This window comes from Cygnus atratus, chromosome Z (genome assembly GCF_013377495.2).
Source record: "Cygnus atratus isolate AKBS03 ecotype Queensland, Australia chromosome Z, CAtr_DNAZoo_HiC_assembly, whole genome shotgun sequence".
NCBI lineage: Eukaryota > Metazoa > Chordata > Aves > Anseriformes > Anatidae > Cygnus > Cygnus atratus.
The window spans coordinates 37,746,293-37,853,805 of NC_066396.1; the positions used below are offsets into that span (position 1 = coordinate 37,746,293).

At 39.7% G+C, this 107,513-nt stretch overlaps 4 protein-coding genes across 9 annotated transcripts; 3 read left to right on the forward strand and 1 right to left on the reverse strand.

Moving 5' to 3' along the window:
- Window positions 1–23,074: 23,074 nt before the first annotated feature.
- OSTF1 (osteoclast stimulating factor 1) lies at window positions 23,075–42,638 on the reverse strand. 2 transcript variants are annotated; one of them, XM_035558529.2, is made up of 10 exons: window positions 42,449–42,638; window positions 32,674–32,720; window positions 32,099–32,149; window positions 31,952–32,015; window positions 28,715–28,768; window positions 28,161–28,268; window positions 27,672–27,721; window positions 27,489–27,567; window positions 26,910–27,008; window positions 23,075–24,120 (listed from the first exon to the last, which is right to left on the reverse strand). In XM_035558529.2, exons 1-10 carry the CDS (start codon window positions 42,483–42,485, stop codon window positions 24,062–24,064), a joined length of 648 nt encoding a protein of 215 aa, XP_035414422.1. In that variant the 5' UTR covers window positions 42,486–42,638; the 3' UTR covers window positions 23,075–24,061. The 2 variants fall into 2 exon arrangements, with proteins under 2 accessions (XP_035414422.1, XP_050572228.1); XM_050716271.1 differs by lacking the exons at window positions 32,674–32,720; window positions 42,449–42,638 and adding an exon at window positions 32,223–32,312.
- NMRK1 (nicotinamide riboside kinase 1) lies at window positions 36,412–52,561 on the forward strand. Of its 4 annotated transcripts, none has more exons than XM_035558526.2 (9): window positions 42,633–42,771; window positions 44,880–44,936; window positions 45,379–45,469; window positions 46,075–46,123; window positions 47,527–47,698; window positions 47,777–47,848; window positions 48,881–48,987; window positions 49,984–50,073; window positions 51,215–52,561. In XM_035558526.2, the coding sequence occupies exons 2-9, from the start codon at window positions 44,908–44,910 to the stop codon at window positions 51,262–51,264; spliced, it is 660 nt and encodes a 219-aa protein (XP_035414419.1). In that variant the 5' UTR covers window positions 42,633–42,771; window positions 44,880–44,907; the 3' UTR covers window positions 51,265–52,561. The 4 variants fall into 4 exon arrangements, with proteins under 4 accessions (XP_050572227.1, XP_035414419.1, XP_035414420.1 ...); XM_035558527.2 differs by having other exon boundaries at window positions 42,729–42,771; window positions 45,355–45,469; XM_050716269.1 differs by lacking the exon at window positions 42,633–42,771 and adding an exon at window positions 44,424–44,516.
- Window positions 52,562–53,527: 966 nt separating this feature from the next.
- On the forward strand, window positions 53,528–74,377 carry CARNMT1 (carnosine N-methyltransferase 1). 2 transcript variants are annotated; one of them, XM_035558555.2, is made up of 8 exons: window positions 53,528–53,906; window positions 56,976–57,171; window positions 58,184–58,347; window positions 64,230–64,370; window positions 68,395–68,573; window positions 70,328–70,441; window positions 71,302–71,405; window positions 73,257–74,377. In XM_035558555.2, the coding sequence occupies exons 1-8, from the start codon at window positions 53,575–53,577 to the stop codon at window positions 73,281–73,283; spliced, it is 1,257 nt and encodes a 418-aa protein (XP_035414448.1). In that variant the 5' UTR covers window positions 53,528–53,574; the 3' UTR covers window positions 73,284–74,377. The 2 variants fall into 2 exon arrangements, with proteins under 2 accessions (XP_035414448.1, XP_035414447.1); XM_035558554.2 differs by having other exon boundaries at window positions 53,529–53,906; window positions 71,698–74,377.
- Window positions 74,378–74,764: 387 nt separating this feature from the next.
- On the forward strand, window positions 74,765–79,991 carry CZH9orf40 (chromosome Z C9orf40 homolog). The gene is made up of 2 exons (XM_035558556.2): window positions 74,765–75,109; window positions 78,665–79,991. The coding sequence occupies exons 1-2, from the start codon at window positions 74,780–74,782 to the stop codon at window positions 78,821–78,823; spliced, it is 489 nt and encodes a 162-aa protein (XP_035414449.1). The 5' UTR covers window positions 74,765–74,779; the 3' UTR covers window positions 78,824–79,991.
- Window positions 79,992–107,513: the final 27,522 nt, after the last annotated feature.

A 107,513-nucleotide genomic window follows, 5' to 3' on the forward strand; every position in this document is an offset into this window, starting at 1 on the left:
TTTATGGAGCTCATCCTAGCAGTTTGTACTTGCATTTTTAGCTTTTGGCAGACTTATTTCCCAAGAAAATTTAAAAATATGGCTAGGGATTACAAAATTGAATCCCAGCCAAGCCTAGATGACAAACAGCATCAGCATTTTGGCATTGTGAAAGGAAATTGTTCTAATGAGATTCCTTGAAGATTAATTTGTGCCTTCACAAAGTGGGTTTTGCATCTAGTTCTTACACTGAAACACATCAGGCAGCAGGCAAATCTATTTCTTTCCCAGTCTTTGAACAGAGATTACAGCATTTCCCTGCAATTCTTTCCCAGCAATAAAAATTCTGACAGCTACTGAGCAGGAACAGGAGGGACTGGTAGGAATAGAAATTAATTCATCCAAAATGTAAAATGTTCAAACAGCACGTCTCTAGATTCCAAATGCAGAGTAACAGAATTGATGTAGAACAAGGAGAAGAGGATAATGCACAGCTGATGGCCATGAATACTCACTTGTGGTGAAATACACTCAGATAAAGCTGATTTAAAAGTGAGACAATGCACAGGAAGGAATGGGAAAGCTTTGTTTCAGAGTGCCTTCTGAGGGACCCTGCTCCACTCTACTCTTCCTCCTAAGCCTGGATGTCTACTGCCCTTGAACATGAAATCACTCATATAGATATTTTTAAATTACTACCTTCTATGTTAATTGATTATACTATTAAAGGTACTTACTACACTTAAATATTTCCTTGCTTTCTTCTTAAGACTACATATCTGACCAACAGAGATTGACTTTTAGTCTGAAGCTTAGCTACAACATAGTCAGTATTGGTAGGAGTGCATGCTCTGTTCATGTCTGGTTTACGGATGGGAAATATTTCCACTTCTGCAGTGAGATAAGAATGACATAATAGTTTCCACATTTTACCTTTAAATTTTGATTTCCTCAAATTCCTAAAACTCTAGGCACTTTCTTAACACAAGGCTTGTGAAGCATGTGCACACTGGTGAATCTTTTATACCTCCTCCCCTATCAACTTTCAACCTTTCAAAGGCATCAGGCTTTTGGAAAATTCAGTGTGCATGGGTTTTGGTTTTCGTTTTTCAAAGAAAGTAGATGAATCATTTCAGAGTGTTTGATATGCTGAAATTAACAGATAATGTCAGGTATGGGAGAGCTAATATACATCACCAGAAACAATCTTTTCATTTTTCTGCTTTTCTACAACAGGTTTTTAGACAAGTTCTGTCTATCAGCAAATATATTAAGTCTCTGCTGTAACTTCCGTTGAATACATTCACATCCTAAATTTCCAGAACCATTTATTCCCACTTTAAACTGTCATAAACTATTGGCATGTTGTGAAAGAGCTGTTTGGTCACTATCAACCTAAAAGCAAGCAATCAGGCATTCTTTCCCTAATGTACAGAAGTATCTAATAGCTGTAAAATGCTTTAAGATGCTTTCAGCTGCAGAATATGGTAAAAACCATGTGGTGGAGACATGACTCAATATAGTCATATACTCCATACTGACAAATTGGAGTCTCTCCTCTCATCTAAAACTCTAATGCCCGGCCCAAAAGTGGGTGAAGTTTCTTACACACACTTTAACATCAAATTGTGAGTTATCTGTTACATAATTTGCATTTTGAAGTATAGCATCCAGGCAGTTACTTGTAAGTAAATACCTCTTTTCATGTCCCATGAATATGAGGCAGAGTGCTGTCTCACAAAGTTCTATTAAGTGTCTTCAATTGCAAAATAAGGTACTGTCAAAAAATGAACCACTTGAGTATAATACACTTCTTACACAGATGCCTTGAAAATAACGAAACAGGCAAAGCACAACAACCCTTTTGTCTTTGCAGGAGCAAACCACTGCTGCAAGCATTTTGCAGTTGCTGTATTTAGGAACATCAGTGGTGACTGGATAAAAATGTCTGCCATGGCTAAGGCTGTTTTCTTGACTGAAATAGGCAGTGATTTTGTGAACATAGATAGTCTTCATTCTAATTTGGAAAACTCTTGGAAAATTGCATTTAACTTGCTATCATTGTCAAATAACTTTAACTATATATAGTAACAGGTAGTGATATCGCACACTCCTGCAGATCTTCAAAGCAGACACCTTGTGCTTCTCTGGGCTTTCAATTTTCTTTCAAAGGAAGTTTCAGGAGAGGTTGTCTAGACAGCAGCAGAACTTGTCTCTTTGGCAAGCTGCTGTCCTTCAGACATGTCACAACAGTTTCTGAGGGATTTTTTCTGCATTAAATGTAGCAGAGTGGATAACAAGTACTGCCATGATTACGTGCTCAAATAAACTCATCATTGCAAGAGTACATATTCATTTTAGATGGAAGTTATTGCTACAGCCAATTTCACAAGCCTTTCCCATGCACAGGCATGGCAGCAACAATACCAGGCAATGAAGTCCACAGAGCTCCGTTGTATTTGCATTTCCTTTAGCTAGACTTGAGTGGGTCTAGATTTTAAACATACTTTGCCAGTCAGGAAGTATTATTTTTAATTTTTCTTTGGTAAGGAAGACTATTTTTGTACTTTTAAAATCTATAAATCAGCATGATTGTTTGGAGGTAAAAGCACTGCATAAAAGTAAATTGAAATGGCAAGTGATATGGGAAAACAAACAAATTCAGGATAGTGACCCAGGTCAAAACCTAGCAGCTCTGTGCTGGCCCAGTATTTGCTCTCCAGGGGATGGGACAAGTGCAGGAAGGGGAGTGAGGAAGGAGGAAAAGCTGGGCAGCTGAGGGGAGCATGAAAGCACTTTTATTTGTTCAAGCCAAGTTCCAAAATAAGTCTATTTTTTTTCCCACCATCCTTATTTCGCACCTTTGATCTCTCTGGCACTCATGATATAGCAGCAACTTTGGAAGAGGGAAGTAATCCTCTGGCCAGAGGTCTCCTTAGAGCAAGGATGGAAACCTGTTTGGGAATTTAAGACCCATGTTTAATACCAACACCTGACAAACAGAACATCTTTGAGATAATAAAATATCTGTGAATATACTGGACACACCTTTGCCAAACCTTTTGTAATATATTTAAAGAAAAGTTTTCAGAAGTGTTATTTCTTCTAATCCAACTTATTTACCTTGGTTGAAAGGGTAAATGGCAAAGCAATTTAATTCAACAGGTGAAATTTCAAATGTAGAGTTGCAGGCCTGAGTTTATAGAGGTTTCTATTTTTATTGCAATTCTTTGCTACTTTAGGACTGAAAAAAAATAACATAAAAAAAGGTCAAAGAAAACACTATTATTGCTTTGTGTATGGTGTTTGTTAAAGCAAGTTTTCCAGACAGGTTTTTACACAGACAGCAAGATTTAATCAAAAATTATGTTGTTGCTTAGTGGCTTTGCAAAGAGTTTATTGCTTCTGCTTTCTCACTCATATGACCAAAAGAATGTAATACAGATGTTCTCTAACATAAGGGATGAGTGGTCACAGTAACTTACTGTCAAATTAAAATTTCATGCATTTTTCTTAGAGCACTTCCAAGAGGAGGCAGAAAATCTGCAACCATTAAAATGTATGTCTGAGATCACAAATAATATCTTCTCTTGCAGTACTTAAGCACTACTGAGTGGTCTTCAAGTGTTCAGAAAATGATTCTGAGTCTACTTTAAAGTGCTACAGACAATGTGCTTTAATCTTACAGGGCATTCAGTAGGTTACACGGCTCTGAAAGGAAACTTGCCTTAGATTCCAGATTGTTCATCTTCAAGTTTTCTAGTACTTCAAAAGCACAGCAGCCATTGCAGTAAGGCACAAATTGATACTTTTTTTTGTTTCCTTTATTGTCTTTGTTTTGAATTAGTTCTTCTAACCATTTGAATATTTTAACTCTCCATTGTAACACTGGAAAGTTTTCAGTTTTTATTACTAAGACATTTTTATTTTAAAAATAACTACTTTTCAATTAGCATGTTATAGAAAATGAAAACTTCGTGGATGTTTGGATTCGCCATAGTATGGTGACTAAAAAGTCATATAACAAAAGGAACTGTACTGCAGATCCCAAGGAAAATATTAGTAAACATATTTCAGGCTTCTTTCCGAGCAGATTATTTTTTATTATTATTTATTTATTTTTTAGTGACCACTGATGTTCTCCAAGCAGACCGAAAAGTTAATATCAAAATGATGACTGTTATCAAATGAGTCATAGTTTTTTCCTATCTGTAATTTGACGGGAGAAAAAGGTAGGCCTGTTCCACCATTATTTCTAAGGAAGTTAGCAACGCCTGGTCAGGAGATAAATTCTAGAAAAATTGTGAAATGCCCTAACACATGTCAGCAGTGCAAAGAGCATAGACATTAACTCTAGAAAAAGGGCTAAAAATGAAGTATGTAAGTGTACTGACTCTTATTGCTGCTGGAATTTTGCAAAAGTCTTGCCAGAAAAGGTTACTTGTAGAAGTCTGTTTTTCTCTAAGCTGACTGTATTTGTAAGCCTTTTCAGACACTTTAAGGATTAATCTCTTAAGACTAGAGACAGCTGTTAAGTATGGGAGCTTTGGAGTACACAAGGAAACAATACAGTCCTAGGAGACAAAACTTTGCTAGGGGATAAAACTTATTCTAAAAATTTGTGCTGTAAGTTTAAATACTTGGAAACATTTTACTAACATTACATTTAATTAATTTAATTAGCATTAAATGCTGGAGCAACTTAAACAACAACAAAGAAGTTGAAAGTGAAAGAATTAAAATCTTGCAGTGAAGGCAGGAAACTTCTTAGTGCATGCATTGAAAAAGACAGCTATTACATGATGGGGAGTGAAGCAGAGAGACAGGAGAGAAGACTGTGTGCCAGTTGTAAGTGAAAGAGGGTAACTGAGCCAAGCAGATCTAAGAATATGAAAAGCAGGAAGCTTCTGAAATAAACATTGCCCCTGCTGCATTTCTAGCAGGTTAAAAGAATATCAAGATTCATTAGGAAAACGAGAGAAACTGCTGTTCCTTTCCTCACCGCAGAGCATTGTGAGGGCACATAGGGCAGGTTTCTTTTCTCAGTAAACAGAGCTGGGCTTCAGCTAGAAAAGGAAGTCAGAGCTGAAGTAAACGGTGCAAAATAAAACAAACAAGTTCTGTGTGTTGGAGGCTTGTTAAGCAAACAGATCATTTGGCTGCTCTTCTTGACAGAAAGGGCTTGGAGTGTCAGAGCAGAGAAAAGCAGAAGCTGCAGCACAAGTTTTGTTGCACCTACAGCTGCCCGCTTCCTATGAGCGTGACACGGAGCACGTGAGGCCGTGCGCTCCTGCAGGCAGCAGCAATAACCACAGCACAGTGGCAGCAGCTGCTCAAGCCCCCTGCTTGTTAGGAGGAGTGCACCAAGAGCACACACAACACACAATCCTTGGCAGCACAGCAGGCACAGCACGGCAGGGCTCTCCCTGGAGTGCCTGCGGGTGTGTTGTCAATGCATGGCTGTCCGAACCGTGGCGGCCGGAACAGCCTCTGCACCATGAGGAAAGCATAGTGTAGCTTGGCATTAGTGTGCCATGACCGAACTGGTCAGGCCTGAGATTCGCGGATTTCTGACACACTTGGTTTTCCATCCAGCAGGGTTCACAAATATTATTTAACCAAGTGTGCACTGTCTAGAGTCCTGCACAAAGAAAACAGCTTAGATGTTTCCCTTCCTTGCTATAGCAGCGAACGGGAAGCTAACAAGAACTTGCAAACGGGAATAAACCGTGGAAAATGGAACAACGTTAAGGTGGGGCTACACCAAGCTGCTGCGGCTTCTCGTCGCTTGGGTTGCCACCACCACATGTCAAATGCTGGCTGCGCCCCTAGGTGGCGTAGGATTTGTCACCAGGGCAGGCACCGGGGCTCTGGCTCTGATGACACACGCGGCAAGTCCTGGTTCAAGCCAGGGGCCTTTCCCCCAGGGATAAATCCGAGCTGGAGGGGGTCTGGCTCACAGCGTCTGCTGGTGTTACCGGCTGGGAAGCGGTGTTTCCCCTCTCCCAGGGGATGTTTTGATCAAAAAAGGGCTCCTCGCAGCAGCTGCCAAACTGTCTGAACGGTAGCAGCAAGGCCCCTTCCGTCCTGGTCCTCCAGGCCTCTCTTGCCATCAGCACAGGTGAAAATACTGCGTATTAATGCAATTTATCTGTCTTGTGTGAGAAGGATACAATAATGTAACTATAAATTCACTCAGCATAGTTGGCTGCTGGAAAGGTGAGTTGATTTTCCATTCTCCGTCTCTCAGAGCTTGTTTCCTTGAAAACAGACAAGTCTGGATGCAACCTTCGTAACCAGTAAATCACAGAAGCTTTCCTTTCTTGCCATGGTGTTGGATCAGTTTTAGTGACCATTGCTCTTGTTTTTCCTTAAAATTTTAATATTTCTTATAAAAGTATGTAGCCTAATGTCACCCCAGGGATGCTGGGAATAGCCAGCAAGGTTAAGAGCTCTGATGTTCATTGAATAAGCTCATGTACCGTAGCTTAGGCTTCATGTTTGACCCAAAGTACCTTTTTATTACTTTTAATAGTCCATAAATTCTCCTGATTCTGAAACCTAAGTTCTTTAAGGTCTCTATTTCAGATTTTTTTTTCTGTTTTCTTTAGCTTTGGGCCTTTACATTTCCAAAATGTTTAGACATTGCAGTCAGTGCAATAAAAGTCCAATTATCATTTCCTACTTGACATTGTACTTCCCCAGTCATATACAATCAGATTATGACTCAAGATGTTTATGGTCTAGCTCAGATAGAACACAAATGTATTATAAGGAGTAGTAGACTTAAAAGATCCCAGGATGTACCAAGATGCATATCAAAGCATCTTCAATTAATTTTTTGAGTGTGAATAAGGTTGCCTGAGTAGAAGGCCTTTGTCTCAAGAAAACAGCCACAGCAGCAATAAACCTGAGGGTGGCAAAGGGTGGGATTTGGGGTTACAAAGGTAGGCCAGTAAATCAACATCTAATTTTCACAAAACCACTAGCAGCTCTACTGTTCATCCAAAGAGCCTGTGAAGCTGAATGTGGACAGACAAGGGACGTCATCCAGGAAATGCACAGGGACACCACGACATGCCTGCTGCCCAGGGCTGGTTTAGGTTAAAGACTAAGGATGCTCAGTTTCTCAGACCCCATGACATCTCACCTGACTCAGCTGCCAAGCAGTCAAAATCCTGTCAGAGTAAGTGGTGTCTGTCAGTGCAAATGAAAAGCTGCATGGTGAGGAGCACTCTGAGCATTCTTAAAGCTTATTTTAGTTTTATTCCTCCTAAACTTTGCTCCTACACCCAGAAACCCTGTCAGCCACCTGCCACTACAGTCACGTGCAATGCTGAGGGAGACAGGAGAGTCAGCTTACTTCTTATTGCTACGTGCCTGGTGCTGTTTCTTCAGAGCAGGGTACATTCTCATACAGTTTGCAGTATATAGCCACCGAGCAAAGTTGTTTTATAAATTTTGTCTCATTTTATTTATTTATTTTTCTATATTTTTCCAATCAAAAAAACTATTTATTTTTCCACATGCTTTTATTCCTGGTATTTTGAAGTTCAATCTCTTACCAGTCTGCTAGCAAGATGTGATATGTTGCCTTACTATAGGTGTTGCAATAAGAGAAAGGACAAATAAAAGGTTATGTTAAAATCCCGGTGAAATAAATTAGTTCACTGTAATATCTAGGATACTTGTGAGTTTTTTTTCTGTGATGCATTAGTGGTTGAATCACAGCAAACAAGCATTTTTACAGAACAGTGTTCAAACAATCTGGTTTATTTAATAAGATGGGGGCATTCCTGCCAATACATTAATATAAATTAAAGTGTGTAAAATGAAATGTTGCCAGAATAGAATGCTCTATTCAAACCAGAATATTTCCTGGAGACAAATCAGTTTTGACAAGCTCAAGTAGACCTCATAGAAGTGTGTCTAGCAGTCTGCACTTCACGTTTTGTCTGGTCTTGGGATCCACATAAGGCAGACAGAAGAACTAAACACAAACCTCTTATGACTTATATGTAAGCATTTGGGGATTATAAAAACAACCCAAAGAAAACTTTTGTTCAGTTGAAGAGGAGACGAGGGGTCCCAGGTGCAGGGTTTTGTGCTGCAGGCCACCTGCAGGTATGCTGACCCAATGCCCTATCCCAAAAACATGGCAGATTTTGTTCACATTGTAACCAAAAGAGAGAGGGAAAATTCATAACCTCCACAACTTTGGTAAAGTAAAGGTTCTCTTTCCCCATTAGCTTGCCCTAAAACCCAGACTGGCTCCGCTAAGGCCGATGCAAGCTGGCGGGGTGCTCTGTGCTGCCTCAGGCAGAGCAGGCCCAAGAGTGGCCTTCACTGGGTGCGAGCACCGGTGCCCTGCGTCCTCCTGCCCCTTGCTGCCAGTGCCTGTGTGCCCAGGCTGGGTGAGGCTGCCCACAGCCAGCTGTACCCCGGTCCCCATCCCACAGTGCATATGCACAAGTCGCTGCCTGGCATGCATACCGTGTCTCACCTTCAAGCCTGGCCTGAGGAAGTACAAAGGCCCAGGGGAAAGGGCTTCAAATGCTGCTAAAGCCCTGGGTTTTCATTCCACCGGAAAGTGTTTTTCCATCGGTTTCTACCTATTCACTTATCAGTCTTTCCGCTCAATGTGCTGGTGGTTTCTGACTAGTTTAAATTCAAACCACAGCTGCTAGCAGTCTTCCTCCATGAAGCTTGCCTGCGTACAGTTTCTGGGAAACCACAAGATTTCATTGAGTGGAGCACCACAAAAAAACATGATTTCTTGGACGTATGCCTAGCATCTGCATTCATGGGAAGTTACCTGGAAGAATTTGGCAAAGCAGCATTCATGTTGTAAGACATCTAGGGCAGGAAGCACACCGAGTGCATGAAACTTCTGCTTGACAAAACAGAATGAAGAACAGCACTGACACGTCCACTGTAATTTGAGGAGTCTGGGCCTTAAGCTCATATCCCACTGACCTGCCCTAATCAATCTCTGCCCAGGGAGCAAATGAGAGGAGAGCAGGACCTGGGGAAGAGCAGGGCTGAGAGAAAGGAGCATGAGAGAAGCTGTGAGAGCTGCTTTTAGTGTCAGATGCCAATGCACTGGCAAGAAGGGGGGCTGGGTTTACCAGCTACATTTTCTGGTCAGTCCAAGGAAGAGTCTGAGTAGAGTATGAGCACCAACTAATGCAGTTAGGATCAGGAAGCTATCAGGAACTTCTGGTGGGCTGTAATGAAAACACTTGTCACTCAGCAGGGGAACTGGGATCAGAACAAGAGGAGCTGGGGGGTACAAAAAGAAAAAACATCTCTTTTTTCCTTTCACATTATCAAACAAAAAAGATGAAAAGCACAGGATGGTTTGTTTTAACTTATTGCTTGTCTTAACAGCAGCTAGATATTATGGTAACTGGCTTCTGCTGTTCCGTCTGCTGCCTGAATGCCTGCAAACTAAGAGTGTCCTGAGCCGTGCCATAACCTCTTACCCACAGGTGCCAGGTGGAGCACAGCTTACTGCAGTAACACAGCGAGTACAAGACTTTTACAAATGTATGTTTTACTGGCAATCTTTCTGTGTCCCTAAAGTGGCTTTTTACAGAAGTTCTGTCACCATTGTACAGATGAACAAGCTAGAGTAGTTGAAGGTAGCAGACAGAACAAGGAGCACAGAGTAGCTCTCTTTGTTTGCACAAGGATATGCCATGTTATCCAGCAATGTGCATCTCTAGTGCATCTCATACAGTGATTTATGAAGTGCCATCTGCAGTCAATCACATGTTGTGACTGACCACTGTGAACAGACAAGCAAGTGTACATTAAACAAGCTACAAGTATGTGAGTACTTCTGCTGACCTCAGGATGGTAAGAGAAGCAGTCATAGTCCACCTAACACTTTTGAAATATCTGTTATGTATACAGCATTTTGGAGCTGTTGATTTCCAGATTACAGCTACCTACCACAAACTGTCTTCTCAGTACACTCCCTAACAGGAGGAGACCAAGTTCTTCACAATCCTCAGAGATATGCTTCTTCTGTTCTCCTGGTCTGGTCCAGAGACCTTGGACTACAACCCAAGGCCGCAAAGTAGTGTCAGGATGCATGAACAAGGCCTAAAAAATCTTAAAAATCTTAAAAATGTCTATGTAAGTATCACACAACTGAAAAACAGGCAAAACAACTGATAAACCCAGGGATTTCATACCTGTAACTTCCAAGAGGTGTCTCTGTCTATTCAGAGCTTTGTGCAGGGGCAGTTGCCAGACCAAGGGTCTGGGGATTCTCTTGTCTGTTGCAGGTAGGCAATTGTAAAGACTGAAAAAAGGCTGTCATGAGTCTGCCAGGGGAGCTCAGAAAAAGGATAAAATAGATATCTCTGACCTGACCAGCTTTGTGGGGTCAGTTCTTTTACATGGTGCCACAGTCAAAACAAAACAAAACAAAACAAAACAAAACAAAACAAAAAACCTGATTTTAGTACTGTGTATATCCCAAAAGAGAGAATATATCACAAACCAATTTTCAAGTATCTCTGTTAAAGGAGTTTTATCAAATTTGAAAAAAAAAATCAAGGCCATTCACATGACCTATCATCCTCAGATATATGGACTAGTGTAGCAAACAAATCAGTCCCTCAGAGGAGTGCTACAAAAGTAGTTGCTGCCAGATCCGCAGCACACAACTTTTCTGTTACTTCTTTTATTAACATTTTCTAAATCCTCCAAACTTCATTGGGATACCCGCCACTTGTATATACAAAAGAGCTTCATGATACATTAGATCTGACTGAGAAAACTCAAGAGGATTGAACTTCAGATTCTTCCAGTATCTTGGACTGATCATTAAGAGGAGAGGAAAGCCTGCAGACATCTCTCACCTCACCAAACACAATCTAAATATGAGGTACGTTAGGAGACTCAGAAGAAATGTACATGGCAATACATGGGGCAGTGTGGTTAACCTTTGCAAAATGGTAACGAACTTTTATTTTGCAGGCAAGTTGAGTCAGTGAGTTTTGATATTGAGCTGTCAGATAAACAGAAAAATGACTTCAATGTATTTTTTTTAAGTAATATTGGAAAAAAAAATATTTGGAAGCTAGCATTAACTATATTCTCTGAATCAAACACAGTAGAAGTGTCCACCAGATTACAATATGTGTGCACCAGATTACAATATGTCCACAATGCAGGAGTCTTAAAGGATGCAGCTGGTATCCAAATGTTGCTCAGATATCTTCCTCTAGACATTTTTGTCAAGTGAGAAAGTGCTAGTTTTGTCCACCAAGTTACTGATACTGATTATCACTTGCTTTCTGAAAAGCTGCAGAACAAACAGCTGAGCCCTAAAGTGGAGCAAAAGATAAAACCAAAATCTGTGTTCAACTCTATTTGCTTCAGGGATCTGCTGCTCAAGTCCAAAACATGCAGCATGTTTGGGTCATGGTATTCCCCTAGAGAGGTTCCCTGAAATAGTTGCCTGAGTAGTTTAGAAGTTTACAAGGTGAAATATAAAAGCGCTCTCAACTATTAGTCTCCAGATGCGTGCTAGCTTGCTTGAAGGTGACATCCCTAGGGTGTTGGGTGATGGAATGGAAACATTGATCTGATTTTTTCCGAGAGTGTAGAAACTTTCATTCCTCTTACAGAGAAAGGAAGTGATCAAGAAAAATTAAAAATTAAAAATGAATACAAAATTAAAAAAAATGACTAAGAAAATCCTAAAACATACTTTAATTGCCTTTTTTTTTCTTTTTGCCTTGAAGAAGGTTTTTAGATCAGACTGAGCTTTAGCTTTAAAAAAAATCACTACAGTGGAAATAGACATACCAGAGTAGGTCTGCAAGCTCTATGAACCTAGAAGAAAGGGGAAGAACATTTTCTGTTGTAAATGAGCAAAAAAAGTATACCTGGAAGAACAATAATACATCACCTTAGAAAAAGGCCATCTCTTAGTAGAACTGCCATTTGAAACATCAGAGTTTTCTGCCTGAGGGCTTATTTTCAAATTAGTATGAAAAATTCCATCAAACTGGTAAAATAGAATCAGGGATAAGAATGCCACTTACGAATTATGACTAACTGACATTTGGTCTTATGGCCTCACAAACTGGGAAGTGAGACATGGAAAGTTTAGGTTTTTTTGTTGTTGTTGGTTGTTTTTTGTTTTTTGTTTTTTTTTTCTTTTTACTTAAGACACCACTCCCTTTTCTCTTTTCACTTCTGTTTTCTTTTAAGGCAGATCAGCTAGACTAGCACAAAATCTGACTGCCTGGGCTGCAACAGGTTTTCTAGCATTTGCAGAAAAGCACTCTATGAACTGAGCTCGTAGCTTTGCAGTGATATTACTTTGCATTTTGTGTTACAAATATATAAATATATAATTTAGTGAAGAGAGAATAAAAACGCATTCACACCTGAACAATAACAAAAATAAAAGCCCCAACAAATTTCCCACCATAAATTGCGATGTAACAGCAAGTATCTGGGAATGACCAACTCATCTGTTTGATACAGAAAAGACTGAAAAGCAAAGGGAAGGAAATATTTTGCAAATTCTGCCTTAGAGGAGGAAATTGATTTTGGGAAGTGACTATGGCCTAGGTGTATTCACAATTGCCTATTACTGTTTTCCCTTCATTCCTCCTTCCCAGGTGCATAACTTTAAATCTGGCTTTCTTACAGTTAATTCATTTGAATAGATCCTCATAAATAAAAAAACATATGTCATTATTTATTGTTATTTCACAAGTCATTATCACAGCCACAGGTCTGGTCAACAGTGATTTTAAAGTTTGATGCAATTGATGAAAGTGTTATGTATTTTTCTGCATGTAAGTTTTTTTTACAAAACAGAACTTTTTAAGATGTAAGATAGTAGACATACCTTGCATTATACTTGTATCCAAGTTGACAATATAATGTAACAGTAATTTATGCATTGTATGAAAATAGATTTCTGAAAATAGAAACTATTTCTGAAGACTGGTAATCTTTACAAGTAGCATCATCAGGTTTGTTTGTTGAGACACTCAGGCTAACGCCCTGTTAGTTTCACACTGCTCGCCTTTACTGGTGTACTCCAACACATCAAATTTATGCAGGCTTGCTGCTGCTGTGCTGCTTTTGCTTCCTGTATATGGGCACAGTAGTTCTCTTCCATCCATCTGGGATTTTCTAGTATTCAGGCTTGTGTTCCAGCTTTAAATACTGATCCTTAACAATGTTAATAGCGTTTCAATATTAAGGAACTGGGAAATATTTCATTGTGATATAGGTATATTACCCCATTTCAATTTTTATCTCTACTGTTTTTTCTGCATCTTGTGCTGTGCCTACTGCTATGGTCCCTTAGAATAATTCATATTGGCCATGGCGTACTCACTGTCTTGAAAGACCTCTGGATGGAAATGAAAATACTGATATGGTTATAAGAAAAGTGAGCAGACAGGAATAGTTTTTTAGGATAGGAATAGCTGTGATGGAGCACAGCTGTGTATTACATCATGGGAAGGGGATGTCTTTGTGCATGGTCCTGATGGTGGGCAAGCAGAAGAGCCTACGTAGTCCTGTGCAGCCAGCCCTCACCAGATTTTTGATGAGTGAACAAAATCAGCCAAATCCTCCATTTCACTTACTCCTATTCAAATCTCTGTTTACTTTCTCTAGTGCAGAACTGAACTTCATAGGCATCTGCTGCATTAGATTGTGCCAAATGGTTGCATTTGCAAGAGACAATTAAATAAAATTTACTAAGAATGTAGTGACTTATCTTGCCTTCAACTTATATCTGTTTTACCTTTAAAAGAGAGAGTTAATTCATCTTTCCAAGTAACTGGTAGAAGGCTAAGAATTGCAATTGGTAGGGAAAACATTTTTAAAAAAGAATAGGAGAGGTACAACATATCTTGAAGCAAAAGGGAGCAGGAAATGACTAACCAGAAAATACCCTGCATTTAAATACAAACTAAGCAAGTCTTGGCACTTCCTTCACCTTTTTCTATTTTGTCCTTCATCTTCTGGGATAACAAGAAAGATATTTATGTATAATGTTACATACTTAAAGTAAAAATGGAGAAGGCATTGCATATTAGGCTGGCCTTGAAGCCCACTAGTTAAAGGCTGCTGCAAATACACAGTAGAATTCACACATCAGTATTTGAAGAGGGAAACCATTCTGAAGCCGGGGCTGTCTGCGTGTATATCCATTCATCCCATCTCTTACAAAAATCTCATATTTTAGGTCGATTCAGGCATAAAATTTCCTTCGGATGAACCCTTGCCCTCCCAGACTGGCTGCGTCCTAGTTTCTAGATGTAGTTCCATGATAGACTATTTCAAGATTCTTCCTCACTGCAAAGCAGTTGAAAATAGCTCTTTCAGCAGAATAATAGCAACACTATGGTTGACTTCAGACCACATCTAGACTTCTATTTTGAGCCTGAAAGTCTCATGGTGCTTTAATATACTTTGTTATACATCCTGCTCTGCATCAACTACTAGTTTAGTCCATAGGAGTACTACTCAACTAGGCAAAAACTGTATTAACCTGATCAGTGAAACAAAAGTGAACTACTGAAGGATTGGTTAATATATTTTTGCAAAGTATTGGGATTTTTTGATCAAAATCATCAAGTTTTACTGCAATCACAGGATAAGCATTCACATAAAATGGGGCGATTATGTTTAATAAACTGCTTAGAACTTGAAAAATTTTTTATGTGTTTTTATTGGGGAACCCTTCAGAATGTTCTTCTACAAAGTAGATGTTGCTCTTCAGTATGTAAAGGTAGCTCTCATTTTTACCAAAGAGAATTATGAAAAATTCAAGTCAGGAATTCAAGTCTAACTGAGGCCACATCGGTTAACCATAAATGGAAAAAGTGGGCAAAGCATTTCAGCTTCAATTTCCTTCACTGTGCCAGCACAGATGGATTTTGCAAAGTTTGTTTGTGTAGCCACCTTGTGCAGTAAATAATTCTTGTGTGTATGTGTGTGCAGTATTGTTGTGGTTTAGCCCGGCTGGCAGCCAAACACCACACAGCCGTTCACTCACCCTCCCCCCTCCCTCTCCGGGATGGGGGAGAGAAACGGGAAAGTGAAGCCTGTGAGTTGAGATAAGGACAGTTTATTAAGACAGGGAAAATAATAACAATAACAATAATAATAATAATAATAATAATAATAATAGTAATAATGTGTACAAAGTGATGCACAATGCAATTGCTCACCACCCGTTGACCGATGCCCAGCCTATCCCCGAGCAGCCGGCCCCCCCACCCCGGCTAGCCACCCCTATATATTGTTCAGCATGACGTCAGATGGTATGGAATACCCCTTTGGCCAGTTTGGGTCAGCTGTCCTGGGTCTGTCCCCTCCCAGCTCCTGCTGCATCCCTAGCCTGCTCGCTAGCAGGACAGAGCGAGAAGCTGAAAAGTCCTTGGCTTGGTGTAAGCACTGCTCTACAACAATTAAAACATCGGCATGTTATCAGCGCTCTTCTCATCCTAATCCAAAACATAGCACCCTGCCAGCTACTAGGAGGAAAATTAACTCTGTCCTACCTGAAACCAGGACAAGTATGATGATTAGGACCTGGTCAACACAGAAAACAGAATTGCATAGGGGATCTAATGAGGTCTGCAAGAGGTTTAACTTCTGATATGGAAGAGAATTCACCTCTGCTCTTTAAACCCAAATAGGAGAACCATCTAGTTCATTAAGAAAGTCCAATTGATATGGTAATGAAGGTGATGCATTTGGGTCCACCGAGCTATGTGTATGATCAATTTTCAGAGCACAGTATGCAGGTAATCACTAGTTTATATAACTGTATATAAAATAAAATCAAAATGATTAAATAATAAAGTTTGTGTATAGGAGCAAAACCCAGTACATATCACATTAACACATCTGAATGTGTCAAATTATCTTTAATACAAGTGGAAACTTTTGAAACATCCTCTGAATGGCTTTAATTAATGTTTAGCTGCTCTTAATTACATTTTTAAAAAAATTCTTTTCAATGAATGTAGCAAGTCTGGCAGTGAGGGTAGTGCACATTACACAGCACTATCATGAGGTTATAAGTATGTAAAACACTGAACATGCAGAAAACATTTTTGATTTCTTTCATGTAAGACTTAAAAATTGTCCATTCTTAGTTAAATCCAAAACAAATACTTACTGGAAACCAGGAGGTGAGCTTTAACAAATGATCATTTCATTTTAAGACTCCAAAACAAGCCATAAATATGGGTACACTTTAATTATACAACCAGTCAACACTAATTTTAGGTTCCCTCTGTGGACTTAAAATAAAATAAAATAAAATAAAATAAAATAAAATAAAATAAAATAAATTATATTGATGTGCACATACTTAAATACCTGGACTTATGTGTTGCCCTGGTTTAGGCCAGGATGGAGTTGATTTTCTTTACAGTAGCTGGTATGATGCTCTGTTTTGGATTTGTGACAAAAATAGTGGTGATAATATACTGTTTCAGTTGTTCCTTCTCTGTTTGTCACACTGCCCTGCCAGTGAGGAGGCTGGAGGTGCACCAGGAGCTAGGGGGCAACACAGACAGGACAACTGGCCCTGATGGACCAAAGGGATGTCCCATGGCGTACGATGCCATGCACAGCAACAAAAGCTGAGCACTTGTCTTCCCGAGAGACTGCAATGTGTGCTGAGCTCTGCTTTCCTGGAAGTGGCTGAACACCTGCCTGCTGATGGAAAGTAGCAAATGGATTCCTTGTTTGGCTTTGCTTGTGCACACAGCTTTTGCTTTACCTAGTGAACTGTCCTTATCCCCACACAAGATTTTTTCACTTTTACGTTATGATTCTCTGCCTACCCCAGCTGGGGGGAAGTGGAGAAGCTGTGTGGGACTCAGCTGTCAGCCAGGGTTAAACCACAGTATGTATGCAAAGAGATGCCATACTGCACTCTTACATTCTCACATCTGAGAAGACACAAGTTTTTATAACCTACAGCTCAACAAAAGAGGTTAGATAAATTAGAGATTATAAAGTCCATATGGGAGGGTTTGTTTGTCATCTAACTTATTTAAATTTCAAGATATTGTTGGCACATATATTTTAGTCTCTTTACTGTTGAATATAACAGAACAGCTGAGTTTGGAAGGGACTTGTGGAGGCCATCTGGTCCAACCCCCCTGCACAAGCAGGGACACCCAAAGCAGGTTACCCAGGACCATGTCCAGGTGGCTTCTGAAGATCGCCAAGGAGGGAGACTACACAACTTCTCTGGGCAACCTGTGCCAGTGCTCCATCAACCGCACAGTAAAGAAGTGCTTCCTGATGTTCAGATAGAACCCTCTTGTGTTCTAGTTTGTGCCCACTGCGTCTTGTCTTGGCACTGGGCACCACTGAAGGATGCCTGGCTCCCTCCTTTTTGCACTTTCCCTTCAGGTATTTATAGATAGAGATGATGTCCCCCTGAGCCTTCTCTTCTCAAGGCTGAGCAATTCCAGTTCTCAGTCATTTATCATAGAAGAGGTGCTCCAGCCCCTTCATCACCATCATGGCACTTTCACTGGGCTCTCTCCAGTATCTCCATGCCTCTCTTGTAGGGATGAGCCCAGAGCTGGACACAGTACCCCAGGTGTGGCCTCAGCCATGCTGAGTAGAGGAGAAGGATAACCTGCCTTGACTTGCTGGCAACACTTTGCATAATGCAGCCCACAATGCCATTAGCCATCGGTGCTATAAGGGCACATTGCTGGCTCACATTTGTCTGGTCACAGAGACAAGGAGAGGACTACAAGTGCATTTCAATAGGTAGTCCAGTTTGAACAACTGGAAAAATAAAAACCAGTGCAATATCAAATCTCATTTAAACTTTTTAAGTACTAGACTGAAATACAAAGCATAGCAGCACGTAGATTCCAGGCATCTGGGGTCGTGAGGAAAAGTGCAAAGCCAAAGCTAAATTAACTGCTAATAGCCCTTAAAATGGCAACAGAATGCTAAACTGGAATTTCCCTAAAATAATATGAGTAATATTGGAACCTTGAAGTGGTAAGAAAACTACTGAAGCTGTATAGCCAGGGTTTGGGTAAAACACGGTGGAAATGACTCCTTGTTAAGGAGTTAAGGACTCTACGCTATGTGTGGCAATAACTCCTCAATAAGCATCATCAGACCCTTTCAACTTCTTTTCTCCTGTATGAGAAGGCTTTTCTTTTCAAACTCATTTATCACAAAAACCTTGCCACATCTACTGAAGTAATTCCAGCATTTTCGGCACCAGTTGGAAGGAGCAGATGTAAACTGTTAATCTTCAGAGATCTTCCTACTGATGAGAAACTATTTGCATTTGTTCAGCCTCTGCAGCGGTTCATGCTTTTGAATCATTCTTGGCCAACTTAAGGGAAATCTGAAGTCTTTTAGCTAGACAAATTTGGCTCCATGTGGAGTCTATTTCTTAGAAGAGTACTTACAAAACTGTAACTGAATTGGATGCTGTCTCTTATTAGATGGAATCCTTAAAACCAAAGTACATGCTAGCTCAGGGCTTTAATTAATCTGTGCAAGTTTCTCATGTGTAATGCTTGCTACTCAACCTGCTTCTTGCACAACCTTTTCATTAACAAAGTGTTTACCACACTGCTGCTTTCAGCATAACTGCATGTGGTCCAGACACATTTTTTGTTCCTTTGTTCCTCTTCTGTTTTAAACCCTGAGCTAGGCAGTAGGATGTCAGATCTCTGTGTGATTTTCTAGCAAAATAGCTGGAAATAGTAATCCTAGGGGAAAAAAAAAAATAAATAAACTAACTGTTGTAGAGAAGTAAAACATTGATAGAGAAAGAAATATACTACTCTTTCATGAATTTCTGATTATGTGAAATGTGCCATGACTACCTACATTAAGGAAATTGTATGAAAAGATAAAATGAAAATCTTCAATAAAGAAAAATCTCATGTAGATTACTAACAGAGGAATTACTTATGTTATAGGAGTCTGCTGAACTCAAAAGACACTTGAAACTTAGATGTAAATTTTGAGGATGCAATTATAATTTTACGTTGAACATCTCCAAAGAGGGCTAAAGGTTAATTTCAGTATGAGATTTCCCTGTAGACATGAAGTCAAGTGGAGATGTGACCGTAGTAGAACTGTGAACAAATATACAATATACAAAGCAACACAAATCAAGAAAGCAAAAATAGGATTGTGCTGAACTTCAAGACAGAGGTCCTCCATTTCCCATACAGCTTCACTATTTCCAAACAACTCGCTTTAGACCATCAGGTCAGAAATGTGATCATGATAAACTTTTTAATGTCCAATTCCCTTGTGGCACTGTAAAGTCTTCACACCTGTTTTATGTTAAATCTTATAACAGTTCTTTCTCAGAATCAACCTTTGTACAGAAGGAGAAGAAATACGTATTTTCATACAAAGTAATAGAACATATCCCGAATAATCCATCTCTGTAAGAAAAAGATCCCAAGTGATGATAAAGAACAGATACAGGCTATTGTCTCAGTATATCCAGAGACAACAGTGAAGAAATGGGTTGATAATTGCTAACAAGAAAAAATAAATTCCTCTCATGTGCTTCATGATTTAAGTGAAAATCTGTACCCCACAAAGGAATAGGATAAGTTATGGACCTTTTTCCATATGCATGAACTTCATGTATGCAGAATTGAACACCAGTACACTTGAAGACCTGTGCTGTTCTGCATGCAATGACAAAGCATCAGTTATCTTTGCAATGAGTTCCCTCAGCCTCTGACAAAATTTTAAGTTCCTCAAGACCAGAGGAAACTGCCACCACTTTTGTAACTGAGAGGGTCAATACTAGCTGGACCACACTGTTTTTTACAGTGACATTGCTCACCTGATATTTGAAGAGCACCTCACAAAATATATCTTCCAGCAGAGTTCTCTGGTGTGCTATCAATCTTGCACTAGAGAACCCAAAGTAAGCCTGCCAAGTTTTATATAGGGAAAGAGTAGTAATGCAGCCTTCCAGGAGAGGCTGCAGACTGCTACCATATACCTGTTTCTCTACCACCAGTCCAACTTCTGCCCCAGCACTTGTAAGATTTTGTTTTTCTGAATGGCTTTTCTACTATTTTTAGTCTTGTTTTAAGCTACTCTACTCTTAAAATGTAGTTTAAAGAAAATAATAATCAGCAAATAGGCATACAAGATTTTATATCATATTGATATCAAATGATTTTCTTTTGAAGAATCCTGTTATCCTGTTTCAGATTAAACCATTTCTGCTCATCTCTGTCTCCTGAGATCAAAGTATAGTACGACTAACGTCGTCCTCAAACACTTAATTCAGTTTATGTCTGTCTTAAGAAGCATTGAAACCACAACCTGTTACTTCTTACTCTACTCCGTAGATGTGTTCCATTTCAATGGCTTCATTAGAAGACAACAACTGAAGACAAATCTTTAATTCAGTGATGTATGCTGCATGCTCAAAACCACCTGACTTATTAGCATTTAACTGAAATAACAAGGTCAAGATAACTCAACTTTAAGCAGCCTTTGCTCCTTGATATAAAATTCAAGCACAAAAAGCACTGTGTTGTCTTTACAAATTAGCACAAATTATGGACAGGGAGGGCCTAAAACTGAAGAGGGTGTTAAGCAATGGGCCACTGAAGTGTAATTATTTAATATGACCTTAATTATTTTAAGCAATTTACATTTCAGGGAGTAGAGTTTAGAGTATATAGAGTAGAGTAGTTTGGGTTGGAAGGGATCTTAAAGATCATCTCATTCCAACCCCCCGGCCATAGACAGAGATGCCACCCTCTCAGGTTGCCCAAAGCCCCATCGAACCTGGCTGTGAGCACCTCCAGGGACTTCCTGGGGCATTCACATCTTCTCTGAGCAACCTGTTCCAGTGCCTCACCACCCTCTGAGTGAAGAATTTCCTCTTAACCTATAATCTAAATCTCCCCTCTTTTAGTTTAAGATCATTCCCCCTTGTCCTAACATTATCTACACAAGAGCCCTTCTCCATTTTACTCCTTTAAGTATTGAACACTTTTTCACGTCAGGACTTAAGGCCAGATTGTCAGCAACTGTATATCTGTGGATGTTGATGAGACAAAGCCAATTAAAACCAGATTAAGATCTTGCCATATTCAAGCTTATACTGGTTGTCATTGCAATGGGAAGTTTGAGAGCTGAATTCAAGTAAGGTGTTTTTTTTTCTTAGTGAAACAGTGTAGTAACTTGAAGATTATCCACACAGAGTGATTGCCTAAGGACTATACCAAGAACAGTTTAAAAAATGTCCCATTGTCCTTTCTAGAAAACAGGTACTAAGCATTTGCTTGTTCTGGAAGCAGACAGACAATGTACTGTTTGGGCTGGAAAAATCCCTAAATAAATCAGAACAATTTCTGTCCACAGAGATCATAGCATTTCTAGCTTGAACTTTGAAATTGTTTTTCAATAGGAAGGCACATGCCATTCAGCCAGTAGAAGGGCACACGTAATTCAGCCAAAAGCAAACAGAATAATGTCCTTGAATGTCCAAGTAGGTGACACCAGGAGCTTGACAATTACCATTTTACCACTCTTCTTGAAAAATTACTTTTCTTTTCACAAACCTGCATCCAGCTGTCATTGGAGACTCTCATATTTGTCCAAGTGCCTGCAGTGGTACTTTGGAGAACAGGGGAGTAAGTGTATTTGCATAAATGGTAAAATACTGTATCATCTCCCTCTGGCTGCGTATTTTTTTCTAGCTATAAGAGTTTTGCTTAAAACAAGCCAAACCAAAAGAAAAAAAGAAAAGAAAAAAAAAAACAACCTTAACTCCTATCTGGACAAGAAGTCATTTATTGCCTGGAGTTTTCACAGTTATTTCTATCTTACACAGTGAGGAAAAAGACACATGAGGAAAAATGAAGTTTTGAAAAACTAGCAGTAATTTTCATCACAGAAATTGATTAAAGCATTAAGCTGCCTTGTGATGCGTTTCCCCTTCAGGACATTCCAGTAACGACTTTACAGGCAGACTTCAGGGGCCCAACTTGTGTTTCTGTCACCAGTATTCCCTTGCAGCACCTAGATCTGCCTGCAGAATACAAGGTGAAAAGAACCAGTCTTCTGGCAGCCACTAATTACACAGATGTGAGTATAACATAACATTTTTTAATTCAATGCTGCAATTAACTTTCAGGATGTTGAACCCATGGCATCAGAAGACAGTGGATTAGAGTTATTAATACAAACTCCGCCACAAAACTTTGATAGGCAAACAGTAGTCTTGGGGAAAAGCCATTCCCTCCATGTTCCATGGCAGGCTGTGAGTTTCATTTATGCAGGAAACAAGACTCATTTAACAGACATATGAACCACCTTCTTTCTCTAGCTTCTTTGTACAGGTCTTTTGCTTGCACTGTGAAATTGCATGATGTTAATCAACAGCATTCAGCACAACACGTGGGCTGAATGTGTTAAGTCTCAGCTAGTAAAAATATCTAGCTGATAAAATGTGAGGCAGGACAGTCTCTGCCTATTATGAGTCATTCTCAACAACTGTTTTAATGAAAGTTGGGAGAGAAAAACTTGGTGGCTTTGTTTTTTCTTCTTCCCCCCCGCCCCCGCCAGGATTTTCACTTTTAGTTCACACAGAAAAGCTGCCTTCTTTGGAAGGTGTTTATTTGAAAACCTTTATCTGTATTTAGTTCTTTCCAGGATAATAGAAGTATGAGTATCTGGTTCAATATATTTTAAAATGTGATCTTACGATGCTCTAGAGCTACTTTTAATCTCTAAAATACCGATTTTCATTTTTACCCTACCTGTCACAATTATTATTATTTTTTGTTAATTATCACAGAGTATTTCATATTGGACTGAATCTGTCAAAGTTGCTAACAGCAAACTTAGCCAAAAAATTTCAAAAGTAAGACTGTATCACAAATACTTGCCATACTTTCTACCATCACAAGTACCCCTCATTAGGGTATAGTCTTTGGCTGAAGCTATTTGAGCAATCTGAATGAAATATTTCTTTAACTCCGCAGGGAAACTTGAAAGTGGCTTAAATTCTTAACTGTCTTTAATTCACAGGAAGAAACCACACATTTTAAAAACGTTTATTCACATACCTCTTTTGAAGATACCTGTGGTATATTCAATATACATCTTTTCCCTCATTCCTTCAAAAACATTTAAGCTTTGAGGTAATTTAGGACAAATATAAGAACACTTAAAAAATAAAAGCAAGAGATCAGTAAAAAAATGTAGGCAGGATAAACAGAAAAATATTCAGCCTTCCTTTCACTATGAATAGTTTCAACAGAATGCATTTCAAAAGCAAAATAATCAAGTTACTAAGTCCAAAATTAAGTGTATTTCTGAAGCAAAACTGACTTAAGCAATTATTTCACCTGAGTTTATATTTCAGGGATTGGGCCCACAGAAGTAGAGAAGAAAAAACATCCAGGGACAGATCCAGATCCTACTACCCCTTACACTGAGTGAGATGAAGAGGGAATTTAAAACAAAACAAAACAAAAAACAACCCTAGACTCAAGCCTCCAAAACCGTATGTTGTCGTGCTGGCTCCACGTGGGCAGATGGTCACTCTATAGCAGCATCTCCATTCACGCCTGTCAGCCAGTACTGACGCTGCCAGTATTATCTTGCTGCACAATGGAACCTATACCCAGGGGTACTTTGGGGAATGTTAGCAATGGTGTCCTGCTGTCCCAGAGGGACCTTTCAAGTTTGAGGATTGTATTCCGGAGATGCAAGGCACTTGCTGGGAAGGCCTGAGATGAAAACTGTGAGTTCAGAAGACTGTCCTCTGCCCATTCAAGAGATAAGAAAGGAAAGGCTAAGCCACACATCCCCTGTCAGATAATCCCAAAGGAACTCTGACTTGTAACGTGGCATCTTCTGATACACATGAAGATTGTTCCCTTGGAAAGCATTATTATACCCTCTCATTTATAAGCTATATTGTAAGACTGCAATACTTTAAGTAAGATAATTTTACAGTTTTAAAGATAAGCTTTGGAAATAGGCAGCATAGGTTATAGTTCTTCAGGCTGAATGGAAAAAGCTAATCGGAGTCTTCATCATCGAGGTATTCCTCTGCATTACTTAATGTTCGGACTGTACCTGGAAAAAAAGCAAAGATCTCTTTTAGCTTGGGATAAAAATCAAAGCCTCAAAAAAAAAATAGATTTGCAATGCTTGCAAATCAGTATCTGAGAAAACTGATTTCTATATCACTCAGGGATGCTAGCACTATACGGATGCTGGGGCTGAAGATTTGGATTGCAAAGATAGGGCTAAGCCAGTCACAGCTCCTATGTATATGATGTAGTTTGTCCTCAGTGACCCTCAGGAGCCATCTCCTGGCTTGTTCGGAGCTGTACAACAGAGATGGAACTCTCTAGTTGTATTTTCTGTGTATATTAACTTCAAAAAGGAAAGGAGGGCTGCGTTGGCAGAAGAGTCTATGTAATTTTCTTCCAAGTGCTTACATGGCTACCATTCTCCACTTAAAATCAAACACATTCAATCACTGTCTCCTCTTTCCTCACCTAGATTTTTTTCCTAAGCAAGCATTTCTTAGATCTACTTATTTTATGAGTTTATGCTTTTGAAAAAATGGTAAGTGGAACACAGGAGTACTGAAGTATATTCCCCAGATGTGCAGTAGTACCCGGAGAACTACATCTATCTTTGGGACTACACAAAGATAAACAGCAAAGGCTTTCTGTGATAAATAATTATTTTCCAACAGATTTTCAAATATACAGTAATATGTATCGTATATAATGTATATTATTCTGTACTACTGGGAGCAAAGGATCATAAGATCCTAGTCAGTCATAGTTTTGCAATAATATATTTAAATATTATTAGTATCAAGTGCAGACTTCTGTAACGCACAGAAATGATAACCATGCTATACTAGACTTGTAGAATAAAAATGAGTAAATTTAAACTGACCTGCAGAATCATTTTGATAAAAGAAATTTAAGAAAGTTTTTTCTCTTTAGTAGGAAAAGCAAAGGAAGGAAAGAAACAAGAAACAGTAGAGCCCTGTGTTCAAGGGGCCATGCTTCCGGAAAGGACTAATCCTATTTTCTCAAAAGCAAAAGCAACACAGTCTTTTTGCATTCCCATGGCACAATCTTAATAACTCTCATTTCTTAGAATATACTTCAACAGTCATGTGTACACACATGAATCTGTGTGTAAAAACAAAATCGGACATTTAACTTGTGGAAGTTAAATGTAAGTAACCTTCCTTGGAAGAAAACAAAATATTTTATAGATGTATTGTGATATAAGCCATATCTAAATAAGAACAGATCAGAAAATGGGGACAGGAAGATCACTGAAATAGGACTGAACATCTGAAAAAGAAACATATTTTAACTGACAGATACTTGAAATACTGAAATGTAGAATCAAGTCATAGAAAAAAAGGAATGAATACAAATGACCAAGAAAATACAGCAAACAAGAAAAGTATACAGACCAGTGGTATCACAGAGATTGTAAATGACCAAATTTAAAGAGAAAAACAAGCAAGGAAGCTAATATTGAAACTGCGGTTAAAAAACTAACATCAGCTCTCATATCAAGGCAAACAAGAAAACTGTGTGAGAGTATCAGAGCCTGGCAACAGATGAAGTGACTAAAGATGAAAAATTAGCTGTGAAACAAAATAATTTAGGAGTGAAGCAAATGCACCAAAAGTAGGTAAAGTTTCTAGAAGTTTCTCAAGTTTCATTTTTCACAAAATGAAACATTAATTATTTGGGACATTAGAACAGAAAATAGTCCCATACCAGGTGTCTAAACCAGACAAGAAAAAAATTAAGTAAGTCGTCCTAACAGGGATTAGATAACATTAGAGGAAAAAAAAATATTGAAACAGAGGGAAGTCTGCCCCTGGTTACAACTGCTTTCTTCAGAGCCAAAATTGACAGAAATTGTTTGTCAACATTTTCTAGGAAATCTGGGTATTACCTCTATCAAAAAGCTGATCAGTATTTTTGCTGCAACTGATCATCATCCTTCAAAGCTACTGTCAGATGTTCCATCGTTTAACTCCCACAACTGCATATTACCCACAAGTAATTCCTTCTGTTCTCATGTTTTCCATGCTGGACCTTCAACAGTACAGTTGCTAGACTGCATATCCCACTGGTACAAGTTGTCACTGCCTGTGTCTTTAAGACATTTCTCATCTTATGTGTAATTCACTTAGGGTTTCCACACAAATTTCAGCCTCCTGAAAGTCACAGGTGATGTTGCTTATGTGACACTGAACAATTCAGTCTTTGTTCACTTATTTTAAAATGTCCTTTTTATCTCCTAGAAGCCTTTTGTACACAGACATTGTGCTGTTAGGAAAGATGAACACAAGTGGGAGGCAGTGAGACTATTTTGATAAATACCTGAAAGCATTATTTCTTTATTCCTCCACTGAATATCACTTAGAGAGACATAGGAGTAAAAAATTGTAAAAGGAGCAAGACAAAAAACAAAAGAGGAGTTTCTGCAGATGTTGACTTAGTTTAGAGGAACAGAGAAAACATGCCGACACTGCTTCATTCTCACACCCTGTTCCTTGTGGTATACTGTTCCTAAAGGAAGTTTCCATCCTTGCTTTTCTTCTGAATAGCCCTTACTGTTTCCACAAACTCCTTTGCCTCTTGGTAAGTACGATGGCATTTTGTGTGGAGTCAACCACACCGGATGTGATGAACCACAGGCCTATCATGCCTCTGCTGAACTAACCCCATTCAAATAAACCCTTCCAAACAAAACTCTTAGCCCATCTAGCTCTAGAGCGATTATTACGACTAACAACATGTTGATATTTGGCTGAAATAGCGCGTCCTCTAAAGAGGAAAAAATTATCAGAAGAACAAAATTATAAATACCTGCACTCTGTTTCTTCTTAAGCAGTGAAGCACAAGCTGCGTTGGTTGCCATGTCTAAAGCCAGTTTCTTCTCATTGTTCTTCAGATCTGTTCTTGCCCCTTTATAACAGAAAATTTCCATTATGAATCACTGTCCCAGGTATGCCCTGAGCAATGGTATTAAGACAGACATGAGTTTCAGTACCATGGGTAAAACAGCTCAGAATAATGGACAAGGAGATCTCATCTGTGGACTGATCTGAAGCAGACTAAAAGGTATGGACGGGCTTCCAAAAGCTACAGCTGGCTGGGGAAATTGCTGGCTACTCTCCCTTTCCAAGAAGGAAATGGAACTGCTGTTCTGGGGTTAAGTGCCTAATTTTGTCCACATAGCAGGATGAAATTTAATTTAAGCATGTGAGGTGTCTACTTTCCAAACAGCTGCCAGAATTTTTCTGTAAGGCTTATAAAGTCATGGCAGGTAAGCTGGCTAGAGATTGTAACTGGGTTACAGGAAAAGAGTTTAAATATACACATTAATAAAAATTCAGGAAGCTCGTCTGCCACACAGATTGTTGAAATCTTGGTGAAGATCTTTACCCTTTGCCAGCAGCATCTCTACAATATCTGCATAACCTTTCCATGCAGCAGCATGCAAAGCTGTGTCTCCCAATTTGTTCTGTGGAGTTAGAGGGAAAAGCAACACGATTAAAACACAGCAAAAAAACCTTTCAGCCTGTACCAAGGACAAATAAAATCATATCTACAGTGTAAGGGTCCTACCTGTTGGTTTAACTCTAGGTTTGCTTGGGTAAACAGAACATCCACTATATCTGCAGAGAACAGGAAAAAAAAAAGTTTAGTGGAAACAAAACGGTCTTATTCACATTCACAGTACAGATTTTAGTTAAGATTCAAGTAAAGAGAGATACAATCAGCTAATGAAAATCTCTAACAGCCAGAACATGTTCAGGAATCAACCATTAGTCACCAGTCACTACAACAAAATATGCAACACTTTTTTTGGTCTGTCCTTCTTCCCTCTCCGCTTCTAACAGTTACAGTGATTAGAAGGCCCGCTTCAACAGTAACAACAAAACACATAGCATTTGATGGATCTGAACCTCCCTTATAGTTTTAACTTCTCTTAAAAAAAAAAAATATATATATATATATATATATAAAAAATCCTTGCGTTATTATTTAGCAATCTGTCTAACAAGCCAATCAAGAAAATCAGAGGACAGTTATATCCAATGAAATCTCTCATACCTTTGTGGCCTCCATGGCATGCCCAGTACAGAGCTGTGTTTCCAGCTTTGTCTAAGCCATTGACCCCAACTCGGTTATCCAAACATTCTCTCAACCAGCTTAGATTGCCTGAAAAACAAATTCTGTTTTACTGAGTTTTTTTTCTTTTAAAAGCTAACAGAAACATTACTTAGTTTTTTCTGAAAACTGCCAGTCTTGCCATGAACATATGAGGAGAAAAAGGTATTATCAGAAACAACTATAATTTGTAAAACAACCTGTCCAACTCATAGCAAACATCTCTTCCTCCGTTCTCAGGAGACCTTCAGGTCCCTATACAGCTAAATGGATGACGACAACCATTTCTGCTGTGTATACAATCATGTCACAGAGTGGCAATTTTACCAGGCTGTAAACCAGCTTCTGAAAGCTGCAGAACTTCAACAGATCACTATCTTGCCAGTTCAAGATATCAGATAAACAAAACAGACAGGATAACTTCATTCTAAATACATTATTTTAGCACAAAACAAACAGTCTTAACATTACACAACTAAAATCCAAATCACACTTACCTCGCTTGGCAGCTTCATGCAATGGATTATCAATAGATTCAGCTTGTTCGGCCACTGAAACGAAACAGACAGTACATTCTAACTACATCTGAAAGTGAAGAGATACTTGATTTCTGTACAGAAATAAAACTTGCTATTTGTTCTGCAAGAGACAGTAATACATATTTGATTCACGTCTGAAAGGGGACTTGTGACTGATGGAGTAGTCAGATACACTTCAACTTCCTATATATGGGAAAGCAATTCAGAAAAGAGCTTGTAAAAACTTCAAAGCACAGCATTGAATTGATCAGAGGTTGCAAGGCATTAGGTATCTGGCAATATTTTATCTCAGTTGTTACTTGCCATTCCACAATTGTAATGTTCTTAAGTAATTGCACGCGACTAGGCTTTCAACCTACAGCTTGCCATTATAAGTGAATTATTTCCAAGGGGTCTCTGAAAGATAGCTAAGAAAACCCACTGTCAACAGGCTTACAACTTATTTTACAGAGGTTTTTATTTTCCCTGGAAAACTTACAAGAGAGTTGCAAATCATAAGTGCAGAAGCAATGAATGTAGCAGTGAGCAGACTGAAGTTCAGGCTTATGTAGATCTTTGCTTCATCTCACAAGCTTTAGGTTTTACTAGAGAAGAGAAGCCAACAGTTCCTGGTCACTGTGCTGTTGCAACACAAAAAAAAACTGAACAGCACTGTGGAACAGCTGAAAGTGTGGCTGTGATTTGGCAACTCCTTTTTTTAGTAGTTTTTAGGTGAAAAAGCTTGTGACTGCTATGCGTACAGACAAGTACAATCTGAGACTAGTAGGCTCTCTATGTCCTTGCTCTACAGCTCGTTATCCTAGGCAGGGAGAGTATAAGAGTATGTTTCTCAGATCAAACTGCTACTACAATCAGATGCAATGCAGAAATATAACATATTTCAATTATCAGAAACAGAAGTCTGAAGACTGTCATAACCTCACTACACCATTTCTTACTTCGGTGTATATTCCTCCCATAATGACTTGTAATTGCAACATTTCATGTTTCTCTAACTGTGAATAAAATAAAATATAACTGCTAGATTCCAGTATTTCATGTTCCAAAAGTTTGTGCCAGCAGTGAACAGAATCCTAAAGCAGAGCAGGAGAAGCTGGTCCCACAGCGGACAGCCATCACATAAGCAGAATGCCCTAGTGATATTTAGTAGTGCTTGTAAAGCATTAACTTTCATAAAGCATAACACTCTCTTAGAAACCTAAAAATAATTTTGTCCTTATAAAACTGTCAGAAGTTCAGTAATAAGTATTTTTAATGCAGATAACACTTGATTCTGGCTTCATCAGCTTTTCCATTCAGTCTTTTCAGACATGTTCCTTCAAGCCCAGCAAGTGGAGTACAAGACTCCACCAGAGCCTCAGCAGTTTCATGTCTGTCTCCACCTTCCTCAAAAAGGTTGCAGAAGAACACGAGGAGATATCACTGTTTCAGTAGTTAAGACTAAACCTAGGCAGACCTAACTGCGATGACCAGTGGAAGCAAACTTATGAAGATTTTGTACTCTTTGTCTAAATTGGAAAACATGTTCCTAGCACTCTTCACTCTTAGGTTCTGCATAGGTTTCTGTTCTGCTTACACATTCAATTTTGCAAATACATGCACACAGACACATCCCTCTGGCCTAAAATCAGAGCAGTTGAGGTTGGAAGGGTCCTCTGAAGGTCATCTAGTCCCATGCCCCTACTCAGGTAAAGCCACCCAGAGCAGGTTGCCCAGGACCACGTCCGGACAGCTTTTGAAGACTGCCAAGGAAGAAGACCACACCACTTCTTCACAGGAGAGGTGCTCCAGTCCCTTCATCATCTTTATGGCCCCTCACTGTATTTGCTCCAGTAACTCCATGCCTCTCTTGTACAGGGGAGCCAAGAACTACACACAGCACTCCAGGTACAGGCTCACCAATGTTGACGAAAGCTAAATGCTGCTCAGATAATTTTTGCAGTGAAATACTGGAAGCAAGTTTTCCAAATTGATAGCGGCTGATTTTATTTTAAATACAGCACATTCAATGTCCAAAAGAAATTTGAGTGCAGGTAAGCACCTTTAAACTATTCTTGTATATAACAGCAATCATCTCTGGCAGGAATAGAGTCAGTCTAGAAGTCACAAAGTTTTTCTGCAAGTGAAATTGTACACTATGGTCCCAATAACTGCACCGTAGTCTTCTACTCACATAATTCTACTAAGTACAGGTCAGGGTGGGGAACCATATAGCATTGCTACCATGTCTCCTGGTGAAGAAGGGACAACACAGAGCAACCACACAGTTACCAAAATACTAACAGTTCTGATGCAACCTGTCACGTGACACTGCTACTCTGCCTGCATTTCCTGGGTGGACTCAGAAGAATTGTGCTGTGATTACAGTACTCATGGCTTTTCAAAATGATTTTAGTTGAATGTGAAAAAGCAATTTCTATTCTGTCGAAACAGGTATGTTTAATGTTGGTGCAATCAAGAAAACATTTTCTTCTGTAGCTGAATAGGTTTGTTAAAAACCAACAAATGTCAAACAAAACAACCCTATTTCTTCTGCAGGGGAAGAAAAAAGACAAAAAGCAACAAAGGATATCTACAGAATTGCTCATCTGCTTTAGACTCCTGTCCACATAAAGTATTTACTTAACATTCCAAATATTGATAATTTATCTCTGTAAGAAGCCACCCAGAAGCTCTGACAGCTTCTCAAGCTCCAAGTTATGAAAGGATTTGCGTCCATCATTAGATTTACTAAAAAAAAAAAAAAACAAAAAACAAAGAAACAACAACAACTTAAAAAACAAAACCTCAAACCAAAACTAATATACAAACAGAAAGAATTCAGCTAAGACACTGCTAATAAGATCTTAAAAGTTGGAATACATTCACTAAGGTTATAAAAAATGTAAGTCTATGAGTTGTGTGTATTCTGTAGAATCCTCCTTTATATCCATGTGTTCTTCCTGTCAAAACTAAGAAGATCTCCTACTGTTACATGCACACTTAGAAACAAATACTTGGCAAACTCACGGCCTGTATACTGCTGATGAATAGTGGTAAGTGATATTGCAGAAGTATTCCAAAATACTCTGGTAGAGTACTGTTAAATGGCAATATTGTTAACAGTGTCTGAAAGTAAGTGTATCAGTAATTTTCATTTGGCCATTTCCTTTGATTGTAAATGATCTTACTAAATGAAAATATTCTAGACATTACCATAGTTGCTTGGAATTAGTCCAGTTCTTCCTTTGCAAGTTCCTTTCCACCAGTTTGTATCACTCTGGAGAGAAAGGGGAAAAGAGATTAGGAGGGATATATTGCATCTCAGAAGTATATGGTCTGTATGGGATGTGTCAGACTCACCATGTCTGAGATGTAAATGATATCTCCTTCTTCAAAGTACAGTTCATCTGGCTTAAAAAAATAATTAAAATAAAAGTAAGGGTAAACAAAAATCTGGGTGTGTGTAATTAAGTAAAATAAATACCTGTAAAAAGCAGAGTCTATTCAGCGTTTCTTTCAAAATGACAATAGTTCTAATTCTGTAGATACTAGACAACTGCCTGCCAGTCTGATACTGTAGTTTGACTTGCCTGCAGCTAACTTTCTGGATCTGTCATCTTCCTGACTGCTAAAGAAAGACTGTGGTCTTTCCAACTGAACACTGTGCAACAAAAGCAGTGAAATATATCTTGTGTTAACTTCTTCCCCTTTCTTGGCTGGTCCCAGTTCATCAACTCTCTCAGTTCTCAATTATCCTTGTTGCCTTTGGAAGAAAAGAAAAGTCATATTTAAGAACCAGTATCCATCAACACACTTTTTCAATGAAAAGTAGTACAGCAAGTCTGACAGTCCAACCCTAGCAGAACTAAAGAAACGTTATTATAGAGAAGTTTTAAAATAAGCCCCTCCAAATCCTAAAATACAGGTATACTTACCGTTCTGGGTTCAAATGTATATAGGGCTCTGAACACTTTAACCTGCCCTAAAAAAAATAATAAAAATAATATCAATACCATGCTTTCTAAACACTGCATACACATACAGCCCCCAAATCCAAGTAAATTCCTTTCCTTAACCCTTAAAACTTCCTTTCCTTAACCCTTAAAACTGCTTGCTGAATGAGTTTGTGGTATGAATTTATCAATGAAAGTGATGATGAAAATACTGAACTCAGCAGCATGATTCTGAAGGAAATGGGTCAACTGACCAGTCCTACGCATCTAACGGTCTTCATGGCTAACCATGTAAATCAACTTAAGTATTGCCACTGATTTCTGAGATAAAGTGTAGTTCCAGTCATTTACTCACCCATGCACTCATATATTTGTATTTTTTTTAATAATGTCAAATTCTACAGAATTAAGGAAGGAATAAGGAAACAAAGCAATGACTGATGTCTGTCCTATGCTCCCACACTTGCAGTCATTATTAATCAGAAAAATAACACAATGGCACAGAAATCATTGCAGGACTTGAAGAAAAATGACACCTAGTCAGCGAGTCCTATTTATGTAATGTACAACTTATAAGGTATTCTGCTTATATGCTTAAAATAACCTATAGTGTTTACAATTCCACTGAGTAAGCAATGTTTATTTTAATAGGGCAGTTTTAAGAGACTCTTAGCAGCATCCAGGCCCGGAAAACGTAACTTTAGTACAGAGAGGCAGAAATTTAACTGCATTAACTGCAAAAGAAGCATCCCTATAAACATTTAAAAATATTCAATCTAGGTGCATTCTGAGCACACAACACAGAAGGTATAAGATGGGTTCAGGAGAAGAAACATGTACATTCCATAACTTTATTAACTGGACTGCTGAAGTCTACTGAACTCGATGGAGAAATATACAAACTGTTTTGTTTACTTTTAAATATCACAATTATGTAAGTAAGCCACACTGTACAGCAGTTTCACATGTTGTACAGACTAACTTATAATCAAAGCAGTTCTTTGGTTTATGAAGACAATGTACTACTTAGAAAAGGCTATTTTATGTGTTCTGTCACTGATGAATTTACTGCCCAAGATTCCCACGGTACAACAAAGTGTAGTTACGCAGACTCTTGCACAGTATGTTAAGGTGTAAATTATGTGGAGAGAATTGAGCAACAAAAGAGTAAGTTTCCCTATCTCTTAAGAATATGCCCTTATCCTTCTCTAAAGGAGAAGAGGCAAAAAATGTCTTGAGATACTTTCTTGTTAGAGGTACTCTTTCTTACCCCGGCATCTAATAGCTTACTGACAGGAGTTTTAGAGTTTAAGCATTTTACAGAGTTAACTTAAGGGCTCAGTCTAAATATATATATGCTGACAGGCTTGAGAAAGAGGGATGGTACTCAACTGTATAAGCTGCCATATTGATCAGTCTGCGATTTTGATCCATATGCCGAAGTCTTGGAGTAGCTCTTGAAAGACATCTTCAAATAGAATCATAGAATATCCCGAGTTGGAAGGGACCCATAAGGATCATCAAGTCCAGCTCCTGGCACCGCACAGGTCTGCCCAAAAGTTTAGACCATGTGACTAAGTGCACAGTCCAATCTCTTCTTAAATTCAGACAGGCTTGGTGCAGTGACTACTTCCCTGGGGAGCCTGTTCCAGTGTGCAACCACCCTCTCGGTGAAGAACCTCTTCCTGATGTCCAGCCTAAACTTCCCCTGCCTCAGCTTGACACCGTTCCCACGGGTCCTGTCACTGGTGATAACAGAGAATAGGTCACCTGCCTCTCCACTCCCCTTCGCGAGGAAGTTGTAGACTGCGATGAGGTCCCCCCTCAGCCTCCTCTTCTCCAGGCTGAACAGGCCGAGTGACCTCAGCCGCTCCTCATACGTCTTCCCCTCTAGGCCCTTCACCATCTTCATCGCCCTCCTCTGGACACTCTCCAACTGTTTCACGTCCTTTTTTGTACTGTGGTGCCCAGAACTGCACACAGTACTTGAGGTGAGGCTGCACCAGCGCAGAGTAGAGCGGGACAATCCCTTCCCTCGACCGACTAGCAATGCCTCTAGATGCTCTCGGGCAAGAGCCAAGGCACAGTCTATGTTTATACAGGGACATCTATCAATGTGTAACTGCTAAGCAAAATATTTCTCTAGTCCTCTCAAGCTTTTTTTGTGGCTAAGTATATGTAATGATATATCCATAAAATTGAACTGTTAACTTTCTTAATTACCAAATGCATGCAGACATTGAAAATACTATTTTTCTTCCAGTTTGTAACTATATCCCATGCTTCTCCCAGATCTTTATTTTTTTTCTTGAGTAATACCATTGGAATTCTCTCTCACACAGCAGCCATTACTTAGACATAAAGGGTTCAACACTTTACAGACCCACGCTCCAGAAACGAAATACCTGTACTGTGGCAGCAGCTAAAAAGAACAAAACCTCTTCTCTATTCATTACATGTATTGAAATGATGAAAAAAAACAACCAAACAATAACGTGTCATAGACACAAGAGTTTCAGAATGAAGTGTCCAAACTGTGGCTAGTAGTCAATTAAAAAAACAACAACAAAACATATGGAGAAAGAACAAGAGATGACAAACCAGGATGGGTGACATAAAGGGGTGGGTGGTACAGAGTACTGTTCCTTATCCCAGGGTTTCTTCCACAGATGACAGTAAAATGCACAAAAGGACTGCATACTATATACTTTGATGACTTTAACCATCACCCACTACTTTTCAAGGTTCTACTTAAGTAAAAGGAGAAACTGGAGACCAAAAGGGAAGAATAACAAATAATAAAGCAGAAAAGATAAGGTGGCAGAAGACAGGGAAAAGCAAGAAATATAGATCTTTGTACAGTATGCATTTCCAGTAATAGTGTACTACACACATACCCACAGTTTAACAGTTTTCTAAAACTGGAGAAGAACAATGGAAATACTGAAGCTGATAAAAGCACTGTTGAAACGTTTTTTTAAACTAAAGGCAATTTGTTTTCTCTGTATGTTTTATTCTATACAACAAAAATACTGAGTTACTTCCCCAAATGTTAACTCATGGCTTCACAGTACAGCACGTTCTAGAACATTTCCCTCTGATGAAGTACAGATCTGCATCTAAAAAACAGTAAGTCTGGTAAACTTTAGTTTTACAGTACTTCATACAGAGTTAAACACTACTTATTACTGGCATTTTCAAATTATCTTTTAAGTTTTTCTTGATAAACAGACATTAAGCCTGTTTACATTGCTGCATTTAAGAGCAAAGAACAATATGATTTTAGCACTTCACAGTCTGGGAGATTTAAAATAACAAAATACAGGGACTCAAGGGGCATATTAAATTAGTACCCCTGTTCTGGAAATACCAATAACCTGTTTTTTACTAGGCACACGAGTAGCCGCAATCACTTGAATACAAGTACTTTTATCTAGCAATGCACATCCCCAGGCTTGCGTACAAAATTACATCTTTCCCTGGCTGGTGTCCTCTGGAATAAGCACAAAACTAGAACATGCCAGAGGACCTGCTGTGCTCCTCTTTACTACCCTCCTTTCACCACTAACCACTTTGTAAGATTCCTGTAGGATGGAGATATAAGTTATTAGCACTAATGTGAATTTGCCGAAGTCAACTGGCTGCACCTCCTAAACAAGTATTTCTAGAACAAAATAACCAAAATACAAAAGACACGTGTAATTATTTTTTTTTGAGGTTTCAAGGTGTCAGGCAAACATTAGCAACTTTGTTATCAGCATAACTAACAAAGGCAGTATCACTTCTAAAAATAAAAAATAGAAGCACAGTGCCGAGATACGTCCCATAGTAACTGCAGGGACAAATCTGAACAGTCCTTTTCAGTTCCATACTTCAGCCACAAGTCTGCCTTTTCCCTTTTCACAGGATTTTTATTAAGCATCTGCAATACAACTATCTGACAAAAAAGGATAATTTATTACACATACTACACAGTCAAGTGAACTCAGCATACAAAACACACGTCACAATTTACCAAACCCTCACCCAGCAGCAGGACAAGGTGAGTCAACCTAAATTCCTCTGAATTCTTTCTGATAATTTCTCCTACAGAATGCTTTTATCAAGAAAGGAAACATGCAACTCAGATTTCTCTTAACAGTTGAGTAACAAATAACACTCATGAAAGTAAAGAAACTGTGGTACTAAACAGTAACAACAGTTTAAAAATGCAGCTTCTAACATATACTGACCTACACAAGACCTTTATTGGGTTTTCCAATGCAAAGTTTAATTTTTTTTTTTTCAAAAGACTAGAAACTTTGTTTCCTAACAATTTTGATTTTAATAGCAGTATCATTAATAAAAGGTTGTTTTCAAAGAAGCGCTAAGTGTTCTTGCAACAAATTTAGTTGCAACAGATTTAGTTTCTCTCAGTAATCCTCCGCCCCCCCACTTCCCTTCTGTTCTTTTACCCCAGCTTCTGAATGCCATCATAGACACCAGCATTAAAATTCCATTCAACTTGCACCTAAAGCATTTTCTGCTTTCCTCTTATTTGCTTTCACCTGTGAAAGAAAGAAAAGATTCTTGCATGACATTACTTATTTAGCCATCTGAGTGAGGCCAAACTTCTAGCACCAAAGGGGAGGGAAAACAACATCATTAGTCATTTTGTATTACTTCTTCAGCAAAAACAAACAAACAAAACTACCAATAACAAAAAACACACAGTACAACAGCTTCCTGGATGTGAGAGTCATTTATTTTAGTTAAAATAATCATGATTATAAGCCAATCAAGGCTTGGCTCCAGTGAACCAATACAGGTCTTTTGCTAGAATTTTACATCCCGGTTCTCCTGCCAGAGACAGACACAATAAATTTCACTGACTGATCCAAACAACTTTTCACAAATCAGATATTGGTCACGATGGAGCATCTTTTCATCGACTACATTTAGAGTGAGTAGCACTAGACTACCATAAAAATCAGAGTAATTAACTTTCTTTAGACTTTCTTTAGATAAAGACTCCCTGGGTATCACAATGCACCGTCAGTGCCTGTAACAGAGGGAATGGGATACTCTCTGCACTGTGGACCATAGTCTTCGGCACACAAATTAGAAAACTTCAAGTCCATCAACTTCCATAAGAGTTCAAGCTAATTCTCAGCTAACTGTCACCAGCCATTAGCTGGCGACCATCCTCCCCTTAGACCATCCTCCGAGGCTGCACAGACATAGTTGAGGATCAGGGAGAGTCTAGTAGCAATTTGATTAAATCAACTAATTTCAATCCCCACCTGTAACAAATTGACCGAAAAGAGAAAGTATGAATAAGCCCTGGGGCAGGGGGGAAAAAGGGCAGGTTCAAGGGCCTATGCAAGTTTCAGATTCTCCTCCCAGAACACAAATTGTGCATTTTGATACACATTCAGATGATTTTCTCTGAAGCATGAGAAATATCTTCTGCCTCACAGATTGCACGCTGTCAAAAACAGCGTGTGCTTTCTCAGCGTTGGTTTAAGACCCTACAAAGGAATTACACAACCTGGCAACAGCAGCAATTGGAAGCCACAATGCTTTTTGTTAAGAGCTGGCATTATGGGAAAACTACAGATCAGGATCACTTGTGATATGCTTGCACTTTGCTTTAACAAGGAAAGAAATGCTTGTGTTATGATAATGCATGTGTCTTTGGAAACATGCTGTTTTCTTAGAAGGACATTAAGTGCAGATGGAAACTTTCTTCCCCTGACTTTTCAGGAACAGGAAAATAAGGTGCTGTTACACTCAGTCAAGAAGGATTAAAGAGTGGGAATATGTTTTACAGAACTGCTGCTTGAAACCTGGTATTTTGCTCAAAGATTTTTGCATAGAGACACAATGGAGTACAATACAGCATTTAAGGACCACCTTAAGACAGACAAAAAAGTAGAGGTACCAATATTTAGAGAGCCATCTTCCACTTTCAAACAGCGCTCTGTTAGAAAGGAGAAGTGAACAAGGGCACACAAATAGGAGAGAAGGGGGAAGGGGGGCATTAAACCAACAAAAAAGACAGGGACTCTGTTTAGGGATACACAGAAAAGAATCCAAAGGGCAGAGTGGTACCAGCATAGATGACAAACTGGGGTAGCCCAGCAACAATCATGGACTGCACCCATCAATAATTGGAGCAGAAAGAACACACAGCATTTGTTTACAGAAAATTAGAATTAAGAATATTCTCAGTGAAGATATATGTGGACACATTCACTTTGTGTTTGATGCATACAATTTCACAGATTAATTTTGACCAGCACAGTTTGACGCTTGTATCTTCCTCTTCTTAGCAGTTTAATTTTTGCAAATACAGAGAATGCCTTCACTTGCAGGAAGCCTGTTTGTAGCCCCACCAAGCTGCTTGCAGTAAATGGAGGGTCTGGGGTCAGAAACGAAAATTTAGCATTCATGTTGGTGCTGTTTAATAGTTCTGCTGATGTCCGCCCCACAGCCTCCCACCTTCAAGCTCGAGGCTATGGCACAGCTCCCCACACTCATATGCCCATCTCTCCCTAGCTGACAGAAACCTTTCTGTGACTACAAAAGGGATCAGTTTGAACCAACTGGCTGCTGAGACCTTAGCGTACCACTCAGGGTGTATTTTCTGCTCCTGTGACTCCTGTAACTGCCACAGCTCCTACTTCATCTCAGTAACATGAAAAGTACTTGACTGTGATTCAAACTAAATATTTATATTCAGAATTCTATTTTTAAGTGTGAAAGCTACTAGCGGCTGCAAAGGCAACAGACCTACTTTAAGGCAGTGAGCCGTTCTGTTACATATGTTTCCTTCTGCCTCCTTTCCTCTCAACTGGAATTATTTTAAATTGTAATTTCCTTGGGACAAAGACCTGTCTTTCTCTGTAAAAATGTAAGTATTATGTGGACTCTATGCCAGGATCAACAAATCTTACCTTATCTGGAGAATAAGAAAGTAAGAAAGGTTTCTTTAAAATATTAATATAACATTTTCAGGTCCTGAAAAGCTGTTGCTGCACAAAGTGTAAGGCTCTAGTCAAAAAAGTGTAATCACAGAACACTGTTTAAGGAAAAAACTAGCAGAAGTCAATACAGCTTGTCAGGTTCAAAGGATTTATTAAGTTAATTTTGTTTACAAAAGTTACATCAGACACAGAATGTTTAAAAGGTTAATGAACTCTAAAAAGAATAATGTAGTTTGAGACATCAATAGAGCTTTTGAAAGATGGAGGAGAAACCCTACCCTTGCGTAGTGCTGACCTAGAAGAAAGCTTCAACTATTCTCCCACTCCACTCTTTTGTATCTCCAGTGGCAAGTCTAAATAGAAAAACAGGCCTGAAAACAAGAATGGTACAAAGAGCCTCAGCAGGAAAGCAAAATGAGGAGATAGCTTCTTTGAAACCTAGATTGTTTTAAAGGAAAAAGTCGCAAAACAATAAAAATTAGAAGCTTCCTAAAGCCACTAAAAACAACCACGGCCCCTTACTCAAAGGTTAACCACACTCACCAAAATACTAGCTCAAGAACTGACAAATGTATCACACAATTGACTCAAATCTACTGATCACAAAACCCCCTCTTCACAGAGAAATCCAATGCACTGTTCGTGCAGCAGGATTATTAGAAGCGAAGAGTATTTTATCAGATAAAAATCTCTCATGTACAGAAGAAAACCACATTTAATGCTGTAATTAGTATTCTTCCCTTAGCACGTCCTGTTTTGCACGTTTTCAAAGCACTGTCTGGCCTTCCAGCTGTAATCTCCAACAGCCCTGTGATGAACACTCTCACTGTTTTAGAAATGAGTATTTCACTACACGTACTTCTCTACCACTGGCTGCATCTCCTTCCATCTCTGTCTAGTTTGCAGTGTTGTTTTTTTTTTTTAACATTTCTTAGAGGACTGCAGCAGCCAAAGTCTTGTTTTCTATCTGTCTTGAATCGTAACCGTTCAGTGGCAAGGCAAGCAGGCTTGCTGTCCTCTGAGACAGGCTACAGACCAGGTTACAGTCTGGATACCTGATAATAATGAAGAAAAATTAACACAGCCTGATCAAATGCACTGAGAAGACATTCCACCATCTGCAGCCTAGAAGTTGGGAACAGATATATCAGTTTGTAGCAAAAGCTACAGGAATTGTTTCAGGACATGCAGACCCTATATTTATGTCTTTAAGTTGCTACATTTTAATGCCTTTTACCCCAACAGATCCAATGACAGTATTAAAAATGTAACTGGTATTACACACAGAGCAAAGCCAGATATACAAAATATTTTGGAGTAAACTAGAAGACAGTCTCTTCCTGCCTTGGAATTAAATTAACACAATAGCTTCCGTAAGACTTTCTCTTTTCAAAAAGAAGACGTTTTTCAAAAAGACTTTCATTAATTGACCCTGAGAACGACTACTAAGAAAGTCTTATTCTCTTCCTCTTTCTTCTTCTGCCATTTATTTCTACCCATTTCCTTTTGCTGTGTCAAGCAATCATGTGGTAAACCAGATCAGCAGGTTCATTATAATGTAAGAATAACCTAACAAAAAAGTGTTCTGTAGTGTCAGAGCACCAATCCAGCTTGCCCTGTCACTAAACAGAATGGAAAAGGGATGGTGGAGGTGCAGAGAACCTGCCTTTTGATGGCAGCCTGCATTTTATCAGATCAGTCTTACCACAAAACTGTATCCCAGTAAACTCACGAAGAATACCCAACATTACACATAAAACACCAGAGTTAGTGTTGTAGCTCTGGGAGGTTAAATAGTTTAATTCCTTAAATTCTTTAAGAATCTTAACTTTAACCCATCTTTCTGCAAATCGACAAACTGAGTTACCCACTCTAGACGATTTTTTTCTTTGTACATATTTGGCTGTTAAAATAACACCACACCCTTTCAGAAGCCCACGGATTTCCTCATACAGGTTTTCAATGGCAGACCACAAGGGCCATACTTCTATTATTGCCTTATTTTCCCTATGGGTAAGTTCAGTTTTGAAAGATGCTTAGCAGATTAAAGGGCAGAGGAAATTCTTCCAAGGGTGGAACTCCGCATTCAGAGAGCTTTAACAGATTTTGCTTCTGCAGGTAGGTATGTAACGATGGATTAAGAGTTCTAAACCAGTTTTGCACTTCCTTTAAACAAATTCAAAACTTACAAGTTGTTAAAATATTTGGTCAGGTTGAGCACTGAGGTACTTTTGGAAAGCATTAAGATGTATTAAGAAGAAAGGTAAACCTAAAGGCTTAAATTTTGGCAGACGAATGTACGCTGACTTACAGTAAGATATCTTTACCCTGAGGTTTAAAACTACGCCACTTCTAATAACTTTTTCAACACGTTTTTTGGAAAAAAAAAATATGTATTTTTTGTGAGGTTGTGGAAACCAACTCTTCACGAAAGGCGCCTGAAAGGGGCTCGGGACAAGAACTCCGCCTCAGCGCGCTGGCAGGGGGGTAAGGGCGGGCGGCAGGGCGCCGGAGGCTCCCCGGAAGGCTGCTCCCCTGCCTCGGCCGCAGGGCGAGCCCCGCACCACCTCCGCCGCAGCTTCCCGGCCAGCGGGGGCCTGACGGGCCCTTCTCGAAGCTTCCCCGGCGCGGCCACGCCGCCACCCCCGCGGTGCCCAGCCGAGGAAGAGGAAGGCAGCGGGCGGGCAGCACGGCCCCGCGCCCCCTCGGCGGGGCTCTGTCAGCCGGCACCCAGCTGCTCTGCGGGGCGGCGGGCGGGCGGGCGGGCCGCCGGGACCCTCGCAGCTTACCTGGCTTGGCCGGTTTCGGCGGCGGCGGCTTGGACATGGCTGTGGCCGGCGGGGCGAGCCCTCTCCGGGCTCCCGGCGGCGGCGGGGACGAGGAGGGCGAGAACGGGGAACAGAAGGAGGAAGGAGGGAGGGAGGCACAGAGGTAGGGAGGGGCGTGCGCAGCGACGGTGCCGTGCGCAGCGCCCCCTAGCGGCGGCCGCGTGGTGCCGTGCGCAGCCAACCCCTGCGCGCCGAGGCCCCGCCCGTCCTCGCTCTCCCCCCCCTCGCCCCGGCGGCGGTTGGCGGCGGTTGGAGCGCGGGCGAGTACCGGCGGCAGGCGTGAGGTGCGGGGTGCTCCGTCCCCGGCGCGTGACGGGGGTTCGGTGCCCCGCGGGTCGGTTGCTGCCGTGCGGAAGCCCCGCGGGCGGGGCGGTTCGCGCTGGCCGCTCTGCCGGTGTCCGTAGGCGGCGGTTAGCGTGTGGTGCTACGCCCGGGCACCGGCGTGTGGTGAGCTGCGTGAGCCCTTCGGCAGCTCCGCGAAACGGGCGTGCGGGTTCGGTGCCCGGTCTGTGGTGACCGAGGGGAAGCGTGGTGTGGCCGCTGGTGCTGGAGCGCTGTCACCGCGTGCCGTTAAAAACAGGGCGAGGGCAACGGCTTGGGGGAGCTGGAGTGAATCTGTGTTCTGTTTAAAGGTGCTAAGGCGAGGTGGGTAGGCTAGCGTTGGAGTTCCGTGTTGCAACACTGGAGACCAACGTGCCTTCGTAATTTGGGCTACACGTTATTCTGAGGAAGAGTTGACCATTTTTTTGTCGTCATGGTGTTTCTTTCTCATGAGGTGGGATTAACTTTTTGTGTAGACAGTGACGTAAATTTGGGTCCAAAGCTCGGCACCTGAGGCCAGATGTTAGTTTGTAACATAGCTTTTTTGTGGGTCAAAGGCTAATCCTCAACAGCACAAATCTTACTGAATTTCTTTAATAGCATTGGGTTTTCATGGATCAAGTTTTATCATATCCTGAGAACGGGCAATATGCTTACACTCTCTAAATAGACAGTCAATACCATAAACATATCATTGACCTTGAGAATTACTAGATTCTTAGAAAACCCTTGCACGCTGACTTGAAAAGCTTACCCAGTATGCAGCGTGATTGCAAAACTATGTCTGTCGCACTGGTGATGACTCTTGCACTAGTCAGTACATCCTCATTTTTTTTCTAACAGAGAAAACACACAAAGCAGCCATGCAAAGATCACAGTGCAGATCTGTGAAACAAATGCAAAAGGCTAAACTCTCAGATTCTGTGTATGTCTAAATCTTACTTTAACAGAAATATTGTGTGGTTTTACTTTCATTTTGATGCCCTGTAATGGTCGTTTGTCTAGTATAGCACAGATAACTTGTTCGTCAGGGATGGTGTTACCTGCTCTGTCCTATCCGATTTTAAGAGTCTGACTGAGAGGACAGAGCAGGTGAAAAATGGGGTGATTGCGTGTGGTTAAGCACTTATTGATTTGTGCGTGCTCTTGGAAAATAATGTTTGACAAATGCTTGACAAAGTCTGTAGACTAGTGCTACTTCCAAGAGAAACACCTGTTCTGGAAGAAAGTTCTGGGTTAAGAGTTAGGGAAAGACAGGATTGTGTCTTTTGGCAGCTCTGACATAGGAAGGTGTTCAGTCAGCCCTTGCTACCTGTCCTTCTGCAACACTGTAGCTTTGCAGCTAATTGGATGGTAAACTAGAAGGAGTTCATTTAGCTGAAAACTAATATTCATCCTTTCCCTCCCCTTTTGCAGAACTGTTTTTCAGCTGGAGTAGTTTTCCGCTGCAGTGCACCTTGGGCTCTGCAAACAGTTCCAGAAGAAAGGTTTTTGGAAAAGTTAGGGAAAGATAGAATTGCGTCTTTTGGCAGCTAACAGCTGACAGCTAGAGCCGTAGGATAGGCTTCTCGGCAGCAATAGGGACGTAGGTGGACACATGCGGCCTGTTTTGGAGTTTCAGTCTTTGATCTTGAATCCAGATTGTTCTGTGGTGGAGCAGATGAGGAACACTTACGTGATCAGTGCTGTTAACTATAATGAGGGAATGGTGAGTTCTTACGCTGCCAAGACCAAGATTGTAAGAGTCTTTGGACATACTCTGTTATGATCCTTAAAGAATTTTTGAAACATCTTTCTTTCCTCAGCATATGTCACCAGGTTCTTTTCTAAGTTTTTTGTTTGTTTGTTTTGCCACGGCAGCATCTATTTATGTAGTCCTTTGGATAGAGTTAATGTTTGAGCTAGTGATTGTGCTTTTCTTCAAGGTGGTACTTCTGTGGTAATCAATATTGGTAGAAATTAGTCTCTCAAAGTTCACCTCAAATTATTAAAATACTGCCAAAGGTAAAATGCACTAAAGTCTGTGATACCTATAAATTAAGAGTTTTAACTGGGTTGTTATTTTTGACAGTGGAGAGGAGGAACTGAGGAGAAAAGCTATGAAAATACTTGTTGTTGGCCTCGGAGGGTAAGTATTAGCAAATTAAATTTCCTGTACAGCTCAAGACTAGTCTTCCTTGCAGAATGAATTGCGGTATAATTTCTATTTCTGAATAGATAACTTGTGAAAATAGATTATAAATATATCATATTATGGTATTTTTTTATTGTGTATAACTCTTAAGCAATTGTTCCTGTCTCTGTTAGAGATCTCAGGTATCACCTCTCTCTAATTTCTTTGTTATCTTTGCTGGATTTACTGTCTGGATGGTAGCCGGATTTACTGTCTGGAAGCTGTTAGAACCTTATAGAAAATTTCAAGGGAATATTTAATGTGAATAAACTTTATGGGAGTGGGGCCAGTGTCTTTGTGGTTTACTCTATTTATATGTGTATGTGTGTATAGGTGTGTATATGTTTAAAAGACAGATTATATCTTGATGCAGTTTCTACTGTGTTTTCTAAATCAGAGTAACAAATGGAGGAAAAACAACACTGGCAGAAAAGCTTAAGAAAATGCTTCCCAACTGTGATATAATCTCTCAGGATGACTTCTTTAAGGTAACAGTATTGATGAAAAGACCTATGAGATAAAAGTGGGCTTGAGTAGATTTTAACATCATTTGTACTATTCCCAGTTCAGCTATCGATGGACTGTTAAAATTGACACTGCTTAAAATAATAACTGCAAGAAAGAGAAATAAAACCAAAACTGGGGTAACTGAACTTTCAGTGGCCAAAACCACTGAGTATACTTGGGAAAAAGAAATTGACTATATTTTTGATACTCTTTCAAAGTAAGTAATGGGTGTACCTTGGATGTGTTTTTTGCAGATACTTTATGCTAATGGAGTTTATAATAATGTTGTGTTTACCCTACATCCATGTGGTAATACGTAGTTCATTATTTCCCAAATCAAAAAAGAAAAAAATAAACATTTTGTATTAATATCAGAGTTGTCAAAGAGGTTGAACAGGTTCTGATTTCTGAAGGGTAAAGTTCTAGTGAACTTAAGAGCTATGATTTGGAGAATCTGTTGTTCTAGATCAAATAAAGTGTTTGTATGACATTAAAATCATTGTATACGGCATTCTAATTTTGAACACAAATTTTATCAATTAGGATACAAAGCACCATTGAAAATACTGATTTTTCTTCTTTTCAGCCAGAGTCTGAAGTAGAAACAGATGAGCGTGGATTTAAGCTGTATGATGGTCAGTAACTTCGAAGCATTGTTTCTGAACATTTTACTGAAACTCCATTGTGCTGAGCTTCAACACTTTGTACCCCTCCATCCTCTGACCCCATCCCTTCTGAGAAAGGCTGTAAACAAATGATTCTTTCAGAGTGATCCTTACCTCAGTTTCTCTCAGCTCACTGAGATGAAAATAGAAAACTTGATGAATTAGCAAATTGCTGAAGCTAGTGCTTGTCTTACCCTTTCCTCTTTTTAATTTTTTCTCAAGTTGCACCTGGTGCAGTAGCAAATGCTTCAGTTCAGTTGAAAGTCTCTTGACTTACAGCACTGGCATAAGCTAAGCCTCATCACTTTCTATGTAATGATGGATTTTTTTCACTTTGATCTCATTGGATATCTTCACCATCGAGTCTCTTGCATTGTTGTATTCTAAAGAAGTTAAGCTTGGGTCTGATCTCATGTCAGATCTTACACTGAGACCAAATGTTTCCAACTTCATAGGTAATGCTGGCTCAGTATGCCAATTCAGCTGTGTGAACTTCTAGATCCAGATCTACTTTATGCCAGTAATTTGGTTCAGGTCATATCTAGTTATAAACAGTTGATTATTAGCTACTCTATTTTGATACTCTGTGATCACAAAATGTATTGTTCTAAACATTGGCCAGAAACTTAATTTATGTCTGAAAACTGACTTTCATCAGTTAATCCAGTCTCTGACCCATCTTCTAGGCTAAATGAAACTGGAATGTGAAACTGGAGGGATAAGTTGGACATTCTGGTTCATTCTGGGCTTAATGCTGCGCTTAAATATTCCTTTAAAATGTATTTGCTCTTACCTTATGCAAAGTCTGCCTTCTGTTCAGTACTTACCTGATATGTTCTTTCATCTCTACACAAAAACAGGTGCTACACTATGCTGTTTTGCTTTGTATGCCATCCTCCTTTCAAACCAGTCCATCCCTCCCAACCATCCAAATACTTGAAACCCAATGAAAACCCAAACCAAAAACAAATTTGAGCCCCCTCCATTGGCCTATTTCAGTGACAGCTGACTGAAAGGTGGAGGTATTAGTTTTTTTTACAAGTTCTCTAGAATAAGAGAGCAGTCCCTGGAATTTCTTCCATGGAGAAAAAGGCTCTGAGGGAATTCACACACTTTTTGGTGTCACAGGATTCAGAGGGACCACACCAACCAGACATACTCCAATCCTAGGAAAAGCTTCTGTTTTAGGGTATCGTCTGTTGCCAACACAGAACTGCCTACATGTGTGAGATCATTTAGACTCTCATTTAGACTTACATGTAGATTATTTGTTTTCTACTGATTTAGGTTAATCAGTAATTGGCACTTGAGGGTTCTTTAAATTTTTTAATTCTTTGTTTTTAAGAGATGCCTAACTTTTTCTTTTCGTCTAGTACTTGATGCTCTCTATATGGATGAAATGGTGAAAAGTATTCACAATTGGATGAACAGCCGTACATGCTCAGCTGTTGTGACTGAAGAACCACAGAATACACGTGACAGTGTTAAAAATACAGAAGATGTTTATATTTTGATTGTTGAAGGCTTTCTGCTGTATAATTATGAGTAAGCAGTAGTATGTAAACTGGTATGTTAAGAACTGCCCTAAAAAGGAAGGGAGAACTAAATATATTTTTTTCGTAGGCCACTTAATGAACTCTGGAATAGAAGATATTTTTTGACGCTTCCTTATGAAGAGTGCAAAAGGAGAAGGAGGTAAGATTATTCAATTATTGCTCACAGAGGGTCGTTGTATACTCTAACCTGGAGTGGTTTGTTTTTACCATCTTGTGCTTGCCAGATGTAAGCTTAACAGTTTGCAGATCGCAGAGAACAGATTATCTGTTTTGTGTGATTCCCAGGCAAGATGCTGTGGGTATTTATCAAATATTAACAAATGTGGTGGGTTTTTTGTTTGTTTGTTTGTTTTTTGCATTTTAAAGCACTGAGATCACTGAGATATTAAAATGTTAAGTGTCTTACAAATTCCGAAACGGAATTTGGCATCCAGATAAATTATTTAGATTAGTGACTGCATATTGGGGTTAAAATTTATTTTAAAACGAGAAAAAAAAACATAAAGTAGTCTTATCCTTGGGTGAAAATAGCTACATGATTAATGTTAAAGTAACAATATTTATGCATGGTTTTATTGTATAATTCATTTAAAAGTATATGATGTATTAGTTACACTGTGTATTTGATTTAGGTTATTGAGCCAGTGTCCAACTTGGCTCCAGATTTGCAGTGCTACCATGTGCTTGGAGCAATATATGTCCATGAAGTCTGAAACTGCTGTCTGAGTAAAGCAATCCTCCGTTCAGCTGACTTCAGTTGACTCCACTTTAGGTTCTTGACTAAATTTGCCTTTAAAGGAGTTTAGTGTCCGATTTTTTAGCCATTTAAAACTTGAGAAGTCTATATACCCAAAAAAAGAAAAAAAAAAAAAAAAGTAATTTATTTTGGTAACATTTTCAATGCAGCTTAATTTATATATAATGTCTTCTTCAATTAAAACTCCTTTTCTGTTATCTAAAATAGAATTTGATTGGCAGAAATAGGTAAGTTAGCAAGAGTTCTTATCACAGATTATATTATTACAACAAAAATCCCTGCTTTGCTCCAGCAGTTATGCAACCTCCTTGCCTATATGTATTTTGGATACATGCTCTTATTAAACCAGCTAACATTGGGTGTTGTGTGGGAAATGCAAAACTTGCATGGGAATGCAAATACATTTCTGTGTAGCACCAGAGTCTATCAGCCAGCAGATACACCAGGGTACTTCGATGGACACGTGTGGCCTATGTATCTGAAATACAAAAATGAATTGGAAGAACACACAAGTAACATTGGTATGGTATCCTTAATTTTAAACTTATAAAATGATAAAGTGTGGTGCTTGTCTGTTTTGTTTGTTTGTTTTGTTTTGTTTGATTTTGTGTTTTTCATAAGGGACAACATTTTCTTCAAGTGTGGCACTTGCACAGTAGGTTTTGCCCTTTCTGTTGGTTTGTATTTTAAGTCTTTACAGTTTTGTTTTATTATTTTAATTATTTTTAAATAATGAAAATTATGAGGTTAAAAAGTAGAAATGTTTTGATCATCAATTAAGTCCATTTAACAAGCTAGTTTGCATGTTCACGTGTGGATAAATGTCCGTGGCTAAACAGGAAACTTCTGAGACAATAGCTGATGCCTTGGCTGAATTCTTCAAAATTAAAATCCTGGCTGATGTCCCATTAAAAGCTATAGGATACTTCACAGATGCTTTCGTACATACCACAGTCACTAGTCTTGCATGGGGAATGTCAAAGCCTAGCTTGCTGGTATGGTGGTGCTGTGAGTTTGTGTGACACTGACACTTTTACAGCTCTTGGGAGTGCATGCTTCTGGAGTGGGTCTCAGAGGAAAGAAACATCAGGTGGCTTTTCATGAGCATGCAGATTAGGGCACTGCTGTTTACTGTGCAGTGAGGGGGAGAACTACAATGCTCTTCCTTGACTTCCTCAAACCCTGACGTTGAGGAAGAACCTGAGATCTTGCCTTGCATAGGAACCTCTCTGCTGAATTATTCGATTGCTCTACTGTCCTAATGTTATTACTGCTACTCTTTTGGAGCTTTTTTTACCGTAAATATTTGTAAACTAATTCCTAACTATGATACTTTTCCATTATGTTATTTTTTAACATTCATATTCAATTTGGGAAAGAAACAAAGGGAGGAACGGCTCTTGCTTTCTGTTTTTTTCATCTCTTCTGATTGCATTCAGAGGAATACTGAAAATGTTACCAACTGCTACTGTAGATAACTGGCACAGAACTCATGAAAACTTTTTCTTTCTTCTTAGTTTATTTGGATGGAACTAAACCCCAAGAAGAGCTTTTATCCTGTGTGTATAGTGATATAATACAGGAATTAAAAAAGCTGAGGGAAGGAAGTAAGTGATTTTATTGGAAATTGGATATGCTTATAGAATTCCAAGTTAACAAGAAGCTTATTACTTTGTATGGAAACACTGCAAGGATTGTACAGATCTATATCTGACTATATTTTCATAATGCAAGGTGCTGCATCTGGGTCAGGGCAATCCTGGACATGAGTACAGACTGGAGGAAGAGCAGCCCTGCAGAGAAGGACTTGGGGGTTTTTGTGGGCGAAAAGCTCAACATGAGGCAGCAGTGTGCACTTGCAGCCCAGAAAGCCAGCCAAATGCTGGGATGCATCAAAAGTGGCCAGCAGGTGGAGGGAGGTGATTATCCCCCTCTGCTCCGCCCTTGTGAGGCCCCACCTGGAGTGCTGTGTCCAGGTCTGGGACCCCCAGCACAAGAAGGATATGGGGCTGTTAGAGCTGGTCCAGAGGAGGGCCATGAAGTTGATCAGAGGGCTGGAGCACCTCTCCTACGAAGAAAGGCTGAGAGAGCTGGGGATGTTCAGCCTACAGAAGAGAAGGCCCCAGGGAGACCTCACTGAGGCCTTTTAGTACTTAAATGGGGCTTATGAAAAAGATGGAGAGAGACTTTTACATGGGCAAGGTAGTGATGGGACAAGGGGCATTCATTTTAAACTAAAAGAGGAGAAATTTAAATTAGATGTTAGGAGGAAATTCTTCACTCAGAGGGTAGTGAGGCACTGGCACAGGTTGCCCAGAGAAGCTGTGAATGCCCCATCCCTGGAGGTGTTCAAGGCCTGGCTGGATGGGGCTTTGGCCAACCTGATGTAGTGGGTGGCATCCGTGTCGACACGAGGGTTAGAACTAGATGATCTTTAAGGTCCCTTCCAGCCCAAACCATTCTAGGATTATGTGATACATATACATATGTTCCTATGTCTTTATGCATATTTGGCTGTTACTCTGCGTCATAATGAGGTATAGCTTTAAGCGCATTGTTGGGTTCTCTTGAATAATAGGTGAACCCACTGCTATCTGCTGATAGAGTAAAAAAAAAAAATTAAGGTGAGGCAAAACATCAGTGTAAGCAGACACGTTGTGGTAGTGGTAGGTTCAAATATACAGTGATGTCACATGCAAACAGAGAAATGACACCGTAAGTTAAACATGTACTTTATTTTTGTTTCAGATCAGCAAGTCTCATGGCATGATAATGTAGAAGGCCTGGGTTCTGTCTGATATGGATTTAAAACCCCAAGAATGGTGCTTGGCAAGCCAACCAACTGAGCAGATGTCCACACTTAATGCCCATAACGATAGTTCATACAACGCAAGTGGATTTGTAGCAAGTATTAGCGCTGTAAGCCTCAGATACTGAGTTAACTATCAACAGTGCATTATTCCTTAGGATTCCTTCCATCAGTCATGCCTTGGCTGATCTTTATATGTGATTGAATTTGTGTATTTTAAATAATATAAACACTTTTGTATACAGAACTAAACTATAAAGATGCAATTCTGTTGGATTAGTAAGATGATCTGAAAATGGATGAATGCAATTTGAAATGTTCATATAGTACTTGGGAATGATGATTAAATATTAGAGGTAATCACTGATAAACATGGTTAGAAGAACTAGCTGTAAGCTGTGGCAATGCTAACTTTAAGATTGTGTAAGCTGTTATTCTGCTCGTTCAGTAACCGAATCTGTTACTGAATGCATTGTAACTGAGCTTAGACTTGCTCAATACCTGTGTGGTGTTTCTCAGGTAATTTCTATGTTACATGTTTGGACCAGCTGAGAATGTATTATTTTAGAAAGAAAGATTGTTAGGAAAATGTGGGGGACTAACATCTCAGAATAGATACGCATCACTAACAAGTTAAATTACATATATCATGGAAAGATCATGGATTAGAATGGTGAAAAGTACAAGATAATAAATCCATGCTTCGGGGAGGAGGAAGTAAGAAATATTTCTTATTAATATTCAGAACTCAGGATGAAGTTATATTATGTATGTAATTATATATTACATATACAATGAAAGCGTTCAGAAAGCAGGCATACTAAATGTATGTTAAAATTTTATTACAGAATCTGTATATATATATCAAGATAAACTAGGAAACTAGCAGGTTTAATTGTCTTCAGTTGCTGGATAAGTAACGTATTAACCCATACTTCTTGTATATGATCTCTTAAATTTTATTTAAGAATAAATAAAAACTAAAATCAAAAAAAAAGCCTTTATTATTAAAAATAATTTATTTTTAATTACAAATAAAAAAGCCAGAATAAAAATCCAGCTGCAGATGTGAAAAGCAAAGGATGGACTGTATTACTTACACTTCAACTGAACTGATCATGGTGATTGAAATGTGTTGCTTTATTAATAGTCCCAAAACTGTAAATAAGAAAAGGGCCTTAAACAGATCAGAGCAGTTAAATCTGTGTTCAAGATGAAGTACTTCTAAATGCTGTTTTGTATTGTTATTTTGCAATAAAAAAACCTTCAGGTTATTTTTGCTCAAATGCATTGATGTTGTTGAACTTCCTATCCTTGCATGGAGCTTATAGGCTTGTGGTCTCCCTTTGATAAACTTGTGAAGTAATTTTCTTACATGGAGAAATGCGTAAGTGCAATTTTAGATGATGTATTGACTGCAGAGTGTTTTGGGCTTACACCGCAAGGTTTTTTGGGGGGGGGCGGGGGGCTGCACGGGTGGCCTCTGTGACTAGAGCCCAGCATCCGCCCCATGTCTGTTCACAGCCGGCTCCAAAAGGGACCCACTGCTGACCAGAGCCAAGCCAGTAAGCGGTTCTTTTTGGGCCTCTGGGAGAGCAGATTGAAGCAGGAAGAAAAAACTGCTGTGCAACAGCAGATGGGAGAGGAGTGAGAAGCAGCCCTGCAGACCCCAGGGTCAGTGCAGCAGGAGGGCAGGAGGCGCTCCATGCGCTGCAGCAGCAGTTCCCCTGCGGCCTGTGGAGAGGCCCCTGGTGGAGCAGGCTGTCCCCCTGCAGCCCACGGGTCCCACATGGAGCAGATCTCCACACTGCAGCCCGTGGAGGAACCCCCGGTGGAGCAGGTGGATGTGGCCTGGAGGAGGCTGCGGCCCATGGAGAGCCCCCGCAGGAGCAGGCCCCAGGCCGGAGCTGCAGCCCGTGGAGAGGAGCCCACGCAGGAGCAGGGGCTCTGGGGGGAGCTGCCGCCCACCCGTGGGGGACCCGTGCTGGAGCAGTTTGCTCCTGGGGGAGGGATGGACCCCGTGGTACGGAGCCGTGCGGCAGCAGCGCTCCGAGAGGACGGAGTGCCCGTGGCACACCCCTCCCCCCAGGCAAACGGCGGGCCCCTCCCTGTAGTGCTGGGCGGCACCGCCCGCCGGCAGCACCACGCCTGCGCCAGCCGCCGCGCCCCTCCTCTCCCCTCCTGTCACGGCGCCGCGCCTGCTCTCGCGATACTCCCCCTGGGCCGGCGCTCGCCGCGGGGCCGCCCCTCGCCGGAAGCGAGCGCCCGTGCGCGACCGTTGCGGGCGGGCGGCGGGGGGATGTCGGCCGCGTGCGCCGTGTCCCGCAAAGCGCAGCCGGCGCTGCCGCCGCCGCCGCCCCGGGGCGAGAGGGACCCGCCCGCCAAGGCTATGCGCAGGGGGCTGCGGCGGGGCCACGAGGAGGAGCGCGAGCAGCTGCCGTGGCCGGCGGAGGGCGCGGGCGGCGAGCGGCAGGCCGAGCGGGCGGCCGAGCGCGGCGACGAGCGGCGGCGGCGGCAGCCGCACGAGCCCAGAGCGCTGGCGGCGGCGGCCCGGGCGGAGGAGGAGGCGGAGGAGGAGCGCATGGAGCGGGAGCACTTCCGCAGGATCATCAACGCCTTCCGATACTACGGGTAACCGGCACCGCGGGGGTGCTGCGGGCGGACCCCCTACCCCACCGACCGGCCCGGCCCTCGCGTCCGTGGGTGCGCGCAGAGCCGTCCCGGGGGCTTTGTCGGCGACAGGGCTTAACGTTTAAACAAACACACGGCAAAACGCCTGGAGCGAGGGTCCGGAAGGTCGCCTCGTCTCAGATGAAACGCCAAAACGGTTTGTGAAGCGTTCAGAAGGGCCCTGCCCTCAAAGAGGCGAAAAGGATGCTTTCCTCACTGGAGAAATTTCCGAAAGATTTGTTAATTTGTACGGCAGATGAGCCCTCGTAATAGGGCTAATGGATGCCATTTTCTAATAAGCTTAGCTCTCTAAACATTTGATCAGTCAAAAAAAAAAAAGGGTTCATTGGGCCTTTAGGAATGAGATAAAAGTCGGAAATAACCAACTTCAGTGAAGGGATAACAACTCATTCCAATGACAGAGAAAAGGGGTGGGACTGGCTGAAAAAGTCCACTCGTCTTTAGTATTTTGGTAAACCCTTTTATGTTACTTTAGGCTTTAGAAGTAGATTTAGGACGTAGCTATGCTGCATATTGTATACTCCAGCTGACAGACCGTCACCTGAGTCATTATTATGCACTGAACTGCTTTTTGTTGATGTCAGACAAGCATACCCAGAACTTTTAAGTGACAGTTAGGTTTTTCGGATGAGTAAGCGACATTTTAAGTATTTTTTTTTGCTTATTATTTCTGTATCATGGATTTTTTTGTTTTCCAGGATTTATGTTTGAGCAGGAGGTTGGACTGGATGACACCTTGGATTTTTTCTCTGTACAGAATTCTCTAATAACAGACAGCTGTCATTTACTGATGTCAGTGATGTAACTGTATCTTCTGGCCTCAGAAAGCAGGAACATCCCTGTCAACCTCATGCTCAAGTTATGATTCTGGGTTGCTTTTGAATCCTTCAATTTCAGTAGGAAAGTGTAATGAAAGGATATGACTCAAATTCTACTGTAGGAATTGAATAAATTCTGCTTCAGAGAAATAAATCTGACTTTAAGTGGAATTACATATGTTGGTAGTTAAAAATTATTTGTGTGGAAGCACCCGTATGAACGAGGCAAAAACACGTTTTCAGTTCAGTCCAGATTAAGGTTAGCAGACATACGGACCTAAATTAATCCCATGTAGTTCTTCTGATTTCAGTGAATTATTCATTCTGCTAACAGGTGTCAACTCGTCATTAAAAGGATGGAGAATGATTCAAAGGACATTACTGACAAAGCATCCAACAGATATTGATAATGAGACGTGTTTTATATAGAGGATCAGTTTATTTTTCTTACTGATCTTTTCTACTTTATTTTTTAAATGTCACGTAAACCCTGTGTATATATTAAAATGAACACTTTCAGTAGTATAAATGAAATGTTGGAAACATTAACTGGTCAAATTTCCAGTCCGAGGTCGCAACTAAAATCATAGCAGCTACACCTGTTGTGGGCAGCTGAGCCCCACACAGTGGCTTGCTCACTCTCCCACAGCATAATTGAGAAAAGAGAGGAAGGGGTAAAAGAGAGAAAACTCATGGGTTGAGATGCAGACAGTTAATAGGTAAAGCAAAAGCTGTGTAACCATGCAAAGCAAAATAAACAATGCATTCATGACTTCCCATGACCAGAGAGATGTTTACCCAGTTCCAGGAAAGCGGAGCTTCATCACATGTAATAGCTACTGGGGAAGGCAGGTGCTATAACTGTGAATACCTCCCTTTCCTCCTCCTTTTACCCAACTTTCATTGCTGACCATAGCATCGTATGGTAGGGGATATCCTTTTGGCCAGTCTGGGCCAGCTGTCCTGGTTGTGTCCCCTCCAAGCTTCTTGTGTACCTCTAGCCTCCTCGCTGGTGGGGCAGCATGAGAAAGAAAGCCGTGATGCAAACAAGCAACAGCTAAAACATCTGTGTGTTATCAACACTGTTTTGGTGACAAATCCAAGATACGGCGCTATATGAGCTGCTGTAGGGAAAATTAACTCTAACCCAGTCAAAAGCAAGTCAGTACCTTGCCGTCTCTGATTGCTAGTTCTCAACTCTACGGCAGTACGATGACACGAAAGTTTGAGAAACGGCAAGATGGCTTAACTCAATAAAATGATTTGCTCCTGCCAAAAGGGGCAATCTCCCTTGACCTGGCATCACAGCCTCTCCCTCCCAGAGTTGCTATGACCCTGTGCTTAGCCAGCTTGACTTACTAAACTGTCAGAAATCAAATAGAGCTATCCTATAGAGCTCTCTTCACAGTTAGCAAGTCAAACCAGCTTTATGGCAGGCCTGATGAGTGCCAGAACTGTCACATGGTGTTAAACTTAAACTGTTCAGGTTAGGAGAAGGAAGAAAAAGGAAAGGGAAGAAAAAAACAATAATAATAAATCCTCTTTCTCTTGGCAGCAGCTTAACCTTTTTTTGTGAAATTGTTACTTTGGGAAAAGGAAGAGTTATGTTTAGTTCATATTGGTTACATCAAATTCACAGTACTCATACTTGTGGGAATATGTTGTTAAGGTAGTTTAGTATCTTAGTTGGCATACCAGAACTGCGTCGACGTCTAGTCTTCACTTTTATGGCTCCTTCAGAAGCAATTGATTTTGAGGATACCTATTCTTACTCCGTAACCAGCTCTTTTTATTCCAAAGGTTACCACATAATTCAGCTGCTTCATTCAATTTAAATTGGATTTGGGAAACATTATAGCTATTTTTGGTTGTTCATTAAATTTTGTTAATCCATATATTAAGGTAGTGATCACCTGTGCTAGCAAGGGTGATGGGATGGTAAGAATAAAATAATGGTCATCCTAAACTGTAAGATGTTAAAATGATAATGATGTAGAACTAGTGCTTAAAACAAACATTTTGCCTAAAAATTTCCTGAAAACTTGTTCTCTAGTAAGCAGTTCATTGTCTGTAAATTTTCTAAGTTTAAATAAATTAATAACTCTAACCGGTGTAGCTTAGAATGAATTACTTGCTCTTGGTGCATTTATTTCTGCTGATTTCTAAAGACCTTAAACTTTTTGCTTTTTAGAACGAATATGCGTGAACGAGTGAACAGAACAGAGAGGCAGTTTAAATCTCTCCCAGCTAACCAACAGTGTCTTCTTCCTCAATTCCTTCCTCACCTTGACAAGATTCGGAAATGCATCGATCATAATCAAGAAATACTACATACCATTGTGAATGACTGCGTTCATATGTTTGAAAACAAAGAATATGGAGAAGACGTATGTTAAAATGGACTTTTTCATACTACAAAATTAAATTCTGTATGCCTTGGGATTTTCTACATTTGTTTATCATGCCTTTAGATCTCCAGCTTTCTTAACTTTTGCCCTCTTTGCTTTCTCCTCTATGAATTCCTGACTGCTTACATTTTCTTACTCTTATCTTAAACATCTTGTAGAGCTGATGTTAAGAAAACAATGTTGTTAGTATTTGTAGTTCCTCTTACAAAAACTAATTGTGAATCTGGCAAATGACAGTAATCACTGATTTATTTATTTTTTAAGAAAAACTAAACAAACCCTTTTTTTGCTCCAGGGTTCTAGCTCTACCCTAGTTACATTTTAAAGTTAATATTTCAGTTAACTATGTACAGCATAAATGGCATTCTCTGTTTTTCTGTAGGTTCTTTTATATTATGGCATCCTAAATCAGTTACAGTTTTAGTTAGGCCAAATATTCTGAATGTTATCACCTGTAAAACTTTTTAACTATTTATCTGCTTTTTCAGTGTGGCATCTATATAAAAAAAAAAATTTGCATTCAGGGTTAAAAGAGTGGCAGAGATGGAAACTGAAGTCCTTTTTGGTATCTACAGGCAAGGTACAGTAATGGGCAGCTCTGGTGTGAGCTTCTCAGTGCTGCCTCATTAGTACCTAAAGAGATCATCATCTCAGGGTAAGCAGTTCAGCCTTTGCGCTAGCTAAACCCTGGTCCTTTCATGAATAAGGACTATGAGCTGTGCTCTGCTGTGCCATACTATTTATTGCTTTTGTGATGTGGAAGAACCTACTCTCTGGGTGCCTCACTGAGACCACCAAACTCAATTCATTTAGTGTTCTAGTCTGGATATAAGCACTGGCCTCAGAAGTGAAAGACTTCTTTGTCAGCTAAAACTCTCAACAGCTGTTACAGCATGACATTTGTCTGTTTATGATTAACTTTTTATTCTTCAAGGCTAAGGATATTTGATGCATTTTTCCATTAACTTTTTTTTTTCCCCACTTTAATCAGGGAAGAGGGAAGATTACACCAGCTTCAACGTTTGATATGGATAAATTGAAATCCACCTTGAAACAATTTGTGAGAGACTGGAGCGAAGAAGGAAAGCCTGAGAGAGATTCCTGCTACCAGCCAATCATTAGTGAAATTGTAAAGAACTTTCCAAAAGAAAGATGGTAATAGTGTTTAAGATTCTTTTTTTTTTTTTTTTAATGTGGTAATTCACTGTTGCACAAATCTAAGAAAGTTTTTATGGAGTAATGAAAAGTTTGAATTTAAAGGTATAGAAATTGCTGTGAATGTGGAATTTACTGTTTAATCAAGAGAGTTTGTTCTTAATAGAACATATTGAAAAGAGCAAGATCTTAAACTTCACAAATAGTAAGCCAGGATTTTTTTTTTCCTGTGGCTTGATACAACTGATTGTATTCTGTTCACTTTTCAAGTAATAGACCTTAGAAGGTCATGAAGTTAATTCAGTTGTGCTCAGTGAGGTCGTGTTTGCAGGTTAGTAGATTCTCAGTGTGCATGCTGCAGATCACAGAATCATGGAATCATAGAATATCCCAAGCTGGAAGGGACCCATAAGGATCATCAAGTCCAACTCCTGGCTCCACACAGGTCTACCCAAAATTTCAGACCATGTGACTAAGTGCACAGTCCAAAAGCTGCTTAAATTCAGACAGGCTTGATAAAGGGAAAGACACTTGTGACAGCAGCAAGTATGAGAATTGCACTTTGTCCTGGAAGGTGAAAGGAAGAAAGAAGTCTTGTAACCTCCTATATAGTTTTATTACAGTTATGTATTTCTAGCCTTAGTTTCAAACAGAAGTTACCAGTTTTATAAAAACTGCTGCACTTGTTTTGGCACCTTTGTAACTGTGTTGGCATGTTTAAAAAAAAAAACAAACAGAAAGCAATGCACACTGCCTAAATAGTAATGTGTGGTTTCTTTTACATAAATTTAAGTAGTAGTGTGCTGGTGGAAGCTAGGAAGAAACAGCTGCTGTAAGAATTGCGTAGTTAATGATTCTGCCATTTAGCCAGAAAGTACATTTCAGTTTAAACTTGTAACGGTAAAATTTGTTAGCTTTGTATTTATAAAATATAATAGGCCAGAACTAAGCTTTTGATTTAGCTGGCTGTTAATTGTGGATATTCTTTCTCAGAGGTTACTAATAACGCAGTTGTACCAAGTTATATACTTTGCACTAGCTATTGTTTAGTTTTCACTTAGCGATAGCAGAACATGGAGTGGAATCTGGTATAATCAAATGGCAACACCAGGCAGATTGCTTGGTTTCTCTTTTGCTTTTGGCCAACTTATTTCAGGGTGGATGTATCACTTCAGATATTTCATGTGAACTTCCTGTAATTGTGTTGGCACTTGGTAATCAAAGCAGATTTGCCTGGATGTATCTTGCAGTGAAAAAGATGGAGAACAAATAGTTTAGAGAGACTGTCCCTACAGTCAATCTCTTATTTTTTTTTAATGGCTTCATTGGACTTGTATATTCTGCTTCTGGTCAACATCATTTGTATTGGTTCCTTACGCTAGAGTTACATGAAAAAGGGATATAAATTTTTGAAACTGTCCAAATGTGATTTGCTTCATGCATGTAGGTGTTGTGTAGTTGCTATTCTCTGCAAGTCTCGCCTGCTTCAGTTCTGTTGATAGGCGATGGAAGTGGTAAGGTGCTTTATATGCTTGCTCTTCTGGGATGTGGAAGAGATGTGAGCAGTGATTGAAAGCAGCTGTAAATTTGAACACTCTTTTGAGTAGGAATTACTGTTATCTTTTGTTTCAGTCCAGTCCTCTGACAAGACTGTCATCTAAAACTAAAATCAGAAGGTAAAAGCTGTTTCTGCCTTTTGTTCCTCTTCAGAAGTAATTCCTTCTTTCTGCTTAGTACAGAAAATGTTACTAGCATCAACAAGGCAGTTTGAAGTGAAGTTCCATTAGATAAAACTCTTCCTGAAGAAGCAGTAGGTTTCCTGCATTAATTATGTTGGAATTTCATCATATGTTTCAGCTCGCAGAATTATCTGCCTTTTAATGAACCCATCTGAATTTCTTAGACCTGAATGAACTATGATCACTGTTTTCTGTAGGAGAAAATAGTAAAACATTTTTATTTCTTGATGGAATGTGATTGTTAAAGTGTTTTTATGGGGAAAGATAAAGTTGAAAATCTAAGTAAGCATCCTCCTTTTTGGCATCGCCTTTGTTTTTTTTTTTTCTGCTGTTAACATTTCTACTTATGTGAAAGGACATTATGATCCAATTTCTTGTCAGAAAGGAACCAAAGAAATGGTTAACCTTTAAATTAGTAGATAAATTTCCATGGCTTAGGTATTTTCTCCAAGCTTCTATTCATTAACTTGGCCTCTGAAACCAGCTGTAACTTGAAATTTAAATGTATTTTCTAGTTCAGCAATTTACTTTATTTTCAAGATACTGTCAGGACAGCTCAGAAGTGTGGCCAGTGTTTAGTTTCCCGTTAATTTGGGGAAATTAATTTAATTTTAATTCTTAGTCCTAAGGGCTTTTTGCATGCACTCTGACACAATTTAGTGACTTTAAAGCTTCTGCTTTATACAATTTTATTTAACATAAAATACATCTGTCCACCTAGGGTTTTTAATCCAGATCTGTGATTTAGCTGAAACTTTGCTTTAAACATTGGATTTAAGAGCAAGGGTTATCTTCAGTGTTACTCCAGATGCATGTAAATCCACTGAAGTCTGTGGAAGTGTGTAAGCCTAAACTAACAACTTTGAAGAAGAGTTGCTTTTCAAGTGATTTTACTTTTTAGCTAACTTCATTATTCAGTATGTTATTTGAAAAGGAGTTGTATTTAAAAAAAATACTCTGAAATTAGACTACAGTAAAAGAATGAAAAATACTGAGAACTGGATGTGTTCACTGTCTAAATTTACAAATATTGCAGATAAGACACCAGTGAAGAATGAGTCTGAATCCCACAGTGTGATTCTTTGCCAGTGTTTCCATCGACCTTCTCTCTACAGGCTGTATATTTCTGATCCCTCCTTATCATTAGATAACATTGAATTTCAGTGTTTCTTATGAAAAAGGTTTCTGTTTGCACATGCTAATTTTTTTTTTTTGCTTAACCTCAGTTTACTGCTTCAACACCACCTTTTTGTTTTGTTAAAGTGCAATTGACCTCTTTTTAACATATATAGTTTTCCCCTTAAAAATGATACCCAGTTTAAATCTTCATTAATAGCATTGAACTTTTAAAAACTGATGATATATCACACTGCAAAATGCAGTACAATAATCACATGAGAGATTGTAGTTGTTTCCAGTATTTGTCCTCTATCTGAGAGGTTGCTGCAGGATCAATAGTTGATCCAAGCAGTCCAATGTTAGACCTCTTCCTCGTCTGTCAGCCCCACATCCCAGTAGGTTAGCAATAGTTCTCTCTTAGTACCCCACAGGTTTTTAAGCGTGTTAGGTACCCATTTTATGTTTCTGACCAGTACCACACTTGTGTCTTAGAAAGCCTGCTACTGCTTGCTAGTTCAAGGCTAGTTTGACTGTGGATCACTGTTGGTTGTTACTGTCAGTTATCACAGTCTGGGGTTATGTCTTTTTATGATCTGTGCTGTTGCTGCAATTGCATATCTACCATAGGAAGGCAGGTTTTTCTTGCTTCTTTAGTTGTCTTATGACTATTCAGCCGTTAAGAAAATTGTTTCCATGCGGTTAAATATTTAGTGTTAGTGGTTTAAAAATAGTATAGGGCATTGGAGTGTTCCTACTACCACTGGTTTCATGCCTTCTTTTTTTTTTTTTTTAATTCATCACAGTTTGTCACTAGTAATTCCATTTAAATCTTGATTAACAAAAGGTATTTGAGCACTTTTTTGATATCAGAACACTTTCGATGCTCACTATTTTTTAAATATGAGTTTGATGTATACCTAATTTACTGGATGAGAGATCAAAAAAATGCTCTTGAACTGTTTTGGAATACTAATGTCAATGCTCTTGGACTCAGATTTTATGTTTGTTTTTTTTGTGTTCTGTATACTGAAATGAAGTTGGTGGCCAGCATCAGTCGCTAGCAATTGAAGCAAAGACTACAGGTAGAAATTAAATTAGACTTTACTCCCTTAATAAAAGTGCAAAGGAAAGTGCAGTTAAAATCAACTGTTTTCTAGAGAGGGAATTTGGGAAACTAGTTCAGAAATGCAAAAACTTTATATTATTTAAAAAAGGAAAAAAGGTACAGGTAAATTGCTTGGAATTAAAAATCAGCTTACTTGTCTGTTTGGGGCTATATCTTTGGATGAATATTTTTTTGGATGAATAAATAAATGTTGAATTATAAGCTGTAATTACGCCTGTACAACACTTTTCATTAGGTTGTTTTAAGAAAAAATGCCTTTTTTGATTAATGGAATATATTCTTGGAAGTGGCGTAAGACTTCATAGCTAGCTTATGGTTAGCTTTAGGTTTTTCATCTAGGAGAGAGGTAAGGAGAATTGTTACTTCACAGAAGTACTCTAAAATAATAGCAAAGTCTTGGCTTCCTGTTTCTCGATAATTAGAAAACAAAATATCTGTATGTATACTGGAATGAAAATCAGGAATGCAAGAATACGTGATTTTTCAGTTTGGAAGGATTCACTGGTTACATGATTAAGCTGTACACCAAAAGGCACCGTTAAAACTGCTTTGTTAGTTTGTGCGGCCTTTAGACAAGGATAGTACTTACTCCTGTGTTAGGGTCATCACATTCATATACTGCTTTTTAGAATTTACGTACCTCCCAGACTCATCTTCGTGATTACGCAGCATACAAGGTCTTTTGAACCCTTTCTGGCATCCTGAATTTTTAAATAGTAAGAGGCTTTGTATTTTGCTTTCTTCATCGTACTCTTTGAAATGTTTATTGTGGCTTCCTTCACATAGTTGCATATATACGTACATGTATGTTTGTCTTTGAAGGTAACATGCAAAAGAGAAGGTGAACTAGTGTTTTTGGTATATGAAATTAAAAAGTCTTTTTTCAGGACTGAAACTGGAAAATGATTTTTAGATGGCGTATCTTTTCAGCTTTGTGTGAGAGTGTTTTTGCTTCAGTAGTGCAGGTTTGATTGCGTTGTGATGCAAATATACCGATTAGAATACGTGTGTACTGCATTTCTGCCTGGAGGAGGAAAAGGTTTTAGATTCTTAGTTCTTCTATTTTATTAGCTATTGGACTTGGAAGATGGGAGGGGGTTTTCTAAATCTCTTGGTAACCACACAGTGCTGGACATCTTCCAGTATTCTTCAGATGATGTCTGGTTACAGGAAATGTATAGTCTAGTCTAGTATAGTCTAGTATATAGTATAGTCTAGTATAGTCTAGTATAGTCTAGTCTAGAAAATAGATGTCTAGTTACAGGAAAGAGGTAGAGAGCTGTGTTGTACTTTGGTTTAGGAAATCCTGTGTCACTGGATTGGAGTTGGTGAACAGCATTCACCAGTTGGTGAACTGTATTGACTGGAGTGGAGTTGGTGAAGAGCACATTTAACACCCGTAGTTGCTGAGAAGGTAGCTACTTGTAAGTTTGCAGTCTGATTTGCTCATCAGATCATGGAAGTTTTGCTGACATCAAAATGCTTGTTTATTTTTCAATGCAATATTAAGAAGATTTCCATAATATTTAGGAGCTATCAGTGGGCACCACAGAAAAAGAAATGGTGATATATAATCATGGTCTTCCTTCCTGCAATTCACTTAGGCGATTGTTTTAGTTTGATAACTAAAAGTTTTCAAAAGAAGTATTTTGTTTTGTAATTATGCACTTTATTCAATAAGGGTTGCTTATGTTCTTTTGTGTCATTTTCTATGAGTTATTTTGACTGTAAATTAACTGATCTGACATGAACTAGCTCCATTTGCCTTTAAGAAGTAAAATCATACAGGAAATATTTATAATATCTAAATATATGGGAAAAATGTTTGACTGAGCCTCTGTAAGTTTTATTAAGAAGTATCAGATAAAGATTTAACTGTTGTTTTTGTTCTGTTGCAGGGATTTCTCCAAAGTCAATATCCTGGTACCTGGTGCTGGGCTAGGTAGATTGGCGTGGGAAATAGCTAGGCTCGGTTATGCTTGCCAAGGAAACGAATGGAGCCTCTTTATGCTCTTTTCTTCTAACTTTGTACTCAACAGGTACATAGCTTATGTTTTACTTTCTGGTCAAAACTTACAGGTATGAATGAGTGAGGCAAAATTATAAATGAGAAAGTTGAATAAATAAAACTCAAAAGAATAGGTTTGTAATTCATAACACAGGATGCAAGCAACCATTTCTTAGAATGTCTTGATGAAAATAATCAGTGGGATAATTGGGTGAAGAGAAACGTATCTGAGTTAAATAGGTAAGTCATTAAGATTACATCAGGGAGCATGGGTTTTAAGTTATGAAACTTAAAATGTCTGGATTCTATCACAGATTTCCTGTGTAATCTTGAGTGTTACGGTTTTTATTTCACGTCTGTTTCTGAAAGAAAAAGCACACCTATCTCACAGGTTTCAAATAGGGACTAACTATGCATGATATTTAGTTGTGGTGTTTAGTAGCAGAGGAAACCTCTTACAATGTCACGTTCCATACTGAGATCGTAGACACTGTTTCTAAATGAAAAACTGCTATGCAAACGTAGCTTCGTAAGCAAGTTCTGTTGCTGGACAACAGCTAAAATGTTACAGTTAATAGTTGTACAATTATACTAATGCTATAAATTTGAATTAATAAATTTCACTACGTAGGCTTAATCTGAAGTACATTTTAGTATTTGGTTTTCTGTCACTTGCAATGGAAATTACTTATAAGGAGCTTTTTAGAGAAGAAACAAGGCACTGAATGCAGCCGTTCCTCTAAGATTGAGGGTAGGAAGTCTGGATATATGAAAGAGGACTGGGTTTTGTTGTATTCCTGGTGAGTTTGTAGCCAGTTCAGAGACCAAGTATACAGTTTGCTGATTCTTCAGTCTGAATCTCTTCTCTGATGAAAACACCTGAACTTGTATTCTATATTGTCATGATATTTTGAGCCCTGTTTGTAGACAGTGATTGTCCTCCACAGACTGTGATGATACCAAATTTGTTATAGCTTACTCTTCAAAGAAGAAAAGGGCGGGGGGGGGCTGGCGGCAAACACTGTTTCTTGTCTGTTGCACATCTGGTTAAAACAGTGGTAGTCACTGCAATGAAAATAGCTAGTTGCTAAGAATATATTTACTCTTTTTTTCTTACATTATTCTCAAATGACTGTCATCTGCAATTGTATGTTACAGCTGAGCTGATTTAATACCTTGCAGCTACTGAAAGAAATTTACGTCGTCCTCCTCCTCCTACCTAGCTTTACAGCCCTTTTGGATCTTAGCTCTATAGAGTGTTTGAAGCAATACAAAGTGGTATAAAATTATCCATTTACCATGCTTAGGAGCACCAGTGAGCTGTCATATTGGTTCAAACCTATGACATGTTTTTCATCTACCTTAAATATGGCATCTTCATATGTGGAATTCTTCTGAAAGTATATTTAGTTTGCAATAGTAATAATTCTTAACATCTGACACTTATGTGATATTTACTATTTATATAAAATACACACCATTTTGCTAAATATGTGTCTTAAACTTGCTAACAGTATTAGTTTTTATACAGCCAAACTGAGTTTTGCTCAGCTTCTGTAATCTTCACCTTTGCTGGGTGAGTTGTCGGTTACAAGTTTTCTTATTAGCATGAAAGAGAATACAGATAACTGCTAAGCTGACTAAATTTCAGTCATTTCAGTTGATTCCTTTCTGCCAGATGTGATCAGGGTCTTTGCATTAACTAGCTGATCAGATGTCTGCTAGGAAGTTTTTAGGGACATCGGAGAACTTAGATCTGGTCTTAATTGTCTGTTCCTAGTTAGCCTTCTGAAATGGATGTGTTTGCCTTCCTGAAACTGGAAGAAACAGCAATGGTCAATATGAGCTGAACATAATAGTTAAGGATGGGTAAGAAGGATCTTGAGAAATTTGCAGATTAGCCTTTAACTACAATCTAAATTTAATTAAGTTTTGTTTTCAGTTGATAAAATTGAGGATTTTGCTATTGTATGCTTACAGTTTGAATCTGCGTTCTTCCTCTGTCTGACCTTAGTTTATTTTTGGGAAAACAAAATACTGCCTTGAGTATCAAGCCAACTTCTACAGTGGACTTCTAGACGTGATACAGCAGCTTAAGTCTTCTGTATGAAGAGTGATAACAGCTGATTTTTAACATATATACAAAACTTAATTCTCTGAAGTTGTGAGATTTTCTCACTGTGGATGAGATTTCATAGCATTGTACATAGAAAGTGCATCAATGCCTAACAGTGGTCACTGTGAATATTTGAAATAAATTGTATCTATTGCATGTCCATGAATGCCTTAGAATGAAAACAGTTCAAGATTTTATTTTGAAATCAGTGGTTGAAAGTAAGATTGGACCTAGCTATCTTTTGCAGAGCAGTATTTTTAGACTGAATGTTGCACAGTAAAAATTACCTGCCCCTACTTGGAAAGAAACAAAATGCATCATAGTCTTAGTTAAAGCTGTTAACTTCAGTAACACCTTGTGTTGAAAGGATGGAGTTTTAAAGGACTGCAGTACTTAGCTGAAGTGCAAAGGAGAGTTTTCAAGCATGACTATGGACAGGGATTTGTGTCTTATATTAAATTGATACTTCCTTATGAAACTATTGGGAAGTCTGCATGAAAATACTTAGTGCTGAAAAAAAGTACTGGGAGGTGTGTTTTCCCTTATAGCTCAGGAACATTTTCCTTTCTGATTTACTTATACCTCATCTTTACCTTGCTTTTTGGAAAATTTCATTGTTACATAAAAATATTCTGAGGTTAATACAAATTGACTGTGAGCCCATGGAGAATGCTGAAATAGTTAATGCAGTTGGCCAACTTTTTTTTTTTGTCAACCAAACCAGAAATGTCTTTAAGAAAATGGTGCCCATGTTATCAGGGCTTTATGCCTAATTGTTTTCTTTGATTGACTGCATAAATCTGATATTTATATATCTATTATGTATGGAAACAGTTAATGAGCTCTGTATACTGCTGCTCATAACACAGGAGTTCTGTGGTTTTTTATTGATAAAATTAAATATGATATTATGGAGCAAGTAAGACCTTTTATTTCAAAGTCTTTGCCACAGATGTTTCCTATCTACCAGCCTAGAGTGCATTTTCTATAACATGGTAAGACTGCTTCCAATACAAAGATATTTATGTTTTTTATGGGACAGATGTGTCCTTTGTTCTCTCTGAATATTTAGCTATGTGTGTGTAACATGGCCTTTGTAAGTGAGCTTGACTGCAAAATTCAGTGATGCACAGGGAAAGAAAAATTCTTCATTTTTTAAATTAAATTCTGATTTTGCAGGACTGTGGGAAAAGTTTATTTCTATGCTTTTATGCTACTATCACTTTCAAAAATAGATATTCACTTAATTGGTCATGTCAACCCGCAAATTCTGTTTTACAACATACTTAGCATATGCTTATAGCATAACTGCAACACTCCAGATACTACTAATTTAGTGACATCTAGCACAAAGCTATTACACTTTGCAAAATAGGATTATTATTTTTTAAATTTAAACGCATGCTTTCAGTTAGCATCTGAAAAATGCTTTTTTGTTTTCAAAACCCATATGGCTATGGTTCAGAAAAGCCAGAAAAGCCAGATTAGAACCAGTGTTCCCAAGGAAAGTGAAAATAAGCAACTAATGTTGCTCTTTTTTTAAACAGGAAAAAAAAAGGCTTAGCTTTACTACATATACCAAATCACAAATTTCATTAATTACAAGGAAGGAATCGTACTAGTTTTCAGTGGAAAATATGATAAAAATGGTAAAAAGGAGAAAAGAAAAAGAGAACAAAAGGTAGTTACTGTGTCATGCCAACTGTGTGGCACCAACTTGTGGTTGTGTGTCAGACTGGCGTTCTGTTCTGTTCATAAATGGATGAACTGTCTGAAATGTTATGAACTAGGTAAGTGCTTTAGAAAACCTCTAGCTTTAGAGACGTGGTTTTTTCATCAGTAAAACAACAATGCATGTTGAAAGTTTGTCACCTGCATTTCTAGATAATACGTAAGTAATTCATTGAAACTGAATTGTTCTCGTTTCTATATTTTGCAGATGTTCTGAAGTTAACTCATGTAAGCTTTATCCCTGGATTCATCAGTTTAGCAATAACAGAAGATCTGCTGATCAGATACGTCCAATTTATTTCCCTGATGTTGATCCTCACAGTCTTCCTTCTGGTTCAAACTTCTCTATGACGGCAGGGGATTTTCAAGAAATTTACTCTGAGTGCAGTGAGTAAAAGCATCCTTTAGATCCGTGTAGCTTTATCTTCAGAGTATTTGTTATGGGGCAGTTAAGAAATCATTATAAATAGAACAGAACTGTATGTACAAGCATTAAGGAAGAAGCGCTAGGTGTAGCAAGATTTTTTTTATTCCAAATCAGCTTTTTCTTTCTTTTTGATTATTAAAAAAAAAAAGACATCCTAACATAACAGATGGTTGTTGCAGTCATCTCTTTCAGAAAAAGACAACATGGGAGTATTTAGGAAAAATTTACTTGGTTTAGAAAAATGGTGTTTCAAAGAACAATATAATGAGTCCATTTTCTTCTTCAGTGTAAAACATATAAAGACGAGTATTTCGTATTGATTTGTTTTCTATTGTAAAAGCAAATAGATACTTATTGGATATACATATAAGCATTATGTATAAGTATATATACTTGTAATACTTAATACTATTTCAGAGAAGTGGTATGGGGTTGATAAGGAGCAAAGATTGAAACTTACGTTAGTACAAATACCAATATTTTTTCTTGTGATATCAGGTTAGTTGTGCTGTCCTCATTGCAGCTTCTGTGACTAACCTCTTATTGGATTAACCTGCAGATGACCTTATTTAATACTTCCTCTACCAGTTACATATTCAAGATTTAATCAAAGATAGCAATTACCCACTTCTTTTGTATGTATATTAACACTTCCAGAGTTGGTAGAGTAAATAATAAGAAAACATGAAGTAAGCTTATATAGTAAGCTTAAATAGCTTTTACTATTCTTTTCCTCACACAGTATTGGATTATCTCTTAGTATATCTGTTTTCTGGCTTCAGCTCTCCATCCTTTTTATTCCTATAGCAGTTTTTCACCAGAATAAAATAGTTTTTAATCAACCTTTTTTTTGCATAGGTAGCCTTCCAGGTATTTTCTTGCAGGTTGCCTTCCTTACAGTTGTCTGCTTTTGTGAAGATGTGGTCTTATATTACAGTATCTATTGCTGTAAATAAATCGAGATTTTTATTTTTTTTAATATTTCAGAAGTTTAAAATTTACAAATTCAGGTGTACTTTTAGAGACAGACAGGGAGACTGATGCTTTAAAAGGTAGTTCTTGAAAGATCCTGCTTGCTAAATTTTGCTAATAAATAATAAATGGAGAAATATGCGCATGTTTTAAAGCTATGTGATTTGTGGAAGTACAGCCTAGTGTACAGGCTAGTATTCTTCTAGATATTAATATATCTAGAAAGGCCCAAAATCACTGGATATTTTTGCATTTGTATTTTAACAGTTTGGTAATGAGGTTCTTAGGACAGGTGAGTGAGTAATGGGATGCTTGGGTTTTCATTTATATAAAACATGTTATAATGTTACAACACTCTCAGACAAGGTCTGATTTTTGGGTGGTCCCTCGTAGGTCCATTCTAACTTCGGATGTTATATGATTCTTATATTTTACAGTATATGAATGAATTACAAAATGCATAATTAATGAATATGTGTGTACGATATTCTAGAAGTTGTGTGTGTATATATATGTATGTAGACTGCAGAAGTCTAAGCTGAAATGTCTTCAGCATAGAACAAAACGTTTCACACTTAGTTTCTTATAAACTAAAGTTTACTTGTAAACTGAATGAAAAGTGTTCAACTGTTATATTAGTTAAAGGAAATCCTGTGTGTGTAAACAAACATTAGTGTTAAATGAAGAATTTTTACAGAGGAAGAGACAATTTTAATCTATACAATCTGTTCTTCTTGCACAGATACTTGGGACTGCATAGCAACTTGCTTTTTCATCGATACGGCACATAATGTTATCGATTATATTGATACTATATGGAAAATACTAAAGCCTGGAGGAATATGGATAAATGTAGGCAAGTGTGACCAACCTTTCTTCCTGCAACCCCTGACTTCTGTTTGCTCACATTTTGCTCACAAGTACTAGGCATCCAGTACTTGAAAGTAGTAGTGGAATGAACATGTCTGTATTGAAGACTCTGTGGAGCTAAAAACATATGGCTTCCAAATTATCTCAGATAAGATAATACTGTGTTCAGCATGTGTCCAAATGTTTGTTAGTCAAAAACAAGTCAACACATGATGTTAAATAGAGAAGTAGTGTAGTGTCCTGTATTCTTCTTGCTATTTTCCTAGGAAAATAAAACTTGTTCTGCCTGTAGAGATCCTTGAATTTTTTTCTTAGTCAGTTATCTAATTAATTCTCCGAAGTAGAAGGTTTGGGAATGAGATTTATGGATGCCTTAGTTTGAAAGAATACAAACTTAAATTATTAGGTCTCCCATGGTGAGGGACTAGGAGACAAAACTCAGACATTTGTGTAGTATGACAGAGAGAGACATTTGTATAGTTTGTATGGTAGAAACTCGTGTCAGTCACTGATCAGTCATAGTGAGCGTAGCTCTTGAGTAGACCACAGCTGTCCCGCCTTCTCTTTTGTATGGACAGCAATGGTGCTAGAAGGGAGGAAAGTTTAGGATACAGAAAACATAGTTTGGTGGCATAGGAGACTTCATTCTTGAATAAGCAGTTGAACTATTTGGTTTTAATTTTGCCCTGATTCTGAAATTTATTATAAGAATTATACTTGAGTAATAGCAGCATGTTTGAATTTAGTGAGTCTGGGTATTAGCATTCTTCACGCTTTCAGCATGTGCTTTTGATTTTAAAGAAGTTTGTCTTTTTATAGCGTTTTCATTGTATCTCTGTACTGTAGGTCCTCTACTTTACCACTTTGAAAACTTGGCAAATGAGCTTTCTATAGAATTAAGCTACGAGGATATAAAAAATGTTATACTGCAGTATGGATTCCATATAGAGGTAAGAAGATACAGTTCGGACTAAGTACTATTTGTAGAGACCGGTCAAACTCCTTCAATAATTTTTTACCTTAAAGTTAGTTCAAGCTAATGCCACAGACTAATAACTTTTAGGAGAGGTAAATGTGTGTAATTGTGTTGCAAATTTACATTCATCATTTGTTGAAAAGTGTATATAGATGGACTTAAAAATCAGTGGGTAGTAAATATATAGCATTTTCTTTCATACTAAGAGAAACTTTTATAGTGCTTGAAGAGAGGGTGTTTTGAAAACTTGAGCTTTTTTTTTCCAGGTGGAAAAAGAATCTGTACTGTCAACTTACACTGTGAATGAACTCTCCATGATGAAATACTACTATGAATGTGTGTTGTTTGTGGTGAGAAAACCAGAATAGGAGTGGTTTAAATAGGTTAGTCAGAAAAAAAATGTTGGCTTGAATGCTAGAATCAAAAGGAAAATGGACTGAGTGATGTGATGTCTGGACACAACCTCAAATCAGTGGTGCCTTCTTATTCCTAATAAGATTTAGATAGTGTCTATTTTCTTAATATCTATGTTGCTATCCAGACATGTACTATGCCATGCATATTTATACTATAGTGAAAATGGAGGAGGAAATGTTTGCATACACTGTCTTTATGCTTTGGAATGAATTTAAAAACAAAAACGTTTTCTTGGGTATAATACTTAATGTTCACCAGGATCGGGCTAGTTTTCCGTATCTGCTGCCTCATTTTTCTCAGACCCATAGTGATTTCCTTTTTTCTCTGTCTGGAGGTACTTAATGTACTTTCTGTGTCATGTTTAGAAAAGTATTTTTAAACATACATTTAAAATTACAAAATCTGAAATGGTTGAAAAGTGATAATGATTCTGGACAGATATAATAACCAACAGAACTGTTACAGTGTTCTCTGTAGAACAAAAAATAGGAAGGAAGTAGACTATTGTTAAAAATTCTAATTTTGGCCTGCACCAGTGTTAACAGTTTTATTGACACACAGAATTGGTAGGCAGTTTGAAATACTCTGTGAAAGTGGAGAACCGAGTGAAGAAGAGCAGCATGTAACAGGAAAGCAGTATACTAACCTCAGTTCAGGAATAAACCAGTTCTGATTAGTCTCTTAGTGTTGAAATTGAAATATTGGATGATTTGCAGTCTTAAAAATTGATTTTTGAGTCACCCACTTCCTGCTTAAGCCAAAGTTTTAAAGGTGTAACTAACAGAAAGCTCTTCTCTTTCTTAAAGATAATAACAAAGCTGAGTTATCCATGCCATATATCTTGTGACAGAAAAAAATCCTTCTTTCTCAAAGGAAAAAAAAAGTTACTAGTGAAAAATAATGTACTGTAACCTCATGGCTTCATTATCTTAGTCAGCATATGCAGGACAATTGGCAGACAATTTCCTTGTAGCTTTAGGCACTTTACCCATGCTACCCTGGCTTACTTCTTGGTTCCTTATCCTAACTTTTTTTCTGGCTAACGAGGCTTTGGTGGATATTTATCCTGGCTGAATCTTCATACAAGAAAAGCTGAATCTTCTGTCGCTCAAGTTATATAAATGAGAAAACATTAATAATTACTGTACTGAGAGGAAGTGTCATGGTAGCCATTTGTTTTCCTAATGTGTTGGTTATTTCAGTACCAACCTTCATCCTTACTCAGAACTTTCTTTAAAATGTAAGAAGCTTGTAGTAAGGAATCAAGGCTGTTTTTAGTATTTGGACGTAATAGCACTGGACAATAACTTGTTTAAATGCTTTCCATTATTTCTAGTCCCTTTTTGCAGGATGATGTCATAATCACTTTAATAGTTCCATTATTAACTAATGGATTTTTCCTATTAAGGCCGGACATTTGTGCCTTCATTTCTAAGCCGAAAGTTTGCATGGAGGAAAAACACAACTTTTTTTTTTTTTTTTAATACTTTCAACACTGCATATGAAAGAGAGTGACCTTGGATGTTCCAATACTATGCCTCTTTCTGGTCAGAATCCTTATTGAGAGCAAAGGCTTCTGGACTACAGAAGTTTTCAGTTAGAGCTTTACTTAAACAAACTCTCTCTTCTTCCTACGCTGTACCACCAAGATTTAACTTCATTAATCAACCCTGCTCAAGAACGATGTTTAAAGCTGAAACACGGCTATTACAAGTAGATTAAAAGAAAAACCCTTGAGCACCTTTAAAAGAAAGAAAGAAAAAGTCTTCAGTTACTTTCATTTTCTTATTGTACTATTTACTCTGTTTAATGAATGGACTTCAATTTCTGGTGATGCTGTACCTTCATTTTGACTTTTTTTTCCCTTAGATAAAATGTGATTAATATTTTATTTGGTTTTCCTTGAATAAGTTCTTTGAAATCAGACAAAGTTAGATGAATGTTGATTATGCAGTTGTTGAGTAGCTACACCTGTAATATTGCCCAATTTCTGCCTCTTAACCAGTCTTTAGTTACACTTGAAGTGTGGTGTTTTTTACAACTAAGCAACTGAACTCTTGCATTCTGGTTGAATGTCGGTGTCCTTTGTTCTGTCGGTTTTATTCTTTGCAACAGCACATTGTCACAAGTGCCATTTTTTCATTGGTTTAGGAAATGTTTTTATTTACTTTTGTCATGTATATAGTGATGTGCTTCTATTTCTCGCTTGGAAAATGCCAATTTTCCCCCATTGTTTTCCTTCTATGTATAACAGCTGCATTAACAGTTGGAAGCCGAATAATGTTGTGAGTAAGTTGTATGAGTTAGTGTTTTACCTGCGGTCCTATTTATGAGTTCTTACAATTCATCATTTGTGTTTTATTGATGGGGATAATTGTGTGTTATTCAATGTGATCAAACTCTTCCTCAGTTGTGTACGCAGGGGAGAAAAAACGCTTAAGCTGTTTGTCAGCAGGAGCCGAGACAATTTAGGTCACTATTAAACTGTACGTGGTATTGAGTGTAAAATAAAACGCTGCATAACCTTCAGCGTTATTAATTCTTTATGGGGAGTAAGTTTGACATGTTGAGTGTGTTTTTATTCATATGAGGCTCAGGAGGGTAAGAGGGGGAAGCCTGGCGTCCTTCGCTTGCTGTTTGTGACGTGCCCAACGGCCGGACGGGACGTTGCGCTCCGAAGCACCACGCGCTGGGGCCGTTGCCTCCCGGGGGGCGGGGCGCAGCAGCCGGGCGGAAGCGCCGCGTGAAGCCGCGGGGGCGGGGCCTGTGAGGTACCGCCCGCCCGTGGGCGTCACCGCGCGCTCCTCCTCGCGGCGCCGCCGGCGGGCAGCGAGGGGCGCGCGCATGCGCTCTCCCCGCGCGGCGGCAGCGGGGGCGGCGGTGCGTGCGCGGCTGGGGGACGCGCGTGCCGCGGCGGCGCCGGTGCCGCCGATGGCCAAGCGCGGCGCGGAGCCGTTGGTGTGTCACGTGCCCTGTAAGCGCGTCCTGCGCGAGCCGCCGCCCCCGCCCCGCGCGGCCGAGAGGCGCCCCCGGGCCGAGGCGGCCGCTGCCGGCCCCGCCGCCGCCAAGCGGAAGCTGGAGGAGGCCGAGGCGCCGCCGGGCAAGCGGCACGGGCTGCGGGGCGGCGGGTCCCCCGCCGAGCAGGGCGGGGACGCGGCCACGGCCGCGGGGCGGCGGCGGCGGCGGGGGGCGTCGGAGGCGCAGGACGGGCGGACGGCGGAGGGAGGCAGCGGCCGGGGCAAGGAGGCGGCGGGCGACGAGGTAACGGGGCGGCGGCGGCGGCCTCTGGCGGCGGCCGGTGGTCGCAGCGCCTGGGTTTTAATTTTCTCCTCCGTGTCCCCCCGTTCCGCGAAGCTAAGGGGCGGGCGCCTCTCGCTGTTTTCGTGCTGGCTGTCCGGGGACGCCTGCAGCAGTGTGCTCCGCCTTCGGTCACACCCCCCCGGTAACCGGGGAGCCCCGGGGCTCGGCCTTCAGCAGCCGCGACCCGAGCTGCCGCCTGACGGCAACCGCCCCGGGAGCGGCATAGCCCGGGGAGCTGCCTGAAGATCAGGCTGATCAGCGAGTACACCGCCGGGTTACAAAGTTTCTGGTTCGTGTAGCACAGCACGCGTTCTTACCCCCGGCCTCGACGCTGCTCTACGCAGCGGGCTAGAAAATACTGAGAAAGTTCTAGTCGTGCAAAAGTAGAATGCTGAGGCTAAATACCATGCCTGTATAGAGGGCTGACGCACATAAACTCACCCCTCACCTTTGTTCGCCTTCCCAATACAAGAAGAGTACTTGATCCAGTAGTTTTGCAGTGGCAGAAAGTCTGATCAGTCAGGACTAATCCATCTCATCTAATCTGACCAGGACTTCAAAGAACTAGCTTGACACCCTAGTTTTGAGGAGATTGGTCGTTTGACGGCATAACACCTCTTTAAGATTTGTGGCTGTCTTTTGTCAGGCTTTTCCCTCCCCCCCCCCCCTTTTTTTTTTTATTATTTACTGGATTGTAGAACTAAGGCACGAAGGAATTGAGAAAAAAAAGTCATGAAAATTAAACATCCCTTTTAGGCTGTTCCTTTTAAATACAAGCTCATCTTTTTGGAAAAGAAGACGACAAGCCTCTTCTGAAGCAAGCAAATTAAACTACTTGAACAAAGTTGTACAGGAGAGTTTTATTCCATCACAGATATGATTACGAATTATGTACTTAACCCTGGTTCGGGTTATGAGGTATAGTTATGTAAGCTGTAGGTGTGGTAGGAAGGCAGTAAGGAAGACTATGTGAGTTTCCACACAGTAAAAAGAAAGGGAATACTTTCTGAAGTAATTCTGTCAGACTTCTTTACATATACTTTTATATTTCTCCATGTAAAATATTTTTATAGGTCTGTGTTTTTAACAGTTTGCTTCCCTAAGTAAAGTATTGTTCGGAAAGGTCTCTCTCACACTCTGTCATGGTTAACGGCAGGCAAGCAGTGTTTCTTTAATCTTCTGCATGTCCAGCCTGTATATTCTGAAACTTTCACAAAGATAAATGCTTCTTATGATGATTTTTGCACCTTTCTGAAAACACAGCTGTAGGTTGCCATTATTCCTTGCCGTTTTCTGGTGTGTGTAATTTGTTACAGTAATTTCCATGGTCAGGATGCTGTTAATTTCACACTGCTTTTGTTAAAGGTGATTAGAGTTAAATTGGCCATAGAAGAAATGCTATGTGAGTTATATTTGCACGGATACTTGCAAATATTTGCAACCAGATTTGGGAAATTAACTGCTTAAATATTAAACAATTAAATTCATTAAAGCTGAGATTTTATATCTCTGAGCTTGTTATCTACCTACCTAGCTAGATTTTTTTCTCAAAACATGTTTTAAAAGATATTTAGGTGAACGGCAGTATTTAATGGTTTCTTTTGCATCTTATATATTAAGGTTGAATGTTTGCTCCTGTCTCCTGTACTCCTTTGGCTTGTTCATTTTCACACTGAATCTTGCTGGAAAACAGAAATAAAATGAATGCTGCTCTGGAGTCTTGAGTACTCATGAGATTAATCCCATATGTGGTCTGAGTCCAAAATGAGAGACTGCATATCTTTGTGGTTATGAGGTTTTACGTTATGTCTTTGAAACAAATATTCTGTCATTACCCAGTGCATACGAAACAGCTAGCCCAGAGGTATTCTGACTTCAAGTACTTGGCTCTCACAGTGTGAGAGGTAACGCTGTATTAACTACTTACATGTAAAGTGGAGAATTCAGATTCAACATGGGGAGAGCAACAGGTCCTGGAACGGCGTTGCTGGCGATTGTTTTCAAGGAAGATTTTGATTATTGTTTGTTGTTAATACTGTGCAGTATAAAAAGTTCAATTTACAATAACACATATGTGTGCAGCTACTTTTAGTTTGGTTTTCCTCCAGTTTTCATATCTTGTTACCATGGCACGTTTATTGGTTTTGGTCTCAATTCCAATTAATTGGAACTTCGGTTCTTTAATCTTCTGTGAAGACAATATGTTCTTTGTTAGCAAATTAATGTGTTAGGAGAAGAACTCTACAGGCATACAATCATCCTGTTGCTGTGATCTGTCTTCACGTTTCAAACCTGTTTTAATACTACAGGCCTTTAATGCAGGTTTTGATGGTAAAAACAGGCTACCTACTACAACAAGCTATAGTTCATGATAGGTTTGTGTCGCAATGAATAGAAAAATGTTTCTTTAGATTGAAAGTATGATGAGTTTATGTATTATTTATTTATTATTAAGGAAAAAAAGGTACATTCTAGTAGCTGAGAAGGGTTAGGGCCAATTCTTACTGGGATTTTTTTAACATTGCTTTTTTTTCTTATTCAATTGCAGAATCAGCAGACAAAGCATGAACTTGTTCAGGAGCCATGCCAAAACCGTTATGCCAGTGTAGTCATTAAAACTGCTTTTTTTTGGTAACTGTTTGTGCTGAGACATTGAAGTAAAATGTTTAATAATTCCAATTGCATGCTAGCAAAAATGCAAACCAATATTATATAGAATTGCATTATTTTAGGTCTGTGGCAGCATTCATTGTTTCTATACACCAGGAGAAGGTACATGCTCAAGACCTAAAGAACAGCTTGAAAACTCCTCTTTACAGTTTTTACATTGATCACTTCTATAGACACATGCACAGATTGGCCACACAGTCTATAAACTTTATTCCTTGTTTAACTCGTGGCGTACAGTTATAAGCAAACTGTGGTTCCCAACAGAGATTTTAAAAAAAAAAAAAGTTGTGTTGGAGCCTTATACCTTCTGAGTAGTATAGTAGATAAGTGTATATTCCTCACAGGTTTTTCTTGTGTGACTTAACAGTTCGTAAACTTTCTCATCCCTGGCCCCTAAAGAGATCTTGCGTTTGTTTGTTTGTTTTTTCCAGTGTATACTTGAGTACAAAATGTAGATACAGAAAAGAAGACATAGAATGAGGTAGAATAGTTAAATATGTTATTCTGAATACCAGCTTCTAAATGTGCGTGAAATTTCTATCCCATTGTGAGAAGAAAAAGCAGCGAACAAATTCTGTGTGTGAAGTACAATAATTGTGTGCGTTTTTCAGTGTCATTCTAAGCTAAGATTTCCAGTTGAACAAATGGTTGGAGTTACAGAGGTGATTCCAACAAATGATACGGTAGTTCTTAGCAAGAATATCTGAGAGGACAAAATTATGAGATTTTCTACAGTACTTCCCTTAAAAATAGCTAATGTTTTTTTCTTTTTATGTTTTTGTTTTCTAATAAGGTGATACATGTTAAAGTTCTGTTGCCTTTTTGTTTATTTGTCTCTTTTCAAAGCAAGAAGAAGAATTCTGTCAATATAACTCATTCCTGTATTGGAGAACACCGTTGCCTGCCGTTGATCTGTCTGATATTCAGAACCTAGATGGAGAGACTACACCTGCAGATAAAACTCCTTCAAGGACGGATACCATGGAGACTGAAATGGAGACCTGATCAGTTGTTTCATAGTTGTGCCATCTACTTGCAGAAAGCTTGTTTCTGTCTGGATTCAGTATATTCTGCGTGGGAGAAAAATCAAAGTGCTTCTGTCTTTTTGAAGAAACAGTGTTATGTTAGTCTGCAAAGGCAAGTCTGGGTTGTCTAAGTTGGTGGAATAATCACTGTTAGGTACTCACCGATAAGCTGGCTGGAGACCTAAGTCTACCTATCCTTTGTGGAGGAGGCTATGTTTGTCTAGTGAGAATGCCTGAAATCATGGCAGCCAGCTAAAGGACAGCTACAGAACATTAGAAATTCTGGGTATGATTGTAAGAAAAAGTTGGGTAAGTTACATATGGAAGGGAAATGGAAAATCATTTTGCTCATCCTGAACAAAAAGTGTAACTATGGTACCTGAATGTGAAATACTTATCATGTGAATTTATCATAAAGCACACGAACTGTTGTGGTTTTTAGTGTGTTTTTTTTTAATGTAATAGTTAAGCCAAAAAATAAAAGTCCACCAAAACCAGACAAAACATTCCCTTTTCTATGCAAACCAAAAATGAGTGTGTTGGGGATGAGAAAGGAAAAGGGGATCTCTTCTTCGATAAGCTGTCAGTGTTCTGAACGTTGTTTCACAGTCTTCTTGTGATCACTCAAAGCAGTGGCAGCTAGCTTCCAAGTTTTTGGTCCATTCTTAAGTTAATGTTTTTCCTTATGCTTTGTGACATTATACTATTTGGTAAAGTTGAAATGGCAGCTGCATGCACGATGTCACGAAAAGTTAATGCAATATAAAATTACCACATACACTTTGTCAGATCTGACTGAGGTTTATTTTTTCCAGAGACTGTGGATCTGCAAAAGACTTTTTTTACAGGAGGAGTTCGATGAATTAGTGCTTTTTGTTGTGAAATATGAAGTTACTGCTTATCCTTTTGTTTAATTTATTTACAGGTTAAAAAACAATTAGAAATACCTGTCTTCAATAATAGATTGAAATTTAAAGTTGTATTGGCAGAGTGTCAGACTTTGCAAATGTGGTTTGTCTGTAGTTATAGCTGACGCCATATTTTTACTGGAGTCATCTTTGAATAAGAAAACTTCCGTTTTTTAATTTTATTTTTAATAATGTATTTGTTAAAATGTCAATAAAGTTTTGCCTGTGTGTATTTGAAAACTTTGGATCTGTTACTGCTTGAAGTTTCGGATTTTTTCTTAAGGTTATTCCTGCTGTAGTTTTGTTCTGTTAGGACTTTTTACTTAAAATAGTCAACTTGACAGCCTTCTTCGTAAACATTTCAAAACTTTTTTTTCAGTATTTGTACTGTAAAGTACCTACTTTTTTGTTGTTTATTGGTTTTGATTCTTAGGGTCTCTGAGTCAGCAGAATAAAGGACGAGGCTTACTAACTCAAACATTTCATAGCACTTGTTCAGAAATGCTTCTAACTGCTATCAGATTAGCCAGATACATATTTAAAACACTATATTGTGCATGTATTTTATTACTATATTTATCATAAAGTCCAAATACCTCAGCTTGTTCTTAAGAGACACTTTAAAAATGTCTTTATAAACAATCAGCTTCTGGCAAGAATGCAACCACTATTACATGTTTACTGTAACCAAGGAAATTAGTGAGGAAACAGGTTTATTCATTTGCTGATTTTTTTTTTTTTATGCTAGCTAATATACTGCCTTCCTATATTTGCAACACTTCTAATATTTCACAGCATTCAGGGTTTCTTGGGATCCTCTATTTTGCGTTATCTTGTATTTATGCAGATATACTGTAGTCATTTAGTTTATAATCTCCTTCCTTGAAGCTTCATAACATTTAGTGCATCCTAGCAGTAGACTGCATTTTAGTGTTAAAATCCATCTCTCCTTTGCCCGGTATCTTTGAGATGGAAGAGATTTTATAAATGTTAATATATTTCAGCACTTCTAAAACAAAATAAGTCCTTTAAAAATTAGGCTTGCACTATGTTGTAGGCCATCTATTTACTTTATTTGCAATTATGCTGTAGGCAAGCACTTTCCTCTCAGCTTGTTCCAGTCCTGGGCTCTGGGTTATGGGGTGGAATGTTACAGGTACTTTCAGAGCTGATTCATTTTTTCCATTCATCTGTTAGCTAGCAGTGGCAAATTTAAAAGCCTTGGAAAAGCTTTTGAAAGAGTCTGAGAGTGTGGGTTATATAAAAGACTGGGCAGAGTAAGAGGGAGTGATGTTAGATTACATAAGCTTTGCACTAGAGCTGTGGGAAGGCATAATCAAGAAATACTGCTCAATGTCTGGTGTCTTCAGATACTATATGTCACTGTGGGCTGCCAAAATACTGGCCTTAACTTCTGGATACATTTTTGTAGAGAGCTGTTCAAGTGTTCTAAGTAAACTTAAAATGATAATTTGCTTGTACTTTCATAGGCACTGAGAGGAAAGTGTTCTTGTAATTAACAAGCACAAAGAAATTCTAAGACAACTCAGGAGTAGCATAATGTCTACCAACTGAAATTCTTCACATCATGAGTTCTTAAACATTCAGAAGAAAATTGTCTGTGTTCTTTCCAGGTAACTGGGAGTTTGCCTTTCTCTAAAATTTTCATCTCTAAACGGAAAAGAGCAACTGTCAGGAAGAAAATGTACAACGAAAACTCAGAGATCATGTAGAGGTCTTTGATAAGTTGATAAAGGTTGCATGTGGAGCAGCACAATCAGGGTATGGGAATACTAATGAGAACCAGCTACATTGCTCCTTACACCTCCTCTGAAATACTTTTCAATCCAGCAAGGTCATGTTACCGGCATGTCTACCTGTGTAAGTTTTGTGTCTCATTCTAAACTCAAGGCTTGTTTTGAAAGGTTTGACTTGCGTTATGTGAAGGCCTGCGCTGGTTTGTATGCGCTGATGTTCTGTGGTTCCTACGATAGACAAACCTCCAGGAGAAGGTCAGTCTGAATGAGGTGAAACAGGCTGCATTACTGACTGTGTCTGATAAGAAGACTCTGGTAGAAGGAAAGGAGGGGGAAAAAAGGGAATGGAAGACAGATGATGATGAATTAGGAGGGCAGCAAATAATTGCAGGCAGCTGGCCAGGAGAGCAATGGCATGCAGTAATTTCAGTACTGGCTCCATCCTCAGCACAGCAATATATAAAATAATTTGAGTACAGTGATCAACAGTGATCTTACTGGTTTTCTCATTGTTTGGAAGTTATTTGCTTGAATTTAACGGACATTAAATAATACGTGCACATATGTAGATAGTTGGAAGATCTTAGTGTAGAACGTAAGAGTGCAAATGTGTGTTTCCAAGTGGCATGAAAGACAGTTTGTCTGGTATTTGGTGGCTAATTCTGTTTATGGCAGATGCACTGTGGGGAAATAACACGTTTTTGTGAGAGTATCTGATGATAACTGCAGTAAGAGATGTTAGACTGCACAAACTAATTGGTATAGCAAAACTTATTCAAAGAAGCATTTCAAAATAGCTAGTATGCTTGGGCTGGTTTAATTATTTCCATGCCTACAGTTATAACCTTGACTCTAGGTGGCAATACACATACACAGTAAACTACAGTGATCTCGAAAGTGTTTTGGGTATGCTTTTATTCTGAACTGCTACTGAACATTTGAGCAGTGACATCATGAATGCTAATCATTTGCTTACCACGATGTATAAATAAAGGCACATCAACGTGTTCCTGACTATAAGGCGACACAAGGTCTTCAGCATAATTAGAGTAGAAACGTTTTGCAAAGAGTTTTTGGTTCATCTCTTGTTTCTACCTTCCTTCTCCACCCCCCCCCCCCCCAATAACTGTTAATTTAAACACATGGGAATTTGTTGTCACTACTTCTTAGCACTGTTTCCATTAGTTAAAACTGGAAAGCAAGCTTTATCTGATTGCATGTTGGATGGAAACCTCAGTCTGGAGCTGAAGGCTGCTTGAAACGCATTTGTTAGACATGGGGAAAAGAAAGGTAAGTATGCTAATTCATAAGAAACTAAGTCATGGAGCAGTGTTTAAATGTTGGCACGTAGGTAACAGTATGTTGGAAAGGGTTTTTCCAATAGTCATATTAAAAGGTTGTTTATTTAAAATCCTGATTTAAAACTTTTCATATTTTAGAGATTTTGAATTTGGTACAGCAAACAATACATTTTAATTAGTGGCATTTCATTTGTAAGCACACTCATTAGTAAGTATGTTTTAAATGCTCTTGGTCAGAAATACAGCACCCTACCACTGAACCAGTCATGACTTTTTTAGTCACTTCTAAGGACTTAAAAACCATTGTTCTTTCTTCTCTTAAAGCCATATGGATCATACTTTTGTCACTACTGAAGAATGAAATAGTTTCCTTGTTACTGGTATGTTACCATTCTCCGGGGAAAAGTTGTGAAAGGAGGAAAAGTCATTTTTTGTTTGTTACTCTATTTTCCTTTTTAAGAATAGTTGTGATAGGTGGTAATGTTCCAGATTTTGTTTTGTCTTATTTTATAGTAGTAAGTTTACGAGAGGAGGGATATGGATTGGCTAAGCAATGCATTTTTCATGTTTCTTATATGAATGTGAGGGGTTTATGTTCAGATTGGAATATGATGAAATAAGTGTCTTACAAAATACAAGACTGAGAAACAGAAGTAAATAAAAATAGTATTGTACTATCTTCAGTGAAGTGTGAAAGTTTTCTTCATGCAGAGATATGAATGGAAAAGAACAACTTTACTCACTGTTCTTTTGCACAGATGAATTTTGTAATCTACTTCATTCATTTGTGCAGTGCACAGTGCTCTAATTAAATAGGAGCACAATAATTTATTCCACAGAATCTACTCTTGAGTATCAAACGTGCTCTCTGAAGCCTGATGCCAACTAAAAAAAAAAAAAAAAAAAAAAAAAAAAAAGGATATTTCAGTGCTTCAATTTGTAGAATATGAAATACATGTTTAAATTTTCTTTTACTTTCTAGCATTTTAAAACAACCAATTTTCCTTTGAACTGCATAAAAAACATGTAAGAAATAATTTGGCAGTAAACTACCAAAATCGTGTGTTTTCATGATTGTCAGTTGTAAACTGCAATGTTTCTTGATCAGAGGATCATAAAATGTTGCACGTGTTCCCCTTAATAGTTACTGTTTTTTCTGCTTTTACCTTTTAGGAGTTAGAGAAAGCTTCTGTTCTGAAAACAGAAAAGCACACTTTAGAAAAACATCTGTATTTCCCAATGTATAATGTGCAACTATAGAGTCAAAAAAGACAGAGGAGGAAATAAATTACAGCTTCTCTCTGATGGAATAAAAGCCTTGATATAATACTGAAGCATAGCTCTGAAACAGAGGGCAGGAATGAGAGGGAAAGGAATGGCTAACAAGCAAAATTGTTTACACCTTGGACATTAGTAGTAATATCAATTCGGAGTGTAAATATAAAAATGTCGTAATTTCTATGACACAGCAGGCTTCTGTGCATTGTTTCTCTTATAGTCCATACATACAATGCGCATACATACAATGGCCAAAGCACTTTAAAGAAAACTTTGTCAGCAATGTCCCTTTGCATAAAACAAATAGGTACTGAGTGTGCCTACTTGTTTTTGTGCAAGCAAATAGCAGAAAAGGCTCTCTACCACTTCTCTGAGCTGTGAGACGGAGTCTCATACCCACATTTAAATGCTTTCTCCCATTTTCTGTTATGCAGCTTAGCTGTGAATATCCTGGATTTGTCAGCGCTAACTACTCCGCTCTCAAATCTTTTTCAGATTTCTGTTTTATCTTTGGTTGTTTGGTCTTGAATCATTCTGAGGCCAGAATTGCTAATTTTTAAAGACCGGTCCTTTCAGTTCAACAATCAAAACAGTCTTACTCAAATTTCTTAGACCACATTGCCTGGTGATTTTTATTGTCTATCATTAACTTGAAGGGCATTACCAGATTCTCCTTTTTAGTAAGGAAAATTAGAAACACTTTAAACCTTTCAAGTTTAAAAGATGTAATTTCAGGGCAGCTCACAGGAGTGAGCACTAACTTAGCATTTACGAAAGCTGGCATAATTTTTTTTATTATCTGAGGTAGTCAAGGAAACAACAGTATTTTTAATGTGTCTTAAGAAAATGAGGGCTTATCTGATCACATAATATGTTTTTAAAAAAATCAGTCACACCACTTTGTTGATGCAGCCAAACTCATTTCCTCTCCTAGGCTGATCTGCTTTTCCAAGTATATGGTTATTTATATATATTTACAGTAAATATGAAAATGCATAAGGTGTTTTCATATGAGGGAAGCACTTCAGAGGTGGTTTCAGTTGCAAATACTGAATTCTATGGCTTTTAAAGCTACTTTCAGAAGCAGAATATGACAATTAGCCAACGTTTTGGTATAAAAATAATGTAAATGCAAATTGTTTCAGAAACCGATGGCTGGCACATAGAAGAAATCCAAAATAGACTTACTAATTTGCTGAATACATGATAGCTTAAATTTACTCTGCTGTCATAGAAATGTAGGTACCTGAAAGTGAAACTGTTAAGCAACCAGCAACAGAGAAGTTAGTCAGTATGAACACCGATGATATGCTGTATTTCTGTGATACAGTGTGTAGCAGCTTCTCAAAACAGTGTGGAAGTGATAATGATTATATCAGAGCCCTGCCTACCTGATACAAACGTCTCAATGTTTTTACGTGGGGCTTCTGCTGACTGTTTTGCTGCATGCTGCTTTCAGTGGAGAGGGCTGTAAGCGATGACCTGCAGACCAGATCCAGCTCAAAGGATGGCTCCGTATGGTTGCTAGCCTCTCACGCCATGGCCTTGCCATCCGTCTGTGACACGGGGACCGTTGCCCAATAAATACAATCGCTAGGACATTGCATCTGAAAAGAAATAGAGTGCCTGTGAAACCCAACAGCCAAGTGGTTTGGATTTGCCTGTGGAGCAGTTGTCAATTGCACCTTGAAGGCACAGTGTCACATGCACTGTGGAAGTGTGACCAGCTCTTGAAAGACTTGCCTGGGACAATACTCTTCTTTGCAAAGCAGCCCCATTGTTGCACTGGCTTTAATTTCTGCACAGACTGTTCCACTTTGACAGCATGCGTCTTGGGTATCTTTAGTTTTTCCTCTTGTCTCCAGCCATGGGTCAGTAAAGGACAGAGTTCTTTCTTTGTGAAGTGATTGTTGGTTGCTCCCTGTCCATTACGTGCTGTTTAACCCTTTTAAAATAAAGAGGTCATGAAGAGGTCGTGTAGACAAGGTTGTTCTTTTATTTTATTTTATTCTTTTAATTTTCCTAGTCTGAAGCAGGAAGTTTTTTTGTTTTGTTTTGTTTTTCCCCTTTCCTCCAAAGTTTGAAGTATTTGCTTTGGTACATCTTTGAGTGCCAACACCAACACAAACCTCCATCCTGTCAACTATTTTCCTTAAAGGCTGTGTGAGGTAGATTTACTGTGAAAAAGACAGGAAAGGAGATTTTGAAAGTTGTTTTAAGATGAGGGTTTCAAAAATCCTGGGGTCACATCTGAAGAAACTCTCACAGAAGAATCGTTACACCTGATATTTGGCACAGGCCAGGAAGCTGACAAGTCAGAATTCCCATATATTAGAAATCCTCTGAAAGGTGAAAAGTTTGAAAAATCTGTTAACTAAGCTGAGGGATACAAGGAATGATGAAGCAAATTGAAGAGAGGCAGTGTTCCCTATGACTGCTCTACAAAACTTTATTCTTAGAATCAGACATTGTGTTAAGGCTCAAGAAATGCTCCTCAGAAACTTAGAAAAATTTTAAGGGGTTACTGTTTAGCTAAACAAAATCACCACATGAATCATCTAATGCTGAACTAAGAACATAAGCTGAAGTGGTTATGCTTGGGACATTGCATCTTCCTCGGGCTTGAGAGAACGTTGTGGAGGGATCAATGGGAAGGGATTATTTTCAAGAGATGGAGACTACTACATGTTAACGCTGCAGAACATACTCCTACATGGAGACCTCTTGGGCCTTCTTCAGTCATTTTCCTAACCCTGTTCAGAAAACCGAGTAACAGAGACCAACAACACGATCTGAAATGTTATTTCTCAATTCCAGACAGTGTCATCATGCCTTAGGGAGCAGTACGCTGGTTTCTCTGAGGCTATCACTAGAAACACAGAAACTATAACAAGAAACTAAACCATACCATCACATTTTGTTCTTCCTTGCATCTGTGCTGACTTCAAAGGTATTTACAGAATTTGCTTTGGGAGAACTGGTGATTGGATAATTTATGAGTGTGACCATCAAACTGACAAAACCCACCACACTACATTCCTGCCTACTTGCAGACTCCAATAAGAACTTTTTTAAAGTGTTTTTTTTTTTTTTTCCGTCATAGAATAAATTCTGCAGACAATCCTATTGACTTTGAATAACTCTTCATTCAAATACAGTGATGCCTGAACTATTGTGAAAGAGTCTGAGCTGTGTTTAGATATCAGTAAACAGTTGTTGCAACAACTGAATGATCTGACTGAGAAAACACCATAAACTCCAACACTACATGACATGCTGGCTGTTTATGTTTCAACACTCAAGACTGCCATCTTTCTTCCCTCCTGTTGAAGAACATGTATCATGCATGTGAACTAATAGCTGGTTGATACTTATATACCTGCCTGAGTTGTGTCATCCTTAAGTTGAATGAAAAAGCAGTTTATTATTAATGAGGGAAACCATGTTCCCCTTCCTGGAAAAGCTTTTGTTGTCAGATCAGTTTCTGTAGATGGAGATCCAGTAACAAGTGATGTTCCTCAGGGGTCCATACTGGGAGTTTCTCGGGGTCCATACTGGGACCAGTACTGTTTAATATTCTTATTAATGACATAGACAGTGGGATTGAGTGCACCCTCAGGAACTTTGCAGGTGACACCAAGCTGAGCGGTGTAGCTGATACAACAGAGGGAAGGGATGCCATCCAAAGGGACCTGGACAAGCTTGATAGGTGGTCCCATGTCCCGTTATGAAGTCCAACAAGACCAAGTGCAAGGTCCTGCAGATGGGTCGAGATAATCCCAAACATCAGTACGAACAATGTGATAAATGGATGTAGAGCAGCCCTGCAGAGAAGCAATTGGGGCTATTGGTGAATGAAAAATCAGATATGGCCAGCAATGTGTGCACGCAGCCCTGACAGCCAACCGTATCCTGGGCTGCACCAAAAGAAGTGTGGCCAGCAGGTCGAGGGAGGTGATTGTTCCCCTTTGCTGTGCTCTTGTGAGACCCCACCTGGAGTGCTGCATTCAGCTCTGAGGCACACATCACAAGAAGGACATGGACCTGTTAGAACAAGTCTAGAGGAGGGCCATGAGGATGATCAGAGGGCTGAAGCAGTTCTCCTGTGAAGACAGGCTGAAGGAACTGGGGTTGGTTAGCCTTGAGAAGAGAAGGCTTTGGGGAGACCTTATAGCAGTCTTCCACTACTCAAAAAGGGCTTATAAGAAAGATGGAGGGAGACTTTTTACAAGCTCATGTAGTGATAGGACAAGGGGTAATGGTTTGAACTGAAAGAGGAAGATTTTAGATATAAGGAAGATGTTATTTACTCAGTGGGTGGTGAGGCACTGGAACAGGTTGCCCAGAGAAGCTGTGGATGCCCCATCCCTGGAGGCGTTCAAGGCCAGGCTGGATGGGGCTTTGGGCAGCCTGGTCTGGTGGGAGGTGTCCCTGCCCATGGCAGGGGGTTGGAACTGGATGATCCAAAAAGGTACCTACAAAGCTAAACCGTTCTGTGATTCTAATACTAGTATGCAGTGGCAGCGTCAGAGCAGAGTTACTACAATCAGACCTGGAATCATAGTTGCATATTCACATACTCCGAAATAAGCAATAAATCATGACTTGAGATCACCCCAGAAGATTGCCTATACACCCTATGAATTAGAGGTGAAGACCAAGGCAGATTATTCTGTTCTGTTGTCATCCAGAATCTCCATTGTTAATAAATAAATAAATAAATAAATAAAATGTTAAGTTCTGTGTGCTATAAAGAAAAGTAGCCCTGTCTCTGCTGCATTGCTGCTACACAGTGTGATAAAGCAGCAGCGCAAACAGTCATCATCTGATAAATGTGTGCTCTCGCATCTGCTGCCAGCCTTACTGTTGGGCTAACTTATGAGATTTCTTTAGTTATGTTGGAAAATAAAAGTAAATAAGCCAATTGGCAGGCTGATTTGTTGATGAGGATATGAGGGTACAGGGTAAGAAATCTAGTAGCAGTCTTGAGCAGTTCCATTTCTTGCTCCTCTCTTCACCGCTTCATGAGTTCTTGAAGATCTGCTAGCATGCCAAGGAAAAGGTAAAAAGTTGAAAAAAATTGTAGGTGTTCTTATGAAACTTGATGTCTTCAGTGTGTGTTTGGAGATGATGAAACAATGAAACTGGGAGTTCCCTGGAGAAGATTTGTGCATAGATGTAGATAAGTTGTAGATAAGTGCATAAGATGTAGATCAGTTTTGTCTTTTTCATTCTAAAATCTGGACATTCCTTCAGAAGATCCTGCCTGATTAAAACTGGTTGATGGAAAAACATTTTAATATACCTGCTGGATAGGAGGTATGATCTAACAGAACGCAATGAATAGAATGGACAGTTGGGTGATATCACTTTACAGGCACCCCAAGGAACGAAAAGAAACAAAGCCACCCATGTTTTGGTGAAAGTTTCTGTCAAGTGCATTATCTTTGTTTAAGATCTGTTTTCGGTAGAAGATTCTTGGACTTTGAACAAAATGGAAGGTAGTGCCTGAATTATTGCAGGCATACTTTGACATGTGTGCATTTCAATTGCTTAGGACATGGAAAGTAGGAGGTGCCAGCTGTTGGGCATCCAGAACTGAGCTGGCTTCACTGCTGCTGAAGTAACAGTCTATACACTGGGAATACAGATTTTATGAAAAAAGAAGCATAAAGGATGGACAAGCAAGATATCTCTGATCTTAAGGTAAGTCTGTAGAAATAGAACTGATAGTCTATGGTAGGACTGCAGGAGAAAATACACTAGCAGTTCTGCTTTCTAGAGATAACATGATAAAGAGTCCAGGATAGTTCTGTAGACTTTGACCTCTTAAAATGTCTGTTATAAAACACACCACGAACATTTTCATATCTGTGAAGTACTAGGGAATTTGCAGTGTGAGACTTGGTTTGCAAGGCTTTGTAGAACAGATTTTTAGGTCTTTGTATTAGATTACAAATGCTGAGTCTTGATTCTAGGGAAGACAGAATTTCTTGTGTCTGAATTTGCACAACTTAGAATGACAGTCAGAGGAATATGTTCACCTCGCTGTGTTCCGGTCAAAGTCCGGGGCATCTGCATGTGCTGGTGTACAAGTATTTCAGTTTTCTTACAAGGTTCAGATTCATACGAAGACTGGGCATGGTGACAGCAACTGATATGTTTGCCTGATATGTCCTATTACAAGAATGCTTTTAATTTCATTTATGAACTTTGGTGAAACTAGAAGATGGAGCTGAATTGAAAATAATTTAATATATTAAAAGGTGAAGCAAAATAATAATAATAAAAAAAAAATGAACATGCTGTTTATCACCTGCTAAAATTTCTAGGAATGTGTTCTGTTCTTTGAAGCTGTAATGCTTTTTTTAAGGGCTGCTCTGTAAGAAGTGCAACATAAGAAGTCTAAAGACAAAACAGAGGCAATGTCAGAAGCATAACATTATGTTCTGCAGGGGGCTGGAAACATGATTTTATCCTCCCTGTCTTTGGAAAAACTGTTTATGTTAACTCACTGCTAAGTTTAACAGCTGACATCTCAGAAGGCCCTGAGGCACACTCCAGGCTGAGCAGGTTTTTCTGCTCTGATTTTGGGAGCTGTTCAGCCCAGGCACTCTGTGACCTGCTGCTGCTCGGTGCTCTGGGTGGGTCTGTTCCTGGGCTCCTGCCCAGAGGGGAAGGAGATGGCCTCTGGTCTGAAGGCAGAGCACCCCTGTACAGGGGGAGGGAGAGCTGGGCACCAAGGAGCAAGATGAGAATTGGCTGGACAGTGAACTTAGAAGTGGAGAGAGTGGAAAATGGAAGAGAAAGTGGAGGGGAAACACAGACAACATCCAGACGCAGGCTGGCAGCTCAGAGTTGGAGCTCACAGTTAACAGAACAGCACAACTGAAAGCAACAAAATAAAAGAAATATTAAGCAAGAAGGGGATGGGAGGGCAGGGTAGGGAAGCCAAAGAACTTTGGATTGCTTATAAGGAGATGATAATTTAGGAACAAAAAGAAAATAGAGCTGAGAGAAAAGTCATACTTGAGAGACAAATTGGAGGAGATACAGAATAGATACAAATGAAACTTGGAATAACGGAAGAAGAGTCTCTGCCCTGTGTTAGCTGGCACTAGGTGCAACGTGATACAAGCACAAGACTCCTGCACATGAGTCAGGGCAATCCCCAATGTCACTACAGACTGGGTGATGAACGGATGGAGAGCCCTGCAGAGAAGCACTTGTGGCTACTGGTGAATGACAAATCAGACCTGAGCCAACAGTGTGTGCTTGCAGCCCAGAAGGCCCGTTGTATCCTGGGCTGCATGAAAAGAAGCATGGCCAGCGGGGAGAGGGAGGGGATTCTCTCCTTCTACTCTGCTCTTGTGAGACCCCACCTGGAGCCCTGTGTTCAGCTCTGGGCTCCCCAGCACAAGAAGGACACGAATGTCCAAGAGAGCATCCAGAGGAGGTCTACAAAGTTAATCAGGGGGCTGGAGCGCCTCTCCTGTGAAGACAGGCTGAGGGAGTTGGGGTTTCAGCCTGCAAAGTGGAGACCTTATTGAGGTCATTCAACACAAAAAGGAGGCTTATAAGTAAGATTTTTTTTTTTGTCAGAGTCAGTAGTGATAGCACAAGGGGTGATTGTTTTAAACAAAAAGGGGAGATTTAGATCGAACGTTAGGAAGGACTTTTTTGCTTGAGCGTCGTGAGGCAGTGGCACAGATTGCCCAGAGAAGCTGTGGATGCCCCATCCCTGGAGGTGTTCAAGGCCAGGCTGGATGGGGCTTTGGGCAGCCTGGTCTGGTGGGAGGTGTCCCTGCCCATGGCAGGGGGGCTGGAACTGGATGTTCTGTACGGTCCCTTCCAACCAAACCATGCTGTGATCCAAACTGCTGCAGGTGCTTGTTTTGGCCCAATGGTCATGGTCTTTGGTGGTTTAAGGCCTCTGACCCTGCAGGGGACAGTGATAACTGCTAATGGGGTGTTGAGGTTTATGCTTTGGGTTTTCTTTGCCGTGTGTACGCCGCGTTTGGGACACTCGGTTCAGGGCCTGCCGGGTGCGGAGCTGTATTGCCCCGCAGGGCCGGTGCCGGTGCCCGTCGGCCGGGCCGGGCCGTGAGGCGCGCGGGGGCGCCTCGCCTCACGCCGGGGGTGAAGGCCGGCGCCCCGGGAGCCGCCGCGCCCCGCCGAGGCGCCGCCCGCCCGCTCGGCCGCTGCGGGACAAGGATCGGCGGCGCCGCGCGGGCATGGCGGCGTGGCGGGACCTGCTCTTCGCCCAGCTGGGCCCCGTCTGCCGGGACTGGCGGGGGGGCGGCTGGCTGCACCCTGCCCGCGAGCGCTGCGCCGAGGACCGCCGCCCACGGGCCGCTCCGTGCCGGCCGCACCGCCGCGGACCGGCCGAGGGCAGCCGCGAACCCGCGGCCCCCGCGCCGCCTGAGGTGAGGCGGGGGCGGGTGGCCGGGCGCCGAGGCAGCGCTGCCGCCTGGTGCTCAGCCCGGCCGGGGCGCGCTGCCCCATGCCGAGCCGGCGGCGGGGTGGCGGCCCCCGGGGCGCGGCGGTCCCTGCGCTGAGCGAGAGGTGCCCGTGACCCCCGGCTGTCCCCGCGCACCGCTGCTCCGCCGCCGGCTCCGCGCTCGGGTCCGGCGCAGGTGCGGGAGCTGCCCCGGCTCATCCCAGGCACAGGGGTTCTCCCTGCAACCGCAACTGCAGAGCCTTCGGGGAGACGGCCCCGGCTCTGCTGAAGCTGGGGCTCTTTGCACCGTTATGCTGCCGGGAGATCCCTTCCCTTCCCTTCCCTTCCCTTCCCTTCCCTTCCCTTCCCTTCCCTTCCCTTCCCTTCCCTTCCCTTCCCTTCCCTTCCCTTCCCTTCCCTTCCCTTCCCTTCCCTTCCCTTCCCTTCCCTTCCCTTCCCTTCCCTTCCCTTCCCTTCCCTTCCCTTCCCTTCCCTTCCCTTCCCTTCCCTTCCCTTCCCTTCCCTTCCCTTCCCTTCCCTTCCCTTCCCTTCCCTTCCCTTCCCTTCCCTTCCCTTCCCTCCCCTCCCCTCCCCTCCCCTCCCCTCCCCTCCCCTCCCCTCCCCTCCCCTCTGAAACACACATCACTCAAATCTTGGGATTTTAAAAAGGCTCTGTTAGCTATAGATAAAATGGTGAAACTGGATGGTATTTTGTTCAGATCATGCTGTAACCAAGTACCTAGAGCATCTATTTCTAATATACTTGCTGATACAAGAAATATGTCTACAGTAGACTTTTCTTTGTGTGTATCCCAGTTTACAAATATTATTTTTAAAATACACAGTATCTGCCGGCACACCAAGAAACAAATGAACTTGGGTTTTAAGTTGTAAACTCCTGAAGGTAAATCACAAACTCCTTTTTTGATACCTAAATGGAGTGGCCACTTTCAGAGATTGACTGCACGTTGGACCCCACAGGTAGCCAAACCCAGGGGAATTCCAGTGTTACCTACAGGAATATGCTCATATTTGTATGAGGCTAAAATGGGCTTAAGGAAGCATCATTATATATGAAAGATTTTTAATGAAAGAATATGCTCTGTAGTTTTGAAATCAGTTTACAGGTTTTTCCTTGATAAGTTTATAGTATACTATAACAACCTTATATAAAGTAATGACATGCTTATATAGTGTTATTAAAAAACATGATAAGCAGTAACTAAGTTAGAGTATGTTTGAACTTAAGTTTCCTTAATTGTCTTTTGGCTTGATAAGGGACAAAGGATGAAACTTTCTCAGCTGTTGAAAGGTCAGAGGCACAGAAATTACCCTGTAGTGAATGTGCTGAAATATGCTGTCTGGAAGTAACCTGTATCAGGAAGAAAACATAAGAATCATGCAGAACCATGCTGGAGGAAGACATACCTCTCTGAGCTCCACCTTCACATTTTTTTTTTTTAATGTAGGGACAAGTAGATGTTGAGGAAGATAATTGTTACCTTCTTTTACCCTTCCCATTTGTGTACACTGAAGTGGAATCTAAAAGGTCACATAGCAGTTTTAGAAGAGCAGAAGGTAGATGAGTTTAAAATTTCTGCAGCTCATGGGGAAAAACAAGGTCTCGGTAAGCATCTGTCTGTCCATGCATGCACATAATTGTGCAGTGCTCATAGGTGGGTCACAGCTGACATTTCAAAAACATGTGATTTATGCACCTAATTTCTTGTTTTCAGAGGTATGTAGGAGCATAGGTCCCACTGGAACCAATCGAGCTTTGGGTACATTGTGGCCACTTTGTGGAGAACCTGATGAACTGGGCAGCTGCAACGCCTCACTCCTCTGTCATCCCAAGGAGTTCTTGTTTGCACATGTGTAACCACTGTGGCAGATGCCTAGCAATAACAGAAAACAAATTTTCATGGTCATGGGACCAAAATCGTCCTTGATTTATGATATTGTTTTTAAAGCTGGGTTTTGGTGCAGGGTAGCTTGTCAGGGGAAGGTTGCAGCTGTAGGAAGAGAATGTTGGTCCCTTCACCACTATTAGCACCACTCTGAACATGGCTGGTGTTGCAAAAAAGATGGCAAAGAGTACTGCTGTACCCCATCTGCAGCATCCATCAGTGTGGATCTAGCCTGGTTACATCTGCCTTAGTGGAATGAAAACTTCCCTGGAAGAAAATCTTAAGCAGAGGGGGAAAAGGTACTATCTGCAATACTGTTCCTGCATCTTTCTGATACTAGAGATGAGGAACCAGGAGCACCTGACAGGCAGTGGAAAGAGTAAGCTAAATAATGAGAGATAATCTACTCTTTTGCTTTATACATATTCTGGGGGGGATGCATGAAGAAACTGACACACAGTTATTTCTACACTTGAGTCCAGAGATGATCAGTTATGAAGCAGAAGTACTGGGATAAGTACAAGGATAATCAGTTATGAAGTACTTCAACTTCATTGGTATTCTCAGCTCCACATACTATGTTCCCAAAGAAATTTGCAATAGGAGCCTCACTGTTAATTTTTATTTATGGCTGCACAGTTTTTGAGACTTGAATTGAGACCGACTTGAAGAGAAGCAGAAAGGTGACTTTTTTGGTTGTGTTTGGTCAGCTCTGTGATAACACAAAAAGAGGCAAATTAATGTTAAATCTTCTAAATACACGTGTTACTTCTATTTTCTTGCATTAGTATAAATAGTTAAATATAAATCATGAGTATTTTATATCAGACAACTCTTTCCAAGAAACTTATTAATCCACCTCTTCTGGAGGTGAATTTTGTCAGATGAGCATATGATGTGAGGAAGAAAAGACTGAAACTATAGCAGGACCTAGATAAGCTAAGATCTTTTAGCTAAGTTTAAATATGGATACTGGCACCTAAAATCTTTCTTGGTCTTGGTCTTGACAGGGCAGTTGTGTGCCTGACTTATGCTTAAGCTAATATCACGAAGGACTAGTCTTACTAACAGGGCCTTTTGGAGTGTCACATGAAGAACCAGGAATGGGGTGCTCAGAGCAGGACCCAATGTTTTGTCCTAAATGAGTCCTCTCATCCTGCCTTTTCATGGCTTGGTTAACCTTAAATTCATTTTTCACTCAACACCTTGTCTGTTGAAAAGGTAGGTCCCCCCCACATGACTCCCATAGGCTTTTGGTTGCTCTCCAGGGAGGTGGTAGGTCCCAGCTGGGTAATCCAATTTTTGGAGAATTGCCTTAATGAATTTGAGACTTCAGGCAGTTGACAGCACAATGGGAAGCTGGGGGGGCCGTGATAAAAACTTTCCATTTTCTCTCAGAGCTGTTTTTCAGGAGGACCTGCTTTATCAACTGTTGTGTGAAGCTTCCCTGATTCTTGTAACACTTAAAGATATTTCTGTGTAATGTGCAGACTAGATAAACCCTTGAGATCCACTTGGATCACTATGCTGTGAATTACCAGTTATTTTCTTGTATGTTCTTATCTCTACCATTTTAACTCAGTTATTGAGAGCTGGTCATACCTTCTTCTGCTGGTCCTGGAAGAAGAGAGACCCCTTGAAAGGGTCGTAGCTCCAAGTAAAGTGTTTGAGCCTCACAGAAGGCAGGATTAAGCCTTTGTCTTCATAATTTCCATATGGCTGTCATTGCTTTGCCTCTCTCCCATAGTGCTGATTCTGGTACATGGTTTTCTGGGTTGTCCAATTCCCTCTGTCCATCATGTGGGCACAGAAGGAGGCGTACAAAAATAGTTTCTGGGATTACTTGCTGTTCTTGACTGGGGACAGAAGATAGGCACACTGATAGAAGCAATTCAGGAAAAAAGTTTTTTTAAAATGCACTGCTGTCGTGACATCTTGACACCACTGTTACCGAATCAAATGGCCTTGGGTTGCTACCAGAATGGGTGCTTCCGTTTTTTCCTAATTAGTAAGTCTCAGTGATGAGGGTGGAGTTTAGCTCACTTCTGTATTATTGCTGAGGATGAATGCACACTTAGCTGGCACTCATCGCCTAGCCCTTGATGGTCCCAGGTGCAATGGTCTGGAAATGTGTGAACGGCCGTGGCTGTGCTGTGGTGCCAGCTCCACAGCGTCAAAAAATAACACATTTCCATTAAAAATATGGTTTCCTAGCTGCCATGTAGTGCTAGAGATTACTAGTGCAAAGGTGATGGGAGACTTGGTTGTTGCTGTAAAGGGTTTGTCACCTGCTGTGACTTTAGCACCGGTTGGATGAGTGCACGCTGCTCAGGTTGGGCTGTGGGTGTAAATTTCCTACCAGCCCAGCTAGAACGGGACAGTCCCTGGTTTGATCCCAGCCCTACTGCTATAAACGACTGTATCTGTTTACACTTTACTGGCATGACTTGACACCCAAAGAGGGGCAGAGGAACTTAGACTAGTATGTCCCTGGTGCTTATGACACATACCACGTGCCGTCTGCGTGCTGGTGCTGTCCCCGCTGCCTCCCCTCATGCTGGCGCAGCTCACGGAGCTGACCCCACATGGATGCAGCCCCACAGCTTGGTGAGCAGGGTGGGAGGGAGCAGAGACCGTCTGGGACACAGGGGAGCCCAGCCTGGTGTGGTGGGGACAAGGAGCTTTGGTGATGGCTTGGGCCATTGCTGTGCTGTCCCCTGGGCCCGGTGTGAGCGGCAGCCACAGCTGCTCCTCGCCCTCCAGGCCCAGGGAAGGAGAAGCCCTTTGGCTGCTTGTGCAGCCTGCAGTGCGAGGAACAGCTGATAATGTGGGTGTTGCAGAGTGTATCTTGGCACAGGAGGCTGAAGGGTAGGTTTTGACAGACCCGGTGAAGGGCCTGAGGGTGTGCTCGAGTGGCCTTTGTTGCAAAGGGGCAGGACATTCCTGTACCCACGGCCCGTCACGTGCAGCTACTCCCAGGCCACGGCTGGTTTCCTTCATGGAGATATTCATATTTACAATGGAGTGATTTATATTTAAAAGCAAGACACCACAAAGAAAGGTGTTTTTGTTTTTTATTTGGGAGGTGCTAGATTGGGCAGTGCCGGGGAGAGCAGCAAGCGTTGTCCACCTTGGAGATGCAGACGTGGGACCATGGCTTCATCCTCCTCAGAGCTCATCAGAGCTGCCCTCCCTCTCACTTTGGAAAATGGGGTTTCGGTCCTGTGAAAATCCTGCCTGTCTCACAGCATGTATGAGGTCTGCTGCATGCAAATCCAGCCCATAAAGATTTTATTAGGGTGTGAGACAAGCAGTGGAGCAACAGGAACAAGGGTGTCAGGAGTGACAGCAAACAGCCAAGAGGCTCCAGGGGACACTTGTCTAGGTCATTCACATCCTGTAAACTTTGTAGTACTGCAGTTTAACACAGATTGCTATGAAACTGCCACTTCTTGGGGTTTTTCATGCTTCTCCCAGCTGAACATTGCAAACTTTATTTGCTTTCCTTTCAACAGTAAATTCAGGTAGTTTAGATATATCCTGTCTTCAGAGAGTCACCTCCCTAGCTAATATTAGCTCTTCTGCTGTGAAAATACAAATAAATGAAAGCATGCTCAGAAATTTATAAGCAGGTGTCAGATCTAATTTACTTTTCTTCTTTGCCTTCTCTTGGTGAAGGAGAACCTGTACTATTGATCCAAAAGACAAGAGAAATGAGAAAGGGGTAGTCTTCTGTTAAAAGGCAGGCATAAAATTCATTTCAGTATGACTTTAAGGCACAGAGACTAAATTTCTGGACAAACATGGAGTGTTTTTAGAACAAAGGAACATTTTTACTTGAATGTAGAACGTGCTGTGATCTTTCCTGGAAAAACTAAAAATATTCACAAAACACAAGTAAAGTTTGATGGCTATCAAGAGGAAATCTTTGGCAAAAGATCAATGACTCATATTTACTCTTAAGCTGTGTTCAGTGTTTTAAGTATGTAGAATAGATTTTATAATTTCAACAAATAACAACAACATGAGCCACAAGAGTTATAATCTACTGCAAGTGAAGCTGTAGATAGTTTAAACTGGGAAGAGCTTTGTGCTGTATAATTTTGGATCTTTGATGGAGGCATGCACAGGTAAGCACAGTGGTTGGGTGGCTGACATGGGTGATCCCTCACTGCCCAGTATGTAAGACCCAGTTTCAAATACAGCAAGTTGCTTTTGCTAACGTCAGGTGTTAACAAAGGAAAAGCATTGCCTTCTGGTGGTCCCAAAATGTCATACCAGTACTACTGGCTTCAGAAATGTTGCCAGTGAGGTAGGCAGGGCTGTTCCTTGTGGGAACCCTGCAACTTTTGACTCCAAAACAGACATGGTAAAGTAGGATCATTCTTACATTTTAAGATTTGTAACTATTTGCAAATACTCTGTTACTGGTTCCTTCTCCATTCTGTCAAAAGGTTTTTTGACTTGCATAATTCACTCTGCAATTTCAGACCGTTTTCCATCCATTAAAATAATTAGAAGATATTTTTTACATATCTTAATGTATGACTAGTTTGCTAAATAATCCATGTTTTAGGCTGCTCATTGAACTGGCTTTGTAAGAGGGTGATGTACAGTATTCTGTGTTCTAATGTTTGTGGTGTTAGATGTCAGTGTTTAGCAAAGTAGCTGCCATCAGCTTCAAGCACAGATGTTTTTGTTGTCTGTATGGGTCACAGTTATGAAGCATAGCTGGATCCAAAGTTTCTCAAAACATACCACGCTTCTAGAGTAGTGGGTTTTGGATTGGCCAATTTTAGGCATAAAAGGCCAAATTACGTTTCATGTCACAGAGGCTTTTGTCATTCCCAGTTGGGGAACACATCCACAACACGTGTTTATAAGTAACTTGCAGATATGTAATGCTTGTACAAGATTTTTAGCAACGCGTTTGGAGCCTGCTTCAAGGATAGCACTGAGGAAGATGAATTGTGATTTGAGATTTCCTGTGTTTAGCTTGTTTGCAAACGCCTGGGTTGTTGGCAGAAACATTACGGGGAGTGCCTGCCTCTGTGGCCTTCCTGTAGTCTGGTGCCAGTGGGCCGTGGGGGGGGACGGGACAGGAGAGTCTGCTCGGAGCCTCCAGCTGCAAACCGTGCGTCCCCCCAGAGCCTCCGCACCCAGTGGGGAGCATTACATCTTTGGTGACAGCAGAAAGGCTTAATTGATTAATTAATAAACTTAAATAGTAAGAGGTAATTAATTTGGCACAGGCTAATTTCATTCTGTGGCCTCAGCTTTCCATCAGCGCGATAGTTCTGTGTTCCAGGAGTCAAGCTGGGACTTCTTTGACAGCAACAAGGAGATCATTTTCTGTTCAGTATTTCCTGTGTTTTGTTGTCATGACCCCACTGCTATTTGCAATCAGAATGTCCTTCTGGTTGTCTTGTGTGGTCCACTCTGAGATTAGAAGCAATGTTTGGAAAGCTAATTACAATCAAAGGGGTTTTCTTTTGTTGGCTAAGTTTGGGATGAAAATTTGGAAACATTTTTATGAGCCTTCAATGTAAGGCCCTGATCCAGAAAAGCACTTAGCCATGCATTCTTTGCTTTTATGTGCAGTTGATTAAATGTAAAAGTAAATGCCATAGTATGCATTCCAGACTGAATTTACGTGTTTCTAAGAAGCTGACAGGCTCCATTTGTGCTAAGGAGAATCATCTAAAATTTTTCTTTAGTATAACTGAAGATTTTCAACAAGTTCTGTTGTTCCTCTCTAAACTTGGGTCTGTGTGATTTACACCTGCTAGCACTGGTGACTCCTCTTTTTTTTTTTTTTTTTTTTTGTGTGTGTGTGTGGATATCTTGAGAGATTTAAGAATATGCTAACAGCAAATATAGTTGAATGAATTACTAGGAAATAATCACAGAGATTCTGCTGTGGCCTGAAATGATACTTTATTTTTAAAAAGTGAAAAAAAAAAAATCTGTGCTATGGAATCTATAGAGTCTTCTTACAGAAGTGGTTTGGGATTAACTGGTAGCTGTCCTTTATAATTGGGCAAGGTGAACTGTTGAGCAGTAAAAGCACTCAAGTGATTTTATTTTTTTTGCACAGTACTTCTGTGAGTCTTTTTGAAGTGCAGTGATGAAAGTTTTCTTGCAAATTAAATTACTTATAATGCAGTATTCCACAGATTTACAGTCCTGAATACTTGGTCAATGTAGTAGGTAAGAAAAATTGGAAAAACGAAAAGTACTAGTTAGTAACAGATGGACTGATGCACTGCAGTGGCAGAGTTGTGGAGAACTACAGTGCTTCTGTGTTACAAGCCAGGCTGCAGTGTAGCCTGAACACAGTGAAACTGTAGAATACCGGAGAGTTTGTTGGAAACCTCATGTTGCATTTGCGTTTTATTGCATATAACCCTGTCATTTTACAATACATTTCTGCCCTACATGAATCCAAAGTGGTGTTCTTTGTTATGACCAGTTGCTGTATTACTTCATACCATAAGCATGCATGCAATGAAAAATGAAGAAGAAAGTTGCTACCCTGAAAAACTTATGCAAGACAGCATGTTGAAGTTGGAACTCTCTTTCATGCTGGCAGCAATTTAGCAATCACCATGGGGTGCAGAAATATTGCTGAAGTCCTATATTTCATGTAGGATTTGTTAGGCATACAATGATGGTACCTGAAAGTCCACCTCAGCTTTTATAGCTCAGGAAAAGATCCCAGGGCAAAGGGTTAAAAAGATATAAAATTGCTGACAAGCTGAGCTCTTGTGAAATAGTCTTGAGTGTTAGCTTACAAGAACTCTGGCTACATTTCAGGTACCTAGTGTTCTTGCAAGTGACTTGCTCCATGTCTAGTTAATTTTTAAAAGAGTTTAAGATATTTTAGGATACTCTGCTGAACATTGAGGCTGGATTCTTGTAGTGGCTATGCTAAGGGGAAATTCTTCTTTCCCTCCCTCACTTTGTGTTTGAATAAGTGTTGGTCACATGCTGCCTTAGGCTGATTTCTCACAACTTTCACCTGAAAATGGCATCTCCCTCCTTCCCAGGCACTGAAAATCAATTTTAGGTCTTTTGGGTCTTTCTAATTCTTGACATGAGTAGTAAAAGTTCTTTACAGGTATTGTGTAGGTATACTGGAGTCCTGGGGCAAAGCTACTAGTCCCAGGTTTATCTGTTGCAATTAAATAAGTATTTGCTTTCAACTCATCATTGTCAGGATAACAAAACATTTCTAAACTGGAAACAGAATTATATGGTGGGTAGCTATATCCAGTTTTGCTGAAATTCTGCCCAATCTGCTAAGCTTTGCAAAAATACTGGCTCTAATATTTAAGAGCTTTAGGGATACCCAAACCCTTGAGACATGAGGGACACGAGGGACAAGAGGGAATGGCCTCAAGTTGTGCCAAGGCAGGTTTAGGTTGGAAATGAGGAGACATTTCTTCTCAGAAAGAGCAGTCAGGCATTGGAATGGGTTGCCCAGGGAGGTGGTGGAGTCACTGTCCCTGGGGGTGATTAAGGAAAGGTTGGACCTGGTGCTTAGGGACATGGTTTAGTGGGTGGTATTGGTGGTAGGGGGCTGGTTGGACCAGATGATCTTGGAGGTCTCTTCCAACCTTTATATTTCTATGATTCTATTAATTAGAAAAGTTGTTGTGTTTAGTGGATTCTGTGCAGAGCAGAGGTATATGGTGTTTGGTAGTACATTTCATCTCTTGAAGTAGTGTTTTGGCTAAGACATGAATCAGAGATCATTGCTTTCTCTGTTGTCAGTATTAATTTGTTGCAGTTTAGGAAGTGACTTGATTGTTTTGACTAGTCTCCAACAGAAATGGATTTTGCCTAAATGAACTAGCCTATTATTTAAAATGTCTAGTCATTATATAATTTATCATTATCTTCTCCTGTCTACATCTACAGTATAGACAGTTGCAGCTGTTTTGTGGAAGAATTTATTTCGATAACGGATGAAATTATTCTGACACAGAGATATGTGCCTTTTAATTTCCTTTTGCAGGGAATTTGACAATGTCAGGAGCAGCATGCAGTTTGTGTAGAAAATGTGCGTATCTGTGCCTTTCACCCTAAGGGGACGTTAGTACAACTAATGGTACTAAAATATTTGTTGTTTAGTTTTTGCATTGTAACCTAGTTTTCCTGACTTTGGTACTCAACCAGGAAACAGTGCTTATTGTCTGGTCTTGAAGGGGCTGAATGTTTCTTGCTGATCTTGGCTTAGGAAAGCTAATTCCAGAGCAGGACAAATGCACATTAGCCACTGCTTATCGCTGTTTAATTGGTGCAGTGCATCTAAAAGCTCTGATTCTGGCAAGCCCTTTAGGAGGTGTCAGGGTGGACAAGGGCAGAAGACAGCAGGAAAGGGAACTGCAGTATTCCTCTGAGAGAAGAGAGCAAAGCTGCACCCCTGCTCAGTGATGCTGTCGGGCCAGGGGCTGTCAGCGCCAGGCGTGAACCTGTGTGCACAAGGAGTTGCTGAGCCCACCGCACTGCAGCCCTGGCTCTGGTGGCACCTTGTGGGTGGTGCTGCTGGGCTTTGGAGGGCTGCTTGCCTTTTTAGCAGTCTGGGCTTTTAGGTTTTGTCTGCTCTCACTCCCTGTCAAGAGGGGGTTGAAATAAGTAAGTGGCACGGGTGTTTCTCTGAATTTTACACTCTTGATCTCTTTCTTTACTACTGGAAACCTTAATTTCTTAAATGTTACTTCTGTTTAACCAAATTTGACCTGGCAGCATCCCTTTAATACCATATTATGTAAGAATCTCAGACATTAAATATATTGGAGAAGTGATTAAAAGCAGTTTTCTAAAAACTACTCATGCGCCTTAAATTTCAGTGCCAAACTCTTCCTACTCCATTGACTAAATCAGGCTAGAAATCTGCAAAGCCTCTTCTGTGGCAGGGAAGCCTAAGCAGCAATCCTAATCCTCTGACTGGTGAGAAATGAGAAGGCAAATCTCCCAAATAAAGGTCTTGGGACTTTCTGGAAGGGAAATTGCAGTATAAACTTGTCTTTTGGTCTTCAGTATATCAGAAAAGAAATTTGTCAGCCAGAAATAACATATGGGTGTATTTTTGTCTCCTTTAGGATTTGGTGGTAGAAAGGATACATGTTGATACTGACTGACATTTCTATATATTGTTGTAGTGAAGGAAGAAATTTTAATTTGTTGTTGATGACATGATGACATGATGACATGTTGTTGATGACATTAAATGATGACAATTTGCAAATGTTTGTCACAGTTTTACAAAATAAATATACTTTTTTATTATTATTATTATTTATGTAGACAGAGGTCTGTGTATATTTACATGTATATATACAGAGGTCTTTCAGAAAGCTAGGAACCAAAATCTGACAAACAGCAGTTGAGAAGTCTCCTATTCCCTTTCTTACTTGCCCAATGCTGATGTCACAAATGACTGTAAAGAACATGAAGTTTTAAAACCCTTTTCCCAATTACATTATTAGTTTAGAAACCTTATTAAAGCCTTAGATTAAGAAATGGATGTTATTGTTATGGTATAAATTATACATAGGAAGGGAAGATTTCACCTTCATTTTATATAAAAGTAACACTAAATGTGTTGTATATCATGGTGTTTCAGTTTTGAAACTTATGCTTCACAAGATGAAAGACAGTAGTACAGATGAACTTCTATTTTATTTTTTCCTATGATTGATTGCAATTTTAATTTGTTATACTTTTAAATAAAACCATCTGTTCAGCAAGTTCATTAAAGACAAAAATGATGGAGAGTTTGCAAACTGTTTTTTGCTATATTTACTTGTTTATCATTACATATGAAAACAAATATTAAAGTTACAGATGTTTAGTCAGGTTTCATCAGGATTATATGCAGATACAATATTCTGTCCAGGTATTGCTTTTTTAAATTTAAAAAGTACAAGAAGCAAGGAGGTGAGACAGCACAGCATAGCCAACACTTTTTCAAACTCTGTGTAAAGAAAAATTAATGTTGAAATATCAGTATGGAATGATAATCTATTTCTTTGCAGAGTGGGGTGAAAATTACCACTATTCTATCAATTTTAGTTTGAAATGTTGTTTCTAGCCCTATTTACTGAGAAGTTCTTTAAGGCTGAGAATCCTGAAGTGGAGTTATCTGAGATGAGTGTTATGCTAGGAGGATCTCTGAGCCACTTGAGTGAGGTAACAGCTTTGGTGCATTAAGATTCAAAGGTCAAATTAAGTTCATTGTGACCTTGTTCATTTGAAATAAATGGGAATTTTGTCAATGATCTCTATAGGAGCAAGATTAGAGGCACGGCATGTGATCCAAAGCTCACTGGAGTCAATAGCGTTTTTCCATTGGCTTTACTAGACCTTAAGCCTGACCCACTGGGATTCAAGTAGCCTGATCAGCTGCGGGATGTGTTGGTCACTGCCCTTACTGCCTCAGTTGCCTATGAAAACAGGTGGTTCTGGATCAAATTGTAAAACGTTGCACAAAGCATCCAGAATTTTGAGCATTATTACTTTTGTCTTAATCCCCTAAGCACCTGCCAGACAGAATCTAAAAAAAATAAAAATAAAAATTGTTTAAAGGAAAGTATGTTACTTTAGGAGACAGCTTAGATGTTCAAAAAGCTAATGGTAAAGAAGCCTATACATCTCCCCTATTAGATACTGTAATTTCAGTTTAACACAGTGTCTTGCTATCCTTGCAGACTATAAATTATATTTTGTTTTGAAATAGCCACACCAAAAAGTTGTAGTATACCAGATGACCTCTACCCACTTTAAAATTACTGATTTGTGTTGTAACTTGTACCATCGTAACAGTGAATTTTGGAGATAAAAACTTAAGACACACTTTTTCAAGTGTTTTCACGTGCAGATTACCTGAGCACCAGAGCCTTGCTCATTTGGCTGCATGTTTTGCTGTTGGTGCATAGGTTGATGCAATGCCCTCCTTTTACACTGGTCTGTATTCTCCAGTGCTGGCCTTCACACCTGGAAAAATACCCAGATAACACTTGATCTTCAAAATATGTCATACTGGAGATAAAATAGCTGGAGGGAGGTTGTGTGCTGAGGCTGTGTGATGCCAGCAACTTGTTCAAAAGTATTTCAACTACTGGTGTTGTTACTAATCAAAGTGACAGCAAGCAGTATGGTTGTTTTTGTTCTCACACAAGGCTGAGCACGTTTCCCCAGCAAGTGCTGCGAGGCTTGTCCGTTACACCCACTCACATTAATGAAAACTTCAGTCAAACTCATTCTTATCCAAAGCGTCCCATAGAACAGAAAGATTTTTTGTTCCCCATTTTTGCTTGAAAAGCATTACTTGAAATAGTAATGGATCTCAGAAAAATCAGAGTCTCAGGGTATTGTAACGTTAGAAACATTTCACTGTTTTGCTTGATAGCTCAAACAACTAGAATAAAGTGGCTTGGGAAGCGTGAAACAATTCTAATTACTAACAAGACTACTGTTGAAGGGTTTTTGAGAGCAGTGTGTATCTGCCCTCAAACAATGAAATTTGCTTTGCTGCTTCTACTTTTTTCCTCGGATTTAATTTTTGTGCCTTGTCTTCAGTAGGCGTCTTTCTAGGATAATTAATTTTCCTGCATGCCCATGCTCTGTCCAGCCCTGAGGATCTTCCACGCTGTTACTTCTTCATTCTAAGCTCGACCAGACACAATTCAATTAGTTACTCCCAGAAGAATACACATGCACATCAATACCAGCAAACTGCTTTTTAATAAACTCTTTCATCTTTGTCAGTGGGGTCCTGATTCAGACTACATTAAAATCAAAGAAAGGACTCCCATTAGTCTTGATGGGAGCTGGATCTGAACCTGCTGACAAGCTGATATTTCACCCAGGTAGCTCTTGGCGTTCTATAACCAAGTGATTAGCTGTGAGATTATGCAGGGGCATTTAGGGATGTGAAGCTAAAGTAAAAATACCCAAACAGGCCCATTTTATTAGGGATCATAATTCCATTCAGGAGATAAAAGAGAAATATTCCCTTTTATAAGAATTATTGCTGAACTCCAACCATAAAAACGCTCCTAGCACTGCTCTTAATCATTTGAATTACAGCCATTCTCATGAATTGAATTCTTTTCTAATTCATTGTATGAAGGAGACATTTTACAAACAAGTATGGAGACAAGCACTTACCATAAATATTTTTGCTAGGTAGACATATTGCATAGGAATAATCAATTGTAAGCATCAAAAGTGAATAAGGAGTCAACGTTTATAATTTGATTCCTGTTTGCCTTGTAAGCCTAATCATAAACCAGGACCTTATTGTGCCCTGTCCTAGAGGGCTTACCATGTAAGTAGAAGATAGACAATACATAGACAAAGAGTAATACAAACATGAGAAACAAGGCAATAATAATCAGTATAATTGTATTTACTTTTAAGGATAAAATATCTGTCCATTGCATGTTTTATTATGGTGGCAGTTCCATTTAGCTGCAAAAAAACTTCCTTTTGTTTTAGTATTTACTAAATTCAGTCCTGGAGATTTCAAAGTTCAACATCCAGAAACCAGTCATTGTTTTCAGGGATTTTGATTCTGGCAGGCCAGAATAGAAAGATGTTCACAGAATCACAGAATGTTAGGGATTGGAAGGGAACCTTGAAAGATCATCTCACTCCCAGTGAAATTCTTTGAAAAAAAAATTGCTATACCACAGTGACTGTTCAGTTAATTCAACTGCAACAGCCTTCATTGAGGCAGCGTCCCTGTGGAGAAACCCCACCTAATACCACTGTAAGCAGTAGGTCCAGTCTTTGGTCCTTGTCTTTTGTGTTTCACTATAGTCCTACTTCAGTAAACATGTAACCAGGATGCATCAATTCTGAACTCTGATAATAATAAGAAGGAGTCAACAATCACTTTCAGGCAAAAAGAAAATACTGCATTTTTGCACATTTTCAGGTTTAGTAAAATTGTCACTTAATAGTCTTCTTGCTAGTCAGAAGTAATGTGCAGTCCTTTAAACAGTCCTAATTTATCCTTGCCACTTCCTCTGTTACATGTATGTGATACTCTAAATCATTCTCATGTT

Coding starts and splice junctions, on each gene's coding strand:
- OSTF1 (XM_035558529.2), bottom strand. CDS start 42,485: ATGTCCAAGCCGCCGCCGCCGAAACCGGCCAAGCCAG. Junction 32,721..42,448: donor GCCGAAACCGGCCAAGCCAG/GTAAGCTGCGAG, acceptor TATTTTTTTTAG/GGCAGGTTAAAGTGTTCAGA. Junction 32,150..32,673: donor ATACATTTGAACCCAGAACG/GTAAGTATACCT, acceptor TATTTTTTTAAG/CCAGATGAACTGTACTTTGA.
- NMRK1 (XM_050716269.1), top strand. Junction 47,699..47,776: donor TTTCTGCTGTATAATTATGA/GTAAGCAGTAGT, acceptor TTTTTTTCGTAG/GCCACTTAATGAACTCTGGA. Junction 48,988..49,983: donor AGAACACACAAGTAACATTG/GTATGGTATCCT, acceptor CTTTCTTCTTAG/TTTATTTGGATGGAACTAAA.
- CZH9orf40 (XM_035558556.2), top strand. CDS start 74,780: ATGGCCAAGCGCGGCGCGGAGCCGTTGGTGTGTCACGTGCCCTGTAAG. Junction 75,110..78,664: donor AGGAGGCGGCGGGCGACGAG/GTAACGGGGCGG, acceptor CTCTTTTCAAAG/CAAGAAGAAGAATTCTGTCA.
- CARNMT1 (XM_035558554.2), top strand. CDS start 53,575: ATGTCGGCCGCGTGCGCCGTGTCCCGCAAAGCGCAGCCGGCGCTGCCG. Junction 57,172..58,183: donor ACAAAGAATATGGAGAAGAC/GTATGTTAAAAT, acceptor CACTTTAATCAG/GGAAGAGGGAAGATTACACC. Junction 64,371..68,394: donor TCTAACTTTGTACTCAACAG/GTACATAGCTTA, acceptor TATATTTTGCAG/ATGTTCTGAAGTTAACTCAT.